Below are 119,480 nucleotides of genomic sequence, written 5' to 3'. Positions count from 1 at the left end.
TGCTGCGTGTCCACTCCCATCAGTGGACCAGCTTATGAACATTTTGGCCAGACATTTAGTCTAATCAATTCCTCCCTTCACATTCCCACATACTTGGTCATGGAGGACTGTTTAACAACTTTATCGACTCTGCAGTCTCTCTGAATCTTTCCTCATGTCGATGCAGAACACACACAGAGGAACACACTCCTCTGAGGGCTGTCTGCCCCTGACCTTAACGACAAGATCCATCATCATCATCACTCAGCGTGTGATCCAGTGAGGTGAAAGAAGCACCATCTGCTGTTTGACTGATGCTCCATACAGGTCGTCGTCTGACTGGACACATCCTAAATATAGAGGCCACAGAGTCCAAAACTGAGGGACGAACTTTCTATTACAGGATCCCATTCCTGAAGATGTGGTAACACCATGTATTCCCCACAGGAGGGAATGTTTAGTCACACTGCAACCCCCTGTCCACCCTCCTCCTCCTCCTCCTCCTCCTCCTGCTCCTCTGTGCTCCACATCTTCCTGTTTCCATGCTCTTTTCCAGCTCAGATGAGATGAGGTCTGCTGCAGCTTCTCTTCCCGGACGTCCCGGCGGAGTACGGGTCGGATGAGATGTAGATCTGTGTGTATGGAAAATCTGCTTCTCGACGTAGCCACGTCTCATACTGCAGACTGCTCACATTCATACGCTCGCATTTTTCTGTGATGGAGTAGACTTTCATTCTCATACCTCTTGTTTGTTCTGTGTGGTAAACTAACACGTGATATGAATATCAAAGAACCTTGCAAAGCTCTTCCGTTTTTCTTCTCGGCGTCAAGAGATTGGTCTTGTCTACAGTGTACCTCTAAATTTAACATGGCACTCCTGGAAATTGAAATATCTGTCTCTCTTAAATTTGGCACATATATGGTGGTGCCCGGAGGATGAACCCCTGGAAAAGGGAGAGTTCACCCAAAAATGAAAATTCGGTCATTATCTACTAACCCTCATACCAAATAAACGTAACACTGCTGGAGTCTCACAGGAAAACAGCACTGCAGAATCTCCCAAACAATTAAAGTGAAAGGTGACCAGTTTTCAAAGTGGAAAAACAACTGAAAAGAAATGCTGCTCGACTGGTGAAGTCCAAGTCTCCTGATGGCACAGATTGTGCAACGTGCCACAGTCACATCACACACACCCAGTTCAGGCTGTGTGTACGTGCATGTGAACGTGGCTCCAAGCTAAGGATCTACAGTGAAGATTTTGGCTAAAAACAGTGCAAATTACGCCTTTCAGGTCAGTTTGGCATGTTGGGGCTTTAGGAGACTTGGATTACACCAGATGAGGGGAGCAGGATGGAGTTTCATTTTTGGGTGAACTATCCCTTAATACAACCATCTACTACACATATAAGGGGGGGGGGGGGCAAATCTCAACTGTTTGCTGTCTTGGCTCCACAATTGTGGAACTGGTTCAGACATGCCCTGATATCAACACTAAAATGTCCGTTTTCAACATTTACTATCAAGGCCCTGGGCTACCTATAGATGCCAAATCTGAAAAATTAAAAAAAGAGAAAAAAAAAAAGAAAAAAAGAGAATTTAATGATTACAGCTCCAGACAGTTTTTATTTTTATTTTTCAGCCAAAAATGGCTGTTTTGATAGTAAAGGCTGCAAACCTTTCAGCTAACCGAGTATGAAAACATAAACATGTCTGAGTTCAACACATATCCTACAATGCTTGTGACACTTTCTGACAGAACCTGCTTGTCTTGCTGAAGAGAAAGTTGTTTGTTTTCTTAAAAAAGCTCCAGGAAATGTACTCCTTCCTTCATGAAGTACCCAGCAACAAAAGCCCTGAATTCATGGCATCCTTTGAAAGGCGCGCTCTGTTGGTATGCATCCATGTGACGCAATAATACCAGAAATGAAAGTGATAACAACTGTGACGCACTTCATTTCATTTCCACTGGATGTCCACAGCCTGAAGACTCTCAGAACAGCATTGATGGGAACAGTGAGATTTCCCTGTTGATATTAAATATATTAAGTACTAAAATTACCAGCATGGTAAATAAACATAAGCAAATAAATTAAACAACTATCAGTATGTGAAATGGCTGCTGAACAAGTAAGCCTGTTTTTTCAATTTTTCATTTTGTTTTGCTGTTAAAGTCTGGCTTACAATTTATGAAATAAATAATATTCATAATCACACCATGTCTTAACAGAAACTGAATGCTATTGATTTTACTGTCAATTCTGTATCCATTGCCATTTTTTTCTTTTTTTTTTTCTTTTTTTTTTTTTGGATCAACCAATCAGATTCTTTAGAAGCATGTGTCACACCTACCAACAGGGTCAACCACACCTCCTCACTAAGATAAAAGTTCCTGTCCCACTCCTATGACTCCTTGCTAGAGCTTCTTTGACAAAGTTGGGAGCTGTCTGAGAGAATTCTCTGAATCCAGAGGTTATGATGAGTGTCTTATTTGTAAAATGCTTTGGACTTATGGACATACAGATCAATGCCTCTGAGAAGATGCAAATGGAATCAGTTTAATTTAAAGGGTTAATGGTTAAGGTTAATGCTCATGACTGTCAAATGATTTCTCCCTTTTTTCCATTCACTCGCCGCCATAAGCCACATCAGTCAGTCGAAAGAATGAACGTTGGCCAGCAGATATTTGAAGCGTAAACCTGATGTTCAGACTGCAGCATTCACACAGATTAGTAATCAGTCTGTCGATCGGGGTTTTGTTTGAACCCGTGACCTTTCAAATCCATAACTGTAACCTCTGAGCTTGGACTTGTGCTTTTTAGGAAGTGTGAAAGAAATGTTGCAGCTTCAAATTCCCTAATGAGAACAACTGTGAAGCACCATACAAGGCAAAAGGATCTCTGGGAGATGGAGGCAGACGGCCAAACCAGCAGCGACTAATGTCTGTCAGTAAACTGACAAACCGAACATCAGACAGGAGGAGGAAGAGGAGAAGGCAGGACGATGGTTTGTGTGAGCAGACGGAGCATGTAGTCACCGTCTGTGGATGCAGCGATGGTGGTGACTGTGTTGATGAAAGGATGGAGGGTCGGCAGCGCTGTTAAAGCAAACAAGCGGACCCACCGGAGAGCTCATTGGCCAGGTCAGCGGGTATGTGGCCTGCAGACAGGGATGAAGTCTCTGAGAGTTTTTGGCTGGACTCGAGGACCAGCGAGTGATGTGCCTGTGGTCCATGATAGAGCTCTGGACCGGGCACGCTGTTCTGTCTCCTCTGGATGGAGACTCACACTGAACTAACCCAGGAAGTTGTGGATTTTGGCCTCTGTGAGCCTCCAGCTTGATGTTTTCCTGTGACAAGATAGAGACCTCCTTCAGAGAGGCAGCATGGAGGAGAGTAGATACAAACAGTCCTGTGATAATAATCCCAGCTGACTTTTGTACACATTTATATTGTGTTTGCTTACTCCTTTTTAGTCAGTGTTCATATGCCACAGGTTTACTTTTTGTGAACTCTCACACTGCGCCGTGTGTCCAGAAAGACGGAAATCATCATTCAGCTGTTGGATTTAAAGACTACAGGACACTGGACGATCAGTTGATTACTCAATGAGGGATCCTCTTCCAATGCATTGCTCATAATTCTTCCTCATTCAAAAGGTTTTGGAATATAAAGTGTTGTATGTGGTATTAATTATAAAGCACCTTGAGACTAGTGTGATTTTGAGGTTATATAAATAAAGCTGAAGTCATGTTTCAACGCCAAACATTCACTGGTTCCAACTTCTCAAATGTGAGGACTGGGATCGACTAAAACTAGATACTAGAGGCTCATAAAAATATTGATGTTTGAGACTTTAAAAGGTCTGTTAACAATATTATTATTTATGGTTTATTTGATAAAGACAGATACAACATACACAGACAAACTAATTTGCAACAGTGAGTAAAAAAAGAAGATAAAGTGAGAACAAAGCTGATTAGAATCTGAGCCCAGCAAGACACAATGAAGCACAAAGTTAAAGACATTTAAAAAAAAATAAAACATGAGTACAGGTTTGTTGGTAACTGTCTTAAAGATGGTGAACTTTACAGCAAATGTCCAGTGATCAGGTAGTGAGTTCCAGGACTTTGCACGGCAGATACCTACAAAAACAACACAAGATCCCTTTTATTTCACAACTGGACCAGACTATGCTAACAACTCTACTTAGACACAGCGGTGCTTTAAGATAAATACAAATCTAAACATGATAAAATGCTGATGGTTAACATGTTCACCATTACTTAAATGTGTTGGCATGCAAACATTTTGGAAATTAGCACTAAATACAAAGCATAGTTGTGGTTGATGGAAGTGTCATTGTTTTTGCAGGTATTTGACATAAACTTAAGAACTGGACAAATTAAACATTTAACCCGATGATGCTGATAGAGGGAAAAGTCAGGGGATCACCACAGATTTTACAAAAATGTCCAACTTATCTGATTTCAGCTTCTCAAATGTGAATATTTTCTGGTATCTTTAGTCCTCTATGATACAACAAGGTCTTTTATAAACATGAATCAACATTTTTTCACAATTTTCTGACGTTTTATCGACCAAACAACTAATAGATTAACTGAGAAAACGATCAACATATTAACAACATATTAAACTTCCCTGCGACTAAAGTTTATCGTGTTGACGTTCACTCGGCCCGTCTGAACCCAGATCGGGCGACTGATGTCAAAACAGTCTGAAGAGTTACATAATGCTCTTTATCGTCGCTGGCATCCGTCAGCAGCAGCTGGGCAGGACAAGTGGTGAGTCTACGCACTGATTTTAATCCCTGAACAACACTTTGTTGATTAATTACCTTCTTGAGCTCTGTGCTTGAATTCCACAGCTGATGAGAGTCGTACAGCGTGAAACCTCACTGGCTGCTGATCTGCACGGACAAGGGCGCTTTCTGTTGTCTGGTGGGGACATGGAGACTTGTTTAAATGTTGAGACAGACACTGTGTAGAGAAGACAAACTGTTGATGTAAGAGAAGATGCCGTTCCAGTGCAGCAAACTGGTATGTAAGAGTACGTTCAGACACTTTTGACATATTTTTTAGCTTTATTAGGCCCAAAAACTTCACCACTAGTCATTGTATTGCGCTGCAAAGCCCTTGTCTCTGATTTACTCAAAAATAAGAGACCCAAGATTTCCTTTTTTTTGTGCATCAGGATTGATAAATCAACCAATGAAATTAGTCAGCCAACAAAATTAGTCTGCAACAGTTTAATAATAATAGAATGAATAATCAATTTATTCTTCTCTCATATGTTTCCTCTTGGTTGCTGCTGTCTGGTTACATCTGGTTACAAGTCTGTTTGACCTTTAGTCTCCTTTTGTCCAAATATTCTTATGTTAAAACTGTTTCTCAAACTTTTTCTGGCATGCCCCTCTCTAGAAGAAAAAAAGAAAGTTCACACCCACCCTTTTTTTTTAATTATGGGGAAATCAACAAATAAAAAAGGATCCAAGTTGAATTTTAGTGAAATAAAGGTCAGCATGGTAACGTCATTATGTTGTCATATTCATTCAGCTTAGCTTTAAGCCATAATTTTCCCCTGGTAATCCTCACCCCCTGGCGTTGGCTCTATCTCCCACCAGGGGGTCTGCCCCACAGTTTGAGAACCACTGGATGAAAGGTTAAGGCTATTATTGTTCTATATTTTCCAAATCCAATAAAATGACCAAACAAATCCCCCATTGTCTTAGTCCATCTCCCAATACTTTCCTACTTCATTACCGTGTCTCTTTCTCTCAGTCATAAGCTCACTGGTTCCTTCTGGAGAAATAACTCTTTAGAAAAGAGGCACCAATATTTGGTTTCATTGTTAAAAAAGGCTTGGTCATTTCCTAAAACAGCTAGCCATTGTAGTTTTTAGCAAACGTGACTTTAACAGGAGTAAATCATTCATTTGTTGGGGACTATTTACAGCAGCGGATCAATACAGATTTAGTACTCGAGTGCAGTGATTCTGGTAGATCTGGTACCAGTCCACACAGTGATGGCTATCTGCTGTAAAGATGTGAATTTTGAAAGCTGGTGTGCAAAAGAAAGAATGAAAAGCTCTAAGAATGAGCGGGCACATGGAGGTAGAGCACTGCTTAGAAGTTTGGAGGATCCAGGTTTGATCCCTGGCTGAATTTTGAAAGATGGTGTCCAAAAGAAACAGCGAGAAGCTCTAAGAAAGAGAAGTCAAACTGTCTGATCCAACAGCTGAGCTTGTAAGAGGACTGCTTAGAGATTTAAGACTGTTTGTTTGATTCCTTATGAGGTTTGATGAATTTTGAAGGTCAATGTCTGTAAGAAAAAGTGAAAGATTCTGAGAAACAAACTGTGACTAATTGATCCAATGACTCAGTTGGGAAGACGACAGATTACAAGTTGGAGGTTTTGTGTTCGATCCTTATAAGGCTCGATGAACTCTGAAGGCTGGTGTCCAGAAAAAAAAAATTAAAACCTCTGAGAGAACTAGTCCAACTGTTTGATCCAGTAGCTCTGGTTGGAAGAGGATGGCTTGGGAGTTTGAGGCTGTGGGTTCACAGTGAATTTTGAAGTCCAATGTCCGAAGTGAAGACTTAAAAGCACTCAGAAAGAATATCTTAACGTGAGTGGGACTTGGTGGCACGGTGGTATTGTTCACAGCTGGGAGAAGCATGGTGATGTAGTGTCTGGTTCGATACCTGCCTGTGGCCAGTACCTGGTGAAAAAGGAGGGGCTGAGTCCCATTCTGGAGAGGTAGGTGCAACAGGCTATGGGTCAAAAGGCCACAAGCAGTTGAGCTTTTACTTAAATTAGATATTTTTTATAGATTTTGGAAGAAATGCACATGCAACTTACAGTGATCTTGAGTCTTTTCAGGTATTAGTTTGTCTTCCTGAGTCACTCCTCTGGGCAGATATCATCTTTTCACATTCACAGCTTGTTTTTTTACTGATAGCACACTTGATATATCATCAATAATCTATAGCTTAAGTTAGTATGTGACATGAGCTCATTAAGATCTAGGGCTTTCAAACACCAGTCTTTACTTGCTTTTGAGCGTCTCACAGGAGTCAGTATGACCGCTTCGATTCAATTTAAGGAATTAACAATTCTCAATGAGCTATTCCTGACGTTGGGCCCTAATGATCTGTAAACTGTCTTTACACAGTCAGGTTTTGAATCCTCTCATTCAGACTGATGAGAATCAACTGTGCCTACTGCTTACTTACTGAGCTATTTGTAGGGACAGAAGAGTTGAGGTTTGTTTTTGCTTTTCATTACATTTTTGAGGAGAAAACATGGACCTCTCTATAAAACAACCCGGATTTGAGGTTCTTTTGCAGAACAACAGAACATATGCAGTTCTTCACTGATGAGAACAGCTGAGCAGTATACATCCAAAATTCATCCTATGCCATTATACTTATTTATGTTAAACTATCCTCTGAATGTGTGAAATAAATGGTGAATATTCCTCATTTATTTCCAAATAATTTATTATTTCTACAACTCCCTTGTCTTTAATAAGATGAAACGTACACAGCAGGGACGGCAATCAGCAGCAATCATGTGCATTTTGATCAGGAAATCCAAATATTCTAGTTAGAATATGATCTTGTAAAATGTTGACTGGTCTCTAATTAGACTATAAACTGGTATGATAGTATCTAAATTTTGTCTGTTTGTGACTAATTATAACGTAATTAAGGTGCATGATGCCTAATTAGGGTATAACTGTTTGTTTACAGTCTGATAAAAACATTATTTCCAGTTTTTGTCTAATTTGACACGAAATGCAGTTTATTACATCTTATTAGATTCACTGCACTAAATGTGTAGTAATCCTGTTTAAGTAATGTTCGCAAAAATCTACAATACCCAGCTATTTTAGGAAATGACTGAGGCTTTTTTTTAAATTAAACTATATGTGAATGATTGTCGTTGTTCATCAAATGTTCCTCTCCACTCAAAAATATGTTTTTGTCATTACTTCACCTGGATGTTTGAGCGTCACAGTGCAGCATGATGCATGTGCACAGTTTGTTTTCACAGTCATCTGCTGAAGTGGAAACTTTCTCTGTGCTCACCTTAAATCTCTGCAATTTACACAAGTCTGATGTGGAAACTTGCCGCCTCCAGGTCACATACACTGAGTGTAAACTTTTCAGTGAAGTGACAGACATCTTGTGTCCATCGTATTTGAATATTCATAGATTTCAAATGAGGGAGAAAAATGTGGAAAACCGGCTTTGGGCAGAAAATGTTGTTTTTCTTCTGAAAACATGTCTGGAGAAGATCTTTTAAGCCTCTGTCTGCCTGTTGTATTAGTCTTCTGGACAACAATCAAGCTCTTTGGCACAAAGGAATCAGGATCAGAAAAACCTGATTGATTTCCTGAGTGGAAATTAGTCGCATTACAGATCCTCCCACTGAAGTAAAGAAAAATATGTAGGCATGGAGAAATGATAAGAAAATAGAAATAGAAGTTTGTAAAATGCATATTATATATGCACATTATACAACAATATATCACAAAAATAATAGAACAGAATAACATATACTGTATATATAGAATATATATATAAGTACATATATAGAAGTATGTAAAAATATGTGTCTTATTCTTCAAAGAGTAATGACAATATTTATGTAAAGACATAAAATACAATGTATATAGGAAAATTAGAAGAAGAAATAGATAATAACAAACACAAAAAATAAAAATAAGAATGTAAGAATTATGTACAATGTATAAGGTTTAAATAATAATAAATGAATAACACTGCATGTATTGTACAGTTGAGTTAGTGCACATGATTGTCATATCAACACTTGTACAATTAATACCATGTTAGTTTTGGTCTCTTAATGGGATTTTTTGACAGTAAGATAAATCTACAATATCATCAGACTTCAGAGGAGGGAACTTCAAAAGTACAAATTCTTCATTAATGTACTGAAGTAGATTCTTCAGAAATCTGTGTTTAATTATTTTTCTGATAACTTTTTTGCTTTTACTCTTTATGTTTTAAAACACATCTGTACTTTCCACTCCTTACTTTTTGAAAACAGTCATTGCTTTAGTTTTAATGCATTTGTGGGGAATTATAAGTTATTTTTATTTTGCATCAGTTCAACCTAAATGTATGGGACAATAATATATAAAAGATGATTCCTCTGTGTATCAGTCAGTGCTTATCATGATTTTTTTTTTCATCATTTTTTTTTTATGTCTGCAATTCTACTTGTGTACTTATGCCAGACTCATCTTTTAAATGTCGTGCCTAAACGTCTCATAACAGTAGTTGTTTAGGGAAGAGTGTCCCCAATTTCCTTTTCCATATATTCCCAACTGTTCTGGGAAATTTAACCAGCACTCGTCTGGTTACAGAGGTCTTTTCTCTGACCTATAGGCTCCATCTGTCTGGATACTCTTTGGATAAGAAAAGACGTACGCTCCCTCAGTTTCCTGCAGCTGGCTGAGAGGAGGTTTCCATCTTCTAGGTGTCAGAACAGCTGGACACCAGACCTCCACAGCTGGGGAGACCTGTTGGAAAGGCTGACGGCTGACAGCTCACTGTGGCGTGGAGCACTGCTCTCCAGGGAGGCTTCGCTCAGAAAAAAAAAAAAAAAATCTCCACAAAATGGAGGAGAAAAAAAAAAAAAGTTTTGAACACGGCCGGGTCTGCCCATTCTGGGAATGCAGGCTGGAGACAAACTAAACAAGCATTAGTTCTGGAGAATGAAGTGTAGATCTGCGGCCCGGTGAAGGTGGTGCGTGGTACAACACGGCACTGCACGTTGTCTAACACCTCAGCCACCAGCACCTTTTTCCTCCTCCCTGTCAGTGCGAGTGTGGTGGAGGATATTGTGGTATGAAAGTGTGCTTATAACACTGCGCCTATTCATGCCGTCTGTCCATTCATCATCAGCATTTAGAGAATACAGGCAGAACTGTTTGGATTCCCGGCACAAGGCCGCTCCAAAATACGAAACCTGAACCTTTCTGTCCAGTGTGAACACGGTCGGAGTAAATATTAGCACTCATGGCTGAAGATGTGGAAGCCAAGACTGTGCCGTGTAGAATAAATACTTAAATGGAGCAGTTTTCTTGCCAGGATGAAGGTTTTTCTTTTATAGACTCAAGTCTGAGAAACTAACAAAGTTCTGACTCTGCTGTGTCTTTCAACTGTTGTTTTACTGTTTCAGGCTGAGGCGTTGATCTCGCCAGACTGTGGACACTGACGGAAAGAAGCAAAGTACGTTTACTCAAATATTGTACTTACAGGGATAGTTCAGGTTTTTTGGGGTTGTATGAATCACTTATCCACAGTAATTATCTAAACTATCACTTTAAGTACATACTTCTACTCCACTACATTTCATAGGCTGATATTTTACTTTTTACTCAACTGCATTTATTTGATAGCTGGAGTTTAAAGTTACTTTCCAAATTAAGATGTTACCCAGAAAACAGAAGGTGAGTTTACAGATTAAACTCTTCAACAGAATTTAGATTAGTTCAAATAAACTACAAGAGTAAAATGCTCCATAGACATAAAAACATTATAATAATAATAATAATAATCTGATAATACAGTTTATACTAGTATAACACTTAAAAGGTGCATACATTTGCTCTGCACTGAATATTTTCATTTTGTACATTTTAATGATAATAATAATAATGCTTTATTTTTACTTAAGTCATATGATTAATGCAGGATCCTTACTAGTATTTTTACATTGAGGTATTACTTGGCTGGTGTTTGACACAGATACACAGTCAACTGCAAACTATCTCGTCAACTTATCTCATTTATTTTAAGAATATAGACACTACAAATTAATGACTGCACAATTCTACTGCAAATATTCAGCGAAGATCTATGGTGAAGATAATTGGGATTTCTTTCGCAAACCATGGCATGTGAATAAAGATGTCATAACACTTGTGAATTGTGTCTGCGGTACCTTCAACAATGCAGAAAATCTCATTATTTAGTCAATTTCTGCACTTTTCCGTTTAAGCGCAATATGAACTAATTTTAAAGACGAATTACAGACTAAAATAAAGTGTCTGAAAATCATAAAACCACATCTGAAAACTCAGATTGCTGCTTTATGTAGTTGAAATTGATAACTGCAGTATCAAAGGTGATGTGCATCCTGCAGAACCCTCGATGGTTTTTCTTAACTAGCAGGTTCTCCACAAGGCCTGGTTTAATCTGCACATGTAATTTAGCATTTTAGAGAATGTTTTGTGGTTTATTGTATTCTGTACATTGTATACAAGAAACATTTCTGATCTTTTTGTTTTTGTCGTTGTGTTGTTTTTAATCCATGATGGGTTTTTTTTTTCATCTTGTGACCTTGACTGTTTAAGTCACGTTTCCCACTTGGTATAATAACATGTCGAAACTGAAGAATGCTACAAATCCAAACCTCAAAAAAACGAGACTGACGTGTGGAGTTCAGTCAGAGAGGATCAGTTGTTTCCTGTCGATGTGGTCTGTTAACAGCACACTCACACTCCTCTGTTTGTCTAAAACGACCTGTGACCTTTTCCGCTGACAGCTGGTTTTGTCCGCACCTGTTGAAAAATGATGATCCTCCTTCAGTCAGACATGGATGTAAATTATGCAACTCTTCACCTTCACACTAAAATTATATATAATACAGTTTTAATTCATCAGAGTCACTGTTCCTTACTTGGGTTTCTTGGTCAAACTGCAGTGTTGATGTCTGCACAGCTGCTCTGCAAAAATATCGTCAACAAGTCAATTAAACAGTGACTTAACCTGCAGGACTTGCTGTGCAGCGTTAAGTATTATTTTCCTTTAACAAAAGTGTCAGTGTGTTGAAATGAAGCAAATCAAAAGTTCATTTACACTTGGTTTTTGCATTGGAAATGAAATGATCTCATTGGCATGGCGTTTTTTATTTGTTTGAAGAAAATAAGACTTCAGTCACCGCTGGACTCGGTGACTTGTTCGCTCCCTGGCAGTCAGAGCGGCATTAATGGAGCTTGGCCCTCTCGTGCGTTTGTTCACATGGTGTTTTTATGGAGGGAAACGTCTCCAGCGGCGGCCCTTCATTTCTCCACAGGCGGGCAGACCGCAGACTTCCTGGAAAAGGCCCGGTGGCCGATTCGCAGACCGAAAAACCGTGAGCCGGGCACAGACGGGCTGACACGCACCGGATGACCTTTAAACTCAGATATGTATAAACTGGCATACAGATGGTTAAAGTATCGAGTGAAGCCTCTGCAGCATCGTGCTAAAATCTTCACTGAGGACCTATCAAACACTTGAAGTGAAGAAATAAAGTTGTGTAAATCATTAAATAAGTTTTAACGAATCTTTAAAAATAACATATTGAAGAGATACAGAATAAAGGACCAAAGATGTTGACTGGAATAACATGACATAGTACAGGATGAATAAGGTGTCTTGTCTGACTTGTCTTGTTTTGTTTATTATTGTTGTTTTTATGCAAAAGGTCTTTTTTCTCTTCTGTTTCATTTTGAATGTTTTTTGTATGATTTGACTGACAATGTATAAAAAGGGGTGGGAAAAATGGATATTTATGTTGTTACAGATATTCTGCAAAATATGCTCATCTGTTTTAACTAGTTTTGTTTTCCTGCTCTCATATTATATTTAATTTTAATATGTTAAAAAAATATAAAATTGTATTTTATACCCCTATGTTTTAGAATTTTTATTTGGCTTTTGTTTGTTTTCTTGTTTGTATCTGTGCTGTTCTATCTGCAGTTTTTTTTCTTTTCTGTGAAGCACTTTGTGATCTTGTTGAGAAAGTGCTTTATAAATAAAGTTTATTATTATTAAATTATATTGATTTGTTTTCTTACTCCACTGTACAGGCTTTGAACATTTCTTTTTTAAACTTACATATTGATCTCGAAAATACAGTATCAGTCTGTCTGTGATTCATATAAAGTTTCTGATATAACTTCTAGACAGAAATGTGTAAAATTATATTTTTTGTGCATTAAAAAGTAAAACAGCTCAGACTTCTTCGTCTTCTTTGTTAAATGCAAGTTTCAAAATGGCCACCGTGGGAATAAAGTGAAAGTCTGGTGACAATAAACCCACAAATTTATGCCCCATATTTCAGCCGATCAGGGAGATAATACAAAACATTATGTAGTTGCAGATACAAATCTCACAAGTGCCTTCACAGTGACACCTCTTTGATAATAAGAAAGTGTGTATTAAAAAGGGTTTCAATGAAAATAAGCCAATAAACAAAATCACAAAATCTGCATTTTCCCTGATGCAATTATGTGCATCAAACAGGCTTAAAGTCCAGTGTTTCTGGCTGTCAGTCAGGCTGCCTGAAGGGCAGGGGCAAAAAAATATAAGAATAGCACCAGCTGTATGCAGTGGGGCAAAAACACGTCGAAAGTCATGATGCAGTTCATCATTTTTTCTACTTGAATGGTACCCTCATGGCACTTCATCATGTTGTCTTGGACAATGGGCCACTCTAGAGGGCACTTAATCATGTTTTAAATACCACAGGGGCATCCAAGAGGGAACTTTTGCTGCATTTTTTTTTTTCATCAAGATGAATTTGTGTGTGCATTCGCCTGCATGTGTGTGTCAGCACAGGTCAAAGCCAAAGGGGCTGAGCGGGTAAAACTGGTCCTGACCCTGTTTGTTTTGAATGCAGGGGCTGTATATCTCCTAGCAGAGGGCAGGATCTGAAAGCAGGTACTGAGGCTTGAGTTTGGCCTTGTTGGTCTCTGAGAGCAAGAAAAGAGAAAGTGAAGAGGTTGTCTATGTGGCAGATGTAGAAGCTGCTGAGGATGGGAGGGGCTACATCCAGGTGCCTCAGCCTATGTAGGAAGTAAATCCACTGCTGGCAAGTCTGCAAGTCGTTATTAAAGGTCAGCCCTCTTTCTATTTTATTTATTTATTTTTAACCATATAAGTCACTTGAGATGTATCCTGGTGATCAGAATAACCATCCAGTCAGAGTTAAAATTAGAAAAAGGGAAATTGACAGCACATACCCAAGAACGTGTGACCGCTACAGATTCCAAACACTCCCGTCTCTATTTCACGTCACCCAGGTTAACCTTCGTCCTTCTTTGTCATGTCACAGTTCGCACACAACATTTTGAAGTGTGACGTGAGAGAAAGAAAAACACACGGCGACACCGTCCTCCTCCTCCTCTCTGTTTCAGAAGCTGTCCTGTGTGTTTAACATGTCCAGCTGTATCACAGTGAATTATGATCCTGCTATCACTGTTGAAAAAAAGCGATGTGTTTTCAGGAACATTAGTTTGAGGCAGACTAAACACACACGTTGGCCTACTGTACACACACACAGAAGACCATAAGTCATCTGAAGTGGTGGGCACTACTGGCCTGCATGCTTCACATTTAAACAGCAGCAGAAATAAACATGCTGTAATTATTAAAGGTGGAAATGGACTGGATAATATATCCACAGATGTGTATCAAGATTGGCACGGGACGAAAATCATGACTTCATCAAAACGGAGATGACATGAATGAAGCCTATTTATACTTTAAAAAAAGTTAAGGGTTAAACAAAAAGTCCCAGCTGATGTTAAACATTACATCTTTGTAGATTTAGTTTATTTGTAACATGCAGAGTGATTAAAAATGATAAACTGCTATAATTATAAACAACTGTTTGAAGACAAACACTTGTAGTGTTTGGGTGAGGTTTAAAGCCAACTTCTTGCTGAAAACATTAAGTGAATAAATCAACTGTTGAGGAAAAGTACGCATCTTTAATCTGTGCATATACACTTCATTACTGTTGTCACTCGTTATCATCATCATTTTATAATTTTTCTTTTATTATGCATCGTCTGTCTCATCTGTTTTGTAAAGTGTCCTTAGGCGCTTATGAAGAGAATTTTATTTTTTGGACTCAGTGGACATGATCATGATCTTGTTTGTATCACAATTCATTTTCACTGAAGTGGACTATAAACATCACGATGATGTGACATTTGTTGGAGTCTGTACCAAACAAACATGTTTTCTTACATCTGTTGAAGAAGATTTGTAGGCCAGGACGTCTCTGTGACACGACTACGCTGCTCTGCTGTTATTTAACACATTTTACCTTCATCAAAAAACTGCAGCTTCAGCAATTTTGATATTGGTCATATGGCCATACTGCAAATTCAAAATGTTGATTTATAGTGCAGCCTTAGTTATTACATAAAATTATGCATTATCTGCCTGTGGGATATCTGCACTGAAGGACACTGGCACAGTGTTTAACAAGCTGTAAATATAATTTTTATATCACTACTTTTTAGAGCAGTTTTAATACAAAATAACTACATCAGAAATCCAATGTTTGTAAATCATTAAATCACATATTAGAAATCAAAATCCTGATTCTGCATAACGCACAGAGGCCACCGATGGTGGAAGCATTCAAATAAAATACTTCAGTAAATAACAGCAAGACCACAGTATAAATACACACTATTAGAAATAAAAATCCTCAAAAACTTCTCTGAAGTAAAAGTACAGAAATATCAACAACAAAATGCACAAAAGTTATCAAAAGTTAGAGTACTCATAATGCAGAGTGGCTACTGTCAGTATTATACTAGTATATTATTGTCTTATAATTATTATTATTATTGATGTATTAACATGTAATCTATACTTTAATGTTGTTGGTTGAGGTTGAACTAATTTTAAGTACTTAATATACACTTGGTTGTTTAATCTGTAGCAACACATCATATTATTTAAACTGATCATGTTTTGTTTGTAAAATCTTAATTTGAGAAATAACTACAGCTGTAAAATAAACAGTGAAATAGAAAATAGAAATACTCAAGTGAAGTAAAAGTACCTCAAACTTGAGCTGAAAATTAGCTGAAATGATACATTATGAACAACAAATACAGAGAAGTGGAAGAGCATCAGACAAAAAAGTAATTTTAGACTCCATTTCATTACACTGGAACCTCATGTTAAATTGGAAGATAAATGATCTTGTTTATAAAAAGCAAAGCATAACAGGGCAATTCTGTAATTTTGTTAATAGACCATGAGTAGAGCGGCTGCCTCATGAACTACTGCTTTGCTTTAAAAAACCCATTTGTGATTAGGAGAAAATACTCTGGCTCTGACAGGACGTGGAGGACTCTTCAATGGCGAGAAAAACTTGTTTTCTTTTTTCTTTTTCAATGGTCCTACAGAAACTGAAATGAAACCACAAAGAGATGTGATGCTCCACTGATTACTGGTGTGAAAGTACTTTAGTACTTGAATGAATATTTGAATACAACTTAATGACAGAGTAAAGAAATGAGCTCAAGAGCAATTAAATGATTTTCTTTTTTTCCCCACACAAATGAATTCATGTAATGACTTTAATGAGGCCAAATGAGGCCAAGTGTTTGAATCAAAACCTTGAGACAAATAAAAAAAAAAGACTCAGTGTTCAGAGATGAATCCTCAGTCCTTGTGTATTGAAGTTCTTACATATTACAGGTAGAATATACAGTACATGTATGCTGGGGTACAGACAGGCAATATAAAATGGGCTAAAATTACTGAAGAATACAAAGAACAGCATATACAAAAGCTTATTTGATGATTCAAGTACCACTAACTTTATACTTCACTTCTGTGGAGAATTCAAAAGCATCTGTACAAAATGTACAAGAATTGTATCCCATGTTTCATTGGCTAATGGCTTCCTCTGTGCTTCATCTCACTTCATACTGTTAATGTCAAAGAGAAGTAAAGGTTTTTGAGTTTTTAAGGTAAAAATGACAGACCCAGGTCAGAACAGAACAACTTCGGTCATGAAATCTGCAGAATTCATACGTGGACATTTTGCAGACTTTATGTACAGTATTTGTGTAACACCTTGTTTTGTAGGTCAGTAATTTCCAAATAATCTCCTCATAATTTCCTGGAAAATTTCCTTGAAAGTTCTATTTAATTTGCCTCTAATTACAGGGAAACAGAGACAGTGCTCAACTGCTACACTTTCATTTTATTGCCTGCATATAGTGTCTTTTCAGCTGAACCTGCAAAATAGAAAATGTGTCAACAGGCATGGACACAATTCAACACATAAGGATAACTAAATTTATGATCCTCAAAGTTTTCACGAAATCCAACTCAACTCTTTTTTCTCTGAATTTTTTCAGCAATTGTCAATAAATGTATTAACATTTTGTATATACATATTGAGGAAGAGAGCACTTGAATATTTATTTATCATAGGTTATATCGTTTCTGCAATATTGAACAATGTTACTGCACATTGCAGATATTCTTCATATTGTGCAGGGCTACTGTCTGTACAGTAGTTTTCATTGTTAGTGGCGGGGTCCGCCATTTACTGGATTCAAATTGCCTACCTACGCACAAAGGATTCACAGGAAACAATGCGTGAAAGCAATCCAGCGTTTGTTTCTTTTTGGTCAGCGGATCAGTTTTAAATATGTCAGTAAGTAATGGAACAAGTAGGAACAGTCGTAGTGAATTGTTAAGATGAAAAGCAGCTGACAACAAGGTAACCAACTCAGCTGTGACCTGTTGATGTAAACAACTTGCACCATGAAATCAGATCGTTCCTTCATAGCATAACAGAATCGCTGACTGATTAAAACAATGTGAGTCTGTTTGGCTGCGCTATAAACAAAAACACCAGGTGCTCCCTTGTATTTCTGACGAAGCAGCCGCGCAATAAGTGTTGAGCAACGTGTTCCTGTAATATTATATTCCCTGTAATTAAAACCAACTCTTTTCAAACTGTTTCCAGGAAACTTCACATGAAATTGTTACTAGTTTATCAAATTTGGTGTTACTGGTATTTCTAGAATCAACAGGAATAAAAAAGTCCTCTATTCTTTATAGGGCCACTTTACTGTAAAGCTCTCTAACTCTACGTCTTAACTTTTTAATCTCATACCAGCCTGATAACCCATCATCTCAACACGACCATTTTAACTCAAGAGAATCACAGCGCTGACAGGCTGATTGCCTCACAGACACATACTGCGGGTACTGATGTGGTGACAACATGGACAATTTAAAATCATGAGGAATGCGTTCAAAAATATCTAGCATTTAAAAATCACAAAAAAAAAAACGAATATCTATTTAACATTACAGACGCATCAATACCATGTTCACTTCTATAATCACTGTACAAGGTCTTACCATCAAAACTGGTAAACATCAGTGGCGATTTAAGACAAAGGGATTTGTGCAAAAAAAAAAGTAAAAGCATATTGCCGTGTATACGCTGCTGAGAAAGCAAAACTTTGATACAAAAAAGATCCTGTAGCATCTGCCTGCGCTCGAAAAGAGAATCCTATTGAAAAAAAGGAAGCACTTAAAAATTGAAATGGGGTATTTACCAGTCTGTCATGCACTTACCTCTTTACAGCTCTCACACAACATGCTCCTTTTTTAAAAAACAATAAAAAAAAACCCAAAAAGAAATTGTTTTTGAATTTGTTCTGTCAGAAAGTGTGACATAAAAGATGAAGCCTGGTCAAAATAACTGACAGCCTTGAAGGCAGCTCTACATTCAGACCAAGTTCAATTATCTTTTGATATTTTTATGACTTTAAAATCCTATTAAAGGCTTTAATACTGTACCATTCACTTGTTGTAATAGATCCTACTGGGAAGCACAGTTTATAAAAGTTCCCCCTCACTCGAGAGAAATGCCTGTAGTTTTCACAGCTGCAACACACACAGAATTTGATGAAAGGGGCTTCGGCCACGTCAGATATGGTGACGTGCATCCAGCTGTGGCAGCACTAACCGGCTTTAACGCCCGATGATGTTGGAGAGAAAGTGGATGATGTCTTTCCAGACATTGCTTTTTTTTTTTGGTCTCTCTTGGGTCGAGTAGACAGTGTCTTTGAGTGCTAGTGGACGGCGTTTCTGTCGTGTCAGGGTCTTTGCGGATCGTACTGCTGGTAGCGGTTCAGCTTGTCCGGGTCGTTGGAGGCCATGTGGGTGAAGTCCTGGAAAATGTCCTGGTAGGTTTCATCTCCTGCAAGAGGAACAAAGACACGATACATCAACGACATCAAAGACGAAAAACTAAAAAGAAGCCAGACACAGCAATGGTTCCCAATATTTGTTACACAATTATTTTTTTGCCTTTTTTTAAGGCCTGTGAAAATCCTTCTAATTTAACAATCGTGTCATGACAAGTAGATATTTCTTAGCCTTAAGGGAGCTACAGAAGATTGGGAACCACTGAGTTGGAGAACAGTGTTGCACTGTTCAACCCATATTAACAACAGTATCTAAGTCTCTCAACAGTACAAATAATTACTTCAGAGTTCATCGCTCGCTGTTGTCCAGCAAGTGTTTTCTGCACAGTGGGAGACAATATATCATATAATAACACATAAATGTATGGCTTTTCTTCTTATTAGTTTAACTTTTGTTATAGAGATACAATAAAACAATACTGTAGTGCTATTGATATTTGTTAAGTAGAGCTGTATGTTTTGATTTTAATGCACTTTTTTTAAATTCAGTTTTATCTATGTCAACACACAAAAGCAGCTAATTAAGATTTGACATTTATATGACTGAACTCTTGCAGACATTAGTGATAAAGACATGCCATGGGGATTTCAAAATAAAGGTGTATCTTAAAGACGACAATAAAGATTGATATTTTCACTTTGCATTGATTATACTTGATTATACTTTGTGGCTGTACTTGAGCAGGACATCCTTTTGTCGCTCTTAATCTCTACCATCATCACTCATTTTAAATATGGCTGATCTCACAGCACAGCCGTTTACTGCTGTTCAAAATATTATGAACCATGATCAAATTTCATTCTTGTGCAGCTGTCTGATGAGAAAATAGAGGTCCTGTGATATGCAAAACAGCATCTCTGTGATTTTGTAACTTATTTTAACATCTGTGTTTAGCGAAACAAACAGAAAATGCCTCCATGCTGCTCTTCTAGTGTAATCCAAGTCTCTGAAAGCCCAAACATGCCGATCACTTGCGCGCACACACCTGGTTCAGACATGTGACGTGGCTCCAAGCTAAGGATCTACAGTGAAGATTTAGGCTAGAAACATGGTTGTAATTGACATCTTTCAAGTCAACTTGGCATGTCGGGCTTTAGGAGACTTGGATTACGCCTGACAAGCAGCATGGAGGCATTTAATGTTTTTTTTTTTTTTCCTGGTTGTTTTTTCTGTGTGAGAACTGGTCACCATTCACTTAAATTGTTTTGGAGATTCTGTAATGCTGTTTTCTGATGAAATTCCAGCAGTGTTTTGTGGACTAAAACTAACCCGACCTTCAATCAGCATGAGGTTGAGTAGATAATGACTGATTTTTATTTTTAATTTTTTAAATTTTTGTGTGAACTTCCATTCTAATGTGGAAACTAGGTTCATAAGGATTCTGTGTGTTTTGCTTGAATCTGAGCTCGTTCAGTAAGATAATGTCAAACTAAACATTACTAACTGAATATTATCAAGATATTACAACTAAACTGTGTCACAAACAAAATAATGTAGGAATTCAATGCCTCATCATGCAGGTGTAGAGCAGGATAAAATATCTGCAGAAAGCTCATGCACAGTGATAGTATCATCAGAACAAGAATGAAAAAGAAAAAGGCGGCCATACCTGTCAGAGTGTCAGCGTGGCTCGAAATATGAAACAGAACAATGCAGAGGCAGAAAAGAAGAAAGAAAGAACAGAAGGAGCAAAAAAAACACAGCCCAGAGAGCGTTTGTTTCATTAGCAACTGGAGGAGATCGACTCAGAAAGAAAAGACAAGCCCACAGAGATTAATTTTTTGTTAACAACTGTATTGTGTTTAAAGTGCAGGAGTTTATGTACAAAAATACAGTTGTGTTGGCCTCAGCACCCCAAAGGAAAAAAAAAAAACAAGAGAACAGAAGAAAGGCACAAACTCTGGGGAGGAGTGTGAGAAAAGAAGAGCAAAATACAGAACAGAGAGTGAATTTACAGAAGAAGAGGATGAGAGCAATAAAGAAGAGGAGAGTGTTATAGATGAATGAGAGCAGTGGTTCTCAGTCTGTCCGAACTTGTAAAAGCATAAAGTTTCCCTTTTCAGGTTTTTTATCAATTTTTTATAAGACTACAGGAGACAAATATTGATTAAATAAAAATATTTTTGAAAAATATTAAAAGGATTATCATTATGTTTTAAAAATATATATATGTATATATATACGTCCCACCTGGATTTTGTAAATCAAAGTTTAAATGCCCACAGAAATCACAGAGCAACTCGCAGACGGAGAACCGCCACTCTGCACTTCTTCTACACACTCAATCAGGTAGAAACACTCGAGTCAAGGGAGCTGTAATTTTTTATAAAAAAGGGGCAGTGGGGATTGATGAGGTTAGCTCTCCCTCACATTCATTACCCCTGAATATCTCTCATCAGTCCCATCATTCATCAACTGATTGCAGGCGCTGATGAAGAGGCCGTCAAGTATAAAAGAGGACGGCGAGCTGATGCCGCAAAGCAAGACAACGTGAGCATCATTCAGCTCGTACTTCAGACTCTACTCTTATTCTTCTGCTAAAAGACAAATCTCCCGTTCCTCCCATGATCACTACTAGGTGTGTCTGCTGTTGACCTTTAAGGCAACGACAAACAGTAACAGCTTCTGTACTATTCCCTATCAACAACCATTGCACACGCTAGAAAAAAAAAAATAATTAAGAATAAAAGCAGATTTCCATGTCATTCTTTGTCATCCAGGTCCAAAACATTCCCAACTTATTTTTAAAACGTGAAAAATCCCCACAGAGGATATTCCACTTTTCAAAAAAAGCAACATTCAGGCTAATAACAGTCTGTCTACCTACTATAAAGCGGTGCATCTAGCCCTCAACATAAGATACTTCATTCTTCTATAACACATGGACGGCATTTCCGAGCGTAGCCCTCCCTCCTGTGGTCGACACACATAAATGCACGATTCCCTTTTTCCCTACAATCTAAGAAACCCCTCAGCAGCTACTCTACAGGACACAACTTCATTTACCTGTGAACACAACCACAACACCATCAATAACCCCTATTCTAACTACTGAATGCATCCCCACACTAGTCATCCATTCAAAACATCACATATTGTAGGGCTCAAACAATGTGAATTAGTAGAAATGAACATTTAATCAAAGTGCTTTGGTGCCCTCCGAAGACTTTGGGCTGCATGGAGCTGAGACGTGGGATGAAACTGGGGTACGCTTCAATTATTCATTCACTATCAACAAAGTGAGCTTTTGCACTCATCTGCAGCCTCACTCTTACTGAATATCTACTTTACTTTTTTGTAAAGCTCCCATATGATTAAGATAAATATAAGCTAGGACTAGCAGGTGATAAAAATCTATACATGGTTACATGTGGCTATTTTTCTAGACTATTGCACTTGTTGCTTGACGATGTACCATCCTCCAATGGTTTGTCTATATTTGAGTAAAAACCCACTAAAGATTCAATACAATCAATACGATGGCACTAAAAGGCCTTCATCATCTTACAATTCAGGATTCCCGTGATTATTACGGGCAATGAGCAAGCACACTTAAAAAGACAGTTTGGATTATTTTAAGTGGGGTTGTATGAGGTACTTGTCAGGACAGGTCAGCAGAAAAATGAAAAAAACAAAAAACAAAAAAACAAAACAAATCTCAGCATCAATATTTTCACCTCTTTACCTTGCTGTCAGACAGCCTTTTCCAACAGGAAACCACCTTCATATAAGCCAAGTATCTCTCTCTCTCATTCAACCAGATTCCATTGCTGGTCTACCGCTGCCTCTCTCTGTTAGTTAGCTAGTGTCATTGTGTGACTTTGGTGAATCCAAACTAGCCTTTTAAAACACCAAAGTCACACAATAACATAAAGGCATCAAGGTAACAGAGGCGGATTCCTGTCAGAAAAAGCTGTCTGAGGACAAGGTAAAGAGGTGAAAATATTTAAATATAACGTACACTTGAAGTGATTGTTTATTAGATGCGCTTTGTTACCAACCCTGTCCACAGCAGTATGTTGCTTAGCTTCCTACACCAGAACTCCTGCTGTTTCGCCACACTGGGAGCATGCTGAGTGGCATTTGCTGCAGGAAATACACTATCTATCAATAAGTACTTTATACAACTCCACTTCAAAAAATCCAAACTATGCCTTGAACTGACAAATGACCAAGACACAATATTGTCATAACAGGGATTAAATACCATACAATCTTAAAATGAAAAGCAAGGATGTGAACACAGAGCCTCCTCATGGCACTCACCCCTGTGCAACCAGAGTCTCTCTTAACTCTGTTTCTTCAGTCAGACTATACAGAGAAATGTACGTATGCACATCATTTACAACATGTACAGTAAGTATACTTATTATACGGTTCCTAGAGTCATCTTTATAAAAGAAAACTGTTCTAAAATAGACTTTTTTTTCCTGACCAGGCATGTCACAACAGCAAGATGCATCATGTTTGGACAACAAACAGTTCAAATACGTAAACAGGCCTTGAAAATGGTTAAGACTGAGAATGGGAACCATACAATCGCAGGAAAAAAAAGGTACAGTGGTTGCATAACCATTAATAGGAATGTGCATAAATTACTTATGACAGGTCAATTTAAAATGAAACTCATTTCTGGACACAAGTACGCCTCTCCAGACTGGTCAGATGATAAAAAATGTCATTCAAAAGTCATGATTATTGCCAGATAGTAAAAAACTGCCATCACTTTGAGGTCTGCGTGTCACTGGATACTGGTGGCAGTTACTGGGTAGCTAGTTTTTTGCAAAGATACTGTGACTGATAGCAGAGACACAATACTAACTACACAATTAAAAGTATTTTAGCCCCAAAACGCCTCTTAAACAGAGGGAATCAGCAAAAGTGGTACAAGTTAAACTTAAAGGGAGGAAGACTATCAAGTAGAAAGTGACACTGTTCCTTTTCATTTTGTGCTATCAATAATTTTAACAGTCACTTAATTGAAAATGCAGATGTTCCACTTTGGAACAAAACTCTTCAGTAATGTCCAGAGTTGATGGCTTTAACCCTGTCACATTGATAAGTCTAGCACCTGATGTTACACCACACCAAGGCGCAGCTGGCCCGGCAGCTGTGAGCAGCTGGGAGGTTACGGTTTTAGTCATACTCACAGTACAGCAGCACACAGGAGCACAACTGACAGAGTTCGGCTCAGTTCACTCATGTCCCCTAACCTGGATGTCTCCAATTTCTAATCAGACCACTGAGAATGAATTTTTGATATATTCTGTTGTTAATTTGCACTTTTTCAGTCAACTGACCCCAACTCTGAAACCTGGGCTTTACATTCTCACTGATAAGCCTGGTGTTACAGCATGTTGCCCCTGTGTTTTGACGAGAGTGGACAGTTATTAAGTTTCATCCAGCTGCAGGCTAATAAACTCCTGCATGCACTTCCTGTACTGCATCTCGGTGGGGCTGTTGGTGTTATATTGACCTGACTGGCTGTAGGGCCCCTCTGCCTCCCGCATCTCCTCGTTCATCTTGGCCAGTCGCAACCTGAGGAGGAGGTAAAGAAACAGGAAGTGACAGATTAGCCACAGTTAAGAGATCCAGGTTTTACACAGTCAAACTGTCAAATGCTGTAACTTTCACAGACATCTCACTAGCCATTTATCGTCCCATCAATTATTGGACAAGCTGCTCACTTTATATACATCAATATAACAGCAAATCCTCATTCAAACAACAGTTAAATATGCGCTACTTCAGCAGAGGATCAATAGTCCAGTGCTGGTCACGTACAATGTCTTGTTCTTGGTTTTGGGCCCTGCGATAGATTCTGAAACAAATTTGTCCTTAACCAACCTGCCACTCCATGGGTAAGAGATGTATGTGCATCAGAATAAATGTCTGAGAAACTTTCAACAACCACTTTCTTAGTGTTACACAATTAAAGATACACGTGATGTGATGCTGTACGTGCATCAGATGTGATGAATATGATGTACTAGATTTCGGACCCCAGGAAAACTACCTGGTACCATGGTCATCAGCTCATTAATTAAATAGATAAATAAACAAATAATAAATGCAGTCAATTAATCAAATACAACAGATCTATTTCTTAAAAAAAATACTAAAATTGGACTGTTACAGGGCACTGTTTTACGGTAAAAGATCTGTAAAATGATTAATAGCGACCCCTTGTGGAGAAGGTGTTACATCTTGGTTAATGCAGGCAGTCAGGCTGAGTTAAGTTTTGATGGATGTGTGAAAGTAATTTTACTCCATGACAAAAAAAAAGCCTTTTGTAAGCAGTTTTCTGATGAGCTTGAGTTAGTTTAGTTTTACAAAAATAATTCCCTATAATAATAACAGCTATTTCATTTTTCAGACGCTGTCACAATGACTGAAAAACACACGAAATAATTAGCCTCACTTTCAAAACCAATTGCAGGAGCATTAACATTTAATCAAACTTCGTTATCAGTGGTCACAGTTTTCTTAAACAAAACACGCTCAAGAAAACTTGCAGATTCTGATGACAATAAGAATAACACTCACAGCGTGACAATGTCTGCGTTGGCTGCCTCCACCGCTATCGTCAGGGGTGTTTTCTCGTCAATGTCTGCAGCATTTTGATTTGCTCCTCTTTTTAAGAATAAACACACTTGCCTGAAACAAAGAGACAAAATAGTATGAAAAAATGTTATCTTTTAGAGGATGTAACATACTTTGTGTGGCACATTCTTCAAAATGCCCTGTTAATAATCTGATGAATTCATGAGACGTGGAAGACAAACCCTGTGTGTCCCAGCATGGTGGCGTGGTGGAGGGGTCCTCGGCCCTGAGCGTCCTGTTGGTTCACATTAGCTGCATTTTGGAGCAGAAACTCGCAGGTAACCAGTGAACCCTGAAATTAACCATTAATGTAACACATTATATTACTTTCCAGTGACACATTTCTTTATCCTGCATACATGAACACATAAATCATCACTGACTGGCTTTGCATCATAGATATGCAAGACTTACATGAATGTTCATTACCAGAAATTCAAACTAAAATCAATAAAGAATAAATAATTGTGCTTTTCCTTATTGTTCTTTCAAACTATCCCCTCAGTTTAGAAAATGTACTGAGCTGCTGGACTTATCCGTAGCGATGCTCACCCCCTGCACCGCCATGATAAGTGGAGTCCTCTTGTCATCCTCCGTGTTGACCCAGTTGACCTCGGCTCCGTGGGCCAGTGCTTCTGCCATGTCTGGTAGGCTGCGGGCACATGAGGCCCAGTAGAGCTGCAGGCCAGGGCTGTACTCTTTAGGCTCATAGAAAACCATCTCCTTACAGGGTGACGGAGGAGGCAGCGTGGCCGGCATGGCCATGGGTGGAGACTCAGCAGCCTCTGAAAAATGGGAGGAAAGAGATGTGAGTTGAGTAGCTGGTAGGAGTCACTAACCACTGCCCATTCACACCTGAGACATCTAACTAAAATGGAGGGAACCGCTCTTTCTCTGTCTGCCTTTCCTTTGATTTTCTTGACAACCATTCATCTGACTGACTTCACACTTGGTGGGTGTACTGATGAGGACACAAGAAAGAGCAGCCTCAAGTGTGAAGCAGTTCGGATCTCGAGAAAGCTGAGAAACATAGATGCTTATTTTTTGACAACCATACACAGTGCTTGAGTTAATGTTATTGCAAGGGTTAAATACTTGATTCTAATTGGTCAATTGCAGCATTATAAGGTCTGATACTTCGGTATAGCAGACCATTGCTAGGGACATGATGTATTTTGACATTTTTAAGACATAAAAAGATTGTACATTTTTCTTTTGATGTGTGTGTCTTTGGCCTACATTCAGACAATAAAATGTCATATAACAAACAAGCAGAAATAACAGTGATGATTATTAACTGTCTAGATAGGCGGTGTCTTGGATGATGCTGTGTTAATGAAGTTTTAAAAAGGCACAGCATCATACATACTGGAATTTCTCATTTGATCAATACTTTCCAAAATATTGGTATTTGTTATCATTTTTGATACCACAGGGAAGAAGTGACTCCACAGTGAGGGCATAACATTTGAGATTTTTACTAGAATCTAAACATAACAAGGCTATAACACGAAAACAGATGTAGCAAATGAGACGAGTGATGACAGGACAACAGCACTGTGAGAAAGTGAGAAGTGGCAGGACTATGATGGAAAATACATTTTAGTTAAGAACTGTCGGTTGCCTTATTCCTGAATGTTTTCTGCTGGATGTCTTTATCTTTTACAACAATTAGGGGTGTGTATACGTTTGTGCAGGAAGCTGCATGCTTGTATGATGACACTGCCCCATCCTGCTCTTTTAATCTTGACTATGGCAAGAAGAAGATGTCACTTATTATTAGGTCTTTTGGAGGTCTGTGGATAAACAAATAATACGATGGTGGTTTAAGATGTAATAACAGAGGAGTTGTGTCTTACCTGCATCTGCCAGGCTGTTATTGGAGGGGGTGTTGGCCAGCATCTCCCTGCTCCCGTCAGCGCTGTTCTGGATGCCACTGTCTGCACTTTTTACTGTAAAAGAAGTCTGAGTCACTACATGTGGGTCAACACAGAGACATCATTCCCAGAGTGTATAAAATAAAAGGAACACTGCGCTGCTGATTGTTTTGGTGGCAGATCGTCACATTGCCTCTTCATGTAGCCCCTCAGATGCCTTTAGATAAATGTGTTTATTGAATTTGTGCACATATACTGTCTTTTGACAGGTGATTATTGTTTCCCAGTATAATGAGCAGAAGCAGCAGGGGGTCCTGATATTTTGTACAGTGTACACACAAGTCGCTGGCTGACATCAACAGAAAGAGAACTGGATGACAGATCCCCACCATCACCTCATGTTTCAGGTCCCTAAAAACCAAACATATGATGAGACAGATACGAACACTGACCAAAACCATGTGTGAGAGAAGCACTCCCCACCCCTGGCAAAAACAAAACGCTCTGTAATGCTCTTAACATGACAGAATGGTCCATTAAGAAAGTCTGGATGAGGGAGGGACAGGATGGAGGAGTAGATGAAGGGTAGTTAGTCCACCACCCCAAAGCAAAGACAACAAAAAGACAGAAGGGGATGGAGAAGCAAGCGAAACACTGAGCGTTTAGTACTTACTGCTCCTGAGCTTGGAGGAGTTGTCAAAGTAGGAGAAGAGTGAGTCAAGCTCGTCAGGACAGAAGAGAGAGTCGCGGCGGGCCTCCAAGCCGCTGGCAACAGCTACGTTAGGGATAATGGGAGTTTGGAAGGCGGAGGGTGTAAATTGAGTGGCAGGGTGGGGAGGTTTAGGGCAGGCAGTGGGAGCAGGAGTTAGTCCAGAAGCACAGAACAGCCAGGGGAGAAGGGAAAGAGAGAGAAGAAGAGGAGAAAAGCAGGGCGAAAGCAGAAAGAGTTAGACTACCAGCTCGCTCGACACTGGAGGAGACAGACTACGACAAGCAATGGGAGGCAGAGAGGGCTTAGACATATGCTGTTCACAGAGAACAAACAGTATGCCGATGGGTGGACACATCTCCACAGCAGTGCAAAAATCACACAGAACATACAATAGAAAAGCTGACCACAATCACAAATGACACTGGCTTGGCCCTCTTACAGGGACAGTTTACCCCAAGTACATATTTCTTCCTCTTACTTGCAGTGCTATCTGTCCATTTAGATTATTTTGTATGCGTTACAGATATCAACAGTAGAGATGTCTGCTTTCTCTGAAATATAATGGAACTAAATGGCTTGTGTTGCTCAAAGCACCAAAAACTTCATTTGAAAAATTCAACACTAGCGTCTCTAGAAATCATGACCCAGTTACTCAAGATAATACAAAAACCTTGTTGTGAGCAGTTTCATGTACAAACTGTTTTCTTTTTATGGAAGCATCTACAAGAAAGACCACAAAAAAAGTAGTTTCTCCATGAAACTGCTCAGAACAAGGCCTGTGGATTATCTTGAGTAACCGGGTCATGGTTTCTTTTGTTTTTTTTGTGTTTACCCCTTATACACTTTATATTTTATTTTCATATTTCACTTATTTGATACTCTATTGTTGTTATTATGTTAATATAATTTTGGATCTGGCACAAGAATTTCCTTCAGGACTCATAAAGTTCTACCTAATCTTATAAGGCAAACATCTCTACATCTCCAAAACTCATGAACTCTCAGTAAAACAATTTAGATGGAAAAATAGCACCACAGGCCAGAAGAAAAATAGGGATTTTTGATTTTGGCAACTGTCCTGTGAACTGTCCTGTTAATTTGCTAAAAGTTGCTTCTGAGGTGGTAAAACAGAAACATCAAAAGTCTGAAATCCTATCATATTTGTTTCGTAATCCACATAATTTGGGTTGGGGGAAAATTTAATTTAGGAATAGAAATTAAGGAGACATTTAAAAAAACAAACAAACAAACAAACAAACAAAAAAAAATATTTTGACATTGAGAAAACTTCAAACTCAGAATTGGAAGTTTATACAACACTGCTTCTCATCCATAAATCAAAAATACAAGTAATCCATCATTGTATTGTGGAAAATTACAGGAAGATGTGGGGTACAACCAAGAGGTAAAAACTACAGATTCAACAAGACCCAAGACATCATCAACTGACTTTTAACATCTCAGTTTTCAAAGTGTACAATTACTACGGGTGGAACAGCATGTGTATTTGTCCCAGTACAGGACGTTTGGATCGGTATGCAACTTCCTTGTTCGGTAGACTCTGTGTACCTTGTGACCTAAACTGTCAAAATAGTCTGTTTATATCTACTATTCGCATGCACTCAACAGAAGTTTTAAACAACAAGTTTTATCCGAGGTGTTTTGACAGGGCACCAGGATCAGTCGACTTGGCCCAGTTAGCCGAACTCATGTAGGGTCTTTGTTCCTGGTTTATTACAGTGATACTGGACAAAGATTGGTGTCAAACTGTGCTGATATTGTTCAAGTGAAGTCAGGTTTGCTTGTGGAAACACCTGAAGCACGACGGTTGACCCGAATGTGTCGTTTAGTGAAACAAGACAAAAACAGGGTAAGACAAGTCCTTCCCCCCACAGCATTCAGGCAGCTTCTCACCATCGATTCACACTTAAACAATAACACAATAATAATGCTGAAGGAGTGTTTATCTCTGTGAGTAAGTGACCAGACTCAGTCTAAAGAAAACAGGATTTAAAGCATTTGGTCAAAGTGCTTTAGTTCTGCTACAGTGTGCCTTCACGTGTGCATATTTGTCCGGTCATTGTACTGTTCTGACAATATGCCTGTATTTGAGTGCATTAACTGTAACAGTGCCCCCTGTTGAATATTTAAATTTTTAAAAATAAATGATATGTTTTTGTTTTTGTACCAAGCAGTGACCCCAGAACCGAGATAAATACCAAACCATGAATTTTGTAAACTGTTCCACCCATAACTATGACTTAACAGCTTGTTAGACCCTGTGGTCTTAAAAGCATCTAAAAACTCAAAGCACTTTTTAGTGGTGATCATTTGTGTGACTGCCAGACATCATCCAGGTCAGGATCAATACCTTTGAATGAGTTTTGTTTGAATTATGTGTTATTTATAAAGATCAGAGATGAGGGAAAGGTCACAGAAAACACAAACTCTTGAGTTGAAGGTGTATTGTGTTTGTTAATTTTTTTCTTCTGACCTGACTGTCCAGAGATGTTTGAACCGGGTCGGAGTTTCGGAGTGGGTGGGGGTGGTCTTGGGGGCAGATGCTCAGAGCTGCTGCTCAGCCTCTTCTCCTGTTTGCTCAGAGAAACCACTTTGGTGCGAAGCTCCTCGTCGGATGGTCGGCGGACAAACCGGCGGTCCACGTATTTGGCTTTGATGTAAGCCTCTACCTCGTGTCTGTTAGGAACAAGAATTTGAGCTGGCCATCAGCCGACTGCAACAAAATTTATTACCATAGTTTACTCAAAACAAGATCAGATTCCTCTGTAGTCACTTGTTGAACTGGTGTTTAATTGATCAAAATGAAGCCACAGTCAAATTTTCTATCTATTGATACTAACATACCTCTGCTCTATACCTCTACTTTATTCAGGTTTTTGTCTCAAAAAAGACTGAATACCAGGAAATAAATAAGGTGAGAAAATAATTAAAGGCAAAAATATATGGTTATTTATTTGTCAGCTTTCTTTCAGAACTTAAAAGTAGATATTTCGATCTGAAAATACTAATTACTCTCTACCAGTTGCGTACCTCGGATCTCCTGGGTTTGGTTTTCTGGCTCCCAGTTCCTCTCGTCGAGCCTCATAGATCTGGTTGATCACTCCATTTCCCAGTTCACACATCAACTGTGAAAAGATTATAACAAAGTTAGTAACACACACAAAAAAAAACAACAACCAGGTAGTGACAACCAGGCAGTGAAATGTACAAGTCAGTTTCATCGTCTACAGTGTGTAAAAAATGTGGAAAAAAAAAAACAGAGAGAAAATAAATGTGTGGGCAATAAAAAGTTATTTTGTTTTCACCACTTGATTAATCTTAAGACTTTGAGTTCGAACAGGATGTGTTCATATGTATTTGTTTATGTTCTTCAGTTTTTTCCTCACTCACCTTTAGTAGTTCTGGCTCCCATGTATCCAAAGTCAAAGATCGAACCTTAGAGAAATGCACTCCCAGACTCCTGCAGATGAAAGAAGCATAAAAAAAGCACAATTACATTACTTAGGATGTGAAATGGATAACATACTGGAAAGTCTTGAAGCTCATTAGACTGTTCAACACATGTGAGTGTAGTTTAGGTTTTAGCCACAAGGTGGAAACTGGGTCTACGGATTCATTCACTGAACATAGTTTTCAGATAAACATAGTTCTCTTACAAATATAGTCTATAGTATTTCTTTGTAATTTATACCTTCACAATTATATAACTAGAGGGAAAGTACCAGAGACTGACAGAGGTCACAAATGGGGTCATTTAAGGAAATCCATTTAATTTCTGAATCCATTCCAGTTCAAAAATCACCATGAAAATGTTCTTTAATCTGGTCGTGAGAAAGATAACTGGAATCTCTAGTGATAAATGATTTATATGGACACCATGGAGACTGACAAAGTACAAATTAAAATTTGTCCTGTGTGATAATTTAATATTTTAACCTGGCAACTAATTGAAGGTCATCACAACATCCCACGCGAGCTGGGTGTTCTTTATGAGTTTACATTTCATCAATCCCCGAAGACCAGCATTTTAGACAAAACATTCACACCATAGTCCCTGATAGAAAAGATTTTCCATAACCAAGTCAACATGTTCTCACCACTTGTACTCCTTTCCAGTCTTCACCACGCCAAAATGAACTATCTTTGCCAATGTATAGATAATTAAATAAAATGTGCTGATATTAGTTTCCCCCACTTGCAGAGCAAGTCAGTCATTAGACCGTGTTAGATACGGTTCACAGGACCAAACTTGCAAAGCTGATATATGAGATGGCAACTTCCCAATGACGGCTTTGTAAATAAATAATTACGTATGATCATCATGTCTTTTGGACACAGAAGACCACCCAACTTTTTTTGTACATGAAGCGATGATGAGTACCATACACATCCCCTTAAACATAAGATAGTTAGGTAAGAGTTTCATGACTTTGTATCATCCTTTGTGATTTTACTTTTCTTTTGGGTTGTACATTTTACTTATCTCTCCCATTGCTCTTTGATATTGCAGGTCCTTTCACTGTCATCTTTAATGTGTCTAGCAGCTGTTGTACCTTCAGTAGCAAAAGACCTATTTTGAGGATTTGGTTATGAAAAAAAAAACCCCATTGTATTTCACCTGTGGATACCAGAGCACTGTATGCAGAGGGTGATGCCCAGATTGATGCTGGCCCAGCGGGGGTCTGGCTGGCCACAGTCGCAGCAGCAGGCGTTGCCTGGGATGGCCAGGACCTTCTGCAGGGCGCTCTCTCCTTTCAGTGATCTCTCCTTCGGCTCCCCGCCAGAGTCCAGGCTCCCTGTCGATGTGGACGACTTCCTGTCCAGCTTCTGACATGAGAAAGACAGAGAATACACAGACATCCATGAGGACAGTCCAGATTCACTAAGATGGAATGAAATTAAATTAAATGAAACTTTATCCCTGTGGTGTAACTGGGGCTTTGAAGCAGAAAACACTAATAGTCTTCACAAAATTTGACGGAAAAAATAAATGTAAACAAGAGTATAGGAAACTGGTGTTATATACCTAAACACAGGTTAATTAAGTTTCAACTCGGATTTATTTGGCGATGTATCAAAAGTATCTGAATCTTTTCAACCATCCACTCAGTGTCAGTATGTTTGCTTTTTACCTCGCCGTCATCTCCCTTGTCACGGAAGGCGGTGGCAATGCTGTTCTGGACAGCTTTGATCCAGGCCTGTCGCAGCTTCTCTGAATCAGCCTGCATCATACAGCTCCTGTTGGGACACACGAGCGTCACATAACTGCTGTCTGCTGCATGTTTGTGTGTATGTGGTAGGAGGATGGTCCAGTGCTACTCCACCTCCCCACCTTTAGTGACATATTCCAGTGCTCATTAGACTGATGACACATACTTACTTGGTGGGTGACACCACTTCGAAACAGAAGCGACGCTCAATGTCCTCACAGTGTTTGACTGTACATAGTCTCAGGTCCTCCACCACCACTGTGGGGTTGTCCTGAGGGGACAGCACAGCAGCTTTGGTTAAAAACAATGCACAAACGCATGTACATGACAATGCTGCACAGACAATGCTGCACAGACAATGCTGAACACCGCAGTTATTTATTATTAGTTGATCACAGTTATTTCTCCCTTGCAATATTTAAAATAGATTCATCAATAAATAAAGCACTGAAATATCTAAATGTTCAAATAATTGTAATACTTAAGAAGGTAGTGACAAAGTTAACTTTGTTTATTGGTGGTGCATTTCATTATGTTAACTTATGCTGCCTTGTTTCCTGTCTCCTCCCAGACCAGAAATCGTTTCCCATCCGCTATCATGGAGGATATTCCAATGCACCTCGAGGAGACAAGGAGCAAGGACAGAGGAGGTTTCTGGAGGAGTTTAGAGCGAGGAACCACTGGTGTATCCTACAAAGAAGTCTTCTAACAAGTGGCATGACACACCAGTGCCACACTTCAGTAACTGACATCACATGCTGCCACATATGTGCACAAATTTGCTTCACATGGAGGTCAACTTTGATGTACTTTGAGAGGTTAAGGTGTAGCCTCACACAATAGCAAAGACGTGTGTGTGCTGTTCACCTCAGCAGGCACTTTCCTGCATATGAGTATGTTTGACCGTGCTGATACTACGGAACCAAGGAGTTCTCGATTGGCAGTTTTGACTCCTCTGCTTTTGCATCTCTTCCTTGCATCTCTCTCACATCCACAAATTTGTATGTTCAAATGGACAATACATGTAAACGAAAAAGTTTTGAAATTGAGCAGAATGTGACTTTTAAAGTATATATATAACTACATAATGACTGCATCTTATTACACATTTACTCACAGAAACACATCTTCTCATACAGCTGCGGTTTATCCTACGTTAAATGTCTGTTTTGAATCACCTTAAATGAAGCTACACCTTCCTGTTAAAAATAAATGGGGGGGGGTATTTGTGCTAGAAGTCAAACACATGCATATTTGATCGTGGTTGACGAGCAGGGAGTCGTTTGACGTACCTTAAATTTCTTCTGGTAGACTAGCTGATTGTTCTGGATGGAGAACCAACGCCTGAAAGGAGATCACAAGAAAAACAAAGTCACATGCAGGTGCCAGTGACGCTCCTAAAGGAACACACTTTGACACAGTTTTAGTGTGAATGAGCGCGATGGCAATGCCTCAAGAAAGAGAGCTGATGAGTAGATACATTTATTCAGAAGTTCAGTAAGTCAGCTCATGTTAGAACTGAGTGTATTTATTCTCCATTTTAAAGAAAAAAAAACAATCTGCAGAATTCTGTGCATAAACGCTTATTTCTAAAGACTTACCTTCCAAAAACTGCATTATTTGCACTTTTGTTGATATTCACTTTGGAATAAAATTATGAGCAACAGCAATCCCAACCAAAGCCTCATCTGTACATGTTTTCAAAAGGTTTGTTGGGCCCAGAGGTATAAATACAACCTGAGTTATATGTGATAACTTTAAAGAGGTGGCATGATTCATTCAGACAGTTAAATAATATGCTGTACCTACTTCCTTCTACATCCAACCCAATTTTATTCCTGTGACAGTGATAAAAAATTCCTTATCAAAACAAAATTTTTCAAGTACTTGCTGAGGTATTAAAATGTCAAGCACCTTTAATATCTCTATTCTACATTTTGATGACAGTGCTTGCCCTCCTAAATCCATAATCAGCCCACCAGAGCTTATCATAAAATGTAATTTTCAATGTATTCATAAGGATGCTAATTGAACTGTGTCTGTCGTACCTATTCCACGTCTTAAAAGCATTGCTGGCCCTCTTAAAGAGATAACCCTCCATGGCGATGCCGTTGTCTGCATCCACATTGTACTCCAGTTTGGTGTCGTCATTCGAGAAGTCCTGAATTAAAGAGGCGAGAAAAGGAAAAGTGTCAGAACATAAGAGAAAAGAGAAATTAAATATTCCAAGTAATCAGTGTTTACAATGCTGATGAACTTCTGTTTTTGTTTGATATTAGTCATTTTAGTGTCTTCTAGTACAGAGTGACTCAGTATTTTTTTCCAGTCACAAATGAGAACTATGATGAGTCTCACTTGAGCTGAGTGACCTTGAACAACACAGCACTGCACAGACGTTGCTCACACTGGCCTGAACGTTTCAAACCATGACCCAGACGAGACAGAAACAATAGCAACAGCTTCTGCTTGCAGAGTAATAACCTATTACAATAAATTCAAATAATAGTCTGAGCCTCTCAAGGCTTCAAATTGTTTACTTAAGCCATGATTCCACCCAAAGTGCCCACAACCTTTAGACCCAGCAACTACTTTCCACAGAACCAAAGCCTTTGTTCAGCTGGTTGTTGTCAGCATTTCTACCACGATCTAAAGATCTGTGAAGATTAGACCAATTGAGAACAATGAACAAAAAACAAACTGATTTACAGATTTTTAAAAATGGTGGTTGAAATAAAATACTGGAAGTACCCAACCGATGACAAATGTGCAGCACTGTGAGCCACACCTGCACGTTCCCACACTTGAGGAAAGTACTACCCCTGTAGGGACCTTTGGAGTTCCTCCAAAGGTTCCTAGTTCCTGAGAAAAGTTCCTGTGGTGGAAACGCTGCTTTTGTCCATTTTGCTTCACCCACATCTCACCTTTGTCTTTGATTTGATAAGTAAAAATAAGAACTTAACATATACAACACACATCAGGAATTACCTAGTTTGTGCAGATAATACAGAGTCAGCTACAAGTTCATGCAACATATTTTCATCAGTTTTTTAATTGTGTCTGCAAGAAACAAAAGATAAAATAAATAAAGTAGGATCACACACTCAGCTTCAACAATCTTCTCATTCCTGCTGCAGTCTCTAATAAACAACCTTTAAATTTAGGCAACAAATTAAGGCTACATGTGGTGCATAGTATTAGTAAGTAATTCATTGTACTCCAAAGAGTAAAGTTGCAAAGTGAGCTGTCATGCATCCTTTCTCTCACCAACTCTGCTGCCGCTGTAATTCAATCTGACATGTTGTCATGGGACTGTCCCTGTGGCCAGTCTAGCTTTAACTACCTGAGCTGCTGCCACACTTTCCTAACACCCTCCCACCTTTCCCAGCTTCAACTGACATTGAACACCATGATGCATGGATGTGTGTGTGTGTGTCCTTGTGGAGTCAGTTTACAACGAGTGTCACCATCTCCACAAACAGTTACAGCTTGATGTGCGTTACTGTAATGAGCTGTGGAATTATCTTCTCTGTCGTCCTTCTAGAAACATCTGGAGTCAGTTTTCTGACACAGACCTGTCTGATTCACCTTGTCCTCTATTATGTAACCAATTAGACATGGTGCTCTGATAAAAAGCAATCATATGATGTCAACAAACTGAAGTGAGTTCAAATATTGAGAGACATTCACTGTATGTAGTGAAACCTTAACCTGGTTGACTGACACCGTTATGTTAAAAAGTCTAGTGAACAGCTCGTTTACAAACATAAATGTTGACCACCATCTTGTCAGGTGTTATATATTAGTTTGTGACAAACTTAAAAATGTTCATTAATGATGCAGAAGTTACCATAGTTACCTTGAGGCATGCTTTGTGGCTGCAATGCTCTGACAGATTCAAATTAAAAAGCACAAACTGCTTGCATGTGACCAAAACACACAGACTACAGAATTAACAGAAACCCAAGCAGAGTAAACTATGTCAACATTGATAATTCTGCGTGCTGACTGAGTGGAAATGACCTCAGTCATTCAGCATGTGGTGACAATAACTACTATTTCCTGTTTACTTCCTGGAAATCACCCGTGCAAAACATGCACACGAGTGGACAAATCAGATATACAAAGATTAAACACATTCTGTTTGCAGTAGAGGAAACTATTTAAAAACAGAGTGTTGCAACCTTCCAATATTTTTCTGTCTTTGTTCAAGATGTTTCTCTTCACAATGTGATATTTTAGGTATTTTATTTTAAACCATTCCTACAGATCAGATTTTTCTCTCAGACAAAGATTATGCAATTGGAAATCTGACACTCTCCAATACTGTTAGTTCTAAATCAACTTCTGAATAAACTTTACCAGGGAATTGCAAAGGGCTGAGGAACTACCACAAACTATATCAAGGAGAGATGGGAGGAAGAATTAATTGATTAAATAACCAGTCAACAATGGGAGAACATGTGTGGGACTGTTTTTTCTATTTCTTGTTCTATGTATTGGCGTGAATTTGGTTTGATTGTACATTTTTCATTACTCCTAAAATGAAAATATATCTAATATTAAAAGACCACACATGTTGGAGAAATTATTGGAATGATGAGTCACTCAATGGTTAATGTATGCTTTGAAACACAGAACGTGGTTGGTTTCTCTTTGCCCGTCATCCTCACTGCTTCTTTCTGTCATATGTTCTACCAGTCACAGAGACTTGGATACAAATTATGTAGTGCTGTTTAAAGATCCCCTATCCATAATATATAATGCATGGTATCTGGTATTTTGTGGAAGTCACAGTTCCTGGCAATGATGTTGCTGCTAGTTCAGTACAAAAAAAGCCTGAATAAAATCTTAAAAAAAAAAATTTAAAAAAAAAGCAATCTCCAAAACCAAAACTTTTGTACAAATATTTACATGCATGCTTTATTAACTTCCAGTCTGATATGTGCACTGGAGTACAGATCTGATCCAACATTAATCTGAAATCTACATGTTGGAGACTCCCATAATAAAGAGATCCTCCTACCATGACACTACAGTCTACAGGTTTACATACTGTATGTATGTTTGATGTAGAAGCATTGTCCCTTCACTCAGTCTATATTTACTTCTAGTGTATAACTGCACGTTGTTTGTGGATGAATGTTGCCCTCATAGCTTGGATGTGTAAATGTAACCTGAGCAAAAGCTTCAGTTAAATCCCTCTGACCTATTATAACATGGTGTATCAGATGGATGCATTAACACACACAGTCAGAGTGGCCAACACAATTTTCCAGTATGACATACAGTACACCGGACAACTAAGGTTATTTTGGGTGCACAAGTGGAACAAAGTATGTCTGTATTAAGCTTCTGAACAGAAAGATAATGGAAAGTACCACAGGCATTCAACAAATCACCTTTTCCTGGAGGTGGAACAAAATTAACCTTGGGAACAGAGCCATGCAATTCTCACAAGTATTCTGATGAATACATTTTTGAGCTAATAATGTACATAAAAAGTATACAAAAAACTCAGAACCGCAGCAGTGGTACGATGCCTGACTGGATAAAGAAACCACCCATAATTCTGCTTAGACAGTAGTTGGTGACACCAACACTGAGCTCCTTAAACCATGTGTGCATTCACTCACACATGTACACACACAAGCACAAATACAGCCATAAACAATCCCTAATTAAGACTGAGACTTAAGAATGAGACTCATAGTGCAATACTGTTGCTGTCATGTGAAAACCTGTCTGGTTCTTTTGTTTAAACTATAGGTTGAGAAATATCTCTGACTACTTGGGGATGGGAAACCATTTTCAAACATGTTACCTACATTTAATAACAGTGGTCAAACTTTAGGTAAGGCTCTTAATTCCTGAAACATGTAAGAGATGCAAGGTTTTCACCTGGCAGCAGAAATATCTTCAGTTATTATCCAACAATCGACTGCAAAGCAACAAACCACTCACGAACTTCACACCAGCAGCCATAGTAGTTCACCGTAGCAGACACTGGCAACACCGAGGCATCAAAATAGACATGCTGCATAATCAGGACACATCAACACAAATGCATGTGTAACACTCTCAAATGAGGAACAGACAGAGGTGCAAACATCTACACAAACACTGCAATGCAGTCTCTTAGTGTGTGCAGGAGATGAGAGACGGGGGGCAGGTAGGGTTACAAAACGGAAGTCAGACGGATATCGATGCAGTGACTCTACGTACACAGGACGACCTCCAAGCGCAAAAGTTGCGGTAGTCTGGTAAAGTGTGGAGCTCAGTCACCTCCTAAAATGTCACACACAGCAAGAGAACGGCACACAGACAAAAGAAATATATATTTTCTCACACTAATACAGATATCATGTATTTATCAAAATAAAAAACAGCATACAGACAAGAGAAAACACTCAAGCTAAAGAAGCACAAACATAAACAGACAATTACTAAAAATAGCCATGGGCACAGAGGCACTGTCGTGGGCACAGACACACATGCTCCAACTCAATCTTGATCCTTTACGTGCACTCACCAGATACCAAACATAGTGAAAACGGCTGAAAATCTTCATTTTTCACAGATTATACGGAGCGTATGTGCTCCCCCGTGAGGCTGATGAATCTTCGCTATCTCAAAGTCTTGCTGTGTAGCATCTTAATGCTGCTGTGCCTCCAAGGAGCCCGGCCTGTCTCCTCAACAAACTCTCACCTCCTCCTCTCCGTGGCTGTGTAAGTCTATCAAAACTTTCGTCACTGTGCTGCTCCTCCTCCTCCCGAGGCCTCATACGCCAAGCGAAGGGCATGCTGGTGTGTGTCTATGTGTGTGCTCATGTGACTGTTGGGTTAGAATAATCAAGTGGACCGTGCAGAGGAGCTCGGGCATCAAACATTTATACTGACTTCAGCTTAACAGACACATACTCAGCTTTTCCCCCCTCACTCATGAGTGTGTGAATAAAATCACCCTTTAACCATGCTGACTTACTTAAGTGTTTGAGTCTTTAAAGTGTGTGCATTTAGTATGTAAAACTGAGACTCTGGATTATTCGCATAGAAAACAATCATATATTGTGTTTCTTTATGAGATGAGACAGGAAAATATTGAAGTCAGCAGCCTGTCTCTCTCCTGCAGCACCAGGGTGACACTATCTGTCATGTCATGTGGTCATAGTGCTACTGCTGAGTAATGCACACGGGCAGAAACGAGGCATACTAAACATAACCTCAGGACCCCCTTCAACTCCCATGAGGATGAAAGGTTTCATTATTACAATGATAATGACAAATGTTTATGTGCAAGCACAACTAAGTAGACAGAATGCACAGGAATTCAAATACATTGAAAATCCTATCCTAATGGGGAAAATAAGTAAAGCTTTTAGTGTCAAATAGCTAAAAACTGAATTCACCAAATAGTTTAAAGGAGATTCACACCACTGCCAGTGTACCTAGCTCTCATACATTTGTTGAGTAGTAAGTGATGAGGACAGCAATACGAGTAAACAACCTACATCGTCAACACTACTACAAAGGAAGGAGGTGTAGAGACGTGTAGAAGTCAATTTTTAAAATGTTAGTGCAAATGACAATAATCCCTAAAGCTGATACAGATCATTAGATCAGTTTATACTGATTACAAGTCCAACCATCAGTTGATTAATCAGGTAGTTATCACCTATTAAATTGGAGCGGTTGTGGCTCAGGAGGTAGAGTGGGTCATCCACTAATTGGAAGATTGGTGGTTCAATCCCTGGCTTGATGGGAAAGATAGTGAACCACAAATTGCCCCCAGTGGCTATTCCACTGGTGTGTGAAAGTGTGCGTGACTGTGTGAGGGGATGGGTGAATAAGTGTAGTTGCAAAAGTTCTTTGAGTAGTTGATAGACCAAAAAAGTGCTACATAAATGCAACTATTTTATCAATCATTTTGAGTATTTTTTTTAAGAACAAATGTCAAAATGTGCGGATTTTGGCTTTGCAAATGTCAACATTTTCTGGTTTCTTTAGTCCTCTTTGAAAGCAAAGTGAATATATTTAGATTGCAGACAAAACAACGCATTTGAAGTCACCTTGGGTTTTTCAACTTCCATTTTCTGGACCAAACAACAAGTCAAGCAACTGAGAAAATTAATAAAAAAATATTCAACCAAGAAAATAATCATTAGTTGTAGCCCTCAATCAATTATGCCTCATTAAATCAGCATTTTACATTCTGTTGCAAGGTGGTAAAGTAGCTTGCTGGGTTAAAGAACCTGTCTTGTAAGGCCACAGATAGAATTCCTACTACAGAGACTAGAACTTTTTATACAGAACTCCAACCTGTTTAAGTGCCTTTGAACAAGATGCTAATCCCCAAGCTGGTCACTCACTTTAAGTCAGATGGGGGAATAGTGTGATTCTAATGTTACATTAAATATAACTGGTGCACTTCAACCTGCAACACTGGGGAAATATAAATATAAGGGATATTTCATCAAGTTATGCAGCATTGCTAGTGAACCAGAGTGAAGCCACTGTAAAGTGTCACCAAATCATCATAACAGCAAAACTTGCTTTTGTCTATTACAAGGTAAATATGCCAACACAATGTTTCCTTTTCACTGCACTTGTAGACTGTCATGCCCATACTGAGTACTATTAGCACACTTCACGTCACTCAGCTGGAAATCTTAGAGACATAATTGAGAAGAAATGTGATTCAGAGCAACCTTCTTGCCTCAAGTAAGCCAATATCAAACACACTTAAACTGAAGACAACCGAACACAAAACAAGCACCAGTGTAGGAAGTCATGAGCAATGAGGCACAATAGTATCAAAACAGTCTTAACTAATTAATGAATTGAGGGTGACATACACATACATCAACTGCAAAGGGCACAAGGACACACGTGTGGCAACTGTAATCAATTAACTGGCGTCACATCATGCATGTTGCCAGTTTAACCTTGTGATGAACGAGCTCACTCGTCTCACTATGAATGACGTGAGCTACAGAGTTGGAGTCCAAGCAGTTAGAGTCTATTTAACCATGCAGACATTAGTTAGAAATGACAGTGAGGGGAAAAAAGAAAGAGTAATTGAGCTTACCTGCAGAGCAGCCTGAAGTGAGTAGAAGAAGAAAAGATGGGGGGGGAAGAGGAGTAGTAGAAGAAAAAAGGAGACAGTTGGTTAGGAGCGTCTGTGTTTAACAGCCAGACAGCCAGACGAGAGAGAGCAGTGGGAGCGAGTCGATATAAAAATAGCATCTAGATAAATTGAGGGAGGGGAGGTGGAGGATAGGTGCTCAAGGACAGGCGGAAGCTGGCATGCGTACCATCACTGACCGAGCAAGAGGAAAGACAAGGAGAGGACAACAGACAAAAGAAAAACACAGAAGGAGAAGGCAGACACATAAAAAATCAAAACACAAAACGACAGATGGAAAGAACAACAGCAAGGATAAAAAAGAAAGACATCTCAGAAAAAGAAGTACTTGAGCGCAGTTTAAGACGAATGAATGAATGTCACTGACAGACAGACAAATTAACCGAAGCCCAGCAGGCAACAGCTGGGTAAAGCACTGACAGATGTTGTCTGGAGTTAATGAGGCTGTGTGATGTACAATTAAAGCTAAGGGCAATTAATCACCACCACATATTGTAACATAATACCACACTTCCTGCTTATGTTTTTATTCTGCTGAGGGTTCACAGAGTTCCAAAGAGATCAGGGAAAAAATTGTTTTTGACAAGCAGAAAATGTTGGTGAGATTAAAAATTTAAAGGCGAAAAAAGTTATTTCTGCTGTTGCCTCTTTACATTTTATTTCTTGTAAAAAAAAAAAAAAAATCAGGAAGGCAATCAATGACAGTGTAGTGTAAGTATAATGTAGTGTGACTCACTAGGAATATTAAGGTCGGTATGGCTGCCAACCATAGAACAGGAACGTAATGAAACCCAACCTTGTTTGTTTGGAAATGGGTTTCCGTCAATAATGCATGGGTGTGTGGCTGAGATCATCCTTAGGGATCACCTTACACCTGAGGGTGGAGTACTACCTCCATTCACTCAAATGAAAAAAGAAGAGCAAATGGCTGGTATCAATAGCTTTAGTATATACACAGTTATTGCTTTCAGTTGTATATAACTGATTTGTAACCGTACATAGGTGTGAATGGAAGTGTGAGTGGATGTTTGTCAGCCCAGTGACAAACTGGCAATTTGTCCTGGGTGTATCCCACCTCTCGCCCAATGTCAGGTGGGATAAACTCCAGTCTCCCACAGCCCTTAAAAGATAAGCAGTTACGAATAATGAATCAATGAATAATTCAGATTTTAATTAACCGAACAAAGTGATGTCAGTGTGGGAAATTCTGATTTGAAAAGCTATGCCCCCAGGAAGTACACTGGGTTTTGAAGCCCTGCCTCCAACAACGTATCCACTTCTTTGTACAACCTGGATTCATTGGGAAACATTAAAAACATTGGGACGCTATGTAAAATTTAAATAAAGAAAACAAATAAACAAAACTGTGGTTTCCAAAAATGGCGTTCCCAAGTCCATTTAGTAATATCCTTATATATTAATGTGTTTCATAAAGTGAAAGAGGCAGCTGTAGGTAGGAGGTAGAGTGTTGGCGCACTAATCAGAAGGTCAGCGGTTTGACTGCCAGCTTCAACACTCTACAATACATTGGACAAGATATTTAACGTCAAATTGTGTGCATGTTTGTGTGTGAATGGGTTTACACAGATAACTCCTGATGAGCAGGTTGGCACATGCCATTAGTGTATGAATGTGTGAATGGTGACATGCAGTGTAAAGCGCTTTGACTGGTCAGAAGACAAAAGTGGTGTTATATAAATGCAATCCATTCATTGGTGAACTTCACCCCATCCTTGCTTGTCGATGATTGACCTTTCATAAATACCCCTTTCATACTGAATCATTATACCATCATCTGTTGCTTATTGAGCATCTCAGACCTACGCCAGTCTTATGCATACGTGTTGCTGGGATCAAATTCAGAATAAGCATAAGTTTATAGAAATCAATGAAGTTGATGAAGTAAAACATTAAATATATTGTCTTTATAATGTTTTCAATTGAATATATGTAAAAAAAAACATTCTGTTTTATTTATGTTTCACACAGTAATCCAACTTTTTTGGAATCATGGTTGTACATCTAGGGTAAGAGCACCTGGCCATGGGGTAGACAGTAAGTCCTGCAAGATCCCACCAGAGTACTGTAAGTTTACTTTTAATGGGATCAGGCCTGAGAACTACAGGAAAGGCTTTGCGACCAAAGACAAGAGGATCTAACAGCAATAAAGTTACCACACACACTGAGCAAGTGAGTGTGTATTTACGTCTCCGTGTTTTTCAGGTTTCTGGGCAGAAGACAGCAGGATAAAGTTGTGATGATCCTCATTCACAATTGCACACCTAAATATGTTGTACTGTGATCTGTGTGCCAAGTTCTAAAAGTGTGAAGGGCGATTTAGTTTGCATGTGCTTTGTGTGAGTGTACCTTTTGCTGGATGGTGGAGTGTTTCTGCTCCATGTCCCTCTTCTCTTTGGCAGCATCCACCACCAGCTGGTCCAACTGCAAGAGACAGAACAGCTGATTAGACAAGCTTACCGAACCACCTGGTCACACACTCACTTAATTCAAAACAACACACACACACATGACTGTTTAAGACACATTTTTGAGTTTTAATTTTTAGAAATGCCATTCAAAAGGACTAAAACCCAAAATTACACATAAAACATAGCTAAAATCACATTCATTCTTATTCAAGGCAAAATATGAATCATCAAATTTTTGTTTGCAGAATGATTGCAAGAAAAGCAGGCAAAAGATCTGAAAGGTATGCGTAAGTATGTGTGCACCGAAGCTCCTATATTTCCCTTTCTAATCTTGAGAGCATAAATGATTCCAACAAGTAAACAACTTTTCCACAGGCCACACTGATACAAGAAAGACGTTCTCCTCTAAACAGAATGGACTGTGCTACAGAACGTAGGCTTCATCATGTGTGAAATTGGATGGGGGGGATGACTGATTTTCCTCATCCCCACGAGTAACCATCGCGTGTAGAGAAGAAAACAAAGGATCTTTTGAGCAAAGGCGAAAGCAACAAATTAAAATAGGACTTGAATGAGGTGCTGGAGGTCACAGGGTGATGCTGAAAATGTGCCAGCCTGCCTCCCAGCAGTGAAATTCTACTCTGTGCCTCTTGGTAGTCTGTTGCCACAATGTGACCTAAATGAGCACATCTGCAGCCTCCAACACAGAGGGATCACTATCTGGTTATAGGTCAGTATAATGCACGTGAATAAGTTGTAAGTATGGTTCAAAGTTTCGGTTAGCAAAATGCATAAGAAGGCAGCATGACTATAAGTGATGTACTTTGGAGGATTTATTATTTTACAACACACTGCCTTAAATCTCACATCATTAAGTTGTTTCTCTTCTTTACAGGTTTGGCTTGATTAACAAGTTTGTCAAAAAACTCTTAAGTCAGCCAACGCAGTACCAGGTCTCCTACACATTTTCCAATTCAAAATCCCACTTTTCCAGACTGAAACATCCAGAGTTCTCAGGAGATTCTTCAGGTCATGTTTAACATCTGAGTACTTACAGCTAAATGTTTATTACATAAATAAATGGATTTAAATCTAACCGATAACATGTATGCTACATTCTAACAATGCAGGTAACTATGCTGCCACATAATTGCAAGAAGAATGTGTGTTGGAGATAGCTACTGATTTTAAACAAGGTTTGCATCTTGCTTTCTTTTCCCTTTTGGAATTTTTAGCCAACCAGGCTTTACATTGGTGATTGTCAAGCCAGCCCTTGGAAAACTTGGATTTACCCTGTTTAGTCCACACTGCTACAGAGAAAGTTGGACGGTGTTCCACTGTCAAACATCTCTGCTCAAAGTAAAGTAACCACTGCTACTTAAACTTACATTATCTCCTCTTAATATACTGACTAAGTAATACTAATAATATTGTTCCACCTATATTTTTAGTCTCTTTTAAGAGCCAAAAATTAGTTGAAAATGTTTAAATAATTAAATTTCCACAGCGTCTGTTATTCACCGTGTCCATGGAAATGATGATGAATGCAGTCATTTAAGTATGGTTTCCTTACACAGAAGAGACAGTCTGTTTAGTTTTCTGATAACTTTGTCACTATATAACTCATAAGTATTCAGACAAGCTTAAGCTTCTTAATTATGAAACTTAAAGCCACTATATGTAACAAATGAACACTGAAAAAACCCAGCTAATTTGGATTTGTTCAACACCAACATCAGTCTCTTTGTGACCCTGTTAATGCATTATGTGTGTCAAAAGCCTTGATTTCTTTAAAATTAGGATACAATAGTGATTTGATTTGATTTGGCCATATATGTTTGATGTGAGAAAATGAGAGACGATACAAGAAAAGGAGAAGGGGAAAGAGAAATGTGACAGGCAGATTAGTTGAGGTCAATGTCTACTTTTTAATTCCATGTGGTGGCTTTACTGACACCAGTTACTACACCACAGCTTCAAGCTAAATGGGAAGATGGGTTACAGGGAAGCCATTGTATCAAATGAGAGAGAAGAGGGTGGAACCAACATTTTACTTCCTTTCTGATGCCACCAAAGATTTGTTTTGTTGCTTTCAACAGCTAAAATTTACAGCAAATTAACATTCTACCTATTATCTGCATTGTCTTTCACAAAATCTATTGCTTTTGCAAAATATGAACAAAATGCTGCTATGCGATAATTTTAGAGAAGACGGCATTTGAGGCAGCCGGGTCTTTTGTTTTGTTTAGAGAGGAAATGGGTGGACGGCAGAGCAGCAGGCTGATAACATCAGATGGGAAATGTTTTCCCTTGTGTCACCATAACAACTAGTCCAGTCCAGTCCAGTCCAGTCCGGTCCATGCCATCTATCTGCTTCTATCTGTACCTGAAAATGCAGGTGTGTGTGCTTATGTGTGTAGCTCTCCACATATTTTCTGACAGTGACTCATCTTAACTTTAACATCTTATCTATCTTACCATGCAGTCGCCGCTGACAATGTCAGCATCAATTGCCTCAAATGTTTCATTCTGCCTGTATTTGTACCAGTCTGAAGTATTTGGCCACTCGTCAGATCTGTCTTGACATGTAACCCTGATGACAAGCTGTGTGATTCATGGAAAAGATATAAAACAGCCTTTTGTATGAATATATTCACTCAACACGTGTTCAACCCTGAGGCTTTGTGTCATGGAATCTTGCAATCAGCTGAAATTCTTAAATTTAGAAGCAGCTGAAGGGTGGAAATAGCACTATATTTGACATGAATCATGAAGTGGTCATTCAAACACTTCAGCAATCTTATATGTTTAAGTTGATATTTGATCACAGACATTATTTCCATGTTGAAATGTCTTGCAGTCCCTCCTACTGTAACCTTCTGTATCAGTATTTTTGGCAAAACGGAAGTTATCACTATATATGAAAATTCCAAGAAATTTCCAGTGAGAAACATCCTGTCTTCACTTAGAGACTATTTTTACAGAGGAGGACAGAGGACTGATAGAGAGCTGAACATTATGATGTCACAGAGAAGTTGATCTTTGACCTTGTGGATGTAAAATGCCATCAACTCATCATTTTATCCTATTGTGTATAAGTTTGTTATATTTAACATGTGAATTCTTGAGTTATGGCTAAAACTGTGTTTAGAGAGGTTACAGTGACCCTGACCTTTAACCACCAACATTTAATCAGTTCATCTTCGAGTCCAAGTGTTCATTTGTACCAAGTTTTAAGAAATTCCCGCAAGTTGTTCTTGAGATATCCCATTCATCAAAATTGGATGACCCAAAAATATAATGCCTCTGGCCACGGCTGTTGCTGGCGGGAGCTATAAAAAAGGTTTTTCAACATTTAAAAAAAAAATGTAACTTAGCAAACAGTCATGAATGTGCACAAAATATTAGGCTGTTCAGTCCAGTATTCAAGATCATGCACAAACACACACATACATGCACGCACACACGCATGCATACCCCCCCGCATGATCTCTCCTAGTGTAAAAATTTTTACAGTGCGCAAAATATGCATGTTGAAAAATAAAGATGGAGACGCAACAACTTCCAAATTCTTTTGAAGCTGCACAAGGCTCTGTTCTTAAAATGTCATTCCATTTAATGAAGAGCACATTATGACTTGTTTAAGACTCAGAACTTAAAGTTTCAGTCTTGGGACATGACTGCAAAGACTTGAGACTTACTTACGGGCAAAACAACAACCTGGTCTCATCTCTCCCATTTCAGTTTCTAGAAGTTGTAATTTTCTGTTTCATAGCAAAAACCAACAACTCTGGCAACAATATCACAAACACCCCATGTCCTATATTGTATTGGAGTATTGTATATATTGCTTTAACACAAAGCCAGGATAGGAAACCAGCTTTATTGGTTCACCTCCCACTTCTATCATTTCATCTCACCAAACTTAAATTACAAAATAGATCATGACCCAAATATACTAGCATTAAGTTTCCCACCCTTGAGCCCTTTCTCATTGGTTACAGGCATCAAGTCATATTATCAGACCTGTTGACAGCTCCTCCACACCTCTCTGCACAGCCTCTCCACCTTCTTCAGCTTCATGATGGGAGAGGAAAAAAGAAATAATCCACAATCCTCTTGTCACTGCTCCCCACTGCTTGGCCTCTGATCTTCCTCTCCTTTCAGTTTTGCACTGCTCCAAATTCAGTGCGACAGGCTTACAATCTTCACAACGCAGTTATACTTCACTTGTTCACGGACTTGAAACCAACCCTCTATCTCTTTTTCCCTCCCTCTCCACAATCCAGTTTCTAAAACAGTCTTTTGCACTTCTCTCCTTTTTCCCCCTCACACAATCCTTGCAGTCTTTTTTTGAATGTTGAGGGCTTACAGTCCATACCCTTCCATTCTACTTCAATCACTTTTTTTCTTTGAGGAGATTACATTCTGCCTCTTAGCCCTTCCCAAAATCTGCTTTTCAAAGAGGGTCCTGTCTTCCCCACTTTTCTTTTCCCGGCACTCTTTGGTCCTTTTCTGTCAACTTCTTGATAGTACCAACGTCAGATGGTTCCAACTTCAGAGCATGAGGGTTAGAAACCACACTCTCGCTTCCCTCCGGTCCAATTTAGAGGACCACTGTTTCTTCAGATCTGGCTTCTAAAATGCTCTTCTTCTGTTTCTCAAATTGATTCCTAAGTCATTTGTCTGATGGTTCAAACATCAGAAAAACATGTTTACAAGCTACTTTTCTCTTCAGAAGTGCCCTCTAGTCTTCTGCTCCTCTCAAGCGCCCCAATCCATGGATGGAGTCCTTTCTTCCTTGGTCTTGCACCCAATTTCAAGAAATATCATCCTCTCATTCAGCTCTTCCACTGCTCCAACCTCAGTGTTTGTATTCCACAACCTTCAGCATCAATCTCAGGTTTCTCTGCTGAGTTCGCTCAGCTGACTGTCAACCCTGTGAGTCTGTGGGAAAACCCTTTTCCAGCCTTCTGGCTGCTTTCTTCCTCATTCCTGCTCACTTGAACAGCAACTCCTCTGTGATAATCATCTTAAAGTCACATTCAGGCCCTCCTCTGGCTCAGAGGGAAGGCTCTGTTTATCAGAGGATGCATATAGACACACACAGAGCTGAAGTGACGAAAAGAAAGCAGTGGACACAAACAGAGAGAGAGAGAAAGAGAGAGAGACGAGAGAGGTCGTCTGGAGGTGAAGGCAGAAGGTCAAACTGATATGATGCCAGTGTAAACCCAGGAAGACGAACAAGTTACATTTCAGAGTCCTCACCTGAAAAACTCCCTCCCAGCTCTACAGGAGACCCTCAACAGGAACAGTGTTTAAGTAATCTAACAATAATGTCCTCGTCTGTATAATAAAAAGTGTTTACCAGTGCCGGTGCACTGGTATGTAAACTTAGCTAACATTTATTCCGCTGCCCTGCTCAAAATAGATTTATGTTTGCTTACGCTGCAAGAGTTTATATTATATGTTCTCATAACACTGCAAGTGTTGTCCAGGACTTGATTTGTGTTTATTTTTACGTATTAAATTACATAATTATGGGAAAAAAGCGAAACATAGCCATAAAGCCGTCTAAATTGACTTATTAGCTGACAGAGGTAAAGCAGAGTTCAATTCTTTCTGACAACAAATTAATACTTTAGTGGAAAAGTCGTACATTTTAAAAATATGAATAATTCTAAAATGTAATGGAACATTATGGAACATAACTAGTAATACAAATCCATTAATACATAAACAAAACATTAGTTATGTAACAATGTTGACTAAGGAGTAATACTGAATAAGAAAAAAGTCACTTTTATATCATTTATTTTAGTTGATATTTAAAATGACATATCCCTTGTGATGCGTTAATGACGGGTAAGTTTTACATAATATGTTTAATTAGATTTTCATTAAGAGTGAAAGCTTGTTCCAATCAGTTTAGAAACAAACAAGGAGATTTAGCAAGAGGTTCAGAAATTTATTTAAATTATCAAAATTTAGTGGGTTGTATTGATCAATTTCTGTGAGTGTGTGTGTTTACCAAGCTATCTGGGGGCTCTGTCAGATTTTAAGTTTTGCATTCTGAGACGTAAAGAGACAGCTGAGATTTTTTTTAAGTGGGGTTGTATGAGGTACTTATCCATAGTAAATGTATTACCTACAGCCTACAAAAGTAGCAGAAGTTTTTGTGTAGGACACTGAGCAATGTCCTGCTGTGGACATAGTCAATAGCAAAGTGTATTTTAGACTGGGACACAGCCTCTGAGACCGATGGAGGCCAGTCTGACCACCGAGAATACAGTACCAAAGTGATTTAACTTTACAGAAGCAGTGACCAGGACTCTGAAAACAGGATAGGTGCAGGTGAGAACAGGAGGCGTGAAGCCACTGAAAAGCAAGTTTGTAACTATCCCTTTAAAGTCAAGTGTTCATTACAGCATTTCTACACTTATTGTATCAGAGAAAACAGAACTCTATAACTGTCCCTGAGGCTCTGTGTTAAGGTGACGGTTAAACCTCTTGACGCATACAGATACTGTGTATATGTATATATATATGTGTATATTACAGCATCCTGTACCTGTCCTCCAAGCAGTTTCATTAGAGGTTGTAGTTCACTGAAGAGGTCATATCCTTGGTGGAAGAATGTCAGGTGGGCATACATGAAGGACAACATCTGCAGAAAAGACAGTGAATAGTCAGAGGGCCAGTCCGCGCTAATGAAGAGATCATCTGATGTGAAAGCAAAGTAGACTTACTGATTTCAGGATTTCCGATCTTCTCTTGGATTGCAGCACATTGATCTGTAATGAACAAAAACAAAACAGTGAGGAGGATTTTTATCATTGATGATAATCAGTAACCATTACACATACAAGAGGAAAGACACTATTGCCAAGACAGAAAGAAAGAACTGGAGACAGAGGGGGAAATGAGGTAAAACACTAGAAATGAAACCAAAAAAATAACTTCTTAAGAAAAAGGCAAATAAATGAAATCAAACAGGTGGGAAATGAGCTGAAGTGAAGTAGAAAAATCACTCTGTCACCCCAAGCATTACTAGACACCAGTTCCTAGGACTGGCACCAGGGGGAGCTCCATGTCTCATGTTTAACCAAGGGATGCTGTTGTTCCCTATCTCATCATCCTCATTCATTGAAGCCTCCCGTCTGTCTCTCTGCCTGAGTGTGTAGCAGACTTTTCCTCATCTTAAGCTAATTACTGTTGCTCATCTAGCCTGGGAGGTTATCTTAGGTTAATGTTGCAGAGAAAATACAACGTAAATTATGGCAGGTTGTAAGTGCTGATGGTGATGCTAGCTGGTTTCACTGTGACTGACAGGTACTAATGAGTCAAAAACTGGGTGTAGTGGATGCATTTGGCTACTATAGAAGGCAGGGCAGCTTCTAAATGAATTTTAACACTCCGCTTCATGCTTATGGATTTTCCTCAGCCCAATGGTTTTCCTCTTTTGTGGTCATGGATGCAGAGACACCAACACTTTGATTCAGTCAAGAAGTTCAAATCCTTGTTGTGGTCAGAAATAATATTTGTTTGTGTGTACGTTGTAAGGCGCTTTTCCTTAGCAACACTAACCACGCGTGTTTATACACAGATGTATCTCCCACCCAGGGAAGGAAGCTTATTTTTCCGCCTCGTAGCCACAGTGGCTGGTGCATCACAACTTTTACAAGCCCCCTCCGTCTTTCGATTACAGTACAATTAGTAGTTTTGACTGGAGTAGCACCTCTGCCGCAAGCAAAATTTATGAGCATTTGGTTGCTAAGTTGTGGTAATTCCACACTTGTAAGCCTGTAAAAGGCACAAAGTTTGAGCAAGACTGTTCAGGCATGAGAAAGAGTGGTGGGCAACACCACAGAATTTGGTTTCTGATACAAGGAGTAACATGAGGCCCAGAAACACCAATGTCAATATCAGTACTATTAATTATTAAAAGCTGCTAATGTACAACCCCTATTTTTATGTCCACAATGCACGACACATTTTCAATGGGAGACATATCTGGACTGCAGGCAGGTCAGTCTAGTAGCCACAATTTTTTTTTACAACAAAGCCACGCTGTTTTAAAACATGCAGAATGTGTCTTGGCAATGTCTTTCTCAAATAAGCAGAGACGTCTCTGAAAACGATGTGATGGATAGATTCTATTTTTGTATCAATCCCATTGATGCTAGTATCAATACTCAAAACAACACTTTGTATCAGTAGTATTAATACTTTGGAGACTGAGCCGACAACCCCTTGTGGGAAATTTCAGGTTTGTTAAGTTTTGTAGACATACGAAAAGTGTTAACTGTGCTTCTACCATAATTTGTTGTGTATTTAAATTTCAGGCATTGGTTTGTATGTCAGCGGTGATAACATATCTGTCAAGATGAAGTCAGATGGCTTTTTTACAGCATAATGTTCATGATTTCACCTTACTACACTTACATGATGTTTTTCTAGGTTTGACCAACAGTCAATAAAGCAAACCGGAAGTCGAAAGTTCAGTATTTTATGACCCGGCTCTACGTGGCACAGCAGGGTAAAAGAGACACGCTCCATTCTTAAACTGTCATGAATGCAAGTCTGGCTTACAACCTCCCTCATATATTTTCCTCTCCCTCTACCATCTTGCATGTCACTGTAAACTGTGCACTGTATAATTAAGCAAAAATGCCACAAAAACAATCTGAAAGGAACAAAAAAATAAAGCTGAAATCTGTCTCAAATGCTTCCTGCAAGCGCAGCTGTAGAACTTAGCGGCATTCTAAAAGTGCTGACAGAACAGTGCAATGTGAAACTTTAAAGGAGACTCATTTAAATCAGCTGTGTTAGCTGCTGGGCTTATAGATTTCCTATAAGGAGTCAAACAGGCAAGATAAAAACTCAACTAATTTCTCACAGCCGGCCTTCATTTTATGAGAGTGTGATTATGCAGTGGGCCACTGGAGCAGACTGCCAAAGCTATTTTGAAACCTGCTTTTTGGGTTTCTTTTCAAAATCTAATTTTGGAGCAAACTGTGCCCATACAGCATTGTCTGTTCCTCTGGAGTGAGATTCAATAACAGGGCTGGCAGCTGCCTTATCAGAGAGCATGGGGCATTCATCAGTGCTACTGTGGCTGAGAGGAGAGACCAGCTGATGTATTCAATGATACATGAGCAGTTTTTACTGCAAAAGGTCACAGTACAAGACATCTGTGTGTGGTTTTGACAGAAAACTGGTCTAACAGATCTCAACAAATTTAAGTAGAAGGAGCATATTTGCACAAACATTGTTTCCACATAATGGAGCAGCACTCTTCATGTACTGTACTGTACTATTTTTTTTTACATTGAAAAAAAAAAAAAAGTATATTTTTCTCATGTATTTCCTCCTGCTGCTGCTTTCTTCCTCTTCTGCTTGTTCTCTAATTGTATAAGAATGCTGAGTATTCATTTTGTTACTGACCATAACTTGTCACACTTTCTGTCACCTTTCTATCAGCATTTCATTCATTTATTTATTAAAGTTTTGTATGTCCAACAATAGAAGGGGAAATGCTTTAATAAAACAATAAACTATCTTATGGCCTGTTCATGAATCTATGACAGTGCATATAGATACAGCATATACAGGACTGAAACTGACACAATTAAAAAAAAACAAATAAATATGCCATTAAGTGCATCAAAAATAATATTAAAAATACATGTAGACATTAATTAATTCCTAAAATGTTACATAAAATGATTAAAGACCAATTTTATACTTACTTCTGTACATATTTTCTATTGTATTACTTCCTTTATTTAGATACTTGCCCATTTACTTTTCTACTCTATTTATTAATTTATTATTTTTTTAATTAACAGCTTAGTATAAAGTATAAAGTGACCCCATTACAAACTGGCAGGACCCTTCACTTAAATAATGAAGCACAAACGCAGAAAAACTGAGTAAAAAGTTTGTGGAAATAGATGGGGAGAAAATGCAATGGGAAATTACAGAAACAAACGTATGAATAATTAAATAAATTTAAAAATTAATGAATTAATACAGATTGGGAAAGCAAATGAAAAGGGAAATCATTACAAATGTAGATTCAGTAAATACAGAGGCAAATTCAAACAAAAACATAAATTTATGACAGATTTTATGAATCAGTTAATGCCTACAATTATTTTCAATATGTTTTGGTGCTTTCAGTGGCAAATTAATACATTTATTCAGGCATTCATTTATTTCTACACCTATTTTTGATGTTGGCAGTTTTGGTCCTAAAGTCTTATGCCACTATGTACTGACAAGCCACTGTTCACACCAAGAAAAAAGTTGAAAACTACGGTAATGTTCCTCTTCCTCAGCTAGTTCTGTTGACACTTCTACATCTATTCCAACTGCTGCTCTCTGCGCCCTGCTGAAGCATCTGCTACTACTTCTTTTGAGCCAAATCCACCCTGATGTTGTGGATGGGAACATGACAGGTGGATGAGCTTCACTTTGGATTAACAGAATCAAACACAGCTGTTGTTCATTCTCCTCTGCGCCACATCAGCATTTCTTCACCCTGACACAGCATATTCGGTTCCATAGCCATATCCATGTTGGCTGGGGTACACAGAGAAATATCTTACATGACGGTGTGCGGCTGAGCTTTTTTTTTTTAAGCTTCTCTGTTAAAAGCTGCATGTCAGCAATCTACTGCTATATATAGTTCTGTTGAAAACTGAATCACTTTAGAGAAGCCAAAGCATTGTTTCATGTGCTGCAAAATGTGGTCTAAAGTGAGCCTCCTCTACATCCAAGGAGTTCCATTATTACAGCATGTACAGTAATAATACAAACACAACTTTACTGTGATGCATTTTTAAGCAAATTTTAAGCAAAAGTATAAAGAAATTAGTGCTGTCAATTGATTACAATATTTAATCACAATTAATCGCATGACTGTCTGTAGTTAAACACGATTAATTGCAAATTAATTGCACATCCAAATGTAACTTTATTAAATAAAATACAATAACCAAAAACAATGACAAATATTGTCCAGAAACCCTCAAAGGCACTGCATTTGGCATAAAAATATGCTCAACTTATAACATGACAAACCCAAGTCCATCATGCACAGATGAGCATACTGACCTGCTCAATTTAACATTAAGGCCAAAATGCACTAAAAGCTTCAATAGAAAAGTAAAATGAAACTCCTATGGCACACAGCAGGCTTCAGATTTAAAATACTAGCACCACAGAACCAGCTGTATTTTAGAAAAAGGTTGCTATTTATATGCATTTATTTATTTATTTATTTAGTATTATTAAGTTAATAATAGTTTATTTCTTTAATAAAATATTGTCCTCTGAGGAGAAAAATCCTCATCTTTATCCAGCTCAGTCTATTTAATGATGAAACGGTGTGCGATATTCATGTTTTTATATTAAGGATCATTTACATTGGCATCACTCTGACAGTTTATATCAGTGAGGATGTTTTAGACCACAGCAGACAGCAAACTGCACACCGACACACACCGAGGAGATGAAGATGAAGAAGAGAGACAGCGTCTGGGCTCTTCATCACGACTTACAATAATGCAGCGCAGTGACAAACGTTTTGTGGAGGAGACGAGCGTCTGTCAGTTTGGTCTTTACAGAGAAAGATATTTAAATCTGTAGTGTTTAAACCACAGAACTGTACAGTAACATCAGGATCATGATCAATGAAGTTTTTATATCCCACTAGAAGCGCGTGGTGGTGTCTGTATCTGCAGAGACCCTGCCCTCTGCGTCTATATCCTTATTTTCACATTATTTGACTGTGCTTTAGACATTTTTCCATCTCAAAATGTATTTGATGTCCTGAAAATGACACTCAATAATCCACTATTGTTCGACTGATTCTACTTTTGAGGAGTACTACAATTTAAATCCCAAAGACAGTTGATGTACCTGTAAAACGTAGTCGAGGACGATGTGTCGGAAGCACTTGCGTGTGGCAGTGAGGATGTTGGTGGCCTCCTCCACCTCATGCTGCTTGTTGCGGGGAGCCTGGGCATTTTTGATCAGTGCTGCCTCCTTTTCCTCACTCACTTTGTCAAATTGCTTCTTGGCCTCTTTGAACTTGCGTAGGTCACTGACAAAGGAAAGGAGGGGAGGAGGTTTATAAAGAGAGACACATTAAATTAAGTTATTGTACAAGAAATAGAATGTGAGATTTATTGGTATTTACTATTAGGATTTATTGGTAACTAATAAGAAAATTTGTTATTTTTAAAGGCCTGACGTAAAGAGAAAAAACAATAATGTTTCTGAATGGGTTCGTATTCTAGATGTCATGTTATAGCCCTTGTCACATTTACTTTTCAATAAAAATCTAAAATTTTATGACCTCATTGTTGTGTAATCTTTTTCCTGTGGTGGTGAAAATGGTTTAGAGTATTTTTTTTTCAAAGTATTGTATCAAAGTAAGAAATTCCAGTATTGCGACAACACTTGTTTGATGTTTGTCATCTGTGCTTTTGTATTAAGCCTTTTTATTAATTTTTTTGCTCCCCATCTTGACCCCCTGGTGGAGGAGATATGGTATATGTGATCTTTCTGGTTAAATAAACATAAATACAGTAAAAATGGGGAAATCAAGTTTAAGAAAAATAAACTAATCTTTTCCTTTGGATGGTTTTACTTTTTTTTCTGATTTAGGTCTAATCTTGATCACTAAAATTGACCTGGATGGAAATACTCTTAGATGTTGCTACAGATACATATAGTATTACAGCAACATCTTCACATAATTTAGGAATGAAACGTAATGAATTTGAGAAAATCTAAGACCAAGGTCAAGAGGATTAAGTCCTTTTGTTGTCAACAATGTTGTAAGGGGAAAGGTCACACGTTAAAGGAAGTCATATCTGGATATGTAGCAACAAGCATAGGTAACAGGAACACGTAGAGGTTAAAGGTGATTTCATACATCTTGGTTAGCTGGAAAACCAAGAGGGTTAGAACAAAGAAAATTATTTACCATAACTATTTGACCTAGGTCTTGTGCTGTGTCAGTGTAAGTGACTGGGCAGTGCCACTTTATCTTGAGGAGGAGGAAAAAGTTCTAAAAATCTGGGCCCCACGCCTTTGTGTGTTGCCTAAGTAAGATTAATATCTGAGGGCTGTGAAGTAGTAAGTAATTATGATATAACATGTTTCCGAGCTTTCTCTGGGAAGTATGGGTGCTGCTGATGTGGGTGTACAGCCCTGGTGTGCCAGGGGCAAAAGACGCTAATCCTTATAATGAAATAAAGCTGACGGCCCATTGTTTCCTGCACTCGTACTTCTTGCTCTTATACAAGAAGTCGGGAATTAAGGCTTTAAAAAAGGGAGATAGAAGGCCTTGATTTGATTACAGAGTATTATTAGATATACACTAATATAATTGAATGACCTTAGATGCTCTGTCTGGATCATCTGGCCAGATATATGACATCCTCCAGCTTCTATTTTATATTCAAAATTCTCTATATTCTCTGTATTGAAAATCCACTAGACTATCCTCCAACATGGAACAGTGATTTGAATGCAAGCTTGAGTAAATTTAGGCCACTCTTCAAACGCTCAGATTGCTCTGAGATAAAACCTTCTTTATTCATCTTTCTTCAATTAATACTCACTCTTTGACAAATGTTTGAAGCTGGGTCTTGATTGATCTCTGGGCCTGATCGAATAATATCTGTGAAGGAAGAAAGAAACAAACAAACAAACAAACAAAGAATAAATGCTCCTTTCTTTTTGGGAAAATCTTTCATTCATCAACATTAAACATTTCTTGAGCACTTCTCCTAAAAAGCAGCAAAAAGCTGATAAATGAATTTACTTTCTAGGTCACAGGATGTTTTGCAAGTCAGCATTCAGCACCTCTGTTTAGGAGGATTTCTGTTAACATCACAGGGTGCAATTAAGCAGCTAAATTTACACAAACAAGCTGACTTTGTAAACTCCCCTCATAAAGACATAAACACGAGAAATGACGCAATTTGACATTTCTTGGTAATGAGTCATGCCCTCATTAACCTGCACGCTTCCTGAAAAATGAGCTACCAAGGAAAAGGCCCAACAAACACAAACTCTCTAAATCAGGCTTCAGTGAGACTTCATGCCGGGACAAGACAATATGAGCAGTGTGGCTGAGAGAGGCTAGTAGTGACAAACAGATTGAGCACTGTGTTTGACAGGATCATGTGCTGAAAGATCGCTGAGTGGCAAAAACCTATCTGACAGTCAGCTGACATGACCACAGTTTCCACTGTTGAGTCAGAACCGCAGGCCTGCACTGTGGCTCCTGGAGGCTGTTAGGGGTCTAAGTCGGGGACACTAATAAGAGGAAACAGACTCTGCGGTTGAGGCATGTTAGACTGCTCACCCTGCAGTTTTTTTTCTGGGATACTAGTTGAGAAGACATATATATAATATATATTATGCCTTGTCTCTGCAGTGTCTCATTTAACCTGGATGTTACAGTTAAGGGTCAGCTTTGTTCCGATTCAGGAACTAATTTGATACAATTGACCCTTCTTAAGTCCCGCCCCTTTTCTCTCTGTGCTCCAATAACAGCTGAGCAAGATTGGTACCAAAGTCAATTTTCTCCTTTCCCATAAAACTGACGCAGTCTCATTTAAGTTAGCAAATGTTAGTAAAAAAAAAATAGCTGACTAGCTAGTTAACGATTGGACATTAGCTAGCTAGTTAGCTAGGAAAGGAAAAACTTAAACGAGGTACCAAGCAAGCTCAACTGTTACGAGGGCAGAGAAGGGTAGAGACTCAGGAAGGGTCAATTGTTGTGTGTGCATCTTGGTTCATTGTGGTTAATATACCAGTATTCATTAAATAAACAACAAACAACAAAATACCTGTGACTAGAAATCAGACTAGGCTGCAAACAGAAAACAATGTCCCGATGCATCTTATTAGAGGATGTGTTGCCCCAGGAGTATGCCAACAATTGTTCTTCTCATGGCACATCAGGTAAATCTGATTAGATCATCAGGCAATGCTCAAGACAACTGTTTCAAATGATTGTGTTTTGACTGCAAACAAACCACTTCAGAGATTGAGTGGAGGCAAGATGAGACCTCATGATCCAGGTGATCTCTGCCCAGTTGTTTTCCTGCATCTGACTGCAATTGCAATATTCTCCTTTGTCCAAACAAACAGAACCTGGGGGGCTGAAATACTCCAGGTTTCGAAACAAATGGTTTAAACAAGCTATATGTGAATACACTTCAAGACCGTCTAGAATCTGACTCGACTAAACATGAACAAAACTCACCAAATCCTCTCATTCAAATATTGAATATGCAATTATTGTAAACAGAAATATGAAATTTAGTCCTTTTTGTTTTCTGTGTCATCCCAAGGAAAAGGTTTAATGTTGCATTCAGCTTTAACAGCTACATGAATCACGTTAAATTTATCAGTTTCAACATATAATATAAACATAAATATAAACTGCCCAAGGTGACATCTTTAAATTACTAAATCTAAATCCACAACCCAACCCAATTTGGGAAATAAATCTAAAAAAATAATGACTCAATCCAATCTAGGTGTGCCATTACAGGTGCCTTTTGTTGTTGTGCATTCTGGGACACCTGAACAGAACAGTAGCTTCATTAAAGTTATTGCTATAATGGTTGCTGCTCATCACAGTCGAGTCTAAACAAATTAGCAGTTCCCCTCCACAACCCCAAAGAACCCCAGTAGCAGAGCCTCTAGCTTGGTTGTTTGCTCACCGTCTCAGACAGTGTGATGACGACTGGGAACTCACTCTGAACATGTTATGCAGAGCAATGGAGACAAGAGATGACAAGGGAGATCAAGACAAGAACTTTTACTGTAGGACAAAAGCCTCTAGCCAACCCTGTGCCTCCTTTCTGTGTGATTCTTAATGAGAGGACAAACAGAAATGTGTGTCTTAATCTCTAAATGTCAGCATCATGCCTTCCACAGACTGACAACCAAGGAAGCTAACAAGGGGACACAAAGGAAGAGAACAGCCACATAATCATATCTGTCCTACTGAACTCCTTGGAAATGTTGTTGGGGAACAACAGAGGACAAAACAATGGATAAGGTGTCACATTTCCTTACTGTCCAGGATCTAGTGTTTGGAAGTGGAGTGCACTGAAACCTAGAAGACCAATTTGTTTTACTTTGACTGAACCCTAGAATGGTTCTTCTTGTAGCTCAGCTGTTTCCAGGATGACAACCACATTGTAAACAGTTGACCATGATGTGTTCACCTCAGTAACACATGATTTATTCCAACAAATAACAACTCCACAACATGGGAGTCAGGGAATAGATTTTATGACACAGGAAAATCATCTTTCTGATAGAGTAAAAGTTTCTGGGAGAGAAAAAGTTTTTTTTTTTTGTGACAAGGAATCCCAAAGCTAGACTTTTCAAGAGAAGGGTTTCCTTTTATCCCATTTCTTATGGAGGGCAGTGTTTGCTAAGCATGCAAGGATGTTTTCAGAAACTCTCTGCCTTACATTTTACAGTAATATGAAATCCCACCTGGAAGCTGCTTATTATAGCCACGATTTTTAAATAGCCCCATGAAGGCCGTTGAAGATTAAATGGCTTTCTCAAGGGCACCCTGACATTATTGCTAATTGCCTATAAAATGTTTCTTGTACACTTGCCCCTTCCCTTTTTCCAACCAGTGGCCATCCTCCCCTTGCAGACCCATTTCCTCTTTCTTACAGTCTGCTGCAGTCCTTCCCAGCAGTAAATAAAAACTCTGACAGTTGAAGAGCTGTTCCAGACCGCCGGCCCAGCTGACTTTTGTCATCACCCAGCTGTAAAAGGGGAAAAAAAACGACTGAAGAAAAGACAATACATCCGGTTTCACATGGCAGTGATAGCATACCGTGTGATAGTTGATCATCTCCTGCAGGCTCTCAGCAAACTTTGTGAGACTAGACTGTGGAGAGAACAGGAGACAGAGAGACAGAGAGAGAGAGAGAGAGAGAGAGACAATAGCACCATGTGTTCTTATAAATAATAAAACACAAATCACACAGGACAAACAATAAAAAGAAGGTCGGAATTAAAATAAGGTTCCACAAATAATAAAATGGGATGATATGCTGCATCACAGACACAAACTCATCTGTTAGATAGGTATGGCATTTTAGAGACACCATGACACTTTGGGAAAGAATTCTTTTGGCTAAGTTACTCCCTCTAAATACATGCAATGGCTGAGCTTCAAACCCAGGGGAGAGGCAATGAGGGAAATACACAAAGGCAGACAGGAAGTGCTCGCCTGCTATGCAAAATTCATATGAGAAAACAAAACATAACAAAACATCTGACCTCGGCAAGACCCAGCGGACATTAGAAGGTTTTACCAGGCCACATTTTTTAAATTTAGATTTAATCTTGTAACATCATCACGGATGAAAACACTTTACTCAAAAGAGACAAGAAGGTAGTGCGTGCAAAAAGAGAGGAAGAACAGGCCCTTTTATATCTGGAAACTGGACTGAAGTCGGTCATGATTTTTCACTGAGCTGTTTTTAACTAGGGATGCGTGATATGGATTTTTTCAGCTGATATGACAACCAATAATTACCTGTAAGGTAAATTTCACATCACATAAAATATCAAGAGGCTTGACCTTCCCACACACAAAAAACAAATTGTAATAACACTAATACTGACGACTTTCTATGATTCAGATCAAGTCAAGTTGTTTTTTGTTTACCTCGATGACCTCATCTTTGGTGGACTGCTGGGCTAGTTCCCGGATTCCATTAACAAACTGCTTGTTGGCTGCATTGTAGGCTTTTCCAGCATCAATCATCCCAATACACAACTTCACCAACTAGAGAGAGAAAGAGACAAATGCTTAGGACACAAACATAGGAATTAAGAAATGTGGTAATAGACTGAGATGTAGGTTATTCTTCAGGGTCTTCTCACTATTCAAAACACCTGAAGTTTGCTGCTAAATATGGATGAAGGAATTGTAGATTTGGTGGAACTTGGTGCTGCAGAGCAAGAGATGAACAGTGAAAGGCATGATGCTTAGTCAGTTTCTTGGTAATTAAGAACAGGCACTTTTTTCCCTTCTGACTCATTGGGGGCAAAGATAATTCCAGGTTACGTAAACTCACAACAGACGCTGGCCGTTCTCCATCCACTCCCACACAGGAGATGACACACAGCCTGAATGTGCCACTGCAGCCAGAGCTGCTAAATAACTCAACTAAAAATGCTTATTTTAAGCAGCTTCCTTAGCAGACAAGTAAGGAATTACCAGTCATTTAATGAATAAAAGCTGATAAAATACATAATACTTGTTTGTCGTTCAGGAAAAGCCTTATTTACACAAATGACGTGTATTTTTTAGCAAAACTCAAAACAACACATAAACAAATAAATTAGAGCAATCTATTAAACTAATCTAATCTTAAAACAAAACACTGATTTTTCAAACTAAAAAAACAAAACAAAGGAACATATTCCAAAACCTACAACTAACGTAGGAGCAAAGGTCAGAAGGTAAAACTAAACTAGAAGTGACCCATTATTAGACGCTTGTGGATTCTGTAAGTCACTACACATCAGCAGGTCTTGACAAGGTGGATGGTAATCTTTAATCAAGATTATGTTGGGCACCTAAGTTTTTAAGTTAATTAATGTCAATCAAGACTCCACTGTTGTTCTATGTGACTATACACTCAGTTACCAGTTTATTAGGTACACCTGGCTAAAAGTAATGTAGTGTAATATAACAGGACTGCACAATATGATAAAAAAAGAATGTGATTATTTTGACAAATATATAATATATATTATAATGCTATTCTGTCACACATTTTACCTTCATCAAAAATTGCAGCTACTGCAGCTTCAATATTGCACTTGGTGATAATGTTACTGTAAATTCAATTTGTTGTTCAGCCCTAGTAATTTTGTCCACCACAAAGTTCTCACTGTAAGGCAATATAGTTCAAAACCATTAAAAACCGCATCTTTGAAAATAACCATCCAGTTGAATCAACACCTCTCTGAAACAGTTTTGACACAAACTGAACATTACAACCACCATGAAGGTTGGATTTATGGCAGGAATATAGTATTATACCCATTAAACTGGCAACTGAGTGCATTTATAGTTTGCTATTTTGTTTATCAACAAGCATGAGCTCAGTATTCTTTCATATTTCTATTTTTTTGTTGTTTGCTTGTTTGATTGGCCATTCTCTCACAATAAAATGACACTCAGACATCTTTCTCTTTTGTTAGTTTAAAGTTCAAAGTAAAAAGGAACTGTGTAAGGGAAGTATTCATTTCAAAGAAATTGAACCAGTTCAATCAAATCTGACCCCAACCTGATTTATGAGAACAACTGAAACATCAACTATAAGACACCAGCTAGCCTTTCCTAGTCTGTTATGAAAATTAGCCCTTTCATGAACATATTTAATATTAGCAAAGTCAAACGTGTATTTACTTTTGACAACATGGCTGTGTGTGTACATGTCTGGCAGATAGGAAGCTCCAAGAAAAAGCTCAACTCTGTTCTCTTTAGCCCCTTGTCTCTCGACTCCACCCATCAACGCATATAACCTCACACACATTATCACAACCGTACTAACGCACACAAACACACCCACTCCCCAGCAGATCCTTCCTCTCCAGAGCAAGAGGGGAAGTGAGGCTGGGGCTGAGTCACAGAGGTGGGGTGAGGAGGAGGGAGGCACTCTGTGAGAATTTAAGTCCAGGAACAATGAAATAGAGTCCTCCAAACTCGAGGTCTCACCCCCAGATCGTGCAAATACTCTCTGCTCTGTGGGGGTTTGCTGGATGGAGGTACTGGTTTACTATCAGGGCAGGATACAACTACTGATTGATACTAGTTAGTTTGTTTGGTTTATTAGTTTAGTCTATTTGATTTGAGCAGAGTGAGCTGGAAGACAATGCAGTCTGAATCAGCTACAGGAAACCATACAAAAGTAAGAATTTATTGATATTAAAAAAACAAAACAGAACAAACAAAAAGAAAGGCAAGCATAACAAACATACATTTCTGTACATTATGTATTATATTACAGTATATTATGCCCAATTTATTTCTGACCTTCTCATTGACAACAGCCCCATCAGACCTCTGAGGTCTTTGATGAGTGGCTTTTTGGTTGTACCCAGAATTAAGACAAGTAGCTGTTAAAGGTGCTGTTAGTTAATGTGGACCTGTCCTCTGGAATGCATTGCCTCTTCAACTGTGTCTACATTAAAAGCTCAAAACTTTAATGTTTTCTCAGGCCTATGAACCTTGTTAGTGCATAAAGTTGCCTTGCCTTGACTTGCCTTGTTTAACAAAAAGAAGCCAAAACACACTTTGGACTAGTGTTTTTATTCAGCAAGTCACACTAGACTGCAAACTATGACAAAGAATGCAGAAAAGTTCATCATCCTTATCTTACTATAAGCTAAGGGTTGTTGTCTTTATCCTAAATCTCAAATCTTGTTTTTCCATCACAAACCATACGGAGTATTATGGCACCGAAAATGCTTCCATCCCCTGGTCATGGCTAGAATGGATTCACACAGTCAATATAAGATAATAGGGTCACAGAGTGAATTAATCAGGCACAGGTAAAATACCATTTGGCTGGCAGTTGTTATAATTTCCCAGTGTGCTGGCAACAAACAGAGATGTAATCTGCTCCAAATCGAGTGATTGGGTTTTTCCATCGTCACTTTTGGTCGAATCCAGCCAAACAATGCCTTTCTGATCTGCGTTTCCATAACCAACTATAACATACCAAGCTGAGCCATGTTATATCCTAGATGGACTATATCCAGAGTAGGAGAAAGTGCCCAGCCGACCTCCAAGTGGGTTGTACTGATGTCTCGCAGAGCACAACCAACCGGTGACAACCCCTTCTTCCCCTTAAACAAGCATATGTTGCAAGACTCAACCCATGTCCATGCAGGAGAGCAGAGAGAAAGATGTTTCTAAAAGTCTGTGTTCAGCTCTCAGTATTTGTGTAGCATCTAACTGAATCTCTGTGGTTTAAGGTTTGGTTTCTCTCCTGTGTTGCTGCTTTGTACTTTCAGGTATCTGCTTCATCTTACTGTTTCATGTTCGCTTTCAGCTGGTGATGAAAACCCAATATTTCCTTATTTTGCTACTTCATAATGAACGTTTCTAAATAACAAAATAACAAGGGACATTTTGTGGAGAATTTAAAGTAACTGGAAACTGTTTATTCACCGTTTTGCTGCTGTTTGACTCAAAACAAGCACATCCCCAGTTAAGGAGTCATACTGTCAAGCGGCTATCTCTGTTCTATGGAGATACAAATCCCCACCGTGCTATACTGACATGCCAAGTCAAACTGAGTCAAGCCAAGCCAGCACACGTGTATGGAAAATGGATTTATGTCATGACTTTGAGGAATTACACAAGTAAAATGTCCACTTAAAGTACATTATAGTGTAATGATGTCATACACGCACACGCACACATATTTCATCAAAGTGCAAGCCAGGTGCACAGTGTCTAAATTAGACTCTTTCTCAAAGGCAAGCTGCCAGGGGGATATACTGGGGACAAGGCCAGGAACAAACCTGCAACTTTCCACTCACAGGATGGCCCGGCAAAGCTGCCAGTTCACACAGTAGAACAAATGAACAATTAAGCAATGTTTTTCATGGGTGGTACTCACTTTGTCGAGCTTGGATTCCAACTCACACACATCCCCCTCCACTTCCTCTATGGTGGCTCTGTGGAGAAAGACAAAAAAAGCATTTGAAATCGAGCGTAACCATGACTCAATACTATCAACTTCACTGACACCGAGAGGCACTGAACACGACTGAGATGGTGAAAAGAAGATAAAAGACACTGACTGCAGAGGAATCCTCCTTCAAAGAACATGAACTCCCACAGTGCCAATTTGGTTAACCATCTTTGCCACATTATTACCATTTTCCGATGTTGCATCTGTGTTGCACCCACTGTTTACAGACTAATGAAGTAAGAACATTTTAAGATAAAAGACAAAATGTCAGCTTAATCTATATTAAACTACCCTCAAAAGTGAAGGTGTTCAATGTTCCACATGACAATCCTCTATTTTGACCCTTAGGTAACGGAAAGCAGCAAACAGCACATGTATGAAAAAGCATTACAGCAGCACAGCTACAATTGACATTACATCTAGATTGCTTACTACCATAATTATGGGATGAATATTTGCCCGACTGATCTTGACCATTTTTAAATATAGGGGGTACTTCAAGTTAAATCTAACACTTATAATTTCACCAACACACCCATATTGTACAATTATAGCCTCTGAAAACTACAATTGTAATACATGATATTATACACTTCTGCAGTACTGACACAAGCACATGCAGAAACATACACCATTAGAGGCAGCCAAAGTGAGAGCTGCCATTTTGGGTAATGCCGCAGGGCTGGAGTCAGGTCTGGCATCGTGCCCTTCAAAACGTGACAAAGCACAGCTTGGTTCTCCACAGGATCGACAGCCGACGAGCATGTGAGTGCCATGACGGGGGAGAGAGAAACTCAAAGACCTCAACCTGGCTAGCACAGGCTTGGTGAATTAATCTCCACTCATTTTTGATAATAATCAGTGCAGTCAAACATGTTACTGTGACCTTACTCTAGTGTAGAACAGGCAAATTAGCAACTGATAAATGGCTCTACTTACCACAGTGCACTGTAAACTTTCAACAGAGGTAAAACACAGTAACTAAGGTCAATCCAACCACCATTAATGATGTTATGAAGATAATTGTTTAATTTACCCTACTCAATGATACATCAGCTGGAAATACGCACAGAAAGATGTAAAAATGTTACATTTCCGAGCCTGAATATGTGGACTCATGAAGACTCCTACTAGTAAGTAATATCCATTATTTCAGCCACATTATTATATATTTATGCTAATTTTCCACCCTACAAAGTAAAAAACACTCATTAAGTTAAGTTCAGAAGTTCAAGCTGATATTGTAGTAGTTGTTGTTCATAGTCTTAAATACAAAAGCAACAAAAGGCAACAAAGCAAGATAAATAAGATTAATGGTGAATAATGGAGCCAGAGAAGAAAACCTTGGGTTGTTTCACATGTTCTAAAAACTACATGTACGACGCACATGGAACTAATTTTGTTTTTAGTCTTATATCATTAGTTATGCCCTACAGCTCAGGTGTGACTTTTAGATGATGCATGTTCCCCATTTGCTACAGTTTAGCAGTAATAATCTGCAGAAAGGAAAGCGTATTCTCCACACAGTGGGAACACTGGAAATGGTTTACATCTACTGGTGCAGTCAGAGCACTCTGTCCCTTTCTATTAACTTCTTGTAAAAGGGATTATCTACATTTCAGGCTAATTATGCTGTTGCCCTCAGTGTAAATCACTGGAGATAAGAACATTAATTTAAAGCTTTAATGTAAATGTCATCACAGCTCCATTCATGGGAAAACTCAATAGATACTGTGCAGCAGTGAGTGTGAGAGTGTGTGCGACGTGTGTCAGTTTAAGCAAAGGGATTAAGAGTGACACCCTGGCCTGTGGCAGCAGCGGGTGGCATCCCTCAAACCCCCTCCAGCTGTTTGTTCTACCGTATGGTGTCACACAGATAACTGCCAACATCTGGTTACTGTCAGGGAAAAACATAAAGTTGATTGAGCCAGTGCTTTCAAAAAGAGATGGATTTCTGTGTGCATGTACAGAATTGTTTTTACTATGTGTAAAACATGTTTTATAGTGAATTTAATGCATTGTGTTGCACCTGTTTAAGAATACTGTGTACTAATAATTAAAATCAAAGGCAGAATCTGCAATTCTCACAGTATTTTTTCTCTCCACCCCTACCTACTTGCAGCAACTGGTGCATGTCAGAAGAAAAAACAAATATACAAATTATATATTGATTTTTATAAATAAAGACTGTACAGTCTAACAACTGAATAATTGAATCGAATCATGACCTTGAAATTGAAAGTCAAATTTAAATGTGGATTTGGAGAATCCTGACACGCCTATTAAATAATCAGAAAAGCGTGCACAGGCAAAAACAGGATACCAAAACCAAACAAAAACTGACATGAGCCCAACTGGCGAAATATGTTAGGAGCTGGTCGCTTAGGTGCTAAACCTAAGTAAGAAAATATCAATAAATTTGAGTGTGTTGTGTGATCCTGTGTCGATTCTCAAACACAAATCATCGATTTTAAATTGGAGTGGTTTACATGCAAAGAATTCTGGCAGCAGAATAATCTATATTCAGTCATTTGACTTTTCCTCTCTGATTGAACAACACAAACCAAGACAGGACGGAGAAAGCACATATCTTTCCTTTGCTAAGACTGCACAAAAAGTAGTGCTATGATATTGGATGTCATAAGGACTGTGATAAACACAAATGCAGATCCCACTGTTCTGATTGCAATAAAAAGTAAACATTTTTTACTCAGATTTTAAGCATATGTTGATATGTTCTTCATACTATGACAGCTCTCTGATTATTAAACAAAACAAACATAGACAACAACATATAAAACAATATATTGCTGTACCATGATATGTATTGTTTTGCCAATACAGAGCGTTGCTTATGTCTAGACTCTAGAGAATATGATTTGTAGGATCGGGTATCTCTGTAGTACCACAATGCTTCAATACAACTGCAGCTCCTGCAACTTGGATATTGCACTAGGTGATTTTGATTAATTGTTTCAGCTGTAATTAATGCATACCAACCTAAACTTGAACTGACATCTATTTAATCAATTTGTTATATTCTGTACTTAATAATTCAACAAACCTAGTCTAAGAGAAAAGGCGTGGAACATGGGAACAGCATGGGAACAATGTCACAGAGCTGCATCACTGCAGTGTTCATTTTTATGAGATTTTGCTAACAAACCAAACACGGTGGGCTGAACTAAGCACTTCAGTAGACAAGGAGGGCAAAACAGGGTCAAATGTAATAAAGAGCTTCCCTCTCTCAAGGCAACATTAATCCTGGTCAAAAGCCAAAGAACATGTTTCAAGCAGTGTTTGCCTTTGCCAATTGCTATAGGAAAAGTCCATTTCTTTGATGCATCACCAGAATTATGACTGTTCTGCTGACAGGCTCTAGCGTCTGACTTCAAGAGGATTTGGCCTCTTCTTATATTTCTCTGTATTTAGTCACTAGGCATTATGCTGGTACAAATGCAGTGAGTACAAGATGCGATCCTTAGCTCGCCAATATTACCAGCAACAACAGGGAACAGCCAAAGCATTCACAGAGGAGCAAGTCCCAGATTAGTCTTCCCTCAAAGATTTTGGTGTGATCTTCAGAAAATCCATGAGGGTATAGGGTAGTTAAAAATGTAAATAAATCTAGCTATACTTTATTATTCTCTCAAGAATGCCTGTCGCTTTTTCCGTGATGAAAGCACCTGATCTCTTTTGCTCAGGTGTAGCTGGTCAGGGACAAAGAGCAGGACACCTTTAGTGGTCAGATCTCACATATGAATGTGTACAATTTTGTGGATCGCAGGCAAGAGGGCCTGGAAAAGGTCTCAACTCAGCCATCTTCCCATGGAAATATAATGGTGTAGATAAATTTGCCTTGGAAATCTAACCCTAACCTTTGTCAGCCAGTCACTCTCTGGCGTTCTATGCAACCACGAGAACACGACTATTTCCTTCTAATCTTGTAACTCGAGCCTGCAGGGTGAACTTGTGAAAGTGCTGACAGAGGATAAGAAAAGGAGGGGCCCTGGCAAAATGAAAATCTGGGCCATTGCCTCACAGCTCTGACCTTGGAGCATGTCCAGCCTGAGTCTGGATAATGAGCAGAGAAGAAAGCATGAGAGAATGAGCGACACAGACTTTTAATTATAAATAACACACAGACACCTCTTTTTTGCTAGAAAATATGCAGCGATTCAGACGCTATAAAACATGGCACTTGTACGAGACAAAAATACATTGCATTTACATAAATCCACAGCGCAAATCACCTACACACACATGTATATACATACACATACATATACATACATACATATACACACACACACACACACATACACAGAGGGGAACAAGTCAAAGCAAGAGAATTCAGAGAAAGACCGGCAGTGCTCAGCCTGCTATTGATATACTGACTGCTGACCAATACTCTTTTTGTAGCTGGCATATGCCATGCTGAGTAGCAGATTTTAATTAATATTTCCCTATGGGGTTGAGCTGATGGATGATGCCATCACCATCACCGTTGATGGTCGCTGTCATCAACCACTGAGTCTTCTAACATTGTAATGTTGTTTTTTAAAAGACTCCAGTATTTGATATAGCGTGTCCACATTAATATTCTGACTTCGAATGATTATAATCGAAGTCAACAACAAAAACAAAATGGGCTTACAGGAAAGCCTCCAGGTGCTCAGTGAATCTATAACAAAGTTTTATGGCGCTTCCATCATTCTACACTATCATTTTATTTTAACACATAACCAAAATACCCTTTAACATGTCTATTTGTCAACTATAAATCAGTAGATGAGGAAAGCTGTTTAGTTAGGAGATGTTGTCTTAGCATCGGTATTTTCCTGGATGATATGCCATAAGCTCTTTCTGCTGGTTGCATGACATCTCCATGCCTCGCTTATATTTTTCCCCAAATTAAAACTACATATTTGTCTCTGGGCTGTAGTGCTATTTATCAGTCTAGACTGTTTTGGTGCGAGTTGCAAAATTCTGGTTATTCAAGATAATCCAAAGACCTTGCTGTGAGCAGTTTCATGTAGGAACTACTTTCTTTCTAGTAGAAATTAAATATTTCTGCAGATTCAACTGCAGCAAGAAAGTAGTTCCTTTACGAAACTACTCACAAAATGTGGATTTTCTTGACTAAGCGCATCATGACTTCTGGAAAGAGACATTGTGAATTTGGTAGACATGGACCCAATATAGTTCCCAAATTGGACTCTTGGGTCCTGTTAGGGCTGTGACTATGCAAAATTCATAGTCTGAGACATAATTCCGGATTTCTCTCCACTTATTGTGAGGGATGTTGGACCATGAGCCACCTGAAATTCCAAAGAATACAGGGAGCTTTGCAGGGCTCAGGACTGCCCGAACAAAGAACAAATAGAACTCCAGTAGGGCAATTTTCTTTAAGGCTTGACTAGGTCAAGAGTTTATTAGTTTAGTACTTATCAAGTTTTCAGGCATATGGCAGTCATGAGAATTGACAGAGGCATGAGCCAAGAGCCCTATGATCTGCTCAAGTTTACAAACTAATTATTAGTTGAGTTTAAAAAATCTGAAATCAGAGGATATAAAAGGCTTAACATTTTATGATGTGGATATCGTTACCCAAAGATGTTTGAAATCACATATACCTAGGTCTGCTGAAGGTCATTAAAAATTATCTTCATACGCTCTGTAAGTCAGGGCAGGGATCATCTGAACAGGCATTCAGACTTTGAAAATAAAGATGTAACACTGCATATTTTCCCAGCTTAAAGAAAACTAACAAGTACTAAAAAAAAAGGCAAAAGAGTGAACAGGAGGGCTTTTGTTTTCCTACAACATTCAGACACACTTCCACATCCTCAATATAGTGATACAATGTTGTCTCAACATTGCATTATAGCATCAATAAGCTGGCATCTCTCAACAGCCCACACAGTGTGACAACACAGTCTGGGTGATAAGCAGACAGCCTGGATGATGCAGGTATTCTGCTGTCAGTGCAAAGGGATTCTGTCCAAACATCTGATATCTGGAAAACTAAGAGGAGGCAGCAGCTGTCGCCAAACAAGACAAGTAAAGGGGGCTTTATGTGGCAGAGATGTTATCAGTGCAGTGGGCAATCTCATCTCACCGAAGTGAATTCCAATAGACCATACAACAGTCATAACATGCCATTACGGACTACCTTTCATTTCAAGTGTTTTCTAGTAGCATTATTAGTGCATTTTGTTTTGAAACTTGAAATGGAGCCCTGAATCATGGCTGTATTAATATGTTCTGAAACCAAAATCAATCAAAGTCTTATAGTTTTGCCCACTATATTTTGTATTTGTCTATTTCATTTAATTAGGCTGCTCAATTACAGACTGACCACTGTTTCATGGAATAAATTTTGTTGCGACCTCTAACCCTTACATGTTCCAGTTGCTGTACAAGTAGATATGGACTATGATATACGTTTTATTTACTCTCTCTGATGTTTTCTACGAGTTACAAGCACAAAAATAAATAGCTGAATATAAAAATCCATCCAGAACGTGTAATGTCATGTCACACAACAACAGCAAGGAAAAAGCTGAAAAAGACCTGAACATCCAAGTCCCCTTGGATGGGAATAGCCTAGACCCACACACTGAAATGCAAGCAAGTATCATTTCGTACACGTGATGCTTTATATTTATAATTGTTTTAGCTATAATCTCCTTTATGTGTCATTAAAACCTTTTGGAGTTAATTCTGTTCTAACTCCTAATAAACTGCCAAAGAAAACTGTATTAAAGAAGTCAATGCTCCAGAGTTCATGTGGGCAGCTTCAAGTATATATTTGCTGTGACTACCCCGTGTCTGGTTTTACTCATTCAGCACCACAGAGAAATCATATCCACCACATTCGTTGACCTTTACAGCTAAGAGAGGAGTCTTCCCCTCTGTGACAAATCTGGGGTGGAAGGAGTAAATTCCAGCACAAATGTAAAAAAGAAACAGCAACATATGATTATGAGCTTTTTTCACCAAATGGAACAATATAAATTAGGGAACTAAGACATCCTGGTTTAAGTGCTGTTTGGGTGTGAGGGTGAAGCTGGGGCTAAATAAAGAGAGACGTGTGGTATGAAGGAGACTACAGCCCATGCAGAGAGGAAGAAAAAAAATCCTGCCTTGTAAACCACATCAGTGAGAAAGAGGCCAATTCAGCATCACTGAGGGAATGTTTGGGTCCCATTTCGCTTTAAGTAGACCAAGATCACGCAAAGGGACAGTATAGTCCAGACAGAGGTCCACAATACTGTACATCTAGAAGAACGTTGAATGTATCGGCCTGGTTAATTAATAAACACATGGTTAGTTCTGGTGTACTCACTATTTAATGAGTAACAATATATCATATCACATGTGTACCACACCTCTTCACTCTACCTTATTTACATTACATTACTATTATTATTATGTAACCTAGCAACCTTACAAAATGCAGTTCAAGACTGATTAAACCAGTTATCAATGTTGTCTTAATTTGAAGCTACCACTAGAAATTTTTAACTGGTCATGAACTAGTTTCAGTTTAATACCGATGCCTCTAATGACCTATGTAAGTAAAGAAGACCATCTGCGAGAAGGTCTGCTATTTCTATATTGTTATTCTTAATTAAATTTAGCAGCAGGAGAACATTTTTATTTAGATAATTTTATTTTTGATAGTTTGGGAAAAGTTCCACAGTACCACACAAAGTTCCTTTCCTCATTGAGTTTTTGATTAGTCATGGGTGAAAAAAAAAGAAGTGAAAAATCATTACAATTTCACAATCAACACTTGTTTTCCTCAACAAACAGTTCAAAACTCAAAAATAGTCAATTTACAAAATATAAAAAGATTTTCTTTCTTATTTGTATATGTGTTCTAAACTAATTACTTCCCCATTTCTATATTTAATCAATTCTACTTCTTGTCAATTTATAACAAAACCTGGAGAGTTCGGGTGCTCTGTCTCTCTCTCCAATTGTATCTTGCTCCAAATGTTAAAAATGTTTTGAGGTATGTGCCTATTATGTATGTATAATGTATTTAATATGTATTTACCTTGTGGGCAGATGTAGGCAACTATACACATACACGTATAGTATATGTTAATATACATAATGACATTGAGCTTGGCTAAATTTGACCCTTTTTTTTAGGTTGTTTGTTGTACAAAAATGTAACTATTTGTCTAAGTGCATACTTACCATATTTTGTGCTTCTCAACATTTAAAAATAAAAAATATTTAAATAAATATAAAAAAGAGAAATTAATTCATTATTTTAATTAGAATCTATTACCCAAAAAGTTGATGATTAATTCTTTAAGCTCTGAAAAAGAAATAAATAAACAAATAAGCAAAAAGTCTATAAGTGAAAGGAATGTTTTTATAGGCACTGTATGATCTATGTGTACTGTAGATCAGCACACAATACTACCCTAAATTATGATGGGTATGCAGATGACACCAACACTTACTGGGTTGCCCTGGAATCCACTAAAATCCATGCACTTGTGTTATTGTCGCTACTTTGAGTAAACATCTACATAAAATGGTGTTATTTTAGTAGTGGGTGACTAAATTTCTTACACTGCCAACAACCACCCAAACTAAACAACAGAAACAAACACAACATAAAATCCTCTCTGTGCTCCTTGGCCTCTACCTGTTAGTCAGAGCTCTGACTACACAGTGTAGTAACATCTCCTGTAAAAACGGAGACACCTAATTCTTCTGCAGTGATTCAGTGACCACGATCCAAAACAAAGAGCACCGCCTCCCTGGCTCTTTGCGGCTGTTGGCAGCAGGCCAGCAGGCTGTGTGTGTGTGTGTGTGTGTGTGTGTGTGTGTGTGTGTGTGTGTGTGTGTGTGTGTGTGTGTGTGTGTGTGTGTGTACTCTGCATGCAGGAGTGGAGTGAGGTAGTTGAACAGGTTTGTCGTACACACTGCCAAAACAATAGAGTCTTCTGTGGCACAGACCTCGGCACTTCAAAGACATAAAGCTGACACTCAAAGACCATCTGCTCCTCGCATAGTTTCACTTTTCCCTTCTCAAAGATGTTCTAATGCAGATGTTTGGGACTGGCTTTATTGACCGGATATTAGAGCTGCAATGATTAGTCGACGGACAGAAAATTAGCTGCCAAATATTTAAATAATCGCTACTTTATTTCAGTCATTTTTTAAAATATTCTCTGGTTCCTGCTGGTGGGACAAAAGAAGCAATTTGAAGACTTGTCATGTGATGATGATGACGATTTTGCAATTTTGTGACATATAGACCGGAAATGCTTATTTGATCATTAATTAGTTAATCAAATAGAAAATTAAACTGAATGTTTTTTCATTTACTACTAGAGGTTAGTTTGAGTATAAAAGTGAATCAGCACCTACATATATCTGTACTGAACATAGATCATTTTAACAAAAATATACACGCATACTATATTTTTCGAGCAAAAATGCCAAACATTACCTAGTACCAGCTTCTTAGTTGTGAGGATTTTCAGCTTTTTTTCATCTCATGTGACAGTAAACATCTTTGGGTTATAAGCAAGCAAACAAAAAGTAATAGGGTTAATGGGCATTTTTCACAAATTTCTGTTTAAGTCAAATAATATATCAGGATAATAATGGGAAGATTAATTGATAATGAAAATAATCTTTATTTGCAGCCCTGATGCCAAAATAAATTTGATATTTTCCCAGTCTTAAACTCAGTCATTTAATGTTAAGTATCTGACAATCCCATATTTATATTTTCTGACATAATGCAGCTCCAAACTCCACAGTTAGCCCAAGGCAGGTTTACTTCAAAATAACTGTCACTAATCCAATTTAGATATGTCTGACAGCTGAATAGCTCTGCATTACAACTTTCCTTTGATGTTTTCTAATTATATTTAGTTAAATGTCCGGAAGAGTTTTGTCATCTCTTCTTCCCTCTGGTGCTTCTGCAGTCAATATTTACAATATGGATAGGAAGCTCATGGTGTTTGCTTTTTTCGTGTTTAATGTACATCATTATGTTTGCCATGAAAGTCAACCAGTGGGAATGAGTAAAGCTTATTCCACTGGATTGAAATGACTGTGGTGGCAGACAATCCAACACTTTGAATCTGTTACTGTGGATGGAAATGTGAAGAATGGGGTGAGCTTCAGCACTGTGACGTAGATCCTGTGATTGTTTGAGCGTGGATGAGCGGTGATATGGAAGGGGGGGGTCCTGCTGTGGGAAAACCCACCGTTAGACGCACAAGCCTCGACAACATCAACAACATTAGGTCATTACATGAAGATAAACAGTTACATAGGCTCTAGGGAAATTCTGCCTGGTGTTGTAATGAATGAACATTTAGGCCAATTTTGTATTTAAGGTACATTGTCAGCTCTGCTACGTCATATCCAAGTTGTAGGAAGGAAACAAAGAGTGACGAGACGGTGGGAGTCATAACAACAACAATTTTAAAGTCCACAGTAAAGACTGAGGAGTAATCAACAGGCTAATACGTTAATGTCTTAACACATTTACTCTAAAGGAGAGAAAACTTTAGATATTATTGAAAATGTTTACAGGAGCAGTGCAACTAACCAATATTCTCATTATCAATTCATCTTCCAGATATTTTCTCAATGAACTGATTAATTGTTTGGCCTGTAAATTAGGGCTGCAAGTAACTAAAAGTTCCCCTCGGCATTTCCAAGAGTCAAAGGGGGATATTCTGGTTGCAAAAAGAAAATCTTCATATTTGAGAAGCTGGAATCAGAGAATTGTTGGTGTTTTAGCTTGAAAAATTACTTATATGATTAACTGATTATAAAAAATAGTTAAGTCAGTTGACTAATTCATTAACTATCTACTTCAACTCTACTTTAAATAACTACAAGCAGAATAAATGATAATTTCTTTGAGCTGCCACTGCTCTGATAAAATAAGTAAGATCCGAGCATTCAAAAATGAGTACTGCAGTGCAGTCTAAATAGCAAGTTAGAGCCATAGACAGCATATTAAATAGGTTCAATCCTTGATATACGATCTTGGGTTGAAGTGAGTTTCCTCCTCGTCAGACTGAAGATCAGGCAGGTTGCCTGCAGGCTACAAGAACACTAATCCTACATGGGCACAACACTGTTCTCGGAGAGGCCAATATTTCAATTTAGCATTTTTTCTTAATCTCTGATGATATACCATGGTAATTTTATTATTTAGTACAATAAATATGATACACATTTCTCCTTTAAGTGTATTATTTTGCCATTATTTTATTTAATTTGTTGCCCCATACTTGGTGAAATACAACTGTCTAACAGTACCACTACAGCAGGCGTACAGTCAGTCCTCCCATTCCATTATCTCTGTTAATTGCCTTAATTAATAACCATTAACAGGAAATGGACCTCAGCTCAATTTAATCAAACTGCAACAAGCCCAGAACGCTAACAAGCCTGCAGCTGGACTCCCATGGGAGACTAACCAGGGTGCATCGCAGTATGAGTGCTCCTCATCAGGCTCTGGGTTCTGTATTAGAGAAGACTACCAGTGATGTGCTGCCTCTACAGCTGCTGTCAGTGACTCAGAGGAAACTGCAACCGGAGCTATTTGACCAATGACTTCATATCATGGCGCTCAGCCAAGGTCAGAATCAGCAGAACTGATCAGGAGCCAGCAGTCATGTTCTCATGTTCTCAAATGATTAAGAAGAGAGTGAAGACAGGGGAAAAGGTTGTCGCTAATTACAAAAATTATCTCATTTGTGGGAGTTCACATGCCTACTACATATAAAAACATGTCCATCGTACACTGGGACTTATGCTTTCTTGTGCGGATCATTTCATCATTTAGAATCGGATATTGGAATATTTCAGATGCACAGTTTTGTTCAACTCGATGGAAATCGGGCTAAACCAATTTTTTAACAATACAAAAAATATGCTAATTTAATATGAAAAATGTATAGCAAATTTTAGCCTCCTTTGAGATCTTGCAGGATAGAGAGGCATATTAAATATGTAAAACATTTACTCCCATACATGTGGGGAGAAAAGCCTCAGCCCTCTGAAGGGAATTTTCAACTCTCATAGTTGAAGAGGAGCCAGGAAAGGCTGAGTCTAATGTCTATTCTCAAGTGGAAAACTAGGCTAGTAGGGTTTACTGCCAAAAATACATAATTTTTGCACCAGTGGATCTCTCCTCCAGGCTGAAAGCATGGTTTATGACCAAAGACAGCTTCCCAACTAAAATGAGGATGAGAGCAAAAAAATAAAAAAGAAAGAAAGAAAAAAATGTGGGGTGTGCCAAATTACCACTTGAAAACAACCCTCTCCACATTTGGGGGCTCCATATTCTCTGGCACAAAGTTGAAAGCAAACACCAAAATGGAAACAGATGTTGAGCGAGCGAGTGCTGCTCCACGCTGCTGTATATTCCATGTTTTCATCCATTCTCCCTTTCTCTCCTGCGCTGTCTTCTACGCTGGCCAAACATAACGAGTGGGGGATGGAAAAATAAGAGTAAAACAATGGTGGTCAAAGTGGAAAATTGCGCTGTGAACATCTCTGATGAGTCCAAACCCATCAGGAGGAACCTTTGAAAGATGACTCTGCTAAAGGACAAAGGGCAATAAAAATATAGATAGAGGTTGCACTCTATGACACCCAGCTACAGAGGATCATGGGATGTGGTTTCCTATGAGACTAACATGATTAAACACAGACTAAAGATCATCAGTTTTGTTATTTAGGTGGTTTGTTATCCTTAAAACTACAGAGACAACAACATATTTATAAAAGTAAGTTTTTTCTCACCACTGTCATCCTAGTGCTTGCTCTTGGTGGGAACTATTGGGTCTCTGTAATTAATATTAGAAAGCGTACGGCCTAGACCTGCTCTACATGAAAAGGAGCCTGAGATAAGTGCTGTTATGATTTGGAACTATATCAATAAAAAGGAACTGCAATTATTTCAGGTTGCTCACAGGCATATATATATATATATATATATGTATACTTATACGTATATAAGTATATAAACCAGATTGGTTTAAGAAAAATGGCTAAACTATATTTCCCTAAAAAAATCTGCATTTGGAAGCCGTAGTTCTATAAAGCAACTCTAATACTTTTTTTGAGAGGAGAAATAGTCTAGTCTGGGCTGGGAAAGTTTGGACAGACTATGGTGTATGTGTGTGAGAGAGAAAATACACACTGGGAGACACTGCTGATTTTCTTTCAAAAATCTTCACCTCATAACAATACCAAAGGGACACTCTTTCACTGCTTATGGGAATGCAACGTGGTCAGAAACTTTTGGAAGGAGGTTCTTGACATGGTTAGCCAGATAACAAAACTGAAAATCCTTTTTTACCCAAGTTGTGCATCCTTGGTGTATTTATCCTTGAGAATTTATTGCTTGTTTATTAAGAAGACTGACCATGGCATGCACTAATAGACTTGTCTCAAAAGCGTCTTTTACAGTGGACAAAACCCCACTAACATCTGCAAACATCTGGCTTTTTTCTTCAATGGGAAAGCATTCATCACCAGGTCAACCCTCATTCTGCAGGAGACACAGGCATTTATCCTTTCCAGCTCTAGTTGGCAGTGATGTAAACATGACATTTGGGTGGACGCAGTATTTCTGCCCCTCATCGGTGTAGGTAAGCTAAGTGAGCAACAACTTTAAGATGAAAAAATGTGAATAAACTAAGAATGAATCAATGCAAATCTATCAATATGCCATGCTTTTTTTTGGAAAATAACCAGAATTTTTGAAACAAAATCATGGTAATGATCAATATCAATCAATCAATCCCCAGCCACAGACTGGGATGGGGGTGGGGCAACTGAAATAGTGCAAGCTAGTAGCCCATGTGTACTTCCCATTTTTTTGTACAGTGACTGTAACATCTGTACATTCACTTCTGTTCACCCAAAACAGACTATTTTATTAATATGTAATGTTTCTAATAATTTAAAAATGGCAATAAAAATATTGTTTAAAAAAATCTTCACCTTATCCAACAGGAAACATTTGGCCATGTAAGATGTTAAGACAAAGGGGAAGCAGAAAATATTACAGTTGTACTGCATTTCAAGGTGAATTTTTTCATCATCAATTAATCTGTCAATTCTGTTCAGGAATAATTTGAAAATATCTAAAACCTTGATGTGTTTAAATTGCTCATTTTCTCTCACCAACAGCCCATAAGACTGAGAAAACTGCAAATCCTCACAAGAGAAGCTGGAACAAGCTCAGTGTTTCATTAGCTAAATAGCTGTCAATCAATTACCTGTCAATCAACTAAATATCAGGCTAAATCAAGTAACTGTTTCAGCACCAAGTCCTTTACAATAATCTGACCAACAATATTCATATGTTCATAGAAAAGCCCTGCACAGATGCATATGTTTTCATTTATTCAAGCTAATTAGGCCTAGTTCAGAGTGCCAGCTCATATCCATTTTTGGCATCTTGTATCCAGGCTGATTTTAGAGACTCTGAACAGCAAAAAATACATACAAAATGCATTTTTTTCAAATTTGATCTAAACCACATTTTGGCATCAGTTTGAAATGGGATTCCCATTGTATTTCTACAGATTCGTCTCAGTCCAGATGATCGAATCAGAACTCAAAGCGTCATTTGCATCACTCATGACACGACACACAATGTGAACGTCAAATCCAAAGTGACAGAAGTGCATCAGAGCGGCTGGGCAGAATCCATGCTGCTGTTCTCTTTTCTCGTCTGCTAACAGCAGAGCGATATGGAGCAAAACACAGTTTGCCTGGTGCAACAAAGGAGCTGTGCACCTTGACTTAACAGCACAATTGTTTGGAGGGCAAGATGATGGATCTCCATTTCTCATCCTTTCAGTTTGGAAAGCCACATCACCAGCATACAGTTACTGATGTCTAGATTGTGACCACAGCAACCCATGCAGACAGGTTGGTGATGTCTGGACACACACATCCAATCTGATCATTTGCAAATAACAGTGTGGACAGTGTCTTAAAGAACTGATTCAAAACAAAAAAAATACATCAAATTTGCTTAGGCCGAAGAAAGCCTTAGACCCCTTAGGCTAAACTGGTGGAGCTATGCAGGAGGAAAGTGTGGTCACCGAACTCCATGAACCAATGAGAATAATTAAGATGTAACGCCCTAACCTTTTAATGGTCACGGAAATAAATTATCATTCAGGAGCATTTTCCTCAATTCAATAAAGCTTTTGAAGCTGGCTGTTGTTGATCTACTACTTATTCATTAATAGATTAATTGGGGATCAAGCCTTGCACATAAATCATTGACTTTCAATAGGGAAGAAGAATCATTTGACATGTATGCGGTATTGTGTCATTTACGGACAAAGCCACTGGTCAAGGGTTTCAGTTTCAGACAAACAATGCATGTTCACCACTGCCTCCGTCTGTGGTCCAGCTGCTCACAGGTTTGTCTGAAGTGACTCAGCGCTCTCTGTTATCAGGAATCAATTAATGGTAACAGTGATGATGATGACACAAAGGAGGACAGAAAGAGTCCACAGACTAGTTATCAAGATGCAATCAGAACTAGCACACAACCAAACAGTCAGGCTTAAAAGAAAGACTACACTTAACATCTCCTATTTATAAAAGTATAATAATGACTAAGATCCTCCTCATACCCCAGCAGTCTTGGTAATACACAGGGGTGTATATCACTAGAGCATTAAACCAGCCAGCTTCAAGTAACACAGCTGACTGGAAAGTTTCCCTTTATTCAAACCTCTGAGTGTGATCCTAAAGGAAATGCTCTGATTAGAAAAAACTTCCATTCTTCTGCAAACAACTTTCTAACATCTGTTCCTCGTTTTTCTGAGAGAGGATGTTGCAGCGGGGGCTGAGGGAGGAAGGAGGACAGAGGGAGGCGCTTTCTCAAAACTCTGGAAAATGCAAAAGCGAATGAAGAGGAAGTTGAGAGCAAACATCCCATTTTACACAACATTTAGGGCTTGATGAATTGAAAAAAAGAAAAAAAGAAGAAGTTGTGAGTGTGATGATGATGTCAGAAGTGACACTGCTGCTGCCAGGAATACTTCACATGAACACCCGCCATCTAACAAAACTGCTGAAGAGCTCTTTTTCACTTTGGAGCTGCTACAGTTGGGCAATTAATTGTTTGCTCCACTGGTTTTCAAACTGGGGTAAAAGGCAGATTTGTATAACTTTTCTTATATTTTTGAAGTTGGTACAACAAGAGAAGAAACAAAATTAGCTGTTGTGATTGATTGTCATTTATAGTGATTCTTGTTTGACCACTCAAGGACTAAGAAGACTAAATTATCTTCAAATGTAAAAATTAAAGAAATCTTCTCAAAATGTGGGTTTTGGTCAAATGTGCATCTATTTTTCAGCCCTTTTCAAGCAAAAAATGTCAACATAAGGATTTGCCATTTCTTAGTGATATTTTTATGGAATATTTACGATAATAAATGAAGAGTCTGTGGGTTTTGGGATGTTGGTTTGACAAAAGAAGGTCTCAGAAATTGTAGTGAGCAGTTTTCACAATTTTAAGACTTTACAGATTAAGTAATTAATCCTGAAAATAAGTGGCAGATCTATTAATAATAACAATAAAAAAAAATCTGTTAATTGCACCCCTTATTACTAGTAGGTGAAATAATGATAGATCATAGTTTTAGGTTCCACAATACTCAATCAACAGAAAATAAATCTGTAGTTATTATGGTTGCGCAATATGGTAAAAAAAAAAAAAAAAAAAAAGATTTGACAGATACCATACCGTCTTCTACAATGTCGAACTTAATAGTTTTTTCAACTTGGACACTGGGAAACTGTGATGGGCTTTTTTCTTACATTTTATGGACCAAAGAATGAACTGACTGACAGTATTTAATCCCAGTTAAATCGAGGACTTTGGTACATTGTAATGTCTTGCACACAAGAGGGACTGAAGCGGGGTACATAAAGTTGTACAGTCATACAGTGTCGTCCAGTCTCGTGCTGTACGCTTAAAAATTTAAACAATGGCAAATGAAGGCTACTGGCACTGAGCGTGACATTCATTTTTAATACATATTCCCATCTTTACATAATTTATACTAAGAAAGCAAGCAGTGAAACAGCTTGGTGCTGCTCATATGTGCTCACCACACTGGTCAGTGAGTTTGTTTGGTTTCTACCCCATCAGGCTGGCCCCAGCAGCTTTCTTTGAGACAAAAATAGAAGAGTAGCAGGCAGCAAACAGCTAGCTGGTTACTGCTGATTAACGAAGGTTAGCAGGCAGCTAGCTGGACACTTTCTCCTCTATGTGATGAATAAATAAGCTGTAAGAGGGACAAAAACCTGGCTGTCATCACTCACCTGAACCGTGGGGAGTCCTTCAAACATTCCTCGAAGTCCACAGTGATCTTCATTTTTGCCGCAGCGAGTAAAACCGCAGACTTGCTCTCCCTCTTTGATTAAAGGCAGTAATCCAGGCTGAGTCTTTCTGGCTAATTAGCTTGTTTGCTAACGTTACTGTACCTCAGTCCGACCAGCTGGCTCCACTCTGTCACTGCTCTGCTAGCCAGCTAGCCCCAGAGGCCAGCAGCTACGATTCAAAGGTCGCGACAGTGCGACCATAAACGACTGTATGCTGAATGTACGATTGACAAAAACGCTACACGACAGTTTTTGGACGCAGCGGTCAGTCCTGAAAACAGAAAGTGTCGTCCGGTAGCTAGGTCATAGCAGCCAGTGGGAGAGGAGCTTTTCTTCAACGCACATACTACAGCCTCGACCAAAGATCCTCTATACTGGGACGAGATGGATCACTAGTGTCCAGCCAGCGCGCAAGTGCTCCCTTTCTGTGATAAAGATTATCGAAGTGGTCAGATAAAATGTTATTTTATTTTATCTTATTATAATTACATTTAATTTATCAATCTATTTTACAACAAAAAGCAACAGAAACTCTTTGTACTGTTTGTTGTCATGGAAATAACATTTAATTAATTAATAACTAATTGCACCATTACATGGGCATCAATAAATTTGTTCACAAATTAATTTATTAATCTATAAATAAATATACTAAATTCCGAAGTAATTTATTATTTGATATTTTAATTGGAAAATCAAAACAGGAGTTATAAAAAGAATCTACAAATTGAATATTAAGCCATCAATAAATAGTTCAAATTAAAGAGGGATTTACTACATATGAAACACAACAAACATAAATAAATACATGATTTAAAAATGCATTTATTAATTCATAAATATATAATGGAATTCAAAAATCTAGTAGTTTATGATGGATTACTATTTCATTTTTATAATTCATCTTTTTATTGCATATTGAAATAACAAGCAATACATTACTTTGTAATTTAGTCAATTTATTTGTCCATAGATTAATGAATTAATTTGGAAGCAAATTTATCAATGCCATTTTTTATTGTACAGTTTGTTACAAATTAAATAAAAAATAAATTCTTTATTACCATTTCTAAGACAAGTCTGCCCCTCCACAGTCACTATCAATAAACAGCCATACAAAACAGTAATAACAGTTGAATGAATTACATTTTATAAAGGGGTCAAAATGTCAGTTACTTGCATACTGAGCAGGCAAGACTGGACTGCCAAATCACATTTAAAAGACTAGCCAGCGACTATGAATCTTATAATAATCAAAATCATGAGGAAAGTTAATCCTTCTGTCACATTAAAAGCAACATCTTCCAGAACTTATTGGGTAAGTCCTTTAATGTGGGTCAGTTTTTATCCGATTTGATTTCCAAAAGTAAAGGATGTCTGTAATGATAAGGAGGGTTTTTGGTCTATAGATCACATGTATCATTTGTGCTGGCAAGATTACAAAAGCTATTGAACTCTGAATTTTAATTTGAAAAATATACACACATGTTGAGGATTTTAGAAGCCTAGTCCAACATTTTCAGACTCATTCTATATTTTTTCTTCAATAATAATGAAAAGGCAATAAAAACAGTCTAAAAATTCTGACTTCTGCATTTATTATGGCAGAATGGAGGAGGCTTTGAAACAAATAAAAACAAATTGTTTTTATCCAATTTTTACATGTTCTCTCCAGTTTATCAGATTAATTTATGTTCAGAACTGCGAGCTAGTGAAACAGGAATGCACAGAATTGCAGTGGGCTGTCTGTAGCACGGCTGTATGAAATCATTATTACAGCTACATTAATAGCTCTCTCATTACTGCCATGCTTTGCAGCCACATGTGAAGATTAATATCCACTCCTGCGACGAAAACTCAGTTTGAGTGATCCATTTGTCGCTGCCGAGACGATCTTTGTGTCAGTTGACAGGCGCTTCCTGATCCATTGGAATTACCGTTGACGCTGACAGTCAGGACGGCCTCCTCGTTTCTTACTCCACCGTCCCTAAACCCGAAGATTTCATCACACAATCACTCATCAAATACAAATTATATGGCTGCAAGAATGTTAACAAGACGAACAGGTTGGACGTTTGACATTTTATCCATAGGTGAATCAAATCTTTAGACTGTTTGCGTTGAAACGCATTTGCGGTTGAATGAAACAGTAGAAGATGCTTTCATTGGTCGCTGTAAAGCCACACTGGACCAAACATGAGGGATAATCCTCGCACGAACACGGTCCCTCCTGCTTTATCCTATTAGAATTACTAGAAATCCAAAGGGAGTGAATGATGTGTTATATAACAGCGCCATCTGGTGGCAAATGATCGACAAATGACTTTCTGAGCCTCTCAAGTGAGTCAAACAAAATCACGCGAAAAGCACCGTTTTTGATATGAAGGACAAAAAATGATTAAGCAAAAATAGAAAGATAGACAGACAAATAAATGTATAAGTAAATAAATATTTTTTGTAACTTATTATATTATAATATAATAATATAATATGTATTACTCATTACATTTATTCATTTCCTTGGTCTTTTTATTTTCAATTCGTATATGCCAATGAAGGGATGTGGTGATCTTACAGATTCAGACCAAAGCAACCAAACCTGTTTTATATCTACACCCCTTCATTTGCTTATAAGAACTGGACATAAATAGAGCAGGCAGCAAAGACCAGCAAACGTGGAATTATGAAATAAAAGCACCTGAAATATATATATATATATATATATATATATATATATATATATATATATATATATATATATATATATATATATATATATGTATATATATATATATATATATATATATATATATATATATATATATATAATCACCTGCTTTTAGGTTTTACAGACTGGTGTTTAAATGTGTCAGCATTTTTATGGTTTCATGGTTTTACAACTTTCAATTAACTGACTTAATTCTGAAAAAAACACTTTCTGATTTTGAGATAGCCAAAAAGATAAAACCACTAACAGTGATTTTTATTTGGGAATTTTTGATTTCTCCCTCAACTTGCCCATGTGTGATCCCTGTGTGCACAGGGCAGTCTCATGTACTTATGTGGGTACTGGGAGACGTTTACCCACACTAATTAGGAACAACTGGCACTTAATAGAACAAAGGTATTTATTATACGAAGGACACTGATTCATGCAGTTCTGCTGTTCAAGAAAACTTTTTGAATCTGAGTCAGACTTTTCTTTGGAGCTTTCATACGAACAAATGTAAGAAAAACGTACAAAGACATTGGGGACTGAGGACTGTTGTTTTCTACAGACACCTGGGTGCTTGTCCCTGCCATGCCAGGCTACATACACCCAGGTGTAAATAGCCACATTGGCTATTTAGCCCCAGGTGCAAGTAGGATTGCGGGTTCCTGACACCTGGGTGCAAAAAGCAGCTGCTTTAAAGTTACTTTTTGTATCAGTGCTAAACTAAATGTGGATAAAACTGTATATTTACAGATTTGACTTATTAAAGGATTAAAACTTTTGGCAATGAATGACAACAGAAAAGGAAAAGACAAATCAAATCCAGAAAAAAGACAAAAACTTTGCCTTTTGTGCAGAGAATCGCTGCGTGATTCCTGTCTTCTAGAGGCTTTAATCAAACAGAGAGATATCTGTATTGGTTCTGATTTTCTGCATCACTCAACTTGAAGTTATCTGAAATAAATCACAACCAGACAGCAGTTCCTAACAACATTTGTTTAATGGTAGGAGACAAAAACAAAAGAGAATACACACAATCTGATGCTTAAGAACATGCAAACCGGAAATACAAAAAACATGGATCTGACATCCACGTCACTCTGAGACAGACACACAGTGCAGAGTCATGGGACTGCTTAACAGTCTGTCATCCTAAAAACAAACCAAACGGGGCAGGAAAGGGGCACAAAAACAAAAGCAAGACAATGGAAAAAAAAAAAAAACAGCAACATGGAGCGTAGACTGTTCATTTTACACACATGTACATAAATACATAAGAGGCACATTTGACAGGTAATAACCACCTACGGGGTGATCATATCAGTCATGTTTTGGACGATCTTGTCCTTTTGTCTTAAGTGAGAAACTAAACAAAATCAGCTTCAACAGTGTTCTGGATTTACAGACATGTTCCTGTTTCTCTGCAATAATCATGTGATAATTAACTGTTCGGATGTTCTTGTTGGTTGGTGGATAAAGTCGAAAGGACGCTGCTTTAACCTCTATCATGGAGAGAAAACACCACCAAATACTCAACAAGAAAAAAACTGCAAAGGGACGTTTGCAGAAGTCATACCGTTGGTCTATGATGTTTTGTGTTCGTCAGTAATACAGAGCTCAACACTTTCAATCACAGTGAGGAATTAAAGGGTCCAAAGAAAATTAAGAGATCAAAACACAAGATGCACTCAGGGTTCCTACACGCTTTTCTCTCTGCGCATTCAGTTCTTCATTCGACTCATACAGTGAGAGACAGTCAAAAACAGTGCAGTTTAGGTCGCACCAAGATCATTATCTTTTTCCTCAATCAAATTTTTTTAAGACTGAAAATTTCTTGACACTTACAGGAACCCCAGACATTACAAAAAAAAAGCTTGAAACACCTCCAGTGGTCAACTGCGCCGCCAACATCTGCTTTAACTAAAGTCAGTAGCATCAATAACAAGTCTTTCTTAAACATTCCCAAGCTGCGTCGTACAAGACACTTAAGTAGATGAGACAACATTAACTGAAGTGTGACAAACAAAATCACAAACTCAAAAGAATTCACTCACAAATTCTGTCTGGTGAAGCTCCCATGCCATGAGAAGTTAAAAGTCATTTAAGCCAGAGCACAGTGAGCGTTGGTTTCTTCTTCAGATCGTAACATCTACAGCAGAGCCTGGTGCTGAGAGCTGTGGCAGGACACTGTCCTGTTTATCAGTAGCACAGATGTGGGACTTCAACACTGTCCCTCATACTATCTTTAAGAGATAAATTGTCTTAAGAGCTAATGTCATTAACTTACTGCTGTGACGAGGACAAACAGGGGCCAGAAGCCTGACTCAGTCTGAACATTTTGAAAATGATCACCAGCTTGTCCTGCAGCCTTCTTCCACATAAGAAACTGATGTGTAGGTGCAGGAGCTGAAAATCTTTTATTTTTTCTGAAAAAAGTGCCTCTTGATAGACAACATCTATGCCAAATTTATCAGTGGATTCACTTTGGAAAAAGGCCTTCAGTCTGGTTCTGTGAGGTATACATGTTTTTAAAATTGCCAGAATTTGAAATGAGGTTTTGTGTGGTGTTGTTGCTCGTGAAGAGAGACTGTAAAATAAGACATCCTGGGGCAAAGTTCCAATGTTATCAGTGTTGGGCAAGTTACTGAAATTTTATAATTAGTTATATTCAGTTATTTTTCTTAAAAGGAATTGAACTACTTTATCTATTACCACAAATGCTTGGAATTTTACTTTTGCATTACTTTCAAATGTATGCTTCCAGTCATGTATTCATGCATACAGGTGTAGCTATATTATTTTAGTAACTTTCAGATTTTTATCTATCATTGTACCCATTATCATTGATCAGAATTATTTATACTCCGGACCACCAGAGGGCAGCAACACCCAACGTCTACCTGTAAGCTACACTTTTAATGCCTATCGTTTAGACAGTAGGATATAGTAGAAGAAGAAGACAGACAGTGCTGGATGTTGACCAAGCATTGCTACAGTTGTTAATAAACAATTACTGTATATGATGAAACACAAGCTCACATCGCCTGAACTGTCTCACGCCACCGTAAGGTCAGGTGACAATAGATCATAGATCATGAAATAGGCAATCGTCCACTATTTTTCGGTGCGACAAAAGTAACGGATAACAAACACGTTTAAATTTCAGTAAATGTCACTGTGTGAATAATTTGAAAAAGTAATTAGTTACATGTCTATTCACTGCCAAGAGTAGTGGAATTACAGTAACACATTGCTTTGTAATGTTACTTTGTAATGCGTTACTCCCAACATTAATATATAATACTTAAAATCTGTGATTTTTTTAAAACTTGATTTCTAGCAAAAAGCCCTACAGTTGACTGCAAGCATCAAAGTGAGATACCACATCAGACATCTCAGTTAACAGTATGTATTTAGGTTGAATGATGTCAAATTTGGATTTTCTAATTTGTTTTTTAAATGAAATTTAGATTATGCAGCTTATATTGTACGTTTATAGCTCCTAAGTTTTCATCATGCCAATGTGAATTGTTTACCTGAGGTACCAGGTAAGCCACAGGGACCAAAACAAGGCCAGCAACATAACTGATTATCAGGGCGTCCAACTTATATCACAAGATGTACTAAAGGAGGAGAGAAAATGCAACAGGGCGGTGGATCGCAAAGCAAAACAAAAATAGAAGCCGTCTGAAGTGCTGTTGTCATGTCTCAGATATGCCTTTAGTGGGGCCATGGGGTTTCCCCTGGCTTCCTCCAGGGCTGACATACTGGTTCTGTGGTCTGGGGACTGTGGAGCGGCCAGACGGGAGTCCTGGATGTCCAGCAGTTGTTTTTCTTTCTTTCTTTTTTTTTTTTTTTTTTTTAAAAAGGCCTTGATCCTCTTTTAAGGGTCAGAATCACATATTCCTCCAGTCCAGAGGAGGCGGGAGGGGAAATTCTTGGCAACAGGAGAGGGGAGGGGGGGGGGCAACAGTCTTCGCTTGTGTGATGTACTGATTCAGGGACTTAAAAACCAGTGTGTTTGAAGGTTATATTGCACAGTTCTAATGAGCAGTAGAGACAAACAGGTGACCGGGAGGTTATTGGCTGTTGAGGGTTGTTAAATGGGTGGTGAAGCGGTGTCTGCTGTACGGCCCGGCGTTAAAACACAGAGCGCAGTGGCATTGTCCATCTGGATGTTGAGCCGACACACAGGGCCGAAGGTGAGACAGAGGTCTCGTCTACGAGTCCAGAGAATCAGCTGGAGAACACATGAGAGACACACAGGCAGACAGACATGAGAATGACAGACAGAGCTAGAAAGATATATTAATATTTCCTACAATTTCTTTCATGCTCTTTCTACTTTGATCCTCCGAATAGAGCAGCTAGTGGAAATTGAACAGATTCATGGTTAAAAATGGGTCACATCTCCTTCACAAAAAAACTCTACATCTAGTTTCATATCTTCAGTACAATTAGTCTGCAGTCAGAAAGTTTGTTTTTGCCCTCAAGTGTTTTACACTCAAGTGTTTCATTCTCAAGACGAAATCTTTTTACTTTTGATGTTTTCTCTGGGGTTCATGCACACTTTTCCTGTAGGATTTTTTCATTTTAATATTACATAATTTTCCAAAGTGAAAATTCAGTCATTGCATATTTTAAGTCTGTCATAAAGAGTTGTAGTAGCTAGTATTTTTTAAAGGGTGACAGTGGTCTTTAAGGGAAGATAGTAGCTCAACAGTATATGCCACACAGAAGGAGTATATATATCATGTGAAATCTGGCAAACTGAAGATTAATTTAAGATGCAGCCCCGCACTCTGTCAAGTTTTTCTAGTCATATTAAACACTGTTTTCTTTGGGCACTTATTCACATTTGAAAGTTTAGAGTGTATAAGGGCTTAGAACAGTATGATTGAAGAAAATGATGGCTGTTCAAATGCTCTATCACGTCTCATAAGTTATTGCCACAGTTTTTGGGTTGATACCATTTATTACACAGATATGGTGCAAAATATAAACATTTTTTGACCACTCGAAACCTGATAAAAAAAAATCAGAAATCCTCGAACATTCATTCATTCATTCATTGTCCGTAACTGCTTATCCTTGAAAGGTCGCGGGGGGGCTGGAGCCTATCCCAGCTGACAATGGGATTGAGGCAGGGTACACCCTGGACAAGTTGCCAGTTCATCGCAGGGCTTGAGACATACAACCATTCACACTCACATTCACACCTACAGACAGTTTACAATGACAAACTAACCAATTTAATCATCAGTTTATGATGGTTCAAAAGTGTTTAGGGACTCCAGTAAGCAAACATAATGAAATACAGTGGGGAAAATTAACACATTTATACTGCATGCAAAAAAAAACCCTATGTGGTTTTTGCCAACAACTGCATGGGAGTGGCACACAGTGGGCATGTCTGTAAAGGGGAGACCCTTGGGTACCCACAGAAGCCATTTTCATTCAGATTTCTTGAGGTGAGAAGTAAAGGGACCCCTTTGAAAATCACCAGGCTACACCTTCACTCACAGAAGTCTAACTTAACTGTGGATAGTTATTTAGATACCTTCCAACAAGCTAGCATGACTGATTTCTTAGGCTGTCTAGTTTATTATGCTACCAGTAACTTTATTTTAGGTTTACAACTGAGCCCGCCACAGCCTCTGAAAAAAAGAGTAATGGTGGCCAGTGATGTGGATGTCTGCACAGAGTTTAAAAGGTTAAAGAAGCCAGTTTATTGAGAAATATTATTATCAGTGGTAAATACAGCTCAAATCCTTTATTATAACCTATTCTGCTCATGTACACAGTGGGTTATAAAGTGCCTCATATAAAGCCTCCTCCTGATGCACAGCTTCATGAGTAAATGAACCACAAGGCTGCACAAAACAAACAGCAGTGCCACTTTAATCTAATGACATCCACACTGACAGCGTGCATCAGTGGGCAAAGCCATTATTTCTGAACCTCTTCACTTCAGCTACATTTTGCAAGGTGTACTACACTGTTACGCCTCTTTCCACATACTGAAAGACTGCTGGTCTGGAAACTGTCCAAATCATTTATCCCGCCGTGCGCAGGGACACAGTCTCTCACCTTCCTGTGGCGGGTCAACACTGATCTCCTCCGTCTCCTCTGCGTCCTCTCTAGCCTCTTCTGTGTCGTCCCTCATCTCTTCGTCTGCATCTTCGTCATCTTCGAGCTCGCTGGCAATGAGCTGGCGTGCCAGCTTGATGTTCAGGCCCTCGTTGTAGTGCATCTTCCTCATCATCTGAAAATGTTTCTTTTTGGCTGCAGAGGAAGTTACATTTGAAATGGTTACAATTTGCCAAAAGCAAAGGGTGTAGGCAGAATTCGTTATTCAGAAATCGTTATTGTTTCTATGACAAACTTCATTTAAAAGGGGTCAAACTCCAACTGGGGCATGGTGAACCTTATTTTAGTAAACAATAACTTTTCAGGCTTCACTGCAACCATGACATGGATGGTAATTGCACTGAAATAAGGTAAAGAGGAGGGCGTGACACAGACTTTATACAAGGCTAACAAAGGCTAACACAGGCCATGCTGGGGCTCTGTATGTAGAAGTGTGAGTGATGTGCTGCTGACGAATTTGGCATTTAAGATTTTGTTGTGCACACAAGAGATGCACAGCAAACAGTGAAGGTTGGACTGAGGTCACTATATCTCAGCACTGTAGTGCAGAAGTCAAAGACATAGACAGACCTTAGTCAACCCACATAAGTAAATGATTATGTAAATGTTAGTCTGGAACAGTGAATTTCATTGACTAGGCTAATAATTTTCAATAGTATTCTTAAACTTTTTCCACTGACGAAAATGGGATGATAATTAAATAAAAAGTAAACTATGATGACAAAAACTATGACGAAATCTACTGACACTTTTGTCATCAAATAAAATGGGACAAAAATGTCAGGGGCACTGGACAGTACTAATCTAACCAGGGAGTCAACTAGCATTCATTTGCTGCATGTCTTATAAATTGTACAGAAATGTCAATGTTTGAGAGAAAGAGAACATGCATATGGATAAATTTCACATTTTAGGTCAAGGAAAATGAGACCGATTGTAACCCACTTGGAGCAATAATCACTGGTAAAGACACAACAAACATGAAGCACCATTTGCAAGTCATCTTGATACTCATGTGAAGGTAAACACATAAAATACTTTTGCTTTTCAAGCTAACGTTATTTTATCAGCTAAACCCGAGTTGGTGTGTTTTTGAAATACAATACCAGCTAAAAGAAACCACCACTGTCCTTTATTGATTAGAGAAGTGTATGACACAGAATTGCTTATATTAAAAGATTGATTGACACGCTAAAAGTAATAAATGTTAAGATTAAAATTTTATGACATTTAGACTATACTAAAACTATTCAGAAGTAAAGTGAAAAGACTGACTAAAACTGAATCAAAATTTGCTGTCAAAACTGACACTGGTCTGGAAATGGTTGTACTAGCACATACCTGCTCACAGAACTATACATGAGAAATATTTAATGTAAAATGTCCCTGAATCAGCATGTCTCTGTCTGCAGCTCTAAAACAGATGTTAAAACTTTCCTATAGGTGGCACAAGTTGGCACATCTACAACTGTGTGTCAAAAACTGCTGAGGGTACAGCTCTGCAGTTGGATTAGATCGACTGGGTTTGCAGTTTCCAGACTGTTCTCCTGCTTTTACCTGTAGTCCGGATATAAATATGGAACAAGGGACAAGAATGGAAAGTCTGCAGGCAAAGTCTATCCCGTTCAAATTCTACTGTGTGCAGCCAGCTCAGCTGACATCTCTGTATCTGAAAGTGAGAGGCTTGAGAGTGCACATGAAAGGGCAAGGTCAGAGCATGGTCAAAAGCATACTGACACTGTGTGTGTGTGTGTGTGTGTGTGTGTGTGTGTGTGTGTCTTGAGGGAAGTCAGCGAAAGGTCAAGAGCACGCAGAACACTCGAGCCTTTTCCCAAACTGATCCCTTTTCGGCAGCACTCCATGTCACTCTGGGTTCAGTCTCCCTCGCAGCTGCAGAGGACACCTTGTATTAAGGTGGAGGCATAAATAAAACAGGTGAACTGTGGGATACACTTGCCACCATCAGCTACAAACAGCTGTTACTATGGATACTGATATACACCTCTCTCACTAAGCAGCTGAGTTATGACTGTGCTGTTTGACGCTGAAACAATATGATAATGTTCCACTTAAACTCGATAAATCCAGGCACTAGTAGCTACAATGTGCTTTCCCGTGTGAATGTTACTGCACTGCAAGCGAGAGTTGTTTAGGAATTATCGTCAGGTCAGAATCTTACGATGGAGTGTTGCATGTTTACCAATTTATTATTTGTTTTTTATTTACTGACAATATGCCAGTGATTGTGTGTCTTAGTGCAGCAGAGTTAAACCCCTAATCTCAAAAATTACCTTGTTCTTCAGGACTCAGCTCCTCTTCCTCCTCCTCACTGCTCTCTTCTTCCTCTTCTTCCTCTTTCATGAAGCGCGGCTCTGTGCCCTCTGCTGCCACCAGCCTTGAAAAAAATAAAAAGAAGTTCCAATGAACTGCCTCTTTGCTGGTACCATTTTATTTTTCCTCCGTTGTGTTTTGACCATATTAAACATATACATGACCAAATAGAGGAAACAGGAAACCATCAATGGCTCCTCCTAAAGTCACTGCTGAGAGATGAAAAAACTCTTCTGAAGAGGCAGATGGAGATATATTAGGCGAGGGGGAGGAGAGAGTAGGCATAGTGAGAGTGAAGAGATGTGAGTGTGTGTGTGAGTACTCGAGCATGAACAAAAATAACAAGAGTTACTATCCCTGTCTCTCATGCTTTAACAGCAGAGGACAAAATGAAAAATGGTTTACAGCACAACGGATGGTAGTGAATTGGTGCAACTGCCCCAGGGAAACTAACCATTTACTGTACTATTGTTAACTGACCTGATTCACCCAGCGAGAAGACAGTCAATTTCCCTACAGTTTGCAAAAAGCACCAATAACTGTAGATATCTAAGGCTGGATAGAAAAAAAGACAGAGAAAAGGTGCAAGAGGTGCGATGACTTGGAGATGAAGGGAGTAAAATTAAGAAAAGCATAGTTGGATAAGTAATGGATGAGAGCGGAAATCCAGAGTGGATGTTGGAGAGATTAAAAAACAAGAGGACAGAGGAAAAGAGCAGCTGTTGTACTATCTGGAGGGTTTAGAGTAAAACAATGGAAGGCACTCTGCGTTGAAGTAAACAAAGGCTGCTAATTGACTTGCAAGCCTGGAGCTAATCACTATCCTCTCTGTGGCGCACACGCTCAAACACTCAAACGAGCTCATACCATCCCTGCATCAATGCACTTATGTAAGCACGATGGCCCACAGCAAATACACTTCTCAAGCTCCCGTTTCCATCCAGGGGACAGTTCTGAGTGGCAGATAAACAGTTCTTAACACAGAAAGACTTCTCAGGGTCAAGTTACATGCCACAGAAACAGTAAAGGCGTTATTTTTTCACCCTCCTGCTTAAGGATGAGCAGATCTGATACTACGCATCAACTTAAAAAACAGGCTTTTTCTCTTTGAGTCCAAACCTTTTCCAAACCTTTTGGAAACTGATGAATATCAGACTACACAAACACTTCTTTGTAATATAGATAAAATTGCAGGCTCATGTATAAACTAAACCAGCTTTTTAAAGACAACAACATTTTGGTAATACACATTTATTCTAAGATTCTTGTAGCATTACAGAAGTATTTGTCCCTTTAATTTTTTACTGTGTTGCAACTCTGACCCTTTGCATTCTCCACAGATGGTTGTAAAACTGATGAACCAAAAATGAAATAAAATAAAATAAATATAAATATATTCAGAACACAGAGTTTGCCCAAAGTAAAGTATCAAGGTCACCTTTTGACTGATACTGTTGTACTGCCATGCACCATGGAGGCACTGTGGTATTTGCAGTAAGACAAACTGTATCATACAAACTTGACTGCTATTTTTCTAGAGCTATTCCTTACATTGCAAATCTTTTTGTCTCCTGGAATTCAACGCTGGTGAGAAACACCCATAAACCCATTGTTTATTGATCAGCAGCTTGTGTGGCTCGGGTGAAAATGCAGGAAGCATTTCCAGGAAAACAAAGAAATGCTGTCGGGTGGCGCTCAACCACCATGCAGTCTACAGCTAATCTCCACACAGTAGGATGGGTTGGATCATGTCTGTTTGGCTTATAATTTATGTTATAACACTTGTGTTTATGTTATGTACAACATATAATAGAGAAATGCCTTTTAACAGGTCTGCTTTTTAATACATTCACTTTATTGCTAAATTGAAGCACCCTGAAAGTATAAATCGAACAAACTGGAAGTTTTACTGATCATATTATGAAATGTCAATACTAGAGATGGAATGTTTAGTCAATTAAACAATGATTTTAATATTTGAATAATTGTTTAATTATTTTTTCAAGCAGAAATGTCAAACATTTGCTGGGTCCAGCTTCTCAAATGTAAGAATTAGCTGCTTTTCTTTGCCATTTATGATAGTAAAGAAAGAGTCTTTGGTTATGGACTGTTGGTTGGAGAAAAGAAGCAATTTGAAGACATTGGTTTTGGGCTCTGGGAAATTGTGATGAGCATTTCTTTGTACATTTCATAGGCTAAATGATTAATTGTTGATTTGAAAAATAAGTTTTGGCAAAACTATGTTTACTTCTTCTTTTGACTATTTTTCAAGCCACATACTGCTGTCTGCTCAGTGAGAAGTCTGAGGACACAACAACTTTAATTTAGTTTGGAGTATACTGCTTACCTTTAACATGGTTCTTACAGCTATTCTCTTTCAGTGGAAAAAGAAAGAAGTTTGTCAAGGTGCATTTACTCAACTCACCCTGGAGCACTGTCAAAGGCAGCAGTGCAGTCTGAGAGAGTATATACTGCTTATTGTGACTGCATGCTGTGTGTGTGTGTGCGTAAACTACATGGCACAACTTTCTGTCTGGACAACACTGACCTGGAGGCTGCAGGTAAGCAGCTGCTCCATTACAAATCTAGTCCAGGAGTAAAGAATTGATTCATATGTTTCCTGGGAAATTTTCCACAACAATAGTATCACACTGCAGTCATTTAATGCGTTGTCCTAAATGTTTCTTTGTGTAATGCTGCAGCTAAGTGGTCACTGAGTGTCTTAAAGACGTCAGAGGCTGTACAGTAAATACACTCTTATCAGTTAATGTTAGGACACATTCCTGTTGGAGGACAGGGACACTAGTGAGTGTGTTTAGGTGTGGCTTATCTGGACTGCACCTGAGAGCCAGCTAATATAAATGCCACACACTGCACCAGCAACTACAGAAAAATAAAGAATCAAGAATCCTTCATTGTTTGCTTTCTCCCCTCTCTGTATTTGGTTTGAACTTGTCCCCCTACATTCACATGTAATTCTTACTTTGATGCCAGGTCATCAGCCGCAAGTCCACTCTGGCCATCCGAGTCACTTAGCGCCCCCTCATCATCGTCATCCCCCACCATCCTGAAAGAGGGAAATTACATGAGTAGAGATAAACCAAAAAAAGAGACGAGGAAAGAAGGGATTGAGATGGAAAAGGAAATACAGACACAAACATAGGCAGACACCAGACAGACGAGCTGACAGAGAGGATAAAGTGAGAGGAAGGAGAGCACGCAGGGAGATGTACACAGGACCATGAGGAGAGAAAGAGGAAAGGTCTGTGACAAGGGTGACCTTCCCTGCAGCACTCTGACATATTGGATTACAAACCTGCCGAGACATCCCTGTAACACCAACACACACACACACACACCAACTCAACTCCCCTACACTGGCACTAGGTAGTGGTCTAAACTGGCTGTGTTATAATTTTAAGGGCAGATGGAGGTACAGAGATATGTATTTTCAAAAGCATCTAGTGAATGAAAGTCTTTGGATGCTGGAGAGCCAGCAAGAATACCAGGATGGGTAGCTAAGCAATCTGCTGCTGTGGAATATTATAAATATAGTGTACACATAACTGATATTGATTTTTTTAGGTGGCCGTTTTTGAAGTGGCTATATATATATATTTTGCTGTTAATTCTGTCCACTGGGGTTGTCATGGGGTGAGCCAACCACTGTCTACAGTACATAACACACTGTGTATCAGTAAGTATCTCATACTATTGCCACACTTAAAAAAATCTGAACTATCCCTTTAAGGATCAACTGAACAAAATTTTTACAGTTTCATCATAACAAACAGACAAAGGAAAATTCTGCCAGAAGACCTGTTGTACGGTGTGCTGGGTTCATCTATCTTCATCAGGCCATAGTCTTTGTCAGCTGGATGGTACGTGGCCAGGATGTTCATCTCATCCCATTTCTGGGATTTCTTCCTGTAAAAGGAACAAAGAAAAAAAACAGTGATGAGTAAATGATGGGCACTCCATTTGGACCACCGTGCACCAGCTACCCACCCACCGTCGCATCCTAGACTCCTCCAGGGAGAAGACTGTCCAGATTTAATCTAGGACTGAACGTGCCCCAGTTTTCACGCAGACTGCATATTTTGGGCACACACAAAGAAGTCCATAAATGTCATCGGCCCCAATTTAGTGTCTGGCGACTTTCAGGAAGTGACACAGTATTTTGGTTTTGTGTCAAGGTAATCCATCATGGATGTGAATAAGGGTCTGATTGGACAGTAAGGCTGATCAGCTCTGAGTGAATAAGGTCAAAAGTCAAAAAACAGTCTCATTTGATACAATGGGTTTTTCTGGAGTTTATTTTTGTTCCTAATCCCCCAAATGGTTCTACTCTCATCTGGGGAATAAGGTTGTCACCTCTGCATGCACCACTGGGGCTTTTTGGTCAAAATTACTCTAATCCTTGCTGCCCTTTCAAACCCTGAGGGGAAATGAACAAAAACAAAGACCAAATCTGCACCGAATGAGAAATATTGCTCAAGAGGATAAAGAGAGAACACCTGCCATTATAACTCAGGAAAGAGGAAACTTAGGGTAACTTAGAAAAAATGCATTATTCCACTGCCAATTAATTTTGTTATGCTATTTGTAATATTTGACATCTTTTTGACCTTTAATGTAATTTGGTTTCTGTAGCCCCACTCTCCATTTTCCTTTATTCAGTTAACTATAAGCCTGTGCAGTTCCCACTGTCTCATTAACACAGTGTTTACTTCTTTTTTTCACACTTTTTATCACTGTAATTTCCTAAAAAAATGAGCTGAAACATAAAGCTATAAAGTGAGGTGCTTCTGGGAGTTATCCAGCTTGGGTTAAAGCACCTCTGGTCTTCCTAACCTCTCCTGCCAAGGTGCTGTACACATCAGTCCTGACCTTATTCATGGAACAAAAGGTTGGGTATCATGGGAGACAGGGAGGCAGGCAGGCAGGGGGTGAGAAACAGGAGGGAGATGCTAAATCCACTGCCTGCTGCTACAGAGCTCCCTTATGCCACTCGCTCAAAATGGATCTGAGAGACTGCAGATCATTCTCTCTGTCCAGAAGCACTAAAGAGGGTGAGTTCTCCCGAGGTCCCAAGATAAGCTGCAAATCAAGGAAAGTATAAGAAATAAATTCTTTGTCCTGTGTGGAAAACCCTGAGCCTCTGGCAGTTCACACAGTTAAAAAAATCCACTGGAATCAATTTTTAATGCAGGAAAATAGGGGTGGATAGGTGTAGCAGGTGGCCTGCACCACTTTAGCTCCTGCAGGAAAATGTGACGTGCACACACAAGTGCACACACACACAAAGGTTTGTCAATAAGTCAATCAATTTGGTTGTGAATGATGAGCCAAGTCAGTTTGCCTGGATGCTGCACCGATTGACTGTCAGGAGGTCGCTTTGGTATTTAGCTTTAGTTAAAAAGCTTTCAAATACCTTAACAGCTAAACAAGAGGATGAAAAGGCAGATGCGCACTACACTCTAGCAAGTTTATCAGGTACACCTGGCTAAAACCACTGCAGTTTAACAGTCCTAGGATAAATCCTACCTTCGTGAAGGTTATAATGTTTTATAAGTTTTAGTGAGTTGTTGATTCAGCTGTGTGGTCATTTTGGAGGCTACATTTTGTGGTACTGTTGAGAAAGTTGGTAGATTACCTAATCATGAAAGGTACTAGACGTGCATTTGGCACCAAAAAAAGGATCAGAAAGAAAATTCCAATATGGAAATAAATTGATATATATCAGTAAAGAAATAATTCAGCTCAACAGTTTAAAGAGTTTCGGCTTGGACTCATGCACATCAGTTGACACAAAATGGCACTGTTAGCTTCTTGTCTGCTGCAGCAAGGTTTGAGCAGCCACTCTGTCAACAGATGGCCAATACAGTTCATCCTGATAAAATGTCCATTAGGGTCGGGCCAATGGACAATAGCATCATCCATCAAGGATGGCTGTGAGTCAGACTACTCTACCATTGTAACATTGTAACATTGTGACTGTGCCTTAGGACAGATGAAGATGTATGAATCTGTATGAGTGTCAGCCAGAGAGTGCAAAAATAAAGGATAGGGTTATTTTAATTATTATATTTATTTATTTATTTAATCAATTATTATAGTCCCTTCTGCATGATTTACTAAAGGGAACAAGTGCTGCCAAAATAGTACATAAACATAAAAAGTATAAAACAGGATTTCAACACCAGTCCACATTAAAAAAAACTGCTACGCTGAGTCAACATCTGGGAGAGTGTGTGTGTGTGTGTGTGTGTGTGTGTTACGATGTAAGGCATTAATAAGTCTGTTGTACTTTACTCCAGTGTGTGTGCGGTTACACAACCCATCCCGGAAGCAGGCAACTGAGATCTATTTCCACCAAACCACCGTTGCCTTTAAATCCACTTCAGTCCACTCACTCATTCATTACAAAACCTGTAATACTATGATGATGATGATGATGATGATGCACCTGCCTCTGCAAGAGGAGAAAAAACAGACAGTACCAACTACTAGCACACACTAAATATAGAGCTGTATCTCTTTTGTGATGATGACTATCTCTCGAGGGTGGTCAACAGCTGGCGACATAACGCTTCAGGAGAACTCATTAAATAGAGTGAGTCATCATTGAGAGCTGAGCTGTGCTATCAGGTAGCATAGTCAGAGGGGAGTGAGGCAAGGTTCAGCCCTGGGCTCTCTACTACTGACTGAACCCACCGATAGTAACAGCAGCAGGCCCGTGTTTTACAGTGGAAACAGTGGCTGGTCCACATGCACACAACAATATACTGCTTCCACAAAATGCATCAAGCCAAAAGCAGCAGGGAAAAACATTTTTATTTGCCAAGGAGGACGTGCTCATCAATTTTACCAGTCTCTCATTCCCAGCCAGCAAAGAAGCATCACCTGAATTCCTGACATCAGGAAATTAACTTTGGTTGAATTACATGTGTTTTATCTTATTTAAATATTTTTTAACGAGTTAATGACAGGGCAGCGAATGGCAGATATATAAACTGGATAACTGGACAAATATATCATCTATCAGTGATTGGCCAATGCCGGTTATTTTTTTTGATAGTGATACCACCTGACCCAGACGACGAGTGCACTGAGCTGGAGGAGGAGTAACAGGTAAACATGATGGTCCAATGCAGTGAATTAAGGATTTAGTTCAACCAAACCATAGTTGGTGATTGTTGGAACAGTGGACAGACTAACAAAGATAGTTTGGATGAGTACATGTTTTTCTGCTGAGTTTAAATTAGTGTGTTTTATGATGAATTAATGAGGCAATTAAACTTGTCTTAGTTTGGTAAAAGGAAGAAACTTGGATTCAGAAGGTGTACAGTTCTATCTTGCTGCTTAATAAGGAAAATAGGTGTAATAATGTTTAATTTCTTGACAATTTGTGAGTTTATTTTGTTTGTAAGAAGTCAATAACATTACAACCAAAAAGCGCATGGCCATCATAGAACGTTATGCTAACCAGAATCCCATAAACGTCTCAAAATGATGTAACATTTAGCCCACTTGTTGAAGCGAGGCCATCTGTAGACCATCAGCAAATGTATTTTATAGCTATCAAATCAATCAGTGATGAGAGCAGATGACCTCAGACGAGAGGAGCGGGCTCATAAATCTTACATTCTCTGCCTCAGTTGACAGCAGGTGCAGCTGGCTTTACCCACTTGCTAGCTGGCTATTAATGTTACTCTAATGTTACTGCTGACAAATGCTTTCTAGTTACCCACAACCATCCCAGATTACAAATATGATAAATGTTTAAGATCTTGGGTCATCGTGAATAGGAGTGCAGACTGTAGATGCACATATGTTGAGACAAGGCTGCCTGTAGATGTGTCTGTACTCTGCAGATATGAATTTCATTCATTTAAATTAACCACCCTTGTGAGAACAGGAACCAGCCAATGCCAATTATCTCTAAATGTCTGATAATCATCCTGATAAATTGATCAACCTCTAAAAAATAACCTATATGTTGGCATTACAGAATGATAAATCGGATAGAGCCTTAAGATGTTTTTTTTTCTGTAGTTCACATACAACACAAATGCAAATCACTGCTCCTTTGGCTCCTTCCTCAGGCAGCAGTAAGCACAATAAAAGATTACACGAAGTTTGATGGATAGCCAACTAGATTTAGGACTAAAACAGTTTCTTAAGCCCCCGTCATCTGTCCAGCATTTAGAGATAAAGTGCCTCAGAGGAGAAGCAGAGTAATGAATTCACTGGCCAAACCAGCAGTCTTGGTAAGGTTGTCTCATTTGGAGAAAGGCCGTGTCCCCTACAAAATATGCAATGCTTGTGCACTATGCACTACGCTTGTCTTAAAGCTGTTACTGCTCTTTATCTTTGTAGACCAGAGGTGCTCAAACACCTGTTGATCCTGACTTTATCAGCTCCAAACATTTCTCACCAACACAGAATCTGTATTCATTTTCTGTGCCAGCAGTTGACCTGGACTGCCCTGTACACAGGAGGGTACATCTGAATGGTACTTTTCTGTCCACATTATGCAAAGTCAGAGATTCACTGCCTGCCAGTCAAACTGTCCATCACATGGTCAGGATGAGGCTCGCAAGACAGTGAAGGAGAGATTGAGTTTCATGGAAGCATCCATGAATTATATATGACTGAATGTGAGGCTCATACATCACTGTTAACTAAATAATAGTGGGTGATTGAAGGGATAACAAAAGTAGCAGTCTCTATAAAGTGGCCAATGCTTTATGGTGCCCTACAGTGCTGAAGGAAATTAACAAATGGAGCATGTGGGTTCCTGTATTATCCGCACTTTCAATGTCATCATGGAAATTGGCGGTAATTTAAGTTTTTTATTCCTCATTTTGTTACCCACAGGACAGAATGATTTAGTACTAGTAGTAGTTATGTTGACTTAAATAAAGCCAAGATGGATTAAGACAGGCGCACTCTAATGACAGTAACCAATAGCAACCACTGAGTATTACATCATCTGGGTCCATGTTCTTCCTACAAATCTATGGAGGGAAGCTGAGTTGTTTAAACAAGGACAGGTGGTCAAACAAATCAATGCTGGGTAGTAGGTATTTGTAGAGCTAGTTCAGGATATCCTCTGGGTACTGTAGAATGAGTTAGGAAGGTAATGTGATATGTTCCACACAATTGAAGGAGATAAGGAGAAAAACATATTTTTGGCTGATGCCAAGCTTAGTGTGTGTGCTACTTTTCCTGAATAATGTTAGATATATAGCATGCCAATCTTTAATTTTTCTGTAAAAAATATCACTTCAAGAAAATTCATTTGAAATTAATTTAAAAAGCAGTATAGCTAACCGGCTTACAGTGTTTCAAGCTTCAGAGGCACACAACAAACACACAGTACACAAAATTTATTTTGTATTGTGTACTTTGATAATCTGATATTTAATTATTTGAAAACACTAACTGATTTATCAATTAATCATTAATAAGATACAAAACGTATGTTTTTTCTTGTTTTTTTTCGCATTTTCGCCCAACCTTAATTGGAGGGTCATCATTTAAGCAGGCCGTAAAACACCATCTTCCACTAGCATGGGGCTTATGAAAATATAGCACCAAATAAATATTTGGATCGTCTCCAAAATTTACTTGATTCTTCCTTGCACCATGCTACACCGCTACCATCAAGTTTCATGAACACTGAGCCAATAGTTTTTTGCAATCCTGCTGACAAACACTCAAACACTTGGGTCAGAGGTAATGAAAGTGAACATAAGGAGTTAAAAAAATACTGAATAAAAAATAAAAGCATGAAATTATTAAAATATTTGAGCAAAAAAAAAAAAAAGAAGCATCGGTCAGCCGTAGTTCTTCTCTGTGGATTTGGTGCTTGGCTGCACACACGATCCTTCCAGAAAACTCGTTTTCCTCATCACTAAAAGAGAGACTATTTTTGTATCAACACAGAAAAAGCTTGGTTCACTGTTGGGAATGGAATTCACTAATAACTGCCATCCTTCTATGGCCTAATTTCTCACACTGCACTTCAGAGAAGACTGGTGCTGGTGTCTAGACCTGCCAGCATGAGAAGCAGGAGGCATATAAATCATAAATTTAACTTTACCCACCAAAAGAACAGCTTCCAAAGTCACTGGTACAACAGATGGATAATATAGCCCAGCATGAAGCAGATACATTTTGATACATATACCATGCACTGGACGCATGTTAATTTAAATGATCAGAAGCATTATACTAGAAATATATGTTTTCTCTAATGAATCCTACTTTGTATTAGATCTAATTTTAAAAGTGATTAAAATCTCAATATGATTCTAGTGAAAGATTCAACAGATGATATTGCCAAACCAAACTGTTACAGTGGGCAGAGTCTCCAGCTAGCACCAGATTTAGCGGCATTTGGCAGGTGGGTGGTGTTAATTCATCACCCTGACAGTAAATCAGACAAAGCTAAATTCATGTAAAGACTTAAAAGGCCTCATTTGTTTGTGTATTTATTTTCTAGACTTAATCCTAAGCATATTTTAAGCCCTGTTTGTTGGCAACATGTCTCAAATAACGCTTTTTTGTAACTGTTTCCAGCAAGTGTCTTTACAGCAGATAGGCAGATGTGTTTTGCAGTGAGGTACAATTACTCGAGCAATTTGAAAACCCTGATGTGACAGTGGATGTTTTCAAAATCAATTTATGTCCAATTATTTAACTTTGCTAAAATGTAATATTTAGGCAAAAATACAATCTAATTCACTGGCATCAGGGAATTCCCAGAGCTTCCTGGGGAAAGAGAGGTGGCTGCAGGAGAGCAGAGCACTGAAGTGACATAACAGGGACTGGTGATCTGGGGCGTTATGTCTCGCTGCCACAGTGAAAGTGTCACTGTTGATGATATCAATGCATAGGAGAAGCCAAGGCTCCAGAGGGACAAAATAACCTCCAACTCTTGTCAAACCAATCCTGAGGCCAGGCACCTATTAGACAACAGCTGATTTAGCAGTCTCAGATGAGTTTTAACAATCTGCATATCAGTAGCAGTAGTTATGGAGCCTGTACACACCCATAAACTGTTAGATTTGACCTACAATGAATGTTCTTGATCTCATCTGAGGTGACCCCTCTGACATCCAACACACTTGATATTTTAGTCAGGCGACCTCTACTGCGAGTCAATAAATGAGCCAAACTACCATCCTGGCCAACATCAGGATGGAAGTCATGCAGTGCAATGTGAGATGTCCTCTGACATAACATTCATAGGTGCCTGGACTAAAGGGCACATGAGATGTGTTCAGGAACCAAGAGGTTTGACCACAGTCATAATGATAACGGTGAATATTCACCAGCAGTCTTATGAAGTGGTTGGAGAAGAACTAAAACAGAGGTGGGTGTAGTAGTCTTGTTTACCACAGATTTATATCTCTTAACACTGACAGGGGCTTCTGTGCCAACACAGGTCTGTGATACAGCTGTCGGTGTCAGATGTAACATTAAGTGTTTTTCACGCTAGAGATACAGCTCAGGGTACACCCAGCTCTGTTCTACTCACTGGTTTAGGCTAATTTCAACCTCCATGACTTATGTAACCTGACATAGGCTTTGAGTAACATGAATTTTACCATTTTAACTTGAAGTAGGGGTGTCACAACTTGTGATAAAATGGTACTGATGATAACAGCGATATTTAAAAATGAAATTAAATATTGATATCATGTTAATAATACAGATATGATCATACTGCGTAAATAATTCAGTGCCTCTTAAAAATACTATATGCTCTTAAATCATTTCCATTCCTTCCTCCAAATCTGTCCCCCAACAGGGTGCCGGGTGGCACTCTGCCATTTTCTAATTCACAATGGAAATAAACTGATTCACACTGTTTTTCCCAAGAGGGATGGGAAGATATGCCAGTTCTGTATGATGGGATTGTAAATTAGGCTCTTAGTAAGACAACTATGTGCAAGAGGAGCAAAAGTTAGGCAAAAATGTGGATAATTCTGGTCCCATGCACACATTTCATTGGGAAAGAGCTGATGAATGCTATTCATTTTGTCCCTGAGAGTTGACAGTTTATGTCTATGAATCACTTCAATATTTCAGTGTTAGCATGACTTAAGAGGTTCCCAAAAAATGTTACCAAAACATTTACAACTAAAATGCAATTGCAACTATTAAAGGCAGTAAAATATCTGATTTATTGATTTAGTTGCTGAGTTAAGTTTTAGTCCAAGTATTGAACCCAAAAGTATGGGCAAAGCTCACACAAATTGCAATATGAACAATCTCAAAGCATTTTATGTCATCAATATGTTCTAAATGAGAAACATAAAAGTTTTAGTAATCGTATGGAGGAAAACAAAATTTAAAAATCACCTACATATGATGCTATCAAAAAATGCATTTTTTAGTACAGGCATTTTGTAGGAAACAAAAAGTGGAGAAAACCTCACACAAATCACAACAGACAATCTGATAAATCTTTATTACTTGTAAAAGAATCCTCTCCAATAAATAAAAAGCCCTAAGAGAATGAGGTGGTAGTTCTAAGGTATTTCTAATCCCTTCTCTGGTACCACTTTTTTGCTTCCTCGAACAATTATTTAAATCAACATCATGATATCAGAATATTATACACTAATCCATATGAACATTGATACTGATTAACATAAATTTTAAACAAAATCACATATCACTTAAAATAGCACTGTTATATTACCTTCAAAATATTTGTGACTGCTAAATTGGCACTAATCAACATAAAAGTTGGCAATGATGAACATAAGCTTGTAAACCTTGTAAAATGGTTTAATTACAAAGATATTGCAAGAAAACAAACCCACTAGATTATCTTGAGCCTCTTATGCATCTAAGGATTAAGAATTTTGTTTTGAATATACACTGTACTGCATCCAGCTCCATATCATGTACAACACAGTTTCTGACTAATTGTGGACTGCACTGAACACTTTATCAGACAAGATGACATGCACAAATCAATTCTCCTAAAATGGGTGTCAGTGAGATATTATGCCATCACCATTTTCAGTATTTTTTATCAAGGGTTCCTGTTGCAATTTGTGCGTGGTCGTGTCATATAATGCCTGTACAATTAAGTAATAAGTTTGAAAGCAATAAACAATTTCAGAGAAAGATTTAAGATGCCTGAATCAGTGAAGTTCGACTTTTTTCTTTAAAAAAAATACTCAAACCAATGACTCAATTATCATAATAGCTGTTGTTTAAATAATCTGTTAATTGTTGCACCTCTACTATAATTAATGCTTGTTTATTAACTGGCTCCTGTTATTTTGCAAATGTGTCGCCCAGGCAAAGCAAGCTGAGTAACCCTGACGGCTGTAGCTAAACAATTCTCAATATGAACATTAGAGAGCGACCTCCGTTCAGGTTGGTGTTAATTTGTCCTATTATGGTCATATTTGGCTTCTGGTTGTCACTGTTTAACGACAATTGTTTATCAGAATTTGTAAACTGCCAGTATCTTACGTTAAGCAAGTAAAAGGTAAGAGTTTTATGATTCTTTTTCTTTAACTAACAATGTGAACATTACTACCACATTACCTGTCGTGACTCTGACATTACTGGCTAGCGAACAAGCTAACCTGACATGCGTCAGCTTTTGGTTATACATATCATCAAGATCTTATCGGACAGAACAAACCATCTGGTAGTCTCGAGAAACATCGAGAAAGTTTTCATACAGACTGTTGAACGAGCTACAGAGGTGACTCTTACGTTGCAGTTAGCCTGACAAGGGAGTAACTAACGTTAGAGAGGCTAACAAGTGTTAAGCTAGCTAACGTTACCTGGCGACCAGCCTCACGACAGCTAACGGAAAACTTACTGTTGGTCATCCTCCGAGAGTCCAGGGGCTTGTTCTGGGATCTCCGACGGCACGTCGTCGGGCAGCGATTTGACGTTTGTCCCGCTGTTCTTGTTTTTCAAGATGCCTTTTATCGGCCGGGGAGCTGCCATTCCCACACGCTGACTGTCAGACTGTCACACCGGCTACCTCAACTATTTCTATTCAACTGATTTTCTGATATACTGTGATTTCTGCGACTCAGTTATTAATGACAGGTTCGGTTCTCAGCGCCCTCTCCGTCATAATTCAGTGGTCTTCCATAAAGTCAGAAGAAACTAGGCAGGGTCCTGTGTGTATTGGCGGTTGGGCATGTCTGCTCTCCGGTTGTTCACAGACTGGCGGGGTAGCAACACTACTAGCGGGTCGGCTAGGCTCAAAACATCGCGAGATTTTAAAACGCGATTTCATACGGTTCTATGAGAAATGCTGCCTTTCTGTGCTCGGAAATTTCTAATTCTGAAGGAGAATTTATGCCATTCATTTTAAATAATGTAAACAGCAACAGCAAGTCATTTTTGCTTAAAGATGAAGGGCAAAACAGAGCAAGAAAAATTTGAGGGCATGTATGATTCGATAGTCTGTTCTTTAATCTAAACAAAACAAAACATTATAAATGGCATTTTTAAGCAATATATGTTTAAAACAGTGCTCTGCCACCAGCAGTTGTTTAATGACTTTACTCTTTTTTTTTACAATTAGATTAATTACTACATGTATTGAACTTTCTATGGTGACATAATGTTGATATTTCAATTGTGATACTGTATACATTTAGAAATCCAGTTTTCTTGTTACTGTGCTTTTTTTTTTTTTTTTTTACAACATATGGAATCTCATGTTTTTGTGATTTATAATCACTATAATTTAATTTGTTGTCCAGTAATGTTTTCACAGTTTCATAATTGCCTCCATTTAAAACAAACAAACAAATTATTGTCTTCAACCTTTATTGAAAGTGTGTGTGGCTCAATGCGTGCACTCACACATATAAAGAGGGCAGAACATACAGTGTGTTAGTGACCAAGGCAAATTCCTTGTAAGTGGAAACCTACATGCCAATAAATCTGATTCTCTTGGCCTTTACTTTCAACCAAAGGTAAATCATGTCAACTATAAGCCTAGTCCTTATTTGCACTTTGGTCAAACACAGATTTTCATTCATGAATGTTTTTGTTTCCTGTAAGTAAAATTACTTTTACAAATCTGCACGTCTATATCCATTTTGTCTGTCCATGTCTTCTATTCTGTGAAGAGTGATAAAAGGCAGGGTTCTGACTAAACACATAAAGACTGACATGTTTAATTTTCAGTGACACACTAAGCCTGAGGTAGACTCCTCAGTTGTCGTGCTGAAGGATTCTTTGTTATCCACAGTGTTTCAGGCAACCAATGCGTGACAGATCTGACTTGTCTGCGGTGCCAGGATCCAGGAGGGGTATCAGGCCATGGTGTGGACATGCTTCCTGATCAGGGTCCTTGCTATGGTCAGCTGCTTCAACCAAGGCTTCTCTGTGAAGGTTCTGTATAAGAGAAACACATATTACACACAGTAACTGAAAGCTGTCGTGTACAGCATTTGATTTAGTCCTTATCAATCATTCATAAATTAATTGTGATACTTTACATATACATGTAACTATAACTACAGACAAAAGGAGGCAAAAAAATAGCCTCTGTTTTATGTCAGTATAGCTAATGCAAGTGTTTCTCCAAATGTTTCCTTTTTCTTACACATTTCCAAAGAGCAAAATTTTAAGGTACAAAGATCTTCTGTTGTGCCAAAAAGTTACCCTGATGAACAACAAAATGCAACTGTGTTGCACAAAAAATGTAAAATGTAGTCCAGAGGTCAGTGCCATTACAGAAGCCACTACAGCATATTTAACCTTAACTGTGCATGTGCCATTTATACATGTAAATGCAATTACCCTTCTTATTAAGAGCAGTGAATACTAGGACTGCCACTGATGATATTCATTATCGAGCAATCGATTAGCTGTTTGGTCCATAAAATATCAGAAAATGTTGAAAATGTTGATCTCTGTCTCCCAAAGCTCAAGATGACATCCTCAAATATCTTATTTTGTCCACAGCCCAAAGGAGGAGTAAATTATAACAAAAAAAAAAACACATTTAAAAAGCTAAGACATAAGCATAAGAAAAATTATTCAAATTGGTTGATCGATTATCAAGATAGTTGCAAATTGACAACTAAACAATTAATCAACTAATCAAATAAGATGGCATTTATGAGATCCAAGAGGATGTGTTTTTTCTGGCACATGAGCTTATAGAATACAAAACATACAGACCTGGCCATAGTCAAGCAGTATATAGCATTTTCTCTTGGTGTTCGGTGAGAGAGGGACTCCAGAATATGGGAAGTTCTTGGTGATTTGGGAATGCTTCCCCTGGTGATTGGAGGGAGAACAGACTCCTCACTGGTTTCATCCTCTCTACTTTTTACATCTCGGTTCAACCTTCTCTGTATCTCTTGAAAGTCTCCAGGGTTCACAGACTGCAGGCTGGGTAGTTGGGGTGTAGTCGTTTTGGAGAGGAGGTGTGACACTGAAAGCGAGTTGCTGATGGGAGGTAAAGGCCGCAAAGCTTTGGCCTTGATTCCTCTGCTTGGTTTGGTCACAGCTCTTCTAGCTTTTGAAGACATATTTGGTTGGTTGAAGCCATCCACCAGCAGCGTATCCCCAACCCCAGCTTTGAAGGCAGTACTGGTGTACTGGCATCGACTAGGGGCTGCTCTCTTCTGCGCCAAACTCGCCCAGCGTTTTATCTGGAGGTAGAGACGCATAGGCAGGGACATGTTTGGCAGGGACACCACTGAGCACAGCTTGTTGGCTAAGTAACGCACACACTCACTGTGACCAAGCTGAAGAGCGACTTTCAGAGGGTCACGACCTGCAGGGTCCTGACAAGCCAAGGTCAAAGGGTTCTTGTTGATGAAGAGTTTGAGGATGAGGAGCTGACTGCTCTCTGCAGCGATGTGGATGGGACACTTTCCGGCGTCTCTGTGAGCAGTTTGGTGGCACCACTGGCGGTACGGATGGACTCCCACTGGTTCCTCAGCGTGGGTGCCCCTTTCCAGCAGCCAGTCTGCCAGATCCAGGTGGCCTAAAGAGGCAGCGATGTAGAGCGCTACCTGCAGCTGGAACCTGGAAGAGCAGAACAGGAGAGATTCACTTCTACTGCATTATTCTAGTCATATTTTTATTATGATGAAGGGAGTTTCTGACCTCATCACTGGCCTCTTCTCTGATAGGTGGCTCTGGACTGCCAATCTGCAGCCCAGGAGGCAACCCTGCAGGAACTCCACCCACCCATCCCATGTGTCCAAACGGAGAGTAGTGCCTTTGTTGAAAAACAAAAAAAACTGTTGATTTCAAAATAAATATATATTATTTTTTATATTTTAAAATATAGAGGAAATTTTGTAATCAAAATGTATTTGTATTCAATGTGATTTCTGTAGATTTGTTCTGTACATGCAACATTTTATGATGTTTCCTATGATGCTAATGTTTTATGCCATATTATCCGCTGTCATGTATAACTGTTTATGTCTTTGGATCACAAATTTGCACAACGGATTCCCTCAGGGGCAATAAATGTTTCATTCATTCTTTCAGCTATTGCAATTTCAGACTAAGTTACTTGTAACTCATGAGGTCACAGTCAGTTCTCCAAACTTGTATCTGCTGCAACGTGTTTTTTTTTTACCATCCGCATGTCATGGTTTGTCTGTTTGTGATCAGATAGCCTAATTAGCTACAAAAATTCAAATGAAAGGTTTGAATATGAATTCAAGTTGCATGATTTTAAAATTTACTAAATAGATTACATATATTGTAATACATACTTACAATTACAGACTTGAAAAAATACATATTGAAGTACATGTACCCAAAAAATACTTAATTACAGTCAAATTAGTAGTTGTAATTACTTACTTCCACCTCTGAACCACGACAAATGTTTAAACACTATGAAGTTACACACATCAATCAAATAGCATCATAGCAACAGACAAAAAGCAGGCCTTACCCACTCCAATGGCATAGTCTTGCAGTTGGTTGCAGTCATAGAGTTGCACACCAGTGGGTGTGCTCAGTCTGAAGGTGCTGACAGGGAAGCCACTCCGCATCGACACCACAGTTTTCAATGTAGCAACGGACATATGCAGAAGAGCCTCACTTCCCATGATTGGTAAAGTTTCTCCTGTCACGGCATTGAACACCTGTATCACAGGCCTTCGTTCACTCTGAAAAATAGTTATGATGACACAATGGCCTTGCAGTTAATTGGACAAAAGAGTAATTGACGTGATAAGGTGAATCCCTGTGTTTAACTAAGTATCATATCCTGCTCAAGGGGCATCAACCTGAAAACCAAACGCTTTAACATCAGTTACTGCGGATACTTTTATTGATGTTCCCCTATAACTGACCATGCTCTGCTGCAAAGGTCTCCATTTTGTAGATCTCTATTTCTTACTAATTTCATTATTTTTATGAGGTCCCTTGTCAGTGAAGGTTTTGCTATGAATAAATAAATAAATAAAAAGTTAAAATGTAAAATTTAGATTATAGGTACACGAGTCATTTTCATATTTTTACCTTTTAGTTCATTAGGTTGCATTTTATTTGTTTGCACCTTGTGATTGGATAAAAGGCAATCAGTGACCACCATGATCCCCCATAACCCAATTAATTTTATATCAAATACTTTGGAAGGTATTGTTTTGTTTTGTTTTAAATTCCATTTCATAACTATTATCTGTATTTTTGTTTTATGTATAATATATGGAAAAAAAGACATACAGAAGCTAATAGCAAAAAGGACTTTGCTGCCACCCTGTGGTGAAGTTCAATCACATAAAATTAAGTACCACTTTGTATTATTGAAAAGACTGTGATACTGTATACTGTTTGCACCGTATTGTCTTGACAACTGAGGGAAACCCAGAACTTAGAATGCTTGCATACAAATGATTTTGACTGAATACATATACAGTGTATAAGTACACATCTGAAAACCAGGTTTGAGTGGAAAAAGATATGTGTATGTGAAATAAACAACAGATGTTAAATGTCAAAGCAAGATGGCTCAGACGAAGACATACAAAAGTCTGGAGAGTGAAACTGGACCAAAGGACTATAAGGCCTGTTGAAAACAACTATTTTTATGAGAGGATGTTAAATGATGAAAAGGGACACACACATGCTTACCACTGTCCACTTTTACACAACGTTGCCTGGTGACGAGCCTGGAATGTGTCCCAATACTAAAAACTAATGGGGACAAACTGAAGATCTCAGGCAGCCATAAACTCATTTCCCTCCAAGCTGCCGCTCACATGGGAACATCTTGTTCCCTATTAGCGTGAGACAAAATTCAGTCACTGTAAGAAGGATGTCTTTCATGTGAAATAATCCCAAATAATGAATATGTATGCAGTGAGATCCTAATTTTAGCAGCCCTGAAGTGAAAAGATCAAGAATAATGTGTTTTTGAAGTGAACTGTCAGTGATTGTACGTAGTCAGTGTGGTGAGTGCAGGTGCCTCAATATATAAGTTCAGAAAAAAAACATGAACATTTAAGTGTCACTGATCAAGACACTAAATACACACTAGTGGATGCCGCATTAGTGACCTTCACTGGAAACTGATGAAAATATATACACACATACAATTATTTTTATCATCTATGCATTAACATTTAGTTTTTGTGCAAATAGAATAAGTGTCAACACTGTCTATAATGCATTATAATGCATTGTAAACATACTTATGATGGGTTATACTAAGTAAATATTATATTTATAAGCACTCATAAATATTCTGTAACACTTCATTGAAAGGGATGTGCTGACTGCCATTACACTGTCATGAACATGAAGGAGTCTTTACGAATGTTTATGATTGTTGTCATTAAAGGTCATTTAGTCAGTTATGTCATTTTTAATGCAAAGTTGACATTGTCTGAGATGTCCTTGTTGTCAAAACTTGACATTAATCAAGCCAGTGTGTCTTTATTATAACTGCTTGACATTAACCAAGACAAAAAATGTTTTTGTTACAACACCCTGACATTAACCAAAACAACATAACCTGTCATAGATGAGCGATGTCATGACATGACTATGACAATGTAATGGCAGTCTTATGCAAGTCTTAGTGGCAGTCTTATTTTTTTTTTTAAAAACACCAAATGACAACTTGGCGTAACTTATAATCATATTATAACACATTGTAACTGCGATTATAATGCAAAATAAAAAGGTTAATGTATGACAATTCTGAGAATTTTAGTACACTATGAAGTCATTATATCTACATTTATACATTGGTATAAGAACAGTATAACACATGTTAAGTATGTTTAAAATGCATTATAGACATGGGCATTATAGAACGTCTTAACAGTATATTTTAATGTCAACATTGCATAACAATCATCTGTTTATATGAAGTGTTTTTAAAAATAGCTTAAAGGCCTAAAGCTAAGATGCACTTCATCAGCCTCCCCTCTCAATGTGCATCATTGTAAGCTGATTGTAGTTACCGCAAATCCCGACACAGCTCCGGATCTCTAAACCCTTTTGATGTTTTAATACCTTGATCAGGCATCGGATGGCACTGCCACTTGTGATGCCCACGTCGCTCAGAGCCCAGCTGTCCTGCAGCGCTGCACCGCCGTGGCTCAGCTCGAGGTACTGCCGCACCTGCGTGTCATCGCTGAGCTGCACAAGAAAGTTGTCCTGCAGAAACACAGTGAGGATTTCTGTAGCTGTGGTAGGGTTCTGGCCAAGAAACAAAGTTATTGATCAGTGTCTGTAGCTGCATTTACTCTAACAAGTGAACTGAATAAAAAAAAACTGCTGTGACAGAAAAATGTTGCTTTTCTTTGACGTATAAGATAATAACTTAATGCACACAAATACATGTGTATTTTTTTTTCTTGCAATGTAGTAGAGGTTATCCACTACAAGCAACATGATGCCAAAGATGTGATTGTAAAACATCAAAATCGTTAGTCAGATTTTCAAATTGCAGTCATTAAAAGTGATGGCCTTGTAGCTTTTTTATTACCTTCACCATCTGCTTCATGGACCCCACAGTCTGATCTGGAGGGACGTCAAAAGGTTCACAGAAGCCCTCGAAGCAGATGAAGACCCTCATGGTCAGGACATCCGTCCTCCGTCAGTCCAGCTCCTCTGTGGAGCTCTGGTCTGGCTGGAGGAGAGTGGGTGTGGTGTGTGGTCTTTATTGTACACTGTAACAAATTGGTGTAATTTTCACACCATTGTTAACGTGAAATGAAGAAATCCTTGCTGTATAAGTATACAACAATTTCTGTAGTTTTTACTGTGAAATGAAGACATGTTTTCTGTAATATAAATACAGTTAGTTGCTGTATATTTATAATTGGGGAATTTTACATTACTGTAAATCTCAATTCAGTGATTTTTCAGCAGTCACGCCTTTGCTGTGAGCACGTTTTGCATTATTCAAAACATAAAGAGTTTCTTATTTTGTTATCAAGAAGGCAGGAGAGGACCTGACTTTCCTCCAGTCCAGGGAAGTGTCACAAATGATGCCTGTATGTGTGTGTGTTGGTGCAGCTTACTCCATTTGGTGGTGGTGTGTGTGTGTGTGTGTGTGTGTGTGTGTGTGACAATATATCTGTGTATGTGACTCGTTTTTTCTCCTGCTAGCAGCCGTGAGGCCTGAGGACCAAGTGCTGAAGCGGTTCAGACCCCGCAAAAGGTAAAACAATACACGCTTTCACATCAACGGTGGACTTTAGTCGATCGATATTGCGGCATTTATTTTTTTCGGACCAAGGTCGATTTTTACGGCGATGTCTAGAGGGGAACCCCAACCTTAACACTGATCTATGGGGAGTTTAACAAATCGAGGGTTCTCTTCTAGACATGTGCAGGAGGACAGGCTCGCTGCCGCAGAGGGATGTCAATTGAGTTTCTATGGTTACAGTGACGCTCTCACTTTCTGTGAGCTTCTCTCACTCTTTCACTCTTTTTTTCTGTCCGGATCTCCAGATCGAGACGTTCCTAAAAAAAAAACAAAAACAAAAAAACAAAAGTTTGAGCTCCTCTCTCACTCTTTCTACCTGACAGCTCAACTTGGCTCACAATGGCTGCAGCACTCATCAGTGTCCCAGACAGAGCTACCTGTCACACATGTCTCAGGCCTTGTACAGGATGTTTACAGTTAGGGTTAGGGTAAAGGTTAAGGTTAGGGTTTACAGTTAATCAGCAAAGTGGCATCTAAGAAGTCATAAAACGACAAACCTTTTGAATGACTGAATAGTTGCTGTGCAAGAAATGAAGATAAAGTAGATTTAAAAGGGTGAAAAAATGTTGGTGGTTGCATTGGGAAGAGAATAAACATTTTGATTTAATTTTACAAAAGATGGAATAAACCTACATTGTAAATATGCAAACATATTTTTCTCTCTGACCTACAGGCACATGATTTGGTATATTTTTATCACAACAAGTCTCAAATGACTATACAGAGACATAAAAGTTGAGTTTCATCTAACAGGACATCATCACATGTGCCTGAAATGTCAGTGACAAAGTTCAGGTGTAGTTATAGACTTATTATCTTGGGAAGACACTACACAGCAGTACTATACAGTAAGATAAGTTTCAACAGTTTTATGTGCGACTCCAGTTGGAAATGTGGCCCCAACCCCAACATGGACTTACGTCAGCTCTTCACTCTGCCTTTTACTGAGAAACAAAAGGATCACCCACTGGTTTCACACCGTGTTAGAGGAACGTTACAGTTATTTGAAATGTTCTTTGATAGTTTTACAGGGGACTGCTAATTTGCATTTGACCTTATAAAGTTTGAAGTCCACAAGGTTTTTGTGTTCAATCTTGGCTTGGAGCAAATAGTTCCTTAGTTTCTAAGGGCTCAAGGGACCTGCAAGTTGGGATGATTTCTGTTTTTGTGCACAAATCAGACTGCAAATTAAACCAAAATGCAGAAATGTAGATGAATATAAATGAAAAAAGGCATAGCACCTTTATTGCAGAGAACACTCGCTCTTTTGTACCAACCTGAACTTTGAATTTTAAGTCAGTTTAAGTGCCACAGATACAATCTTTTTTAATTTGGTCTACTGTATAAACAGTTCTTTGATTACTTGTTTATTAAGCAGTTTGTATTGTGAAATAAAGTTTTATGTTGTTGATCTGTGGTATTTTATTTTGGGGATATTTATTTCTATGCTCTGCAACCAGCATTGTTTGATTAGGAAGGAGAGCTGTAATTTTCAGAGTAAGGGGGTGCTACCCGAAGTCAGGTAACCAAAACACTGAGAGGTTTGGTGCATTGGTCAATGACACATCAACAGCGCCCAAGAGGTAAACTAGCAGCTCGCCAGGTACCAGTCCTTACTCTGTACTGACAGGTCTGTAGTTGAACCAGCCATCCTCTAGTTCCAAAGCAGGATGGACTGAACTACTGCCATTTTAAATGATTTCTAGAATGATGCAGTTTAATACTGGTCATGCTCTGAAATCTACAGCACAACCCAATGCATTTTCCAATCTCATATATTGATAAAAAAGATGATAATACATATATTAGGTTGAATGCGCATGAAATAAAGGAGTTATACTTGACTTTTGTTTGTTTTGATATCAGCATTATATATTGGACATCACCTGTGCTTTAACTATTGGAGTTAACCATTAATAAAAAAAAATATCTGTCAACCATTTTTCATAATGCATTAGTAACTTACTAAGTAATGGATTAAAAGCATAATTCTATACAGGTATTGCTGCATGCAGAATCCCATAATTGTAATTGTATTCTAGTTATTTACCATCTCTGGTCCTTGGCATCTAACAATAATAAAAATCATTAACATTTAAACGGGCCTGACTCGCTTAAAACTGGTTTACAGCAGATTTCTGTTCTGTAACACACAAAAGACAAAATCAAATGACAAAACATATATACATATATATGGCTTGAACTCGATTGCATCCATTAACACTTATCATACACTAAGAATCCCCTGAAAAGGTGCACCCCACTTACTACAGAGGGTGCTAGA

At 38.6% G+C, this 119,480-nt stretch overlaps 3 protein-coding genes across 5 annotated transcripts; all 3 read right to left on the bottom strand.

Annotated features, from left to right (window-relative positions):
* Positions 1-17,645: 17,645 nt before the first annotated feature.
* On the bottom strand, positions 17,646-84,634 carry LOC146324055 (arf-GAP with coiled-coil, ANK repeat and PH domain-containing protein 2-like). 3 transcript variants are annotated; one of them, XM_084723287.1, is made up of 26 exons: positions 84,225-84,634; positions 66,777-66,834; positions 62,801-62,920; positions 61,961-62,014; positions 58,701-58,759; positions 56,989-57,172; positions 51,810-51,854; positions 51,632-51,727; positions 44,999-45,073; positions 42,575-42,586; positions 39,713-39,775; positions 35,539-35,651; positions 34,783-34,834; positions 33,661-33,761; positions 33,413-33,518; positions 32,899-33,107; positions 31,671-31,740; positions 31,311-31,405; positions 30,754-30,956; positions 28,221-28,322; positions 27,530-27,622; positions 26,223-26,455; positions 25,853-25,962; positions 25,614-25,724; positions 24,544-24,605; positions 17,646-19,059 (listed from the first exon to the last, which is right to left on the bottom strand). In XM_084723287.1, exons 1-26 carry the CDS (start codon positions 84,275-84,277, stop codon positions 18,956-18,958), a joined length of 2,583 nt encoding a protein of 860 aa, XP_084579413.1. In that variant the 5' UTR covers positions 84,278-84,634; the 3' UTR covers positions 17,646-18,955. The 3 variants fall into 3 exon arrangements, with proteins under 3 accessions (XP_084579413.1, XP_084579411.1, XP_084579412.1); XM_084723285.1 differs by lacking the exons at positions 39,713-39,775; positions 42,575-42,586; XM_084723286.1 differs by lacking the exons at positions 28,221-28,322; positions 39,713-39,775; positions 42,575-42,586.
* A 3,344-nt stretch (positions 84,635-87,978) lies between these two features.
* On the bottom strand, positions 87,979-109,869 carry ppp1r2 (protein phosphatase 1, regulatory (inhibitor) subunit 2). The gene is made up of 6 exons (XM_084723283.1): positions 109,346-109,869; positions 99,298-99,405; positions 98,462-98,545; positions 95,439-95,542; positions 93,088-93,282; positions 87,979-91,237 (listed from the first exon to the last, which is right to left on the bottom strand). Exons 1-6 carry the CDS (start codon positions 109,474-109,476, stop codon positions 91,218-91,220), a joined length of 642 nt encoding a protein of 213 aa, XP_084579409.1. The 5' UTR covers positions 109,477-109,869; the 3' UTR covers positions 87,979-91,217.
* A 459-nt stretch (positions 109,870-110,328) lies between these two features.
* LOC146324053 (protein ANKUB1-like) lies at positions 110,329-116,606 on the bottom strand. Its single transcript, XM_084723282.1, has 6 exons — positions 116,471-116,606; positions 115,996-116,139; positions 113,423-113,639; positions 112,615-112,729; positions 111,679-112,533; positions 110,329-110,886 (listed from the first exon to the last, which is right to left on the bottom strand). Exons 1-6 carry the CDS (start codon positions 116,558-116,560, stop codon positions 110,805-110,807), a joined length of 1,503 nt encoding a protein of 500 aa, XP_084579408.1. The 5' UTR covers positions 116,561-116,606; the 3' UTR covers positions 110,329-110,804.
* Between the last annotated feature and the right edge of the window lie 2,874 nt (positions 116,607-119,480).

Source organism: Lutjanus erythropterus, chromosome 7, assembly GCF_056507025.1.
Source record: "Lutjanus erythropterus isolate fLutEry1 chromosome 7, fLutEry1.hap2, whole genome shotgun sequence".
NCBI classification, from domain to species: domain Eukaryota; kingdom Metazoa; phylum Chordata; class Actinopteri; order Lutjaniformes; family Lutjanidae; genus Lutjanus; species Lutjanus erythropterus.
Note: the sequence above shows the minus strand (reverse complement) of the source record. Positions and strands in the feature narration are given on the sequence as shown.

Excerpts from the sequence above, each read along its gene's own strand:
- LOC146324055 (XM_084723287.1), bottom strand. The coding sequence starts at position 84,277 with ATGAAGATCACTGTGGACTTCGAGGAATGTTTGAAGGACTCCCCACGG. Across the intron at positions 66,835-84,224 it reads AAGGACTCCCCACGGTTCAG|AGCCACCATAGAGGAAGTGG; the intron begins GTGAGTGATGAC and ends CTTTCTCCACAG. Across the intron at positions 58,760-61,960 it reads AGATGATCAACTATCACACG|ATATTATTCGATCAGGCCCA; the intron begins GTATGCTATCAC and ends CTTCCTTCACAG.
- LOC146324053 (XM_084723282.1), bottom strand. The coding sequence starts at position 116,560 with ATGAGGGTCTTCATCTGCTTCGAGGGCTTCTGTGAACCTTTTGACGTC. Across the intron at positions 116,140-116,470 it reads CCATGAAGCAGATGGTGAAG|GACAACTTTCTTGTGCAGCT; the intron begins GTAATAAAAAAG and ends GTGTTTCTGCAG. Across the intron at positions 112,730-113,422 it reads AGACTATGCCATTGGAGTGG|GCACTACTCTCCGTTTGGAC; the intron begins GTAAGGCCTGCT and ends TTTTCAACAAAG.
- ppp1r2 (XM_084723283.1), bottom strand. The coding sequence starts at position 109,476 with ATGGCAGCTCCCCGGCCGATAAAAGGCATCTTGAAAAACAAGAACAGC. Across the intron at positions 99,406-109,345 it reads CTCTCGGAGGATGACCAACA|GAAGAAATCCCAGAAATGGG; the intron begins GTAAGTTTTCCG and ends TTCCTTTTACAG. Across the intron at positions 93,283-95,438 it reads GCTGAGTCCTGAAGAACAAG|CCAAAAAGAAACATTTTCAG; the intron begins GTAATTTTTGAG and ends CTTCCTCTGCAG.